Here is a 144,179-nt window from a genome sequence, read left to right on the forward strand (position 1 = left end):
TGTGCACAGAGGCACCTTCAACAGGTTCTCCTTTATATATCCATTATTTATAGAATTAAAATAAAGGTTATGGCAGCTGGAGGGCCTTATGAGTCTAGCCTTCTCACTTTATAGACCAGGGATAAGAAGCCTGAAGAGCCAAGATGACAGCCCTCGTGTCCTGCATCCAGACCTCCTCAATCAAATTGTCAAAAGGAATGCAGGACCTCCTTTCCCTCACTACCCCTTCCCCAGCCCAACTGTCCTGTGGCAGCTCACTTCTCCTTTCCTATGTCACAGCAATCCTGTTCAGACTCTGTGATTCAGGTGAGATAAACTTCTACCCCCTCCACCAGGGCCCCTGGGCAGGCCAGGCAATGCCACATGCTCCACAAAGACCTCACTTCAGCTGTGGGGAAAGAGACACCCTCTTCCTCTGGAATCTTGACACATTGGGGACCATGAAATCATGGAGCATCCAGTGGCAAACTTGTCACCATGTAGAGAGGGACTGTCTGAGAACAAGGTCCACCCCACAGCCACAAATGGCAAGCATCTGTAAGTAGGTCAAGAACATGAAAACTAGCCTTGGGTGATAAAAGTTAGAAAAGAGAATCATTTATGGGGAAAGGGCATAGCCTTCTGGGATGTTGGAAATACTCTATAGCTTGATCTGGGTAGTGGTTCCTTGGATTTATACACATGTAAATATTCTTCAAGATTAGGTACGTTACTGAAAGTGCATTATACCCCCCAACACAATGTTAACAAATATCGCCACACACAATTAATCATCTACAATACGTGCTACCAAGGAAAATTACAGTGCTGCACAGAGGACCGGATCTGACTCGGGGAGTCGAGCACAACTTTCCCAAGGAAGTCAGAAGGGGCAAAGAGGGGTTCACAGAGACAAGCCTGCAGGAAGTGCTGAGACAAGAACACCCTGACCTCTGGAAGATCTGAAAGAATGTCAGACAGGTTGGGGCACAAGGAGCAAGAAGGGGAGCAGTGTGAGACAAGCATAAGAAGGGGGAATTGGGCCAGAGCAGGCAGCCAGCTATAGATCACATTAAGGACACCGCACTCAGCTCTGGGACACGTCATAGACTCCTTACAAAAGAGTGGATATTCAGTTCAAGTACGTTTTCTGTGGGCTGAGTTGACAACTGAGGGTCTCTCTGCAGCAATACTTTATTTTCTCACTTGCATTTAGGGGATCCACTCATTTAACATAGACCGTGACTTCTCTCCTCACTTTCTCTGCCCATTCTGCACCAGACAGCATGGCTGCTGTGTCAGTCTCTAACATACACACAGATTGTGCATGTCCTCCTCTCCCACATATAACCCCTGGGGATGGACTACATCTAAGTGTACAGACCAAGACCCTTTTGTGTAACCAGCCATCATGGTCATCTAGTGCACCACTGCGCAGACAGGCTTCCTTAAGACCACCAGTGCTCCATGAGGCATCAATTGGTATTTGTAGTCAATTACCTTCGTGAGATATTTGGTCAAAGTTACAGTTTTTTCTATTGCAGGACATCTTGAGGTGTTTCTCATGTTAATGTGCATTATGATTCTCTAAGAGGGGGAAATGATGTGAAACATCTCCAGACTTATTTCAACCATGGAGCCATTTTGTGAGGTGAACAATATTAGCACACGAAGATAATAGTCTATGAAAAACACTGTGGGAAATGGTGATCTGAAATCAGACAGCACGATGCTTATGGAATTTTTTCTACCATGTTTCCTCGAAAATAAGACCTAGCCGGACCATCAGTGCTAAGCCGTCTTTTGGAGCAAAAATTAATATAAGACCCAGTATGATATGATATATGATATGATATGATATGATATGATATGATATGATATGATATGATATGATATGATATGATATGATATGATATGATATTCCAGGTATTATATTATATTATATTATATTATATTATATTATATTATATTATATTATGTTATGTTATATTATATTATACTATATAAGACCCAGGTCTTATATTAATTTTTGCTCCAAAAGACTCATTAGAGCTGATGGTCTGGCTAGGTCTTATTTTCAGGGAAACATGGTAGTTAGCGATTTATAGCAATATGACAAGCAATAACTTCTTTCATCATAATTTGCTTTTAAAATAATTGTAAATAAATGACAGAAAGCTGAGCCTGTTGTTTTATTTTTGTCTTTCATCAAGTTTTCCTTCTTCACCATTTTCTACTCATCTTCAGCATTTGTTCTCTGGAAGTTCATTCATCTTCATTGGCTATAGATTATGCTCTTCTTTGGTAATTTGTCTTAAAAACTTCCACTAACTCCGTATCATTTGAAAGGATCTTTATTGCAGAACTCCTACTTCCAGTCACGATGGCAGAGTAGGTAAATGCTGTGCTTGCCTCCTCCCATTACCACATCAAAATTACTGCTAAAATATAGAACAACCACTTTGAGAACCACCTGAAGACTAGCTGAACTGAAGAACTCTTTTATAACTAAGGATATAAAGAAGGCAGGTCAAGACTGATAGAAGTGGTTGATATGTAAAACGGTCTGGTCCCACACTAATGTGTGGCAGTAAAGAATCAGAAGGGAAATCTCAGCTATGGAGGTGCCCCCTGAGAATCAAGGAGTCCCAGTTCCACACTGGACTCCCCAGCCCAGAGCACCAGTACAAGGAAGAGAAGTCACCACAACATTTGGTTGTGAAAATCAGCAGGGATTCCATCCAGGGGAGATGGTGGCTGCTATAGATCCAGGCATCCTCTTAAAGGGCCTGAGCACAGACTCTCCAGGGACATATAGGGAGGAACTGAATTGCCTGACTTCAGGGCAAGGGCAGAAGGGACAGCTATATCTGGGACAGAAGTGCTAGCAGGTGCCACTGTTCCTTTGTTGAGTTCTTCCACAAACACACACTGCCTGCAGTCACAAGCAGAAATGTTGGCAGGCAACACTCTTCCTTTGGTGAGCCCTCCCTACCACCCAGCGTGTAGGCTCAGGCAGGTTTCAAATCAAGTTTTCATTATCCTGGCTAACACTCCTTGCCCTATCCTGGTGATTCCCTGAGACCCCGCCCTACACAAATCACATACCAGGCCCAAAACTCTTTCAACGACTGTTCCATATAAACCACTGACCTCAGCCAGTGCTACAGACTTACATAAAATCTCCCAAAGGTCCCTAAACCCCAACAAGCAGCAACTAGCCTTGCTGAGCCTCTTACCTCTTGCTAAACAGTCCCAAGCCCAGTACCAGTGGCAGCTGGCCTCAGTTTGCAGCATAGCCTCTCCAAGGAGCCTCCAAGTCCAGTACAGGCAGTACTGCAAGTCTGCAGATCACTTTGTAGCACCTCCCAGGTGGCCCTGGGGCAGGTATAGGCAGTGTTTGACATTGGCCTGTACTGGAACCCCTCCCAAGAGGCACCAGGACCAATACATGCAGTGACTGACTTGAGACAACACCAGAACACCACCCAATTAGCTCCAAAAATAACCCATCGAAAGGGTAGACACAGCAAGCACCAAAGCACCAATAAAGCAAATCCTGCTCTATGGGGATCAGCCCACATACAACAGATTGTCCACTATTGTCACGGCAGTCCTCACAGCCAGTCTCCCTGAAGGTTAATCCCACCCACTGACATGCCAACAGCAATCAAGGCTCAACTACAACAGAAGGGAACACATAACCTACACAAGGGACACACCTGGAGCACCCAGTTCAGGTGACCAGGGAGTCTGCATCACTAGGCCCCACAAGACACCTACTACATAAAGCCACCCTGCCGAGACAGAGAGATGCAGCAGATCTACCTAATACATTGAAACTAACACAGGGAGGCAGCCAAAATGGGGAGACAAAGAAACATGTCCCAAATGAAAGAATGGGACAAAACTGCAGAAAAAGAACTAAACAAAATGGAGGCAAGCAATCTACCAAATACAGAGTTCAAAACACTGGTTATAAGGATGCTAAATGAATATAGGAGAAGAATAGATAAACTCAGTGAGAACTTACACAAAGATATAGAAACCATAAAAAAAAAAGTCAGAAATAAAAAAACACAACAACTGAAAGAAGAATACATCAGATGGAATTAATAGTAGATCAGATGAAGCAGAGGATCAAATCAGTGCTTTTGAAGACAAGATAGTGGAAAACACCAAATCAGAATAGCAAAAAGGAAAAAAAGAATTTTAAAAAACGAGGATAGTTTAAGAAACCTCTGGGAAAACATCAAACGTAACAACAGTCACATCAATTCAAGGGATTCAAAACCTATTTGAAGAAATAATGACTAAAAACTTCCTTAACCTGGCAAAGGAAATAGACATACAAGCCTGCAGAGAGTCCCAAACAAGATGAACCCAACAAGGCCCAAACTAGAACACAGCACAATTAAACGGCCAAAGGGTAAAGACAAAGAGACAATCTTAAAAGCAGCAAGAGAAAAGCAGTTACTTACCTAAGAGGGCACTCCCATAAGACTGTCAGTTGATTTCTCAATTGAAACTTTGCAGGCATAAAGGGACTGGCATGAAATATTCAGAGATAAAAAGCAAGGACCTACAACCAAGATTACTGTACCCAGCAAAGCTATCACTTAAAATTGAAGGACGGATAAAGAGCTTCCCAAGCAAGTAAAAGCTAACTAAGTCCATCGCCACCAAACCAGTATTGCAAGAAATAATAAGATTATATGTATGTATGTATATATATAATCTTATTATTTCTTGCAATATAATATGTATGCATACATATTGTACATGTATACATGCGTATATATGTATATATACATACATATGTATGTATATATGTATATATATATACATATATACATATATATATGAAAATATGGCAAAGAAAAAAATCTCACTAACAAAGGCAAACATAATAAAAGTAGTGGATCAACCAACACTAAAGCTAGTACAAAGGTTAAAAGGCAAAAGTAGGAAGAGCATGTGCAATTATGATACAAAATTAAAGGATAAACAGACACAGAGAAGAAGTAAAACAAAGACATAAATGTGGAAGGGGTTAGTAAAAATGGTAGTGATATTAGGATATGTTTGAACTTAAGCAACCTTAAAATAGACTGCTATAAACATAGCTTGCTATACATGAAGCATATGGTAACCACAAATCAAAAATCTATGAGATGTACAAGAAATAAAAAGAAAGGAATCCAAACACAAGATTATAGAAAATCATCAATATACAAGAGAAGAGAGCATGAGAATACAAAGGAACAGAGAAGAACTACCAAAAAAATTAGCAAACAATAAAATGACAATAACTACATACCTATCTCTAATCATTTTAAATGTAAATAGATTAAATGCTCTAATCAAAAGATATAGGGTAGCTAAATGGATAAGAAGATAAGATCCATGCATATGCCACCTACCAGAGATCCACTTCAGATCGAAAGATACACATAGACTGAAACTAAAGAGATGAAAAAAGATATTTCATGCAAATGCAAATGAAAAAAGCTGGCATAGCAATACTTACATCACACAAAATAAACCTCATAACAAGACACAAAGAAGGACATTTCATAATGATAAAGGGATCAATCTAATAAAAGGATATAACACTTATAAACATTTGTGCACCTAACACAGGTACACCCAAAAATATAAAGCAAATATTCACAGACATAAAGAGAGAGATTGAAAGTAATACAGTAATAGTAGTAGAATTTAACACCCCCTTGACATCAATGGATCGATTATCTAGACAGAAAATCAACAAGGAAATGGAGGCCTTAAATGATAAACTAGACCAGATGGATTTAATTGATATTTTTTAGGACATTTCACCTCAAAGCAACAGAATATACATTCTTTTTAAGCACACATTGAACATTTTCCAGGATAGACTACATGTTAGGTGACAAAAAGTGTCTCCATAAGTTTAAGAAGACTGAAATTATATCAAGCATCTTTTCTGACCACAATTGTATGAAACTAGAAATCAATTACAAGAAGAAAACTGGAAAATACATAAACACATTGAGGCTAAATAGCATGCTACTAACCAATGAATGGGTTAACAAAGAGATCAAGGAAAAAATCAAAAGATACCTTGAGACAAATGAAAATGAAAACACAATGACCCAAAAATCTATGGGACACAGCCAAAACAGTCCTAAAAGGGAAATTCATAGCAATACTGGCCTACCTGAAGAAACAAGAAAAATCTCAAATAAACAATCCAACCTTACACTGAAAGGAATTGGAAACAAAAAAGAGCAAGTAAAACCCAAAGGGAGTCAAAAGAAGGAAATAATAAAGATCAAACTGGAAATAAATGAAATAGAGTCTAAAAATGAAACACAAAAGGTCAATGAAATCAAGAGCTGGTTCTTTGAAAAGATAAACAAAAGTGATAAATTTTTAACCAGACTCATCAAGAAAAATATGAGAGGAAACAAAAAAGTAAAACCTAAAATCAAAGAGAAGTGACAACTGACACCACAGAAATACAAAGAATTATAAGAAAACACTGTGAACAATTATATGCTAACGAACTGTACAAACTGGAAGAAATGGATAAATTCCTAGAGACATAGAATCTTCCAAGACTGAATCAAGAAGAAACAGAAAGTCTGAACACACTGATAACTATATGCTGGTGCAAAAGTAATTGCAGTTTAAAAGGTTAAAAATTGCAAACACCGCAATTACTTTTGCACCAACCTAATATTAATGAAATGGAATCACTGATCAAGAAACTCCCAAAAAACAGAAGTCCTGGACCAGATGGCTTCACAAGTAAATTTTACCAAATATTCAAAGAAGAATTAACACCCATCCTTCTCACACTATTCCAAAAACTTGAAAAGGAGGAAAGGCTCCCAAACTCATTTTACAAGGCCACCACTACACTGATTCCAAAATCAGATAAGCACATCACAGAAAAAGAAAAATATAGGCCAATATCCCTGATGAACATAAATGCAAAAATTCTCAACAAAATATTAGCAAACCAAATTCAGTGATACATTTTAAAAAATCATATACCACGATCAAGTGGAATTGATTCCTGGGATGCAAGGTTGGTTCAACATCCAAAAATCAATTAATGTCATGCACCACATAAACAAAATAAAAGATAAAAATCACATAGTCATATTAGTAGGTGCAGAAAAAGTATGACAAAATCCAGCTTTCATTTGATAAAAACTCTCAGCCAAGTGGGAATAGAGGGAACATACCTCAACATAATAAAGGCCATATGACAAACTCACAGCTAAAGTCCTACTCAACAGGGACAGCTAAAAGCATTTTCCTTAAGATCAAAAACAATACAAGGATGTCCATTTTTACTACTTTTATTCAACGTAGTATTGGAAGTCCTAGCCACAGCAATCAGACACAAAAGAAATAAAAGACATCTAAATGGGAAAGGAAGAAGTAAAACTGTCATTATTTGCAGATGGCATGATACTATAGAGAGAGAACCCAAAAAATTTCCGAAACACCATTAGAACTGATAAATGAACAGAGTACATCAAAGTTAATAAAGAAGCAGAGTACATCAAAGTTAATATTCAGAAATCAGTTGCATTTTTAGACACCAATAACAAACTATCAGAAAGAGAAATTAGGGCAGCTGGTTGGTTCAGATGGTTAGAGCACAGTGCTCATAACACCAAGGTCGCTGGTTCGATTCCCACATGGGCCAGGGAGCTGTGCCTTCCACAACGAGATTTAAAACAACGACTTGACTTGGAGCTGATAGGTCCTGGAAAAACACACTGTTCCGCAATATACCCCCACAAATTTTTTTTTTTAAAAAAAAGAAGAGAAATTAGAAAACAATTCCATTACAATTGCATCAAAAAATAAAATAAAATACCTAGGAATAAATTTAACCAAGAGGTAAAAGACCTGTTCTCAGAAAATTATAAGACATTGAAGACAGAAGTTGAAGAAGACACAAATAAATGGAAATGTACACCATGCTCATGGATAAGAAGAATAAACATCATTAAAATGTCCATACTCCCCCAAACAATCTATAGGTTCAGTGCAATCTCTATCAAAATACCAATGGCATTGTTCACAGAACTAGAAAAATAGTCCTAAAATTTATATGGACCCACACAGAAGACCCTGAGTAGCCAAAAACATCTTGAAAAAGAAAACAAAGTTGGAGGTATCATGCTACATAATATCAAACTATACTAAAGACTATAGTACTCAAAATAGCATGGTACTGACATAAAAATAGACACATAGATCAGTGGAGTAGAATAGAAAGCCCAGAAATAAAGTCACACTTATATTTTCAATTAATCTATAAAGGAGGCAAGAAGATAGAATGGAGTAAAGATAGTCTATTCAATAAATTGTGTTGGGAAAACTGGACAGATACATTAAAAAACCCCAAAACTAGACCACTTCCTTACACCATACACAAAAATAAACTCAAAATGGATCAAAGACTTAAATGTAAGCCCTGAAACCATAAAACTCCTAGAAGAAAACATAGGCAGTAAACTCTCTCTGACATTGCTCTTAGTAATTTTTTTCTGATATATCTACTTGGGCAAGGGAAACAAAAGAAAACAAAATAAACAAACGGGACTACATCAAATTAAAAAGTATTTGCATAGCAATGGAAACCATCAACAAAACAAAGACATCCTACTGAATGGGAGAAGATATTTGCCAATGATACATCGATAAGGGGTTAATAGCCAAAATTTATATAGAACTCATACAACTCAACACCAAAAAAACAAACAATCCAATTAACAAATGGGCAGAGAACCTGAATAGACTTTCTCCTAAAAGGACATACAGATGGCCAACAGACATGAAAAAATGCTCAACATCACTAATCAACAGAGAAATGCAAATTTAAACAATGAGATGTTGCATCACACCTGTCAGAATGGGTATCATCAATAAATCAACAAACAACAAGTGTTGGTGAGGATGTGGAGAAAAGGGAGCCCTTGTGCACTGTTGGTGGGATTGCAAATTGGTGCAGCCACTATGGAAAACAATATGGAGGTTCCTCAATTAAAACTAGGACTACCTGATCACAGAGCAATTCCTCTTCTGGGTATTTATCCAAGGAATCCAAAATACCAATTCGAAAAGATATGTGCACCTCCTGTTCATTGCAGCATTATTTCCAGTAGCCAAGATATGGAAGCAACCCAAATACCCATCAACAGATTATTGGATAAAGAAGAGGTGGTACATATATACAATGGAATATTACTCAGCCATAAAAAAGAATGAAATTTTACCACTTGCAACAACATGGATGGACCTAGAGGTTATTATGCTAAGTGAAATAAGTCAGACAGAGAAAGAAAAATACCATATGATTTCACTTATATATGGAACCTAAATAACAAAATTAACAAACAAACCAAACAGAAACAGACTCATAGATACAGAAAATAAACTGGTTTCCAGATAGGAGGGGAGTTTTGGGGTTGTGTGAAAAAGATGAAGGGAGTAAGAAATACAAATTGGCAGTTAAAAATAGTCCCAGGGATACAATGTACAGCATAGGGAATATTGTCAATAATATTGTAATAACTATGTATAGTGCCAGTGGGTAGTAGATTTATCTGGGATCACCTTGTAAGTTAAATAAATGTCTAACTACTATGCTGTACACCTGAAACTAATAAAATATTGAATGTCAACTGTAATTGGAAAAAAAAATTTAATTTCAAAAAAGAAAGGAACTTTATTGCTTTTTAACGCCTTTCAGAAATTACCATAAAACTAATTGGACTCAGATCCCCATCCTAACTATCACTGTTGACACATAAAATAGTGTTTTTCATATCTCAAGTCTGAAATCATGTTATCTGTTGTAGACAATTTTAGTGGAACAGACTGCAAAGAACCCTAGAAATGTTAATTCTGTTACATCTGATGTACTGAGAATTTTTGGTATTCAACCCAAGCTTTGAATTTTCTTTGCAATTTTCAAAATGCACAGCCTCATGCCCTCTTTCAAAAGCTCTGGTATTATTCAGAAGCAATTACGAAGAAAAACGAAATTACTTTTCGTCATTCTATCTATTCAGGGCCTTGGAAATGCAGACTGACAATGAGCTGACAATTATTTTCAATTCACTTTCAGTTAATTTCACTATAAATTGAGCCTGAGGACTGCTGACAAATAAAATATATTATTCATCTGAAAACATTCTCTTTCGGGCTACAGATCTTCAATCTATTTCATTAGTGATCACGATCAAACTAAGTTGAGAATTGATTTATGCAATAGTTATCCCTGCGCAATAATTAATTAGGAAAATAATACTTTGGTAGAACTTTGAAAAGGAGCAGTTTCTAAGGCTCTTTGATAAAATAGAAATCTTTTAAAATAATTATGAGGCAGTGTTCCTAAGGGAGTAGATATGCATTGCCTTTGCCTATTTGCACATGTCACTAGACTTAAATCACAGTCAGGAAAAGCTCATTGAATCTCAATTCAGTTCGTCTTAACAATTTTTTAGTATGTACTACATTCCAGGCGCTGTGTGCTAAGTCTGTGAGTATTACAGAAATGGAGCATCCTCAGAGAGTGCACATGGGTAGGTAACCATTAGCTATCCTAGTAAATGCTGCAATAGACATAATAGCAAAGTGTTTTTGAAATCATAGTGGCTCCAGGGATTATTTCTGCTTGAACCATTGGGGAATGCTTCATTGAACAGAGTGGCATTGGAACTGGTCTTAGGACAATGGGCACATTTTCAATTGGCTGAGATGGAGGGCTGTGGGCTGGAGGGAATGGAAGCACATTTCCAGGCAAGGAGAATAGTATAAACAATTGCAAAGAAGGTGGAAAAGTCCCGGCTGGGTTTGAGAAGAGGTGAGAACTCTAGGGTGACTGTGAGAGGTTAGGAGAGGATGATGTGTTGGGACTAGATTGTGAAGGAGAAATTTAAAGTCCACAGACAATCTTTAATAAGTTGGTTTTTCAATACGGAGTGTGCGTTGTTCGGATGATAAATCTGGTAGTACTGCCATGGGATCAAGGAGAACTGGAAGGTACTGTAAGTGTTCTGGTGAGAGGCAATAAAACATTGTGGGAGAGGAAAAGAAGGATGCAAGAAGGAACAGAACTTGTGAATTATTTAGCTCAGCTCCTGCGAAGTCAAGACACATTGAGATGAAAGGATGGAAAGATCTATGGGAGATGATGCTGCAGAGGTTGTGAGCAAAAGACAGTGAGGAAAATAAAGTCTGAATTAAGCGCTAACGTTTAGAATAAGGTGGGAGTGTCTTAGAAGGACATAGCGGAGGAGGATGTTTCTTCATTCTTTGGTTCATTTATTCAAAACCTACTCCACTGGGAACTAGGATAACAGACACCAATAAGACACATTAAATCAGCAGCTTTGATCAAAGGGGAAACTTATTGTCCTCGGGCAGCGGGAGGTTTCATAGTTAGTTAACAGAACTAGAAAGTGAGAAGTTATGGACTTAGGAATAATGTGCATAGGTCAAAAAGAACGTATAAAGAAACGGAGTAAAAAATGCTGCTACAACTCCAGTTTCATGTCACTTTTCCCGTCAGGAAGACAAGAACAGAAAAGGGCAAGCCATGTGTATGCTGTGTCTTACCTATTTTGAAGGATATTTCCTAGAAAACATCCTCTTACTCGTGCATTTTATTCTCAGAAGTGGGTCATATGTCTACCAGTAATCTGCACAGCAAGCTGGGAAACATAGCATGTAACTGAGCACATTTTTATGCCAAACGGGTTGTGCTTGAAAGGAAGCAAGGAAGAATGGATGTTACATAGACAACTAGCATGTACATTTTGCATATTTAAATATATTTTTATTCTATCTTCCTGGTTGATTAAAATCTTACTAGAGCAGAGAATTCTAGGTTAAAAATACTTTTTCTCTAGAATTTTGAATGCACTGATTTTCTAGATTCTGGTACTACTCTGGAGAAATGCCATTCTGATTTTCATTTCTTTGTTGTGGGACTTGGTCTTTCTCTGTAAAATCTTAGAATCTTCTCTTTGTCTCTAGTGCTCTAAAATGTCATTATGTGTTTTGATGGATCATTTTTTCCATTTATTATGCATGGCATTTGAAGGGTCTTTTCAATTTGAACATTCCTTTATTATTTCTTTGAAAATCTCCTTCCGTGTTGTCTTCCGTTGGATGTCTGACCTTCTAGACGTTTCCTTGGTTCTATTTTCCAATTCTATTGAATTTTTTATTTTAGCTACCATTTTTTAAATTTATAAAACTCCATTTTTAATATTCTAATTATTATGAATTAGAATTAATAATTATCTATAATTATAATTATGTAATTATAGTATAGAAGGCTGTTAAGTGAGGTTTTTAGAAACAAATTTGGACTTCCGGCTAAAGTTCAAAGCTCAGGATGTAATGCAGGACAATTCAAACTAGGACTTACTACGAGACCATTCAGACAGAACTTACTACGAGACAGTAAGACAAGTCCTGTGCCCTTAGATCACTTCCCATCTTTAGCCAGTATATAAAGATATTTTAATTAATTAAATTTTTTAAAAAGCCTAGAGACTCTTCAGAGTCTGCATTTTTTTTTTTTGAAGTGTTACATGTGAGAGTGTGAACATTTAAAGTGGATGCTTCTCTCCACCCTTTGGGCCAAGCAAGGGGAGGCTTCGTGACACACACTCAAGACCCCAGGATTCACTGTGATGGGTGGAAACCAACATTGTATCCCCCAGCCAGATTCTGCAGAGCTGCAGAAGCCTCTGGGCCTGCTTTATGGCCAAGTGTGGAGAAGCAAAGAGATTGGTATCTTCTAATCAGCTGAGGTTTCTTGGAGATGCCTGTTTAGAACAAAAAGGGACTAGAATGGGAATGGTCTAAACTTCCGTGGTTAGATTGGAGAGAGATTCATGAGTCTTCCCAAGAACTAAGTGGGAAATCAGCAAAGTCAGAGTGAGCCTGTAAGGATCCCACCCAAGAGTTCTGCACTAGCTCAATGGTCCTGTATCAGAAGTAGATGGAAGGAGAATTAAGGGAACATCATGAGACATCCTGCATGGTGCTTCCTCCAGGGAAGTATGGAGAAAACAGTGCAAGTGCAAAAGTCCCACAAGACAGTAGGGAAAAAAAAAAATCCTTCAAAAGCACCTCCACCAGAAAGGGTCAGTTTTGGGGTACCTGCCACACAGAGGCATCAATGCTAGGTCCAACAGCCCAATCAAATACAATTTTCCTCTTCTCTTCTAATTCCAGTTTGCCTTGGGCATGACACTGGGGGTAGGGCAGAAGCACCAGTTAGTGAATCGGTAAGAAATGAGGTGAGAGAGAAAGAGAAACAAACCATGAACCCCGAATTCCATTTTGAAAAATTCAAGGTCAGATCCAATCTAGGAAGGGGGAGAAGGTATGAACTGGATGAAAGATTATAGACTAGATTAGACTGGACTTTTCTGAAAAGGCCACTATTCTAATCTGAGAAAGTACCTAGAAGAGTCTTAGAATCTGCACAAGATATCATCCAGGTATGGGGGAAAGAAAATCTAACAGAGCAACTTTAAAGAAGATGGAATAAAACCAGGTGGCTTCCTGGTTGTATCTTATCAAGTATAACCAATGTAATAAACTGGTTATAATAACATTTTTGTTTCTTCTTCCATTCTTTGTCCTTGTAGAATCATACTTCTTCCATCATTTTATTTGGATTTCAAGATGGACACACATGTTTAGTCCCTTTTTTAACCACAAGTCAATGCAACTGTACCTTTTTTGTACCAAGAGCTCCCTTTTCCAGGAAAGACTAAGTAGAACCATTGATATTGAAAATGAGAAATCAATAGATGACAGAATAGTCATAACTTCCACTTAAATATTGAGCATATTCCACTTACATAAGCTTACTTAAGAGAAAAATTATAACCTGTAGCTACCATTTGTACTTCTCTAAAAGGATAATCATTGATCATCACATCTACCACCTGTGGTCACTCAGATGCACACATTTTGCTAATATTACCACATTTTACCCCTCTTCACCCATTCATCTATCCATTCACCCATCCACCCATGGTGTACTTGTTCGAGGCAGGCTCTGAGCATGCAGACAAACAGTACACACCCAGCCTTTGTTCTTCCTTGAAAAGCTGACAACCTTTAGGGAGAAAAACATGGTTTGTTTTGCTTTTTGAGGGAGATTTGTAGGAGCTAATGCTCTAAGGTTCAAGTCTGTGTTTTCAACCTTGTTTTTGCCCTTCAACTGGTTTCTTCCCTGTAATTTAATAAAAGATACTTAAGTCTTTACCATCTTAGAAAAACAAAACAAAAACAAAAAAAAAGACAAAGCCAAAGAAACAAACTCTCCATTAATCATTCTGTCCTAACCATCTTCTTTCTTTCAAAGAAGAGTCTATATCTTCTGTCCCTTCTTTCTTGCCTCTAATTCACTTCAGTAGTTATTTTTCTTTATTTCATTTTCAACATATTTTTATTATAAAATAATTAAAATATGCAGGAAATAAAAGTATTATAATTACTTATCTATTTATCACCACCCTATCAAATATTGACATTACATCAGAATTGTATTAGATTTTCTTTCCCAAGAATTTATTTCATTACAGATAGAGTTTATGCTCTCAAGTCCTCCTTCCTGCTCCCTCCCCAAAGAAAACCACAATCATGAGCATAATTCCCATGCATGCTTTCATACTTTTACTACACATTTATGTATTAATAAGCATTAAATATGATTTTGAATGTAAACTTAGTAAATCATTATGAATGTTGCTTTTCTTAAAAATTCAACTTTAGATTTCCAGTCAAAATGGCAGAGTAGGTAAATGCTGTGCTCACCTCCTCTCAGGACCACATCAATTACAACTAAACTACAGAACAACCATCATTGAGAATCGCCTGAAGTGTAGCTGCACCAAAGCCCTACAACTACGGACATACAGAGGAAGCTATCACGAGACTAGTAAGAGGGGCAGAGATACGGAATGGGCTAGTCCTACACCTGCATGAGACCATTAAAAATCAGGAGGGATATTTTGGCTGTGGATGTCCTCCCAGGAGGAGAAAGGGGTCCCAGTCCCACACTAGGCTTCTCAGCCCAGGGTTCCAGGGCTGAGAAGTCCCCATAATTTCTGGCTATGAAAACCAGCAGAGATTGTGGCTGAGTGAGCCGGAGAGTGGCTGCAATCCTAGGCACTCCTCTTAAAGGGCCTGTGCATGGATTTACTTGCTGATGGACTCACTCACTCTGAGCTCCAGAGCTGGGGCAACAGCTTGAAAGGTGCCAGGGACATATGGGGAGAAACTGAATTGGCTTCTCAAGATACCTCCAAGCCCAGTGCAGGCGAAGCCATTTGCAGATTGCTTTATGGCTCATACCAGGTGGCCCCAAGCAGGGCACAGGCTGCAGCTAAACGTGGCCTGCAGCAGGTCTCCTCTCAGAAAGCCCCAGGCCTGGCACACCTGGTGACCAGCGTCGAACCAAGCCAGAGCACCACCCAGCCACTTCCAAGGATGACACACCCAAAGAGCAGACTGGGCAGACACCAGAGCCTCACTTAAGCGAACCCTACTCTGTAGGGTCAGCCCCTGCACCACAGCTCCTCCACTGTAGTCACGGCCAGTCCCCACAATCAATCATCCTGAGGGTCAATACCCATTGAAGTACAAACAGCAACCAAGGCTCAATTCTAACAGGAGGGCACACACAACCCACACAAGGGAGCACCCAGCTCTGGTGACCAGAGAGACTGTACCACTGATTCCCACATGCCACCTATTACATAAGGCCTCTCTACTAAGACCAGAGACATAGCAGCCCTACCTAATACATAAAAACAAACATAGGGAGGCAGCCAAAATGGGGAGATGAAGAAACATATCCCAAATAAAAGAATAGAACAAAGCTTCAGAAAAAGAACTAAACAAAATGGAGACAAGCAATTTACCAGATGCAGAGTTCTAAACACTGGTTATAAGGAAGCTCAGTGATCTCATGGAGAACTTCAACAAAGAGATAGGAAACATAAAAATGGAGACAGAAAACATAAAAAAGAACCAGTCAGATGTAAAGAATACAATAACTGAAATTAAGAATACATTAGAGGGAATCAACAGTAGATTAGATAAAGCAGAGGACTGAATCAGTGATTTAGAACATGAGGTAGCAGAGAACACCTAATCAGAACAGCAAAAAAAGAAAATAGAAACCAAAAAAATTAGGATTGTTTAAGGAGCCTCTGGGACAATATCAAGTACACCAACATTCGCATCATAGGGGTACCAGAAGAAGAGAGAGAGCAACAAATTGAAAACCTATTTGAAGATATAATGACTGAAAACTTCCCTAACCTGGTGAAGGAAATACATATACAAGTCCAGGAAGTGCAGAAAGTCCCAAACAAGATGAACCCAAAGAGGCCCAAACCAGAACATATCATAATTAAAATGTCAAAGGTTAAAGACAAACAATCTTAAAAGCAGCAAGAAAAAAGTAGTTATTTACCTACAAGAGAGCTCCCATAAGACTGTTAGCTGATTTCTCGACAGAAACTTTGTAGGCCAGAAGGGATTGGCAGGAAATATTCAATGTGATGAAAAGCAAGGACCTACAACCAAGATTACTCTAACCACCAAAGCTGTCATTTGGAATTGAAGGACAGATAAAGAGCTTCCCAGACGAAAGGCTAAAGGAGTTCATCATCACCAAACCAGTATTACAAGGAATCTCAGAGGGACTTCAAGAAGAAGAAGGAGGAAGAGAAAGAGAAGGAGAAGGAGGAGGAGGAGGAAGTGGAGGAGGAGCAGGGGGGAGGGGGAGAAGAAAGATAAAAAATATGAATAATAAAATGGCAATAACTACTATCTAGCAACAATTACTTTAAATGCAAATGGATTAAATGCTCCAATCAAAAGATAAGGTGGCTGATGGATAAGAAAACAAGACCCTACATATGCTGCCTATAAGAGACTCACTTCAGATTAAAAGGCACACACAGACTGAAAGTAAAGGAAGGGGAAAAAGCTATTTCATGAAAATGGGAACATTAAAAAAAAAGTTGGGGTTAACAATCCTTATGCCAGACAAAACAGACTTTAAAACAAAGGCTATAAGAAGAGATGAAGAAGGACCCAGTAATCCCACTTCTGGGTATTTATCCCAAGAAACCCAAAATGCTACTTTGAGGGGAACCCAAAATGCTACTTTGAGGGTATGCGTGTATCCATATGTTCATTGCAGCATTGTTTACAATGGCCAAGATCTGGAGGCAGCGTGGGTTCCATCGATGGAAGAGTGGATAAAGAAGAGGTGGTACATAGATACAATGGAATATTGCTGGGCCATGAAAGGGAATGGGTTCTTGCCATTTGTGATGGCATGGATGGACTTGGCAGGTATTGTGCTGAGTGGAGTATGTCAGACAAAGAAAGACAGATACAATGTGATTTCACTTATATGTGGAATCTAAAGAATAAAATAAACAAATAAACAGAAATAAATTCATAGATATAGAGAAGATTTTGATGATTGCCAGATGGGAGCGGGGTTGAAAGTGAGTAGAAAAGGGGAAGGAATTAAGAAGTATAAATTGGTTGTTTCACAGTAGTTATGGGGATGTAGGGTATAGCATAAGGAATATAGTCAATAATATTGTAATACTATGTATGGTGTCACATGGGTACTAGAATTATTAGGGTGATAGATTGGAGGTGGTTGGGGAACAGGATGAAAAAGGTGGATTCAGAAGTACAAATTGGTAGTTACAAAATAGTCATGGGGATGTAAAGTAAATCACAGGAAATATAGTCAACAATATGGTAATAACTATGTGTAATGCCAGGTGGGTACTAGACTAGTCAGGGGGATCACTTCTTAAATGATATAAATGTCTAACCACTATGCTGTACACCTGAAATCAATATAAAATAATATTGAATGTCAAAATAAATAAAGTGTAAAAAAATTCATTCAAACATAAATAAAATAAATGTCACAGTGTAAGTAAAATAAAAATTCAACTTTATGTTTTTCATATTTATCCATATTTAAACATGTAACTATTGTTCACATTCATCACTGTGTACTAATCCACTGTATGAAGATATCAGAAATTTTATATTTATTTTTTGATGAATATTTAGGTCCTATTTAGTATTTTTCTCCCTCAAACAATGCTTGCCCTGCGAAGTCTCATGCACACCTCCTTTTCCACATGTGCACTTCTTGAGAAGAGACCATCTGTCCTTCCATTCTGGAAAATGAGGAATAACCTCCCAGCAGTTCTCTCAACTGAGGTTTTTGCTGGCCCATCACGTCCTCCACTGGCAACATGTTGCTACACCAAGCACTGCATTCAGTCCTCTGCCCATACAACCTGAAAACAGAAGTGAGTCATCTTCCAAGTTGATTCCACATTGTAATGAATCTACTTCTGAAGATCCTGAACCGCAGCAAGATGATTTTTTTCTCTCTACTAATGATTTATTTTTCTCTTACTTTTAACGTTCTTAAGGGATGATACAATGGTTCAAATAGAAGCTCTTAGTATTATAATTTTTATGATGTTTTATAATTTTAGATTATTTAGATGTTAATCTTTTAAATTAATGACTTCCATGTTATTCTTTTGTAGCTAGAGTAATTAGAGTATTTTTGGTAATTAGAGTATTTTTGTTGTTGTTAACATGTCCCATAAAATAATCCAGAAACACGATAGTTATTTTTCTCTTTACCAAGAAATGTGACCAAGAAATGTGAAGGGTCTTAGGATAACATTTTAGAAATCTGCAATATGTGTGCGAACTTTATTAGTAAATTATTGTCATCTTATTTGATTTCAAGATAATAGGGGTACAATGTGTCTTTATTTAAGAAGTCTCTCCTATTTTTCCCTCCTTTCTCCCGCCTCCCCCCCTACTCCAGTTCAAGCCGTTGTTTCTCAGTCTAGTTGTGTAGGACACAGCTTCCTGGCCCACACTGGTATTATGAGCCTTGAGCTCCCCTGGGCTGAGGCAGTCAGTCGCCAGTTGTTGGTCGGTAGCTCTTGCTGGCAGCCGGCTGCTCATGATGGCTGCCAGCCGCTCACGGTGGCTTCTGGCCCCTCACGGCAGCACACAGCAGCCTGCAGCAGCTCATGCCAACAGCTGGCTGTTCACGGCAGCCCAGCTCCAGGGAGAGCTTTCGTTCACAATCTTAGCTGTAGAAGGCGCAGCTCACTGGCCTATGTGGGAATTGAACCAGCAACCTTAGCATTAGGAGCATGGCCCTCCAACCACCTGAGCACCAGGTCGGCCCCAAGAAGTCTCTACTATTGATCAAGAAAAATATCATTTTTTCAGTGTCTCTTTCACAGTAATTTTTGGATTTTCTCTCACTTAGTTTCATGTGGACACTTGCTGAAACTGTAAATCCTAGAATAATGTTATATAAATGTAGGTTATTTTGAAATGCATTTCCTGAGCCATTGTTTCCTTTCCTTCTGTTTCCAGACAATGTAAGGCCTGGATTCTGGTTTTGCTATTTACAAAGTTCCCATCACATGAGTGGCAGTAGGAGTTTTACATGAGCTATCTTGTCACTGCAGACATTTGAACCTCAAAGTCCATTTCTACAGACCAAGGGGCTGAACTGACTCCAGTAACAGGACTAACATGCTTACCAAATAATTTTTCTTTAAGCTGTCTGTTCGCTCTCACTGCGCTTAGATGAAATCCAAATCTCTTCTGGTGGTCTCCAAGGTCTTGCCTGCGCCCGCCCGCCCCACTGCCCTCCAGTCCCCAGGCCCACCCAGCTCCTCTTGCTCTGCCTACACAGGTCCCTCAGCCTGAACCGCTTCTCCCTACGCTTTGTCTCCTGCTTACTCAACCCCAGATCTTAAATGTTATGTCCTTGGAGAACTCTCACTGACTTCCCACTCAAAATCATTCTTCCTCTCTTCTTTCTCATACAACCTTTCACCTTGCCATTAATGGCACTATTTCAACACACAATCATACAGTTGTTGATGTGATTATTTGTTGATTGTGCACATGCGTGCCACATCTCCATTTTGTTCCTTTTCTTTATCCAGTGATTTTTGGGCAGAGGATTGGGGGTGCTTCAGGTATTTGGAGAGACAATTCTTTCCTGTGTGGTATATTAGTCAGGTTATGCCATGATGTCAATGCTTCGCAGACAACCTCACAATCTTAGTGCTCACAACAAACACTAATATCCCACTTGTAGGTCTGGCTCAGCTGGGTTTGGTTAGGTTCGGATCTTCCATCTGCTGCTTTTTCTCTCACGTCTGATTCTCATTCAAGGGCCCAAGGGAGGCCCTTGGGTGTGTTCTTGTGATGGATGGAAGGAGCATAAGAGAGTGAAAAAAAAAGAAAAGGACACGTTCTTAACACCTCCGTCCAGAACTGGCACAATCTCCCAATCTTCCCACATTCCTCTGGCCAAAGCAATTCTCGTGACTCAGTCAACGCAGGATAGTTGACATTCATAATAGCAGGGCACTAAATGTTGGTCATACCTCTCAGTCACTGTGAAAACTCCAAATGCTCCTCAGGGGCTGAATCACTCCCCCCACCCGCAATGAGAACCCTTCTCAGTGCCTGGTACAGTGGGCACTCAATAGATATTTGCTGAAAAATTAACTTTGCCATATTACCCTTCAGAACTCTTGTAAAAACTTACTCAGTGACCAGGGAGTGCTGTGGCATTAGTTTAATGTTCTTAAAACTTTACAACTTCAATGCAAAAAAAGGTATCTAATTTTAGCTTTTAAATATGAGGCTGAGAATATCTATTTTTTTTATATTTAGTGATAATTTATCTTAGGAATTCTCTAGTCAAGTCTTTTGCTCATATTTCTATTAAAATTTTCTTCCTCATCTGTAATAACTCTTGTCACAGGTAATGAATAATTTTTTTCCAGTTTGCTTTTTAAATGTTTTAATGATTTTCTTGATAGACAGACATTGCTAATATTTGGGTAGCCTTGTCTCTCATCCTTTTCTTTAATGGTCTGCTGCAGTGAGTATTTTTACTGGCCACATAGTATTGTACCAAATGGACATACTATAACGTACTTAAGCATTTCCTTTTTGTGGGCGATTTACATGGTTTCCAGGTTTTTCTCTCATAAATAACATTGTGATGAAGATCTGAAGTGCTAAAAGTGGAATTATCATATCCAAGGATATTTTTTTAAGTTCTGATACGTTTGCCAAATCACTATCGAGACTGTACTCTCCAGGCCCCACAACGCAGATTCCCCCGCCGGGGTCCACACCGCACACCCTCATACCCTAGGCACTCACACTGCAGTCCAGCCGCAGAAGCCCTTTCTGGCAGCAAGCAAGGTGAGGGAGGTCGGGGGGGGGGGGGGGGGGAGGTCTGGAAAGGCAGAGGAAAGCTGTGCAGAGCACCCCAGATGCTCTGGAGTGCTCTTCCCTGAGATCTTCCCACGGCATCTTCTTGGGATTTACGTTTCCCCCCAAATGGCACCCGAGAGCCCTTCATCTAAAAGAGCCTCTGACACCTGCTGTTCCCTATCACATTATATTGGCTCGGTTTGTTTTCCTGAAGAACATTTATTTCTACTCCATATTACCTTTTACTTCACACGTTTCATTTCTGTCAGTAATGATCTTGTCTGGTGTGCTGATCGCAGTATCTCCAGCACCAGGAACTTTTCTCTGGCACAAAGAAGAGTGGTTCTCAAACTGGGCGACCACTGGGAGCACCTGTGACTTTTTAAAACTTCACTCCCCCCACCAATAAGAACTGTTTAATTATTAAATCACTTTACCAATAAAATTTTAGATACCCTTTTCTATGGGAAATACAGAATATAGCAGATATTCTCAAGCATGTTTATTCATTGCTGTGTAGTTGGGACTTTGTCAAATCCTTTCTAACGTAGCTAATAAAGTGTGGTTGTGAAAATTATGGAAATTGTTGGAATTCTTTAACAAAACTACCATTTGTCTGGGAAAATGTACTGGAAGAACCCATTCAAATGCGTGTGTGTGTGTGTGTGTGTGTGTGTGTGTGTGTGTATGCTGGGTTGTGTCCAGAAGCAGAGGGGGGTATATGTTTGCTTACACCTGTGCCTCCATTTTTTACCATAGAAATGTGACATGCTAAATATAGGATGCTGTGCTATAAAATTCTACCGTTTGAACATATGTTGGCATACAAGTAAGAATTTTCAGGAAGAATGTATTTAACTTAAGAATTCTTAGTTTGTTTATGGATCTTAAATTTTGTGTGCCACGGTGATTTATAAAGAAACACAATGAGGTCACTGTTAATTCCTGTGTTGCCCAGGGTACATATCCCTGGATTGGTCTATATATAAACAATATATATTGTTTTATGTATAAAATAATATACTCCAAGGAAAAATCAATATTTTTGTTTTCCCCCAAACTAATTAAATCAGAATTTCTGGGGGTGGAACTCAGTCAGGCATTGGTAGCTTGTAAAACTCCCCGGGTGATTCCAACATGCAGCCAAGTTTGAAAGCCAATGACACAGAAGGAGCTCAGAATATTTGTTGGATGGATGGATGGATAGATGAAATGGATGGATGGATGATGGATGAATAAAAAGGACACTGTAAATAAGAAATTTGGGGCTCTGCTCCCAGCACTGCCACTAACATGATATGTGACCTAAACCACGTCACTCTACTTTTCTTAATGCCCATAGTTGCATTAGGTGCCTTCTAGTGTCGCTTCCTGCTTCAAGACTTCACAATTCCTCTTCTTAGTCACAGCAAGAGCCCAGAGTGGAAGGGCTGGGAGAAATAGGAGGAGAATGATTGAAGCTTTATAGCAAACCTCATCCAGGACCAAGGTGATCCTAACAGGAAGCTGTTTACTACGGCACCCTTTTAGCCAAGAAAGTATCTGTGAGGTTCCTAAGAATCTTGCACTTAGAAGAACATCACATACCTCTGTACTGGATGTGCAGAGGAGGGGCAGAATGATCCCTAATCTCCAAATATCATACTAGGGAGACAAAAATGTGTGTACAGATACCCTGAGCCAGGGGAGAAGGAGAGAGATGCATTTATCTGAGAGTCCTCACAAACTTCCTTCTCTGACATTGTCTCTTCAAGGTCTTCTCCCAGGCTGTGCAGTCTTCCTCTCTTAAACATGGGCTGCTCAAGCATTTTTGACTGCTGCCATGGCTGTTTTGCTGGGATCTTTAAAACAAGAAAAGCATGTTGTCAACTCAACTCTGCTACTGTCACCCTACACAGACAGTTAAAATAGGACAGTCTCTTACTGGGAGAGATAGATGCTCATGTTTATTTAAAACATTGCAAAGGCATTTACAAGAGGGGCTCCTGTGTAGCCTACCTGAGTCCTATAATTCTCCAGGCCCTATTCCCTGGGCTACTTTATATACAGCTATTTAGGCTTGCCTGCTATGTGAGATTTTGCTACCTGTCCCTAAGCATCAATAGCTGTCTGGTCACCCAACAGTGGCTACACATTATCATCTTCCATCCCCCCTCATCCATACCCTCTCGTGGGAGGACAATTTTAAGATTACAAAAATAACACATTTGGGGAGTTAATAGAGCGGACACCTTAGAAATGGAGTCTTATTGGCTTCACATTGGCTGAGAGCAAGATGTCACAACTTATACTTCATCAGTTTGTAACACACATAAAACTAATCTAAGAGTTCCCATCTCAATACCTTAATTTGCATATTCAAATGTTTCCAATTATTGGAGACTGGGGGTAGTGGCACAGTTTTGTTAGCAATATTTGCTACCTACATTTAAGAAGGAAATGGACTTTCATAAGGCTCTTCCAACCACTTGTGTATTGTGGTTCCAGAAATAAACTCCAGGAATACAAAAGTCATGAAGAATTCTTCAAGGACAAACATTTACTGAATACCCACTTTTTAAGATGCTAGGGATGCAGAGAGGATGCCCCCCCCACACACACACACAACCTCTTTGATCTCAGGGAGCTCATGGCCTCACACTCCTGCCCGTCCCCAAACATACACAAGAGAGAGGGAAGGATCTCTTCTACAGCAAAAGTTTTCCTGTAATTTCTTTCTTCATCACTTAAAAAAAAAAAAATGCTGGAGAAGCCATTATGGAACGGGTGCGGTGGCTTGTGGCCTGGGAAACAACTCTTTTTTATAGCTGCCATCGTCTGGGACAGACAAAGGGTTCATCGTGTTAAGTGCGGTGGCAGCTAAAATGACCTCAACACTGGCCTCTCATTCGCAGAGAAGATCTCTCCTTAAGATCAGAATGGGGATGTTGGGGATGGGTAGATGAACATCATCTCAGGAAAGTTTTCCTGGGGGAACAAGGTGCACTGCCTCAGCCAGGAGGGAGGCAGAAGGCGTGAAGAATCCTTTTTCTCGGGCTCGCTTCCCTGGTCGGTGTATTGAGTTTTCCCAAGTGAGCGTTAATCAGGGGACACCTCGATTCCGAGGCAGAACTGGGCCCAGCTCTGGAATCCCCAAACTCATCAGTGCTCGGAATCTGACCCGGGAGCGAGGAGGCTTCCGAAGTCCGGCTCGCTTCTGCACCCACTGGGACTGAACCCACTTGGGACATCTGAAGCCCGTGAGAAGCAAAGAGGAGACCCAGAATACAAAATTTCCCCAAGATACGGAAATAGTCTTTTATAAAGCCCCTCGGAGGAAAATGCAGAGCTCCGGCGTGAAGCTCACGCACAATGCCAGCCCCCAATGCGCGGCGGGACTGCAGTTCCACGGCCCCAGCCAGTACCAACCAACTCAGCCCTGGCAGCCCTTGCGCAGGCGCAGTGGCGCCGCGTTCCCGCCCCAGCGCGCATGCTCCGCGGGTCGGTGGCGCCCCGGACGGGTGGCGGAGGCTGCGGCGGCGGCGACCGCGGAGGAAGTTGCCTCTTTGCACTCCACCCCGGTAGCAGCTTCGCAGCCCGGGCAGCTTCCTCCCGGCGCTCCGGGGAGTTCGCTGCCGCCGCACGTCAATCCAACCGGATCATGGGGTTGCCAAAGGGGCCGGAGAGCCAGGGTCTCCCCGAGGTAAGGACCCCCCCACACACATGTCGGGTTCCTGAGAGAGGGCCGAGCCCGTGGGGCGGCGGGCACGCTTGGGCGCCCCGCCCCCTTCCTCAGGTGTGTGCATGGCTGGGAGCACCGACCCTATCCGCTGGGGCTGAGCAGGTCCCCTGCAAGGTCGTGGGCGGGGACTAACTTGAGCTGCTCCCGGGTCTCCTGGGACTGAGGTGGCCTTCTCAGCCCAGTAAGTGCCCCCAGCGCAACCCCAGGCTCCGCGGGGCCGTGGGTCCGGGATCTCACCTCTCCCGCTCTCCTGGGCAGTTTTCCCGGGTTCGGGCGCCGCTGAGCTCGCCCGGAGGGCCGGGTCTGCTGCGCCCATGAGTCACGAGACTGGCGCTGGGAAGGTCCGGACTCGGGTTGTGCAAAGGGCGGTGACCCTGTGGCTCCTGCCGCCGCCTAGCGGGGCCCTGGTGGTCGCGGCGTCCAGCCCCACAGACCTAAGTGTCTAAAGGGAACGCCCCCCTACAGTTTCCCCCCACGCCCGACCTGGGCGGCAGGAAGACGCTTGGGGGCCCGTACCGCCACTAGGTTGTGTCCGGCTGGGTCAGCGCACAGCGTTGTCTACTGGTGCTGTGTGGCGGGGACCCAGCGCCGCGCGGACACGTTGCTGCTTCTCCAGAACATAGCGGGTGCTTTTCCTTCCAGAGGTGTTTGTTATTAAGTGCTCACTCACTCGATCGTAAGGAATTGGATAATCAGTGGTTTCGGATTTCCACATTGGCTGGGATAAAAGGAAAGTGCATTTCCTTTGGACTGCAATATCCCTTAGCTAGGTGGTTTGCATCTGCCTTCTTTTCCAGGTGATTTACTCAAAAGCTAGTCTAGTTTACTAGATTCTTGAAAGAAATGAAATGCACACTGCACCTCTATCTCCCTCCCAAAGTTCTGAAGCAGGTATTTGACAGGGGAACTGATTTCTGGACATGGTGAGTGGCCACTTTACACTGAACTGCCTGTGGCCAATCTTGCTTCTCTGCCCTTCCTCCTCCCTTCCCGCCCCCAATTCTTTCATCCCACAAGTACCCACTAATTGAGAGATCATTGTTCAATGCATAAAAGCTGGAGATATAGGATGGAATGACAGACTTACCTGTCGGTCTATGCTCCCAGAATGTAAGTCAGTTTTATTGTTATCTTAAAAAAAAGCCTAACAGTGTAATGTTGTCAGAACTCTTGTATTAGGTAAAACGTTACGTACAAGTTGCTTTCATGGGACCAGGAATTATGAAGACTGGCATACTTGATTTGATAATTCTTTCTGCCACTTCTTTATTCTAATGCCCTCATCAAGTTTTTGCCTGATCTTTTGCTGTAGACTCCTGTCTAGTCTCCCTGGTTCTGTAATACCTTAAATCCCTCCAATTCAATGTCCCACTACCAAAAGGGATCTTTTTAAAATGAAAAGCAACCTGCTCCTGTGTGTCCTTTGTTTAAACCTTCTCTCACTGCTAAGAAGCTGGGTCTTATTTGTCATTTTTCCAAGAGCCTAAGACAGTTCTTGGCAGTTAGGAGGCAAACAGGGTGAATGTATAATCAAATTATTATTACTTAGTTCAAAGACCAGTACATACAGTCTGTGTCATTAGGCTGTTACTAGGCTTATTCATTCATTAACTTCATTTTTTTAAACCCTTACAGTGTTCATGTGAAAGACAGAAAGATATCTCAACTTCGCCCTGCCTTCCAGTTTATATGAACTACAGTACAATGCAATTGAAAATGTAGTGTGCCTGGTTTGGAGCTCACAATTATTCATCTTTATCAGAGCTTTAGTTTAGTTTTAGTTTTTGTTTTTTTAACAATTGATGTGTTAACCAGCTTTATGGCTTGAAGAGAGGCATTCCTTCTTGCATGCCCGTTTCCATTTTTTTCAGTGTTAATCTGTGAAGTGAATTTGGAGTCTTATTAACGTTATCCATTCAGTATCTTGCGCCAAAAAGTTATTTCACAAGTTATATTGCAAAAGTACACTTCTCCATTCTGAGGGTGAGTGGTTGAGAAGCATGGGCCATTCATCTGCCATGGGTGCTCCTTTGGTAGAAGCTGAGGCAGGGTTGATCCTTCCATGATGTCTTGTCCCCTTTTTAGAAGTGTTTCCATGATAAATGATGATTGAACAAATGAAGTCTTCCTGTTTTACATCGCGGGGGTTTTAAGAAAATACTATCGTCACTTTTTTTTCCTACTCTCTCTTTGTGAACCATTAACGGCTCTTTACCTTCTCTTTTGTTTCTCCACTTGTACATATTTTTCACCTATCGCAGATCTTTTGCCAAGAAAGAAAAGGTGTGAATAATTAATATTACCTTGTTTTGCATGTCCACTAATAACTAGTGAATGCTACCCTTCAGAATCTTTGATAACCTGGGCCAGGGTCATTTGAGAGAGAAGTTAAATGAGTTGGAGCCTGGTTGTCACCTCCACCCCCCACCCTCCCATTGCAAAGGATTAACAGTAACTTTAATAATTCCTTGTTTTACTACATGTGAATATGCACTGGCAGTTTGTACTTCAAAATAAACTGGAATTTCCATTATTGGTGTCATGACTATGAAAACATTTTGTTAACACATGACTGGCTTAGCTCGTGCACTTTATGTAATGATTAAGCATGTCATTCCCTATTTAATAAGTGTGTCCTCGAAGCCTAATGCTGTTCCAGAACAGGGAAGTAAACATAAGTGAATAATAGATGGGTCCTCTCCTGAACCAGCTAATATAATAGTCCATTTGGAAAGACAGAAATGTGCATTAACACCAGACATGTCACTCAGAAGAGGTTGTTACTTATTGTATGGATGACATGGACTATAAATAAAATAGAAATGCAGAGGAATGACTGTTTCAGGCTGTATTTGTCAGGTTTGGCATCAAATAGCTAGAATTTGAAGATGGTTCTTGGTGGTCAGAGAATATCAGGAGAAGAGGGGTGGTGTGAACAGTGTTTTCCAGGTTGGCCATAGCCATGTCTGGATTGTTTTGGGGGGGAGGTGAAAGATGAAGCTGAAAAGATAGGTTGTAGCCAAAGAAAGATCTAGATGCCAAACTAAGACATTTGGAGTTTATTTTATAGACAGTGTGTGCTGCATTAATGATGAGAGCCAGGAGGTAAGCTAAAGAGGTAATGCTATGAAAGCTGTGATTTAGGAAGGAATGAGCAAGACAAATTACCAGAGTAGAAAGATTGAGAGGCAGTTGCAATAATCCAGGCGTGCAATATAAATAAAAGGGAAGGGATGATAAATGTGGGATGCTTAGTAAAGGAAGAGTTAACACGCATTGTTGAGTAGGGAACAGTCAGAAGTGGGTACGAAGCTTTGAACCAGGATTCCTTGGCGGAGTTTTCTAGAAAGAGGTGGTTTTTTATTTTCTGCAATGATGCAAGAGAGGAAAGGCACAATTCATGAAAGTAAATGGAGGCAAAAGTACTAGAATATTTAGTTTGTTTATTTGACTGGTAAACAAACCCTTGAGAGTGAAAGTAGGACATAAATTTAAAATTTTAAATCAAATCCCTGTTTAAATGTATTAGGTGAATTTGTTATTTTTAAGGCAATCCTGTTACATGGCAGTAATTACCCTTTAATATTTCTGAGTTGAAAGCCTGCCTTATATTTGCTCTAAATATAAAAAAGAGAAGTATAAAGAGGTGTATATATTTGAATTCTTTGTTCATGCCCCTCTTGAAAAATAACTTGGACCAAAATGAGTATAAAGTTTTTTAAAAAGTCCACCGTGTTCCTATCTGTAAGGAATTTATAATCTAGTCGGAGAAGCCTGTCAAGTAAACCACATCTTTAAAGAACAGAGAGGTAATGTGCCATAATCTTCCTTTCCCTGGATTCCTTCAGCATCTGGTAAATAGCCTATATTAGCTGTGAGGGTCTTCTCCCCCGACCAGTGACAATTAACAGCTTGCTGAGGACTGTGGAGTCTGTTCTGGACAACTCTGTGTTCTCGTGCTCCTGCGTGACTGCAGTGATACAACCAATGTCACCCGGCAGTGTGGTGGCATCAGGAGATACACCTGGTGTTCCTTTATTCAAAGTAGCTTTTACCAGCCTTTTACCTTTTGTTTTAGGTAGAAACAAGAGAGGATGAAGAACAAAATGTCAAGTTGACTGAAATTCTGGAGCTCTTGGTTGCAGCTGGGTATTTCAGGGCAAGAATTAAAGGCTTGTCGCCTTTTGATAAGGTAAGGAAATCTTTCTGACCATTAAGCTATTTTTTGTCAGGATGTCGTGGTTAACCATGGAAAGGAGAGATTGTGTTTTTACTTTCTCCATGTCTATATTTCCATTTCTTCCTGATTCAGATTCATTATGGAAGTGTTCAAATTTCAAATTTCCTATTAAATGAAGATAATAATATAGCAGTAGATACACCTTGAGTTCCTTTTCTGTGCACGAAGCTTTGGGAGATGCAAATAAGCAAAAGAAATCATTCTACCTTTTGAGGAACTTAAGTTTGGTTGGGGAGATAAAGCGTATGTAAGATAAAATAATCTGAGTCAGTAAGGAGTGTGCTCACAGACAATTGCCAGACTTCCTGTGGATGGTAAATGCTTGGTTTGGAGGAGGGAGAAGTCACTATGGGATGAAGTTTAATTCAGCAGAACCTTGAACAATCATTATGCACAAAGCATAATAGTAGGTGTTGAGGGCACAGAGATAAGACAAAAGCCCTGTACTCAAAGATTCCCAACCTTTGTAGCAGAGGGAAGAGAGACAAGTAAACCAAAACTCATAGAATAAATGGCGTGATGCAGTAAGTACTGCAGTGAACTGTGCACAGAAACGAAGCGTCCAGATCAGAAAGTGCAGTCCGGGAAAGCTTCCTGGTGGGTGAAAGTGTGGAGCGCTCCAGTGGGCCACAGCCCCGGCTGCACATAACAGAATCACTGGTTTCTTTTAGAATACAGATGTCTAGGCCTTACCCACTGAAATTCTGGTCAGTTAGGTCGGGGCTGGGGCCTGGAATTTGGATGTTATTAGGCACAGCCAGAGAAGTAGGATTCACAGTTGTTGTTTTTTTTTTTTACCATCCAGCTGTGTCCGAAAAGGATCTTGTTTTAAAAATGGATTTTTAGCCCTAGTTTCATTTGCATCTCAGAGAAATCCTGTGAGGAAAGTAGAACAGGGATTCCCATCTCCTTTAGGAAGATGAAAAAAATAAGATTTATGGAAATGAAGTAATGAGCCGCAAAACGTCAGCCTTGCTGCTCACATGTCTGGTCTATAAAACACATAATTCCTCTGGAATCTGGTACTTGCCTGAAACTGGGTGAAGATTTCTCTTGGCTGAGAATGAATGTTTGTCCCCTTCAGTATAAAGAGAATCTGCATGCTGTGTTCACTTAGTAATAAAAGTCAGTTTCTCAGTTACACTAGCCAGATTTCAAGTGCTCAGTAACCACACGTGGCTGGCAGCCACTGTATTGGTCAGTGCAGTTTCAGAGCTTATCCATCACTGCAGACAGTTTTATTCAACAGTGCTACTGGGGTGATTTGCAGCTGATGGATTCAGGACATATAAACTCTGTAAAGGTAGACTCTAGTATGTTCACCGAGTCTATAAAAAGTATTTCTGTTTTTCCTACCTTCCACTTCTTCCCCTCTCTGCAGACTAGAAAGAGGAAACTTATTTTCTTTGTGTCTTGCAGGTGGTAGGAGGAATGACGTGGTGCATTACCACCTGCAACTTTGATGTAGATGTTGATTTGCTCTTTCAAGAAAACTCTACGATAGGTCAAAAAATGTAAGTTGGTAGGGTTTGCCATGGAAGAGCCTAAAAGGGGAGAAGGGGGTAACTTTTGTGCCAGAGGTTGTGTTAGACACTTTACATAATTTAATTTTCATTACAACAGGTATTATCACAATTTTATAGGTTATAAAACTGAGGCTGAAAGAAGCCAAAGCCACACTGGTAGCTTTGATGTAAGAGGCATTTAATGTTCAGGCTATTTCTAACACTTCTTTTTTAAAAAAATTTTTTTCCAGTTTTATTGAGACAATTGATACATAACTTTGTATTAGTTTAAGGTGTACAACATAATGATTTGCTATATGTATGTGTTATGCAATGATTACCACAGAAAGTTTAGTTAGCATCCATCACCTCATGGGTCCAAATTTTTTTTTCTTACAAGAACTTTTAAGATCTACTCTCTCACTAACTTCCAAATATACAATACAGTATTGTTACAGTCACATTATATCCCTAGGACTTATTCATATTATACCTGGAAGTTTGTACCTTTGGACCACCTTTACCTATTTTGCCCACCCCTCCCATTCCTCCCCCCCCCCCCCCCCCCGGCAGCCACCAATCTGTTCTCTGTTTCTATGAATTTAGTTAAATGAAATCATACAGTATTTGTCTTTCTCTGTCTGACTAATGTCACTTAGCACATGCCCTCAAGGTCCATCCATGTTGTTGCAAATAGCAGGATTTCCTTCTTTTTAATAATATTCCGTCGTATACTGTATGTATGTTATGTTTTCTTTATCTGTTCATCTGTTGATGGACACTTAGGTTGTTGTTTCCATATCTTGGCTATTGTAAATGATGCTGCAATGAGTATGGGGGTGCAGGTGTCTCTTTAAGGTAGTGATTCTGTTTTCTTCTGTATTCCCAGAAGTGGGATTGTTGGATCATATGGTAGTTCTATTTTTTAATTTTTTGAGGAAATTCCATACCGTTTTCCATATTGGCTGCAATAATTTACATTCCCACCAACAGTACACAGGGGTCCCCCTTTCTCCATATCCTTGCCAACGCTTGTTATTTCTTGTCTTGTTGATGACAGCCATTCTAACGGGTGTGAGGTGATAACTCATTGTGGTTTTGATTTGCATTTCCCTGATGAGCACCTCTAATGTTTTTTCTCAAAGTGACTGCGTAGTGTATCTGTTTCTAATGGCAGCTAATGTGAATGGAAGTAGACGAGGGTGAGGAAAGGAGAATCTTTTCCTCCCTGTTGCCTCTGTGTAAGACAGAGCCCTACTGTGCTTGTCATCAAGAGACGGCAGCATGGGCTCCTTGCTAGAGATTTTTACCTGAAGGCACCCTGCCCAGTCTTCCATAGCTTACCAGGGGCGTGGGGATTTTATTACATCATTTGGGATCCCAAGTTCGGCTCCCAGCCTTGCCACTGGGCAGCGGTGTAACCTTGGGCAAGCCTCGGTTCCTTTATCTGTAAGAAGGATTTGTGTTCTCAGATCTGTATGATTCTGTGACTGACTTATTTTTTTGAAGCCTTACTCTCTCCCAAGAAAAAACACTTCTAAATGGCTTAAAGATGGTTTATAAATACGCATATATATGAAGCAGTAACCACAGAAAGGTGACGCAAAGGCAAAGCAAAGCAAAAGGAAAAAGCAATAGAGACAGAAGGCAAAGTTGGGGATAAGGCTGCCACACTTGTGATGGGCCACAAAATGCTTCGTATCCCTAAGGGTGGGCCACACATTTGGCTCTGAGCTTTCTGGCAGCCACAAAAAGAGAAAAATGTGATAAATGACCCAATTCACAGTTTCTATATGTTAGAAGAAAAATCAGTCCCTCCGAATCACCAAAATTTTGCATACTAAGACCAAAGGACATCTCTGGGCTCCTCACTGAAGAGGATGTATTGTTTAACACAATGACATGCTCATCAGTGCCCAGCCATGGATAGCGGGGCTCCACATCTGAACACCTGTTGTTCTGGGGCTGCAGCCTCACGTCCTGTGACCTGTGGTGAAAAGTCCTCCATGGCAGGCACTGCAGTGGAGCCCAGGTGTGTGTGTGGCTCTGCTCTCTGCCGGTAGAGCTAAATCCAGAGGTAGATTTCTATTCTTATTTTGTTTGTTTTTATTATGTTGGTGTTATATCCATGAAGTTAAAGAAAAAGTTCACATACTACCAAAGGGAACAAAATATACAGCTCATATTTCTCCTCCCCATTCCACACCCCAGTTTTATTCCCTGGAAAGAATCATCTTCGACTGTTTAGGTTTCAGTTTCTTCAGAGTTGTCATTTCTCCATTTCCAACTATGTATACATTCTGTTTCATTCACGTCCAATGAGAGGAAGCAATGAGCTCACCTGTTCTACTCACTAGATCACTTTCATCTTCCATCTTCCAGTTTTTTCATTATTGTCTGTTTTTCTGTGATCACTTGTATAATTTTAATCTACTTAAGTCTCTATTTCTTGACCCATTAAGATAAGATAGTTTCTCCTGGTTCCTAAGTACATAGGGTGAATGTTTTAGTATCTGTGTTTCCTTCTACCTTTCAGCTTCCATCTGCCGTTATACTTACTTTTAGAGTGTTGAGGGCATAATATGCATAGTCTGTTCTGTAATAGCAATTAGGTTGTGCTTTATCTAAAAGTAGATCTTAATACTGTTTACAGTAACTCATTGTGATGGGGTCAGAGAAAAGGAAATGTAGTCTTATGGACCATAATGGTGCTGTTTAAAGGAGAATATCACAATATCACAGCTAAAGGGAATCTCTTTTCACTTATTCATTGAGTCAACATGTATTTATTGAACCCCTACTATGGGTCAGGCATTGTTCTGGGTACTTGGGATACATTAAGGATTTCATGACAAATTGGATTAGGGATGTGAGTAAGAAGGAAGTCAAGGATGATTGTGAGATATTTGGCCTGAGCAGATATGGCCCCTGTGAGTCACTAAAAATCCGGTACACTACACATTTTCAATCAGCAGTTTGGAATCCGTGGATACAGAGGGCTGACTGTAGTTATAGGCCCCGAAGGGTTTGTGGATAAGGGGTTGAAGATGTATTACGTTCTCTGGTAAGTACTTGAGAAGCTTTTAAATGCAGAGCTGTGAACTATAATTGTGGGCAAAGCTGGGGCCAGGGGTTTGCATCACTAAAGACCCACCAGACTCCTAGCAGAACATCAGGCAGTTGGATCTTTATTATATGGAGGAGAAATGTCTTAGCTGCAGGGCACTGAATTGCCCAAACCTCTTTTCTGTTTGGTGTGAAATGTGTTCTGTGTTGGTGGTTTCTCCTCAGAAAGTTTCTGGTTAGGTGCAGTTCAGCCTAACAGGGCCTCGTGTTTGCCGTGCCGCGGTGGATCTCAGTGGATGTGACGGTGGCCGGAGCGCTGTCTGCAGAGCACGCGTGTCTATAGAGGGTGTGATTATCTCTCAGGCTGTCTTCTGTATGTGCCCAGTTGGGGCTTTGTTTTCCTTCTTGACCCTTCTTTTTGGAGGGCTCCGTGAGCTTCTACCCTGCATCCCAGCATATCTTAAAGCTCTGTTACCACAGAATCCTATGCTCAGAGATCCGTAAATGAGATTTTAGGCTTTTAACTGAGTTTATTTCAACAACACACATCTGCAAGTGTGTAGAGTACTTGCACATGCTTTGTATTATTTCACTTCACAACAGCCTTTGAGTAGGCAGGATGGGTTATCTCTCATTATGTGATGAAGTATTGGACCAGCGGGACCAGGTGACTTGCCAACATCCTAGAGGAGGTGATAGAACAGGAATTCAGACCCAGGTTTAATTCACTCTCTTTCAAACTATTTGACAGTGGAGGAGGAAGGAGTGCACTGAACATGCTTAAAAAATAAGAAATCAGTATAATGATAAGTGGGCATGTTACCTGCCTGGTGACTTCTGCAAGTTGTCATTTCCGAGTCAGAGGATGCACCCTGAGCGCCAGGGAGAAGCCATGTGGGGACTGGTGGGTTTCTGTGAGAAGTCTTCCTAACTTTTGCAGCTGCCACCTGCTGTCCTCACCCCCGCCACCCCCCAGCACTGTTAGTGCCTTCAGTGGCCTCCACGTGCTGCTGACTCTCCTGACTTGGCAGGCATTTCTGGGTTTAAGAGAGTTGTACACGCTGAGATGACCCGTAGCATCCGTCCCTCGGGCCATCCTTGCTGTAGGCAGTCTCGAAGGAGTGGCCAGGGTGAGCCTCGTCTGAAGATAGTCTGGTTGGTGTCGGGGGGCCAAATCTCAACTTGTGTTTTAAGATTTTTTTAAAGATAGGTATTAAAATACAGCTAGCATACAATATTATATTAATTTTAGATGTACACAATCGTTATTCAACATTTGTATACCTAACTAAATGTTGGATAGTTATTCAACATTTCTGAAATTATGTAAATGTCTAACCACTATGCTGTACACCTGAAATTAATATAAAATAATATTGAATGCAAACCTCGTTTTTAAAAAGCTACTGAGTGGTGGTGGTTGTAGGCAATGAGTAACCCTTTGCAAACGCCTAGCTCTGTAGCCACTAGAGGGGGCCTTCCTCCTACTGAACCAAAGCGTAACTTAGAGGGAAGGTGGCCCCGCACGTAAGTAATTATTAATAAGTCCTACGCTGAGCAAGGGCGCAGTCGGGTTTGGAATTAATCGTCTTCATTTGCTAAGCTTGGAGTTTGGGCCAGTTAGGCACCCGTCTCTTCCTCTCACAAATTTCACAGAAATTAAGAAACAAGGCACAGGAGTCTGATGGAGATGAAAATAAAAGGAAAGTTTATCAGAGAGTGAGAGAGCGACCTTTAGATATGTTGCCAAATGGTTTTGCTAATACTTCCCTTCCAGACTGTCCCATTTGGGCCCCAGGAAGAGCTGGACAACCACCGGCTTCCCCACTGGGTCAGGGCACACATCGCATGGCACAAAATATGCAGGTGACCTAGTCACAGGCTGCTTGGAACGGAGGGAGTGCTGGAGTGGCTGAGAGCCACATGATAGTTTTCTTCCCTCAGACCTTTTGGATAAATCACACCTCCGCTTCTTGTGGGGCTGAAAATGTTCTCCCATGTGCTTCCCTCCTGGGAGGTGGATGTTCCTACCATCTGTGAACGTGTGCAGTAGGGTATCAGTCTTCCCCCTTCATATTTTTTTCTCTTAATATATTGGACTTGACATTGACATTATGACCAGTGGAGCTGGGGTGCGACTCTTTCCCATCGCGGATAGCTGCTTTCTTTACGTAAATATGGTTTCATAGTGTGTTCTCCAGGGAACATTCACTGGGGAGCCAGTTAGCTTTTGTCCCTGGGTTACTTAGTTCCTACCAAGACTGAGGGGCTGAAACCTACTAAGGGGACACAGGTCCCAGTCCCGAGTTAGATGTTGGTCTTAAGGGTATCTGTCTCCTGGAAGGATTACGGAACTGCCGAAAGATAAAGATGTACGACATTTTTTTGAACGGGGAACACTGGGTAGACCCAAAGCTTACTGAATTTGCAGCGTCTAGTAAGACCCGGTGACCTCATTCACCAGGGCCTTCATCTATTAGCAAATAGTCCTGCACTTGTAAACAAGGCGACAGTAGCTGCTGTAACTGCCTGAGATGTTTTTAAGGGCCTTAGAGGGGATATAACCTAAACTACCTGTGCGGGCCGAGACAGAAGACCCCAATATCCGTATGGCCCAGAGGCCATGACTTACCATCATTTCTCAAGGTTCCCGGTCTGTGTGCCATGGCTTTGGGGTTTAGCAGAACCACTAAATAACCTACCTCTATTCTATCGTCTTGAATCTGATCCCATTAAGATACAAGAAACAGGAACCAGACTGTTGGCGATCAAATACCAGCTAATTAGAGAAGGAGGCTTAAATCTGTGGTAAAATGGACTTGCACACAAGTCCTATCACTTCTGCCATAAAACTGTCCCACCAGGTCCAGGGTGAGCCGAAAAACATCTCCTGTGGGGAGGGGGAGGGATACCTGCTGACTGAGATAGAATAATGCTCTGGGACCCCGGGGAGCCTGATTCCCCTCTCCTGCTCCCAGCCGGTTAGGAGAAGAGTGAGGCAAGGCATGGGAGCGAGAGCAGTGTCCCTCCTGAGAGACACAGACTTTCTCCTCTCTGGAAAAAAGAATGAGGACACATGGTTCCCCCAGATCTAGGATTCATTTTAGAGTGTCAAAAAAGTAAAGGCTATTTCTTATTTTAAAAATACTTTCCTACCAGAGTAGAGAACTCCCTCAAGTTTTTTGGGGAACTTGAGGCCCCAAGTTTTGTCTTAATATTCTGGGAACCTGGCACAAGGTCTGGTAATTATTTTTCGCCTGAATGATACTTAGAACAATTTTTTAATACGTAACCTAGTGGTTCTCAGACTTTTGGAAACAGTAGATCAGTGTAATGGACTGTAAGAATATGGGACACTAATAACTTTGTATTTTACCGTGTTAATATGTTAGAAAATAACTACTACCTCAAACATCACCATAATTTCTTAAAGAAACAGTATTTTAATATAAAAAATTGGGAAGAACACAGCCTTAGCATGAAGGATGAAGGCAGTTTTGTGGCCTTACACACACGTACGCGCGCGTCTAGATTATGCTTATTTTTCTAATTCTGTAGTCAGCCGTGAGAAACGTGGTCAGGGTCTGGCTTTAAGAAGCCCCGGATTTCTCTGGGATGCTGCCCAGACCTGAGAGATAACTTACTGGCCACTTACTGTGCTCTCACTCTTTGCTGGTTTTTTTTTTCCAAACAGAGCTCTATCAGAAAAAATCGTCTCGGTCCTGCCAAGGATGAAGTGTCCACACCAGCTGGAGCCTCACCAGATCCAGGGCATGGATTTTATTCACATATTTCCTGTTGTTCAGGTGAGAGCCTCTGTGTGGCGAAGATCGAATTCCTGTACCAGGTCTGGCCTGCACCCTGGATCTAACGGGTGTGCTGTGGGTTTGCTGGCAGCAGAACATGTTTTCTCGTGTCACCCCAAAAGGTCACCGGTACTTCACCTCCCTGAGTTTCACACTGTCACCTGGCCTTTAAATGTTCCCATTAGTTGCTTTTCTTTGCCCTTTTGGTAAAGATAGAACTCCACAGCCCCTCGTGCTCTGGTCCCTCCCACCTACCCAGCTTTGCTCCTTTCCTTTGTTCTTTCTGTTCTAGTTTCCCAGACTTTCAGATTTACTTATTGTATTATTACTCTTCCTCCTGTCACAGGGCCTTTTCCTCAGGCTGGGAAGCTCCTCCTGCTTAATTCACATTCATTCTTCAGGCCTCAGTTCCACTAAGACTCCTCAGGAAAGCGTCCCCTGCCCGCCTAATCTCAAACAGCTTCCTTTGCTATATCCATGCATTCGGCCGCCTTCCCTTTCTTCACAGGAATGCTCCTTACTGCAGTTTGTACCATGTATATTCGAGTGTGTGGTTCTTCCTCTGTCTCTCCCATGAGACTAAGCGTCCTCAGGGCAGGCACCATGGCTGTCTTGCTCACTCTTGTGTCCCCAACAGCTCATAAGATGTCTGGCCCTTTGTAGGCATTTAGTCCTTACTGGATGACTATGTCTGATGGGAGACTCCTCTCCTACCCGGCTTTTCCCCAAGGCTCCATGATGAAGTGCCTCGTGCGTACAGCTCCCTGTATTCTGTGCAGTTCTTGTGTGCCTCCACCCCAGGCACCCCGAAAAGAGGAGGAACAGAGGGACTCCGCTTTGTTGCCTGCTGTGTGAATAGTGGAATATGTTGCATCTAATCCTAATAGAGTCTTTGAATCATCTGTTATAATCCCAGTCTTAACATCTGAGGAAAATGAGACTCAGAGTCATTGATTTGCTTAAAGGCAGGGAGCTAGTGAGTGGAGAAGCAGAGATTTCAGTCTAAACTCCCTTTCTCCCAGCCCTGTCCTTTTCCCACTCCACCATTCATGCAGCCACCAAGGAGAAAGCTGTGCAGCCCTTGTCAGAATCTTTTAATTCTGTGTCAAGATCACATAGTGTAGGGGTTAAGACCATGGACTCTGGAGACTTCCTGGGTCCAAATCTTGGCTCTGCTGTGTGGCCTTGGGCAAATGGCTCACTCACCTGTTAACCAGAAATAATAATAGTACTTACCCGATAGGATGAGAATTAAGTTAATTTGTGTAAAGCACTTAGTTTGTGTAAAGCACTCACCTGAAGGAGCGGCACATTTTAGTAAGTGCTTTGTAAGTGTTATATAGTTGTTTCTGTTTTTACAATTATCGGGACTCTTCCCTGCATTAGACTTCAAATCAAATACCACAAAGTTTGTAAATTTGTAAATGAAATTTGTAAATTTGAGGCTGACTTTTACTCAGAATTTGACTTGTATCTTTGTTAGACTTTTCTGTCTCTCTGATTCAGGGAGATGATGGTACCTAATCCTTTTATTGAAAACAGAAGTAGGGATCCTCTTTGCTTCTTACTGAAACCTCCATCATCATCATCTCACTGTGAAGTTGTTGCCTTTTCCCTGAAAGCCTGGATCTCTGGTGATTAGACCTTACTCAACCCTTTGCTAGAATTTTAAGGGCAAAAAATCTAGTTTAGATATGAAAAAGGAATGTAACAGAAATGATCGTCTATAGTTAATTTGGTCATTTTGAGTGTCTGATTTTTCTGCGTTGTGAGAAAAATGGTGAAGCCTAGGCTAGTGGTTGCCAGATTTCTTAACATCATGTATCTATAAAATTTTAAAGCAAAAACGGAGATTGACTGACAATCACCACCTCTGTTTTGCCAGGCAAGGACATTTTTTAAAGTAACAACTATCTTCCTTTCTTCATCATTTCCCAAAAGAAAGGCCATTTAATCCCCAATCTCAGAATAAAGAACAGTCCTTCAAATTTAATACCTGTAGCATTATGAAAAACTCACTGCGTGCCTGTAGTGGTTTCCTGTTTTGCTGGAGACCAGTGAAAGAACAGTCGTGGACCAGCAATTGAAACATTGAACTAGTTGTCTTATGTGATTCTAGAGGCTCACCACCCATATTCACACCGTTAGCAAAGCTGTAGTAGCACTCTCTGCATGCCAGCCGGAGAAAATCAATCTAACTTCTGCCACTGGTAGTTCTAGGGCACATCTTTTTCTCCCTTGTCGAACATGTGAATCCTGTGAGGGTTGGTATTTGTTTTGCATGCTAAGGACCTGTGGCCACCCTTGGCGGTTCAAGAAGTCCCCTCTACAGCCCTTTGTGCTGGGAACTCCAAAAGAGAACAATCAACTCTGTAAGGGAATTCTGTGACTCAACAGGCTTTCCTTTCCTTATCTAGTCACACACTGCAGGGTCCAGCCAAGTAGTAACTTAGTGTAGATCAGATTAGCAGGCAGATCTGAACAGGAAACCGGCACGAAAGGCTGGAAACTGCATCTCCCTGTCCAAAGGGAAGCACGGCGAAGTTGAGTTGAGCGGGAGTTATCCTCCTTCGTTGTCCTGGGCCGTGCTGCTGTGTGGGGGTGCCGGTCGGGGCTAGAGTACTTCTGAATGCTGTCTGACCTTCTGCCCCTGCCTCTGGCTTTTAGTCAGTGCCAGAGGTCACTGGAGGTGGGGTGGGGGGGGTGATGGAAATAAATGGGAGATGCTAACAACAGAAGAACATTCCTGATGGAGTATTTCCTGCTCCCCCATCCTGGGCCACTTCCTCATCGTGTTCTTCCTAAATGTGTCCTTTACTGGAACTGAGTCTCTCCATGAACGAGCATTCTTTCTGTCCCCAGGGATCGCCATGTTTTGTGCCATGTGTCTACTTTCCTAGGTAGCTAAACCTTGCCAGTTGCGGCTGTGCTCTCGGGGAAACAGCTACTGTCCAAAAACTGCTTTTGAGATGTCATGGCTCTCTCTGGAGAGAGAATGGCAGCCCTGGCAGATGGCATTCCCCTCCATAATGTTCTTCAGTAATAAAGGGAATAGATGAAGAGCCAGGGAGGAGAAACAAAGGCTGTCTCTTTTTTTATTTTTTATTGTTTTTGCTCTTTGCATCCTCACTTTCAGAGCACCTGGAGCGTCCACAGGTTATGGCGTGTGCGTGTGTGTATGTGTGTGTTTTAAGTAGGGAGAAATGAAGAGCAGCTATTTCTGTATATCAGCCCAGTAGAACTGGGAAACATTTAATAAAACCCGTACGTCCAGTCTTCTGGTGAGGAAGAGGCTCCCAGTTGTGACTTGTGGCTTGTTAGCTACAGATCACTGGGCAAATTCTGTAGTCTCTCTGACCTTGAGGCTCTGTCAAACACAGCCAGTACCAACTGCCTTATAACACTATGTGGATTAAGTGTGTGCCAAACTAACCTGAAGCCTGGGGCTGTGTACTCAGTACACACTAGTCTCAAATCTGAATATTTGGGTTTTTTTCCGTCTGTAAATGAAGGGTTATACTAGACATTCTCTGTGGTTCTTCCCCTTTCAAGGAGCTACATTAAAATATGCCTAAAGCAGGGGTGTCCAAACTTTTTTCAACGTTTTTCACCAAGGGCCATATGCGGTAAAATACACAAACAACCGGGCCACTCACTCGAGGTGAAGTACGTATTGCCTCACCTGGTTTATTTAAGTAAACTAAATATATTTTTGGAATTTGCTGCGGGCCAATTAACAATGGATCGCGGGCCGCAGTTTGGACACCCCTGGCCTAGAACCAGGTGGTTGTGGGGAATAGCTCTGTCTGTGTGGTGCTTCAGGCACTTACAAAGCACTCTGGTACTTGTGGTTTCATTTGCTCACACAGCAGCTCCGTGAGGTGAAAGGAACTGATATTCTCACCTCTCGTTTACACACAGAGGGAAACAGAGGCCTGAGGATCTGAAGTGAGGCTTTAAAGCTCCTGCACAGCTACTAAGCTCTAGGTCCCACTGGATCGTAGCATTTCAGACGCCCAGCCAGTGGCTTTGCTTGTAGAACAGTACATGTTGATAGTTTCTCATCACCTGGTCAATTCAGGTGTGGTGATTTGGGTTCATGAGTTATGCCATCTCTGAGTTGGCCTTCACCGAGTGGTATTTCATTCCTACTCATGTTTCCTAACTTTCTTCCCCAGTGGCTGGTGAAGCGAGCCATAGAAACAAAAGAAGAAATGGGTGACTACATCCGCTCCTACTCTATATCCCAATTCCAGAAAACCTACAGTCTCCCTGAGGTCAGTTTTCTACATTGCTTTTCTTCTCCAGATAAGAACACGACTACACAGAGACTCCCCAAGAAGGAATGCAGAAAGTTCAGGCTCCCCTCCACACCCTTCCCTTTGCTGGCATCTCTGCCTCTACCTACCTGGTCAGCACTGAAATGGGGCCTCCTGGTTCAATAGAACTGCCTTTTGAAATGGGCACTGAGTATAAAGTCTGACAGTTTTGTCCTTTTCTCTCAATGTTGGTACTTCATCCAGAACTTTTATTAAATTACAAGAGCATGAGTATATTTTTGTATAGTCATACATAGCTTTTCAAGAGACCACCGCCTAGGACATTCCTAGGTAGTAGTTTGATAACACTCACAATCACAGTAATAGCTGATCGCTGTTGGATCCTTACTACAGTCCAGTCCCAGCATATCACATGCCTTCTGCTCTTTGATCCTCTCGACTGCTCCCTGAGATAAAGTGGTGGTGTTCCATTTTGCAGATGGAGAAACTGAGGGTTAGAGGCTAGGTAGCTTGCCCGAGGCTTCAAAGCTCATAAGGATTAGAAATGAGAACACTTGTCTCCACCACCACACTCTATGGTTCCCCCTTTTTTACGGGCTGTAGGGATCTGTTTTGGAGCCATCTGCAGATGCTGTAGCTTTCCCCATGCAGAATATATTCCAGTTTCTTAGAAAATTGAGACTTCTTCAGGCAACGTCGTGACGAAAAGTCAATTTATAGACTGATTTCTGAACAATCCAGTCAGTTTCAGTCTTCGCACAGGAATTAATCCCTGTGTTTTGTCTTGCAGGATGATGACTTCATAAAGAGAAAAGAAAAGGCCATCAAGACAGTTGTTGACCTCTCAGTAAGTTCCCCTGCCCTGTTCTACTGCAAAAGAACAACATAGGGTCACAGCTTCCAAATAGCGCTTTGATTTAAATCTCAAAACCCTGCTTCCTATGGTTTCTGCCTGCTGGGATTACCCAGGAGCTGACTTCAAGTGGGTGTGAGGGAAGCCCCGCCTGCCTCACTTGCCCCATATCTGGGCACCACCATTCATGGGTAGCACTGCCTTGTGTTTTGCTTTGTTGCAGTTTTAAGAGTGAAATTTTCCAAACCCAAAGCCCTTCCTCATTTGTGCCAGTGGCAGGTGTAAACTTGGAGTAGCTCCAAAAAAGCAGATGATGAAGTGGAGATGGTAAATTGAGGTCACCATCTACATGGTGGCTTTGGAGAGGCAGAGAGACTTCTGAGCTTTGTGTGGGAAACTCTGGGATGGCCTTTTTCACCATACACAATGTGTCTTAACCATGGGATCTACACGCGTGTGCCCACTTTCCTAGTGCAAGGGGCGGAGGAGAGCCTTGAGCCTTTTCAACACACTTTGGGCCGGATCCCAGCAGAACCCTGTTGGCCCACCCCCACCGCCCCTCCCCCCACGCTTCCTCCTGAACCTGAAGCCTCAATGCCTGCTGGGATTGTAAATTCTCTTCCAGAAATAATGTTAGTGTTAGTTCACGTGTTTTTTATTTGAAGAATAAGTGATGTGGTCTCCCAAAGGGATTACTCTGAAACAAGTAACAGTGGTTTGATGATGGAAGACATGAAGTGTTTATTTAAAACGAAAAAAGTATTTCTCATTTTGTAGTTGTAATTTGTATCTTTTCCTCAATTCCATTTTGGAAATGGGAGGAGTGGAAAACTTTTAAGATAGTTAACACTCTGAAGCCAGATACTGTTTTCGGATTTGGTGACGATATTAAATAGTAAGAAGAAAAAGAGCACATGATATGACTGCACAGTAAACTTTTTTTCCTGGTTATGACATAGATGTTCAGTTTAGAACCTCTTTAAAGTTCGGGGGCTTTTTGTTTTTGTTTTTGTTTTTGTTTTAAGTTTGATATATACAGGGGAAGAAAATCAGCCTTAATCTCGCAACACAGAAGCAGCCACTTCTGATGCTTGGACATATTTTTTCCATGTTTAATGTGCATTTTTATACTGAATTGGAATTATACTTTAAATATAATTTTGCAGGTTTTTTTCACGTACCAATATAGACTCTTGTGTGCTATTAAAGATTCCTCCTAACAGTATTTATTGTATCGGCATAGAATTAACCCTTGGTTGTTCACAGAATGTGAAATAATTCACAAGACTCAGAAAAGTAGGAAAGTTTTATTGAAGGTTGGGCAGAGAGAGAATGCCCGTGCAGTGTCTAAAGAAGATGGCTGCTGTGGGTAGTAAGGAGAGAAACACCTTACTACCTCCGGCAGTGGGGGTAGCCGGGGACAGAGTCTCAGAGTAGCAGGTTGCTGTTTAGCTGGAGTTTTATATTTTTCTATGCAAGATGGCAGGGGTTAGTCATCTTGCAGTTGTTTGCCGTTGCTGCTGGCCCCTTCTGAGAACTGTTGTTGCATTGACTTCCTCCGAAAATTGTCCTGGTGTTTGTCAGCCTGCAAGTGTAGTGCTAACCAGGGGCCTCAGAGCTAAGCGGTTGATCTTTAATCCTATTCTTTAGGCTTATTTGTATTCGCTCCCAGACACATTCTTATTAACTCTTTTACTGACTCATCATTTGTCATGAAAATAACAACCAATTGGCTGGGTATGCTATTGCTTTCCCTCATTATAAGTGATACCTTTTTTCTGGAAAGATAGGAGAACCAGGTAACAGCATTACCTCTGATACAGGGAGCTGGGGAGCCAGGGGCAGGAGAAAAAGGGAAATTCTCTTCGAATTTTATATTAAGTTTGTATATTACCTATTCAAAAACAATAAATACAAGTAAAAGTTTTATAATGCTTTATTGAATATGTTTACATGTAAATCTCACTTTGAGCCTTGGGTAGAGAGTCAGAAAACATGACAGTTTTCAACCATATCACCCAGAATAAAAGGCCGTTGTAGCTGTCGATCACTGGGGCCTGGCATCTCTATACCCATTAAATATTTCGGGCCTGTAGAGACATACTATTTCTTCTTTTCATTTGTAATGGAGTTTTTTTTGTTTGTTTGTCTTTTAATCCTCATCTGCTTGGTCGTGTGACTGCATAGAATTTAAGGAGATAATGCTAATGACCCATACACAGTGCCCAGACATTGTCCTAAGCATTTACATGTAACTCATCTAGTCCTCTCAACAACCCTAGGAAGAAGTAGTAATATTTCTTTTTTACAGGTGAGGAAACTAAGGCACAGATAGATTATGTAATTGCCCTAGGTCACATTGGTGATGATGGAGCCAGGATGCAAACCCAGTCTTGTAACCACTATTCTATGAGCCTCTAAGTAAAATGATGTTTGCAACTGATTAGAAAATAATATCAAGATAAAGGCAAATGGGGGGAAACGTTGCAAGTCTTTTTTGTTTTGTTTTGTTTTTTTGAAAGGGTAAACCTAAAAAGTTTATTTCTTTGAGTTATTCTTGCTGCAGATATTAAAAATATTATGTGTTATTATTGTCATAGTTTTAAGAGAACTTTATTGTCATAGCTTTAAGAGGACATCTCCTTTGAAATTATGCAGTTCCAAAGAGTGCTACTGCACAAGTACGTCTTTCTTAAAATTTTTTTTTTCTAATTTACAAATTCAATGTTTGTTTATTTTTATTTTTTATTATTAGTTTCAGGTGTACAAAACAATGTAATAGCTAGACATTTATACCCCTAACAAAGTATTAACCCCCTGCCCCCAATCTACTACCCATTGATAATAATAAGCTCCTAATGCGTAGTTCATTTCCTTTTTTTATGTGAACCTACTCATCAGTGACTGTGAATACATTTTTAGCAGGAATGGTAAAGAATTTCTGTGGATGGCTAAAGCTGGGCCTTGGGTTTCATTTGATTTCTTCTCTCCCTGTCTACTGAAAATAGTCCTCACTTCCAGATGCTGTCTTAGATTTCTTAGCTGAACCCCAGTGCCATTAACTGCCATCCATCCCTTCCACCCACCACTTCTGCACGGGCTTCTTTTCAGCTTTGGAGTGAGTCCCAGAAGGTCACAAGAGATGCTAGGGCTGCAGTGCGTGTCCTTGGCTCACTGTTGAGTCAGTGTAAGAAACGGAACAGCTTGCTCTTGGTTTGTTGTCACTCTCCCTAAGGAGAAGCCCTCCCTCAGTAAAGGGAATGAAATCTTTCCTAGAGGACCGGTTGTGGCTCTTTAGCAGCCTCAGGTCCTGAAGGGGGTTTTCTTCTCCCTCAGTCTTTTCCCAGTTCTGCCCATCTGATGCCTCATCAGTATTTCTTACCTGCTTCTTATTGACAAGTCTAGAATCCCAAATTTAAATTGTGAGTGGTAAATCAAGGATTAAAATAAGGTAGCATACAGGTGCCTAGTTCCCGGACCCAGCCTTTATATAAAATGTGTGCAGCATCCATATACTGATGGAGTGCCTCCTATGAGATGTGATCAAACAATATGGTGAATGTTTAAATAAAAAAAAAAATATTACAGTAAAAGACACATTGCCATTAATTCTCCTCAGAATACTCCCTCTCCCTTTGAACCCACTTATCCCATTGTTCTTGCCACTTTCTGAAGCAGGTCTGGAAGTCCTCTTTTGTGAGTGTCTTTAGTTGAGCTGTCATGGCTGCCTCGATGTCCTGAATCATTTTGATTTTGGGGAAAAGCCAGATGACACACAGTGAATAAGGTGGATAAGGACACACCATAATGTTTTTATGTGACAGAAATTGTCATATACCAGAAGTAATGTGTGACAGGGAGCGTTGTCATGATGGAGGGTGATTTATGGCACACTTTAAAACACAGCTACTCGGAACCGTAGCTCACACCCGACTGACTGCACTGAACAAGTTGAAACTTGTCACACACTGCTACTAAGATTCCTCACACCACTTCCCATATAGAAGATCCCTGCCTTTGCGTTGGATGGTACTTTGGCAGCAGCATTCTCTGTATTTTGTGATCACAATGGAAAGGCTCCTTGTCACACATCGCTTCTGGTACAGCAATTTCTGTCAAATAAAAATATTACAGTGTGTCCTCATCCATTTTATTCACTGGATCTGAGACCGTGCAACTTCTGGCTCTTCCCCAAAGTGAAAATGACCATGAAAGGTAAACATTTTGAATCGAATCAGGACATCGAGGCAGCCATGACAGCACAATTAAAGACACTCATGGATGAGGACTTCCAGAACTGCTTCAGAAAGTGGCAAGAACAATGGAATAAGTGTGTTCGAAGCGAGGGGGAGTATTTTGAGGAGGATTAATGTTAGTGGGTCTTTTACTGTAATAATTTTTTTTTAATTTAAATATTCACTGTATTTTTTTATCATACTTTGTATGTGCTCAGCACCTAATTAGGTATTTTACAAGCATCACCTCATTAACTCCTCACCAACACTCAGGGAGTTATATAATATTTCCATTTCATAAGTTAAGAAGTTGAAGCTCAGAAAGGCTAATAAATTCCCTACATAGGTAGTTGCAGAGCTAGGAAGAGGCAGCTAGATTTTGATGTTACATCTGATTCCTCAAACACAACAGGTGTTGGTGCTTCTCCCGTTTTCTCCCTCTTCACCTGCTCTCTGATTTCCCTTATATCCTGGCACCAATCTTGCAGTACTGTTTCTGACTTATTTCAGGATTCAGGGCTATTATTCATCTGAGTCACAGAGACCCCCAATGTGTCCCCTGCCACCTCTGCAGTCATTTCTGGGGACATTCCCCGAGACTTTTCCCATTTGAAGACCCTTTGTCCATCGGGAGAATGTTGGCCAAGAGGAGATTGTCATCTTGTCTTTATTCTTTCTTCATTAGTTAACATGACACCATTGTGCCTCACCCAGCAGGTTCTTGTTTGTTCTTGCTTAGAAATAACCTCATTTTAAAACATAAAAAACAGTTTAATATTTTTCAAACCATGTGATTTATTCTTGTCTGTAGCCTTTCTTCTAGGACTGTTCCAGTCTTTCACATTTGTCTTTGGTTACATAGCCCATCTTTTTTTGGTGCATGATTTTTTGTTTTAAAAAAGTTTAGTTTTCTTTTATACTAGTACAGTAGTGTTAGTATAAAGTTATAATAATGAAATGCTAGGAAATGAAGAAAAAGTACAAAGACTAAATCACTCATGATAGCACCAGCGAGGGATAATGACTGATAATACCAAATAGGAAATACAGTTATGGGTATCAATATAGAGAATTAGAAATTGCCCCCAAAAAAGGCATGATACTATATATTCTGTTTTGTTATATTAGTAAATTTTGTTAATAATAATAAATATACATCTATATGTAAAAAATATATATCTTAGCCCTTACTGTGTGTCAGATACTGTTAAACAATTAATCCTCACAACAACTCTACTGGTAGCTATTTTACAGATGGAAAGCCACAGAAGTTAAAGTTAACTTGCCCCAAATCAGACAAGTGGTAAATTACGGGTAAGGACTAAAACCCTGTCTGTGTGACTCCATGACTTCATTCAGTAATATTAACTGAGCACTCACTGAGTGCCAGACTGCATTATGGGAGCTGAGGTGGCAGCTGTGACATTCCAGCTGTCAGATTCAAGGGGTCAGGGGCTCACCAAGGAAAAAGATATGACCACAAGATGGCAGTAGCAACGCAGGCTTTATTTGGGCGATGCTTTGACAGGTTTGCGTGCAGGGTGGGGAGTCCCTCACAGCATGCAACCATCCAGAGGTTTAGGTGCAGGGGCTACCATCCAGAAGGCAGGAGAACTAGGGAACCCCTGGGGGACGCTGCTCAGCCGCACCAGGGAAGCTCTGGGACCCAGACCTTAAAGGGCTACAGCAGCTTGAGTCTTTATAACCCCAAGCCTCGTCCTGGCTGGTTAGTTATTAGCAAATACTGGGAGCAGTTTAGCAGAGTATGCAATGTAGACCGGCTATAAATGACTAAAAATCTGCCCTGGGGAGGGGGGCTCATGTTTAAAACAATTGGATGTGGAGAAGCCCGTGAGTTTGCTACTCACAGGCTTTTGCACCAATAGGTGTGAGACCGCTTTGAAGGACAGCCTAGGAGCTGGCATACAGAAGCCATCTTTGGCTCATTTCTATGACACAGCGACCGTATTATCACCCACCAAGTTCCACTGTTTGGTGCCGACTCGAGACCTGAGGTGGCTCTTGTCCTGGAACTCAAAGAACAGAAGACACCTCTGTAGAGCAGAGCTCGTGTAAAAGAGAGTAGAAAAGGAACAAGGTTTGGGGGTGTCTCGTCCTCCCCAGCTTTCAAACCTATACACATGTTCCTTAGTGCAGAAATGATCACCATCCACCTGTCTCTCGTCATTTCCTTCACTCAGTACTCAGAGGATTTGTTTTGTTTGTTGTTGCTGTTTTATCATTGTAAGAATGGAAAACAAAAAAACTTTGTCCCAGTTATGTAACTGGCTTATGGGACCTCTCAGGACATTGCTGCTGCTGGTGGGAACATCTGTGGAGCCCCTGTAGGTGGAAGCAGTTTGTTCCCACGCCCCATGGGCTGAGGTGTGTGTGTGAGTTGGGTCTGGGCTGAGAATGAACGGGTACGGCCAGTGGAGGCATCTGGGGAACATAGCTTCCTGCTGAGTCGGCCGTGGTCTGGGTCCCTGGAGCTTTTGAGTGCAGAATGCCCAATTTTGGTAGCCGCTGTTTTGCTGCCCGCTCCATTAGTTCACGAAGGAGTTGGGGGGCTGGGGGCTGGCGATCAGGGCTTTGTTGTGTACACTGCCGAGGTACCGTTCCTTTCCCCTTCCCTTCCCTGCCATTCTGGATGTGACTCACAGGGATTGCTCCAACTGGTGAACCTGACTTGTCACCAGACCCCTGAGGTAGAGACCTGTGCCGCTCACAGTGGAAGAGTTCTCTGCTTTACAAGAGGGTCACCTTAATAAGCCTGCTCACGTGTCCTTCAGCCTCTGCTGAGACAAATGACCAGAACCCACCGTGAGGGGTGATCAGAGCTGAGGTATAAAACATCTTGCAGAGAGCTTATGAGTCTCAGTTCTGGAGTCATCCCGTCTCTCATTTACTCCCTTGGTATCTGTGGGCAGCTTATTTAACGCTGTGCCAGTTTCATCATCTGTACATGGAAAACAAGGATAACGACCTTCATAGGTGTGAGGCTCAAACAGGCAGCACGTACAAAGCAGCATATGCCTGGCACGTCCCTGGCGTTCGGTAACTGATAGCCGGTACTAGTGCTGCTACTCCAACGGCCAAGGGTAAGTGGCTCTTGCATACGAGTACCTTTGTGAGAGTGCGGTCATGTGTACAGCATGGGTCTTTTTTTTTAAATTAATCTCAGATTTTAAATTACTGATGGAATTATGTTACTAAGTCAGTATCTTTGCAAGATTTAAAAAACACAAAGAAAGAGAGACTGGGTCTATTAGTCTAGTCCTCATTGTACAGATAAGGAAACGGGCCCATTGAAGGAACTGCCTTTCCCAGGTCATACAGCGAGTTAGTGGCAGAGACGTGACTGGACATCAGTGTTGCTGATTGCTGTTGCTTTAAAGGGTGACTCAGCAATAGCTCTTTGTGGTTGGTCTGGAAACATCTGACTTATAGATCCTTCTTACTGTTACTGTTACTATTAGGTCCTTACTAGATCCAAATCATTGAAATGATTCCTGGGGCAGCCTCAGATTATATGGTGAGTCTCGTGACAGGACACAGCTGAAATGCTTGGTGGGTAACGAGGATGCCCACCAGAGACAAGTCAGTGTAGTGGGGAAATCTTGGGGCTGGCAGTCAGGGTACCTTGGGCCAGGCCTGGTGTTATCCTGGCCATTCTGGACAAATTATTTAATCTCTCTCTCTTCAGAAGTAAGGTGGAGGTAATGGCGTCTGCCTTGCCTCTCCTAATCATGTGGTCATAAATTGCAAAATGTGAAATGTTTATGAGGTGCTTTTGGCAGAATAAAAGGTCCTTGCAGCCGTTAGTTTCAGTATGCTATTGTTTTGGAGTCAGTCCTTTTTTTAGAAGAATCCAATTTCCTGTCTTGAGTCATTGACTCTATCTGGTAACTAAGGAAACAAGCAGTTAAGCTCCATTATGCAGTACAGCCATAATAGTAGAGCCCAGTGGAAATTAAAGCATACGCAGTAACTGACGTCCTACGGGTTCATTATCTTTTTCATGTACCCATAAATCTGCTGTTTATGTGTTATTTATAGCTCCCTATGCCTGTAGACATGTAGACACCAGCAGCAAACCAGGGAATGTCTGTGGTGGCACGCTGTCAGAACCCTCTTGCACCGTCCCAGACCCTGTTCCATTCCTTTTCCACAAAATTGTGGAAATTATGTAGTATATGTTACAGAGAGAATTTTTGCTGTACGTTTAAAATGATTCATAATAAAAAGTAAAGTAGTAATCAGTGTAACCAGAATTATCAAGGGGGAACAATCCTAATTAGAGTAAAAATGCCACCGTGTGGAGAAGCCTGAGGGAAGTGCTTGTCCTGGAGATGTCCAGGTAGAGAGCAGATGTGGTGAGCTCTGGGTGTGAAGAAGAGAGGCAGGGACACACAACTAGAATGCCTTGCTTGTATAAACAACTGCCTGCTTGCACCCTGACCCCTGAGCAAGTATCACTAAGGTATTTGAGTGCCAGCTGGGCAGTCATATGGGGTAGAATGACAAACCAGGTCATCTGGGGGTGAAGACCTACCTGACTGCATGCCACGTACTTTGTTTAGGAGATGCATATATCATTTCAGATCAGGAAGGAATTAAACTGATGATGTTGGAATTTTTAATTTTCCATTCAGAAAAAAAATAGCTAGATCCCTACCTTTGACTATACAAAAACAACAACAAAAATCCGAATAAATTAAAAGGCTATATATAAACTATAAAAGTAACGTACAAAAACTTTTTCTTCACAATCCCTGGGATAGAAAATAAGATATAAGATGATCACAAAGTTTGACTACATAAAATATTAGTCAAATTGACACCAAGGTACAACAAAGTTGACAAGCAGTAGATTGGGTGGAAATATTTGCTCCCTCTATGAAAGTCAAAGGAGCGGACGCCGTGAACACAGCCACCCTGAGGCCTGCTGTTCTGTGGGAGACGCACACTGGCCATGGTGGGAAGCCTCGCTCCCCTGCCTGGCTGGACGCGCTCAGCAGCCAGCTCGGGGACAGCCTTCTCACACTCGGTAACTCCTCCGTCTCATCCACTTCTTAGGATGTGTACAAGCCCCGTCGGAAATACAAACGCCAGCAGGGAGCAGAGGAGCTGCTTGATGAAGAATCTCGAATCCATGCTACACTGTTGGAATATGGCAGGTAATGACTGAGACCCAGTCTAACGTGTCTCTTTATAAAACCATTGAAGGAAAAAGCTAGTTTGAATTCCTTCATTGGGATTGTGCTTGGGTTTTACTTGTTTACTGTTTTTGCCAGGGATTTTAAGCGTCCGGGACTTTTCTCCCTGGTATCGAATTACCTAAATTTCTGGGGGTAGGGGTCTTGTCTTTGAAATTCTTCTCTGCCAATGTGTGTGCTCTAACCCTCCCCACCTTGGGGAGTTGGGAGTTTAGGGCATTTGTGGAGGCTGGGGGAGGGCTGCCCTTCATGTCCCTGCCATTTGATAAAATCTTCAGGTAAACTAAAGAATTTTCAACAGTTTTCCTTTAAGTGTTAGAATAATAGTTTTGGTTTCCTGTGAAGAATTGTCTGACTAGGAAAATGAAGAATTTAGAAGTAGTTTTGCCATTTCTTAAAAACATCTCCAGTTTTTCAAAAACGATTCCTATCTTATATCCTCAGTTTTTAGTTAAAACACACATATGTAAAGGAGTACTTCTCCTCATTGGATTTTTAACCTGGGTATTAACCTTCATTTATGTCCTGCATTTTCTGCTTAGGGTAACTGACTCTTTGATGTGAGTATGTGTCCTTGGGCTTCTTTCCTTTATGCTGAGAGTGGTTGCTGTGTGCTGCCCTGTTTTATAACCCAACCCTTGTTGGATCTAATTAATGGCCCTGCCGCCAGCATCTCCCTGAGTGAGCATCTGATGGCTTCCCCCTCTAGGTTACTGGAGAGAACCAGAAGCAAATTAGGCTTAATTGGCTTAAGTATTCCATCTTTCAAATGGAATTGCTTGTGCTACTTTTTTGTTAGGGTTGTGTGGGGTCAGGTTCTTGCTTCCTAAGAATGAAAACTAGTCTGTTTCATTCGAAGGAAGTTCTAGTTCTGACCCTAAGCCAGGTGTGATGGCTGCCCCACAGCTCACCAGTTACTTCTGTGAACTCTTCTGAGTCAGGTACCACCAGACCAGCTACATAATTTTCACAGGCCCAGTGTAAAATGCAAATCTAGGGCCCCTTGTTAATAATTATTAATAATGGTTAATTAAGTTTGCAACCTGTGTGGGGCACTTCTGAGCATGGAGCTCTTTGCGGCTGGACAGGTTGCATGCCTGGCACTGTGATGGGGTCTTTCCAGCCAGGCCCCAGCTGCAGGGGGGCAGGTGAGGCTGCACCGCTCCGTGCCAGCCAGAGCTGGGGAGACCACCTCTATGAGTGTCCCATGTTCCAGAGCCATAAAGTTCTTAGGGGAATGCTGTGGCTTTTCTTAGTTTATATTGTTCATACACACATTTTTTTCTCTATCATGGATACTGAAACGTTTCTGGGGGTGAAAAGGAGTCAGAGATACAGTAAATTGTCCACCTCACCGAAACCATGTGGACAATATTTCATGTTTTGTTTTGAAATTCTCAGTTTCAAATTGGATCTTTTGCATGTGTCATAGATCATAGCCGTGATCACCATGTGATAGCTGGGTAAACGCAGGACACCCCTGCCTGTCCTCAGGGGCGTGGGGGCAGTTTGAGGCCAGAGTCTGCTCTGGCTTTCATTAGGGAAGGATCAAGCGACAGGTTTTGTGACCCTCACAAATTTGGAGTATAAGAAAAAGCAAAGTAACTCAAGACCAATCTTCATTCCTGTTGATGGGGTCATGCTGACTTCTGCTGATTTCTAAGTGTTTGATGAAAGATTTTTTGGTTTTGTTTTTAGAAGCGAGATTATTTTGCTTTCATTTTAGCTTTGCTGGTGAGGAGTAGTGAGTTTTTGAGAGGTGGGGAAGTGGGTACTTAAGACATTCCAATAGTTTATTTAAGCTCATTCTTCTTTTTGAGAATGATAAAGACAGCATTCAGAAAGGTTAAAAAATAATTTGCCCGAGGTCAACTATTAAGAATTATTAAGAACCTCAAACTGCAACTTGAACTCAAGTTTCTAGGGCTCCAAAAGTATGTCTTATCATTAGCTACAAATATTGTTTGAGCCTCCAGTGGAAGTTTGGCTCTTGGTCTTAGAAAGACAGGCCCACACTTTGTTGTTTGGTCTGAGACTGAACAAGAAGAGAGTGTTATTAAACTGACAGAGCAAACTGGATAAAATTTAAAGTCCCAACAAGTGTGTGTTTTATTTCCCTTCCTGGGGAAAGCCCCTCCCCTCCTTTCTGGCTATTAGACTCTTTGCTCAGGGTTCTATTCAGTACTCTCCACTGCATGGAATCCTTACCATTCAGTGAGGATTGCGTAGCCATATGTGCAGATAGTATATGGAGAACTTTGAACAGTTTGTCCTGTGTAGAATACTGTGAATGTCAACTGTTAGGTTCCCATCATCATCCCCATCCTCATCAGCAGCAGCAGTTTTCAGTTCTCGGATCCCCTTAAATGTAAGCTTTAGATTCAAAAGGTTATGTTAGATTCAAAATGTTTATCAGCCTCTCCACTATAGGACGATGCAATGGGTATTGACTAAGCGAATTCACAGGATTTGCTGTAAGGTCCTTCACAGCTTGTATGCGGATCCTCAGAGTTTAACCTCAGTCTGCTGCATGTCGGGCTAGTGGATTGATGTCTAACAGATGGGCACATCGTGCCCGGCAGCGACTGTGGTGTCTCCAGTATGTGACACACTGTTGCATGTACGGGTGATGCTTTGGGCTTCTTGAATTCTGCGTTTTGTTTCACTTGTTTCAGTTTATTTATTCAGCACGCATTGGAAATGCAAAATGTGAACATAGCATCAGTGCATTCCAGGGGAAGGATGCAGACAAATATGTAGTTGGACATGATTATCGTCTGGGAAGTGGGGCAAACATGTACAGACACACGGACGGGGCAGACAGGGCAGTGTCCGTGGGGTGCTTTGGAGAAGAGGCGGCTGGAGAGCTGAGGTGTGAGGAGTAAACAGGGAAGTAGGAGAGAAGGGGCCAGTGCGGTGTGTGCAGAGCTCTGTGCAGGCCGTAGATGCACTGGAGCACGTACGGGAGCTGCAGGAGGTGAGCGAGAGGGCGTTGGGTGGGGCCGTAGGAGGGAAACCTGGTGAGAGTTTGTCCTGACGGAAGACCTGCCATTGATCAGTGTGCATCCGGCCAAGAGGAAGGTCCTTAAGGACTGGGGAGGAAGAGTGGGAGTGGGGTGCGGCTGGAGGCCGAGAGCAGGCAGGCAGAGGCCGCAACTGACCCAGCAAGGGACGCGAGGCGCGAGTGAGGGCAGGGCAGGAGCCCTGGATTCGTTTTTCTTAAATAGTTGCCAGTAACTTTATTTCCTTATAAACGATTTAAAGGTAAGTGAGTTTGGGTGTTTTGCATTGTGCTTTTTGTTTTGGGTTGAATGGTTTTTACATTGTTATACTTGCTTTAAAAATATATACATTTACATACACATATATATATATATATATATATATATATATATATATATATATATATATTAAAGCCTGAAAATAAACTAATCTAAACTAGAGTGTATTTGTGAGTTTCTTTGCATTTAATGTTGAGTGAAGTGAAAATACAATGTTATTGGCTTGGGCTATGTTTGAGAATAAAGAAATGGGCTGGCCTGGAGATTGCGTAAGTCGACATTAGAGAGCATGTTTAGCTTGAGCAAACACGTTCACTTGGTTTATACAGAGATTTTGAAGGCTTTTAGCTAAACTATGGATCTGAAATGCAGTTCCTGATTGAAAGAGTATTTAATGACTGCATTTAAAGAGTGTTGCACTCTGCACAACCTGAGAGTTCCCATTTGTAATGTTTATATGGCAAATAGGGTTGCGGGCCCTTTATTCAAAACCAATGGACTATGTTTGTGGATTACGCACTTAAAACATTTTCTCCAGTCAACAAACAGCCTCAGTTTTCTTTGGTGCTTTTGATATAAAAATCCAACCAAAGTGCATTTGACTGGTTGTGTGGTTTTTGAATAGTAATTGAACTCCCCTTTTTTATGGCCTGCAGGAGATACGGATTTAGCCGCCCAAGCAAAACAGAGAAGGTAAGAAAAGCACAGATAATGGGAGAGGATATCTGGGAGAGGGAAGTGACCCTCCTCGTTGCCTCTGTCTGACCCGACAGGCTACCCCGAGGGGGTGGGAAGGGAGGGTTGCTGCCACCCAGGCTCTCGTCCTTGGGCCACCAGGGCAGCCAGGATGTGCCTGCCTCCTCTGCAGGCTGGGGGGGCTGGAAATGGAAATGAAGGGTGGTGATTGAAAGCCATGGCCCCAGAGTCAATCTGTGGGCTCTACAAACTCTGAAAGTATGACGGTGGAGCCCACTCCGGGCCTGAGCACGCCTCGTGGTGAGAGAGGCCCTCGGCAGGTGTGAGCAGGATGCTGGCAGTGGGTAGCACACAGCCATAAGCGCCAGGCCTGCCCCTTACGAGGACAGCACGTGTGGAGAAATCAGTGAGCCAGCCTGGGCTGGTCTGTGCACAGAGGAGCCTCAGAGACGTTCTTCGTCTACGTATTTACCAGCGACCCACATGTCAATAGCAGAGCGTGCTGTAAATCTTACCGTGTTCCAGGCCCTTTATTCAGGGCTCCGCGTGTATTTTTTCACTTACTCCTCTCAACAGTTCGATGAGGAAGGTACTTATTCCTGTTTTTCAGGTCAGAAATCAGAGGCTCAGAGAGGCTCAGTGATTTGTAATAATCTGAATGCAGGTCTGTGTGACATCAAAGGCTGTGCTCTCAATCCCTGCCTTTTAAATAATAAAATGCTAACTAAAGTGTTCAGGGACCTCTTAAAAAGTAGAGCCCTACAGCTTGAGATCTATTATTTTTTTTAAATTGGGGAATATTGGGGAACAGTGTATTTTTTCACAGTCTATCAGCTCCAAGTCGTTGTCCTTCAATCTAATTGTAGAGGGCGCAGTTCAGCTCCAAGTCCAGTCACCTTTTTCAGTCTTAGTCGCAGGGGGCACAGCCCACCATTGTATGCAGGAATTGAACCAACAATCTTGCTGTTAAGAGCTGGCACTCTAACCAACTGAGCCATCCGGCCACCCTACTGAGATCTATTAACCTTTGTTTTCATTCCTCACCTGCCCCCAGATTTTCTTAACTACGTAGGACAGCAGTTCTCCCGTAGGACAGCACTTCTCCCGCTGCTCTTCTGCCAGCCCTCCGTCTATCCCAATCCCCCATCCTTCAGTTCTTCTAGGCAACCTCCCTGCCCCCAGCCTCCTTCTGCCTGTGGTTATGGTTGTTTCTGTCCTTAGAGGGCCATGGCAGTGACTAGGAGCAGATGTTCTAAAGCCACACTGGCTGGTTTCAAATCCTGGCTTCATCCCTTCGCTGTGTGACTGGGCAGTAGGTTTAATTGTTATGCCTTAGTCCATAGTATCTGTGAAATGGGGGCAATAATTGTACTACCACATAGCATTGTTGTAAAGATTAAAATAAATGTAAAGGACATAGAATGATCCAATACGTAGTAAACATCTAATAAGTTTTAACTATCATTATTATTTATTATTATTAGTTTATTAACAATCAGTCATGCATTGATTATGATATGTTTTGGTTTTCGCCTTTATTTTTTCCACATTTGTTGTGTTTTCACTCAACTAAACAGTCATTTCCTCCGAACCAAGGTGTTTTCTGGATTTGAGTGTGTCGTGTAGCATCTGATATATAAGAATTTGATGTGTACATTTAATGTGATGTGTAACTTAAATTTGAAAAGAATATCTATGCATATGACTATATTCTAAAATAAGGTAATTGATTCTGACTGGAAAAATCATAAGATGGCCATCAAATAGTATTCATATTGGGCTTGTCTTGTCATTCTTATGTCAGATGGCACACGAACTGGAAGTCTGCCCCCTGTAGATATACCTCGCAGGTAGAAGCTCCAGGGGTTCTCCCAGGTCTATCATAGACTTGTTACAGAGAAGCATGCTAGGACTGGGATGATCTGAGAAGGGGATTGGAGCCCAATCCTCTCTTTGAACCCCAGAGGACCCCAATATCCAGAGAAGGCCAGCTAGCTGGTGGTGGCAGAGATGGAATTAAAACGTAGAACTCTAGACTTCCAGCCCTTGCCTTGCTTGAGGAGCAGCAGTTAACCCAGGAGTCTTGCGTGTGGTACTTTAGAGCTTGAGACTCCATGGGTCTTGATCACCAGGTGAACCAGTTTGGGTTTTTAACCTTCAGACCAGCGGTCCTCAAACTTTGATGACTTCCATTGGCAGTACAGGTTCTGTTTTCATCATGACTCAGCACAGACACGCACATCAAAACCAAAAGTTTCCCAGAGCAGTACGTGATCCCTGACTACCTGCAGAGCACTCGGGTATGTTCTGCTCTGGTAATCAGATGCTTGTCACATCTGCTAAATTACTGCTTTCATGTCCCACTAATGGGTCTCAATTGGCAGTTTGAACCTTCCTTTAGGTCGTGGTCTGCCTTTGAAGGCGTTCAAGTAGGGGGAAGGCCCAGTTGGAATGTAAGACTAAGTCTGGCAAATGTGTGACCTGATAGGAACGTCATCAGCAGACATTGGCCAGGGCCTGACGCTCTGCCTGCTCCATCTGCAGTGGGAATGGAGGCTCGGGTCTCTGGAGCTTCCACTTTCTCCGGGAGTGGGTCAGCTCTCCAGATCTGTTTCTTTCACAGACTCATGCCTCTTTGCAGTGGTGTCCTCTCTCTACTGAGTCTACAACTCCGGTGCTCAGCTGTTTTCCATCTTCCCTTCCAGGCTGAGGACAAGAAAATGGCACTTCCCACAGGGCTCTCGGCTACAGAGAAAGCTGATGCCCATGAGGAGGAGGAGCTGCAAGCTGTCGAAGAGGTGTGTGGCCAGTGTACGCCCCCGGAGGTTTTTCTTTAAATTGTTGGGGGAGAAATCTCACTTCCATCCCCAGCTTTCCACAATGGCCAACTGCTGTCAGTTGTCCTTTCATATCTTTTCCAGTTTCCTTTTATCACCTCTCATGAGGCTTACCATAAAATGAGATCAGGCAAAACGACCCTTGGTGTAATGCAGGGTCTCTGCTCCCGCTCCCCACACAAGAACGCAGGACATGGTGAGGCCAAAAAGGAACACCCATGGAGCCATAGGTAGGGGAGTCATACCATTACATTCTCGATGGTGGCCGGTCAAGACACAAAAGCAAACATCCGCCTGTACCCCAACGAGTGTCCTTCTTGCACCCCAGTCTCGCTGGTGGCCGGGCAAGACACAGGAAGTGGGATCAACATGATCCGCAATGTAATCCACTTGCTGACCCTACTTGCTAACCTCAATCCACATCTCTGCCAACCAACCCAGCCCCTAGCATAGCCACAGCAGTTATATTAGTGGCTAATGGCTAACCGGCAACAGCTGATGGCCACCCAGGCACAGCGGACGGCCATCTGATTACAGCTGATGGCCATCTAATAACTGAGCCAGCACCTTTTCACATGAGGCCAAGAGCCTGGAAACTGCTCTCTGGGACTCTGTCCCCACACAGGTTCCCTCCAAAGACCTGTTAGACATACTGCCTAAGGCTTGTAGTCAGAGCCGCTCACAGCTACTTCTGTTGCCTTTTTAGCAACGTATTCAGTCACTGATGACCAAGATGACTGCCATGGCAAATGAGGAGGTGAGGTGGAAGGGTCATGGGCGGGGAGGTGGGGGGGAGGGGTTTGGGGAGGGGTCATGGCGGGGAGGTCGTGGGGGGAACGGGGAAGGGAGAGGGGTGGTGTGGGGGGAGGGGAGGAGATGGGGACTTGGTACCTCCCTGCTCTGCTCTGTGGGGGCTTCTTCCCAGAGGGACCACCTTCTTCAGAGCCCTGTCTTTTAAGCACTCAGTGCTTCCTGGTTTGTAGGGATCTTCCTTTTGGGAAGCTTTTAATAGTCTTTCCATCCATGGGAGCCTCTAGCAGGAAGACTTGAGGGACCATTGTGAAGGGACATCCTGCTAGGACAACACCACATGGGTTCAGCCCTGCCTCTCCCTTACACCCCATGAGTTACGCCCCGTGCTAAGTAGCCCATATCTTCTGTTTCCTCCCTACACCATCTGGGTAAAGACTAGAATACCGAATTCTCGGAGCTCAAGGCCTGTCCAAGGGCTCTGAAAGGATCATGCCTTTTTAGGGCAGGAAAGGCCTGTGGCAGTAAAAGTAAAGAGATATATTAGGAGTTCTGAGATTCCTTTCTCTCCCATTTGTACTTCTTTCCCTAGGTCCTAAGCTTGCCAAGTTCCCTGCAGGCCCCTAAAGTGACCCTCAGGAAGAGACACTCGGGATGGGGTATAAAGGGTGAAGAATGGTTTTCCAGATGTACCAGGGCCTTAAGAGAATCTGGCATCAGCCAAGCGACTCAGGAGATAGAGAGGTGGCTTCATATTTGCCCCAAGGCTTGTTTTCTCCCGTCCTTGTTGACGAATACATAATTTCCTCCCAGGGGAATAGTATTACCTAGTTTGCTATGATACTCAGAGCATTCAGGTTTTCCAGTTCTGTGAGAGACAAGGCATGGCCTTGAGAACACGCCCTCCCTGTGATTGCAGAGCCGGCTCACCGCAAGCTCTGTGGGCCAGATCGTGGGACTCTGCTCCGCCGAGATCAAGCAGATTGTGTCTGAGTATGCTGAGAAGGTACGTGGGGGCGCAGGTGGAGGCTTTGCCTCAGGGAATGCCCCAAGGATTTGCTCTCCTTCCCTACACCCTCCCCCAGAAGTGACGGAGTCAGGGTGCAATTCATCAGCCACATTTGTCAAAAACACATATACCACACAAAGCCATCAGCATTTGCCCAATAGCTAAATTAATTTTCCTCTGTAGTGCCTATTTTTCTATAAATATAAAGAGAAAACCTGTCTCTCAGAGCAATTATCGCATCTGATAAATCGATGCCTGAGGTACAGCACAGACATTTTTCCTCCTCTACCAGGCTTCTTATAACAGGCTCAGTTTGGTGATTGGGCTGAAGAAGGAAGCTTTGCCACTTAGGAGATAAACCCCATAACTCAGCCAAGCCCAAGGCAAAATTTTTTGTTCTACTTTATTAAAGGGGTACAGGATGAACGAAATCCTGCAAGTCATATTTCAGTGTTAGATTTTTTTCATTGTAAGCATAGGCAGCAGGACCTTGAATATTTCATGGAGACAGTGATTAATCATTCTGCACATAACTGATTCTGGTCTGGCTGAGATTTTGTATCAGTAAAATCAGATTTACAGGGCATTGTTTCATATCCTTTCTTCCCCACCATGCTCAGTCTGCCCCCCTAAAACGTTCACGTCTGTTGAAGCATCTAGCTTTGCTTTCCCTGCTGCAGAAGCCTTGACAACAAATTAGCTTTGCTCCGACCCCTGTCCAATATTCTTCTGAAGTGAATGCACAGATTGTTACCGGAGAACGGGTTCTTGGTAAATGTCACAGGAAGGAATTTAAGGACGCCCTGAATTAAGCCCCGCAAACTGCCAAACAGGCAGCGGATTTATTAAAGGAAAGGAAAAGAGTACATTCCCAAAATATTGAGAATGGACAGGCCAGGAGGAGGGCAACTGCACCAAAGAACAAAGAAGTTTAGGATTTTATTCAAAAGGGGGCACAAAATGAATATTCAAGTTTTGGGGGTGGTGCTAATTCCCAGGCAGGTCTTTGCTGTCCCCACTGACCACTCCTTCCCATCAGAAGGTGGGATTCCTTGTTCTCACTTGGCCCCTGTCTGAACTATCATGGGGACACTGTATGGAGATTTTTTCCCTGCCCACAATGCTAATAGTATTATAATCTATTACAATTGGCTGTAGCTGCACCTTTTCTTAAGAATGATCTCAGCTCCTCTTTCCTTCGTTTCCTTTACTTCCTGCTTCCCTTCCTCCCCATTCTCTTCTGCCTTGTTCTTTCTGCCTAAAGTAACAAGATGATGTAATTGGGAAAGGAAACAGGAGGTCCTCATGTCCCAACAAGAGGGACAAATAAACTCAAAACACTGGAAGATGTAGTTATGTACTTTTAGGATAACCTAAAGGCCAATTCTGGGCAATCCTCAGATGACACTTTAACCACTATCACCTTTCCTAGGTGGTAAATTTAAGTAGAAGACACTCTGGAGTCTATGACAGTTAGATTAGAAAACCCATGTTAAGAAGCAATGACTTGGGGGGTAGAGGAAACAAGAGAACCCCACCCCCAGACTTTTGAAACCAGCATACTCACTATGTTGCTCAGAAGGCCAGAAAAGAGTGAAATTAGAAGTAGTTTTGAACCAGGTCTCCTTCCCAAGATACATATAACTAAACTTCCCGGGGAGAAGTGGCAGTCAGGAGTTCATTGCTTGATTATCTGTGTTGTTTGCATTAAGTAGATCATACAGCATTACAGATGGTGAATTTTAAAATTAAATTGCCTTTAATCCTAACCCCACATCACAGTTATAGCCTAGTTGCCTACTCTCTTCCAGTGTTTGTTGCCAGTTGCCATAGTTTATTTACCTAGTTCCAATCATCATGTCTGTCTAAAAGAGATGGAACAGTGCAGTTAAAAACACAGCATCTGGAGTCATATCTTGGTTCATATCTCTCTTCTCTACTTCCCAGCTACGGTGTTTCCCCGAAAATAAGACTTAACTGGACCATCAGCTCTAATGCGTCTTTTAGAGCAAAAATTAATGTAAGACCCTGTCTTAATATAAAACCGGGTCTTATATAATGTAATGTAATGTAATATATAATATAATGCCGGGTACAATATAATATAATACTGGGTATAATATGATATAATATAATATAATATAATATAATACCAGGTCTTATATTAATTTTTGCTCCAAAAGACACATTAGAGCTGATGGTCCAGCTAGGTCTTATTTTCGGGGAAACATGGCATGTGACTTCAGCCAATTTGTTACCTCTCCTTGCTTTAGTATCTTCGTCTGTAAAATGGGAATGAGTGCTTTCCTGTCAGGTGTTGTGAAGATTAACTGAAATGTGACCAAAATGCCTAAAATACTGCCTGGCACATTATAACTATTCAACTAATGGTAGCCTTTATTTGCATTTTTATAGTCTGCATTTTCTAGGTCACATCAAATCCTAAACCTTTTCTATGTTTTCACAATTATTTGAATACTAGATAATCCATGTGTTACTACAGCACAATTCATTCAACATTTCCCTGTTGTTAGACTTTTAAGTTCTTTCTTGTTGCCATTATAGCTAAAACTGAGGAGATAGTTTCTGTGAAAAGATTTCCTAGGAGTTGATGGTTGGGTTATGACTCCTCTGTGTCAAATAAGTTGTAACAACATAAATACTATCAGTGATGATGGGGCTTCGCAACATGGCCCCGACATTTCCAGCCTTGATTGTTCATTGGCCTCCCTGGCTACTCTATTAGCTATACAGTGACACCTCTGGACCACTGAGAACTTGAATATGATTTCATGTTTTTGTTTGCTCTATTTTCTGCTGTGTGAATTGTCTGTTACAGCCTTTGCTCATTTATCTTTTGAATGTGTGGTATTTTTGTTGGAAATTTGAACACAGTATTCGAATTTAAATATTTTGTCACTGTGATGCAGGTATTTCTCAGGCTGTTCTGTTTTTGTATTGCTTTTCATCACATGCATTTGCACAGGTGAAAGAGAAAAGCAGCCCTGACACCTGGTGCTCTCAGCAAGGCCTTGATGTGGCTGCAGCTGGCCTGCACTCACATTAGGCCTCGGTGTTAAACATAAACAATTCCAAAGAGCATCAACATCAGACAAGGTCATGAAGACAGAGGCAAAAACATGACCATTCTCCAGTCATGTCTGAACATGGACTAAAACCTAAACAAATCCCCCAGATGACCAAACATCCCCCTTGATTGGCATCATGTAGGCATTCGTACCTAAATCAGGTCAACCTTTTCTTTGTTATTGTTCCAAATGACAGAGTCTTAGTTTTTCTATGGGTCTGGAGAAATAATCCATTGCATTTCAGCACATCTTTTAATCGTGTTTAATTCTTTAACCTCTGTTGAGTTCACTTTTCTTTAGTCTAAAATGTAGATCCACCCTAGTTTTCCTATTCCTACCCACTTAATACCATTTATCAATAATTTCTTTATGCTCACTTGGAGATAGTTTATTATACTTTTGTGTTTTATACTTAACTTAAACAGTATATGGACTCTTATGATTTATTGGTTTATGCTTCTAGTTTTATGCAAGTTTCATGATAATCATGTTTATTTTTTTAATTTCCTTTGTTTGTTTGTTGGCTATTGTTTCATCAATGCTCCCCAGCCACAGACCACTAGGAACACACCTGTAGTTGAACAAGTTGGGTTTGTTGCTGGTTGTAGTGGGGGAGACCACACACCAGTGGGGAACCATGCGGCATCTCAATCAGGAGGCGTTGGAAAGCACATACAGGATTCAGGCTTATTTTAGGTTATTTGAGGGAAAGTTCAAAAAAGTGGGGCTTTGATCTGTGTTGGATGCTTTAAGGAGGGGCACTTTAATGCATGGGCATCTAAATCAATCTTATCTGTAGCATGGGAATGAATCAAGATTAAATCTGTGTACTCATATTAGCCAATCAAGGGGGATGTTTGGTCATCTGGGGGATTTGTTTAGGTTTTAGTCCATGTTCAGACTTGATTGGAGAATGGTCATGACCTTGTCTGATGTTGATGCTCTTTGGAATTGTTATGTTTAACACCAAGGCCTAATATGAGTGCAGGCCAGCTGCAGCCACATCAAGGCTTTGCTGAGAGCACCAGGTTAACTATCAGATATCAGCGCTGCTTTTCTCTTTCTCTGTTTGTCTATTTAGTTATCTATTGCTGAATGGCAGTACTACCACAAATGTGGTATGAAACAGCACACATTTATTGTTGCACAGTTTGTATGGGTCAGCAGTTGGGTACAGCTTAGCAGGGTTCTTTGTTTCAGGCTCTCCAGGTTGCAGTGAAGATGCTGCTAGGGCTGCAGTCTCATCTGAGGCTCAAATGGGGAAGATCTGCTTCTGAGCTCGTAGTGGTTGGCAGCCTTCAGCTCCTTGCTACCTGTTAGCTGAGGTCAGCAGTTCTTGCTGGCTGCCTTGTGGAGGCTAATCCCCATTTCCTTGCCATGCAGGCCTACCTAGCATGGTCACTTGTTTCATCAAAGCCAGCAAGGGAGAATGCCACCTCACAAGGCAGACATTACAGTTTCATGTAACATAAGTATATACATTCAATCACATATATCCCATCACCTTTGTTGTATTCTGCTGTTGAGAAGCAAGTCACAGGTCCCACCCACATTCACAGGGAGGTATTACACAAAGGCCTGAACATCAGGGGGTGGAGACCATGGGGCTATCTTAGGGCTGTCCACCACAACGTGTTTTTCTCTTTAATCTTACTTCCATACATTGGGCTGAAACCAGGCACTAGCGATTCATCTAAAGTCCATGCCCCTGCCTTCAGTAATGAAACCTTTGGAAGTAGAGATGGGATTGAGGAATGCCCAGGAGGGAAGCAATTGGTGATACTTGAGAGAAACCCAAATTCTGCTCATATCAGGATGGGTTTTTGCTTAGGGAAGAAAAGCAACAAGATAGTATTGGGAGGATGAAAGTAAAAATTATTTTGTGACCAAGGAATGAAACAGCCTGCCTGGTACAAGGGTTTGGAAATTCAGCAGGCATTGGGATATCAAAATGAGGTAGAAAATGGGTGCAGGCTTCTTTATCACTTGTAAAGTTTGTAAGGTCTTATAACAGTATAACATGATCAATAATCTATGTGTTTCAAAACAGTTCTCTGAGATAGGTAACTCAACTTAATATGGATCCTGTAAAGCAGCAGGGAAGAGGAATGTGAAGAAACTTCCAGATATATAATTCATGAGTGACGGTAGGCTCTCAGCCAAGGAGCACCATCTCCCTTTGTTTCCAAAGGGTAATACCCTTCCCTCCCAGATGTGCTAGATGAGGCACCACTGTGCTTTTTGGTGTTGATGGCTAATGTGCCCACTGCGTCTTAACATTCATTTTTATAGGGAAGGAGAGTCTATTAATGTGATTTGCAGAAAAGTAGAAAGCCTGACTGTCCAAAAACACGTCTACTCTAACTATCCCCTACTAACTTGAGCCAGAAGAAAGGGAAGGAAGCTGAGCCAGGAAAGGCTGGGCCAGGGAAGGTCCAGGGTCCCTAGAAGGGCAGAAGAGTCAGTCGTACCAATTCAACAAGACCGTTCTCTCTCTGGCAGTTAATTGGAAGCCAATATTCTGTCTTTGAATGAGATCTTTCAAGAATACCTGGGGAATCTCAGGTAATTAGAGCTGGGTGTAGCCACAGAGAGGTAATGGCCAGGGTATGGTCAGGGATGTACATATAAAAACACAAAGGAAAGAAAGTCTCAAGGGAATTCAGACAGACACATTTGATAAGAGTGTATTTTGTTCCCCTCTACCATGATCATTTTTATCCCACTTTATAATGCAACCAGCAGAGAAAACTGGCAGTTGATTAGAAGGTCGGGAGAGTTTAAAACTAATCAAAATTTAGAGATTAAGGAACTGGTAAATCTGGAAATAATGATGCTAAATATATTTGTGTTTCCTAACTGCTTCAAGAGTTCCTAAATTCTGAGTGACAACAGGAAAGAGAATACTATTGGCTAATGAACTGTCAATCTGGTGGGATTGTCTCAAGCTACACAGCACAACCTACACCTTTCAGGCTCTTTATCAAATTTGGATAAAGACATAGGAATTAGTTTTGTCAGATTTGAACATCATTTTAAGCTAGAAAAGAAAAGGTGGCCAGTACATTGGAGAATAGAATCAACGTTCAAAAATGTCTTAGACTGAAATTATGAACCCAAACAAATATATTCATTTTTTTAAAAGAAGGTAAATGTGAACTATTTTATTTAATTTCAGAAAAATCAGTTGTACAGATTCAGGATTTGGTGAGGATACCATCTGGCCGGACAGTAGTTCATAGGGATACAAGTGAGAGGTTGTGAATTTTGTTCACACTTCCTAAATATTACGTACATTCTAGGCAGGGATGCTGTATTGCTAACCTTGGGACCTATGGCTGTGCCTTAGACTCGGAAATGTCACAAGGTGTGATCAAACAATACAGTGAATGGTTAAATTAAAAAAAAAATTATTACGGTAAAAGACACATTGCCATTAATCCCCCTCAAAATACTCCCCCTCACTATGAACACACTTATCCCATCGTTCTTGCCACTTTCTGAAGCAGTTCTGGAAGTCCTCTTTCGTGAGTGTCTTTAGTTCTGCTGCCGTGGCTGCCTCCATGTCCTGAATCATTTTCACTTTGGGGAAGAGCCAGATGTCGCACAGTGAATAAGGTGGATGAGGACACACTGTCATGTTTTTATTTGACAGAAATTGCTTTACCAGAAATGACACAGAGCATTGTCATGATGGAGGATGATTTACAGCACACTTTAAAGCACACCTTCTCTCAACCATAGCTCACACCCGACTGACTGCACCAAACAAGTTGAAACTTGTCACACACTGTTACTAAGGTTTGACGTGCCTTAGGGATCTTCCCATATTGGAGATCCTGCCTTACTGTTGGATGGCATTCAGCAGCAGCAGTCACCATATTTGTTGATCACAATGGAAAGGCTCCATGTCACACATCGCTTCTGGTACAGCAATTTCTGTCAAATAAAAACATTATGGTGTGTCCTCATCCACCTTATTCACTGGATCTGGTACCATGTGACTTCTGGCTCTTCCCCAAAGTCAAAATGACCACGAAAGGTAAACATTTTGAATCGGTTCAGGACATCAAGGCAGCCACGACAGTGCAACTAAAGACACTCACAAAAGAGGACTTCCAGAACTGCTTCAGAAAGTGGCAAGAACAATGAGACAAGTTTGTTCGAAGCAAGGGGGAGTATTTTCAGGGGGATTAATGGCAGTGTGTCTTTTACTATAATATTTTTTTTATTTAAACATTCACTGTATTTCTTGATCACACCTTTTACATAAATGTGGGTCTTTGAAATTCATGGGGTTGCACTAGTGGGAGTCAAGAATATTGAAAAGAACATTTATGTGTCCGGTTTCATTAACAGAAGCAAAGTGTAGAACGTCAGTGATGATCCCATTTTATCTGCAGTACTCAAACTCCATCTGGAGTGCTTGGAAAGGTCACTTTGGAGCTCAGTATGTCCAGAGGATAGTGGCCAAGGTGGTGAAAGGTACTGATGATACTTCTTACAGAAAGGAGAGAGGAAAGAGCTGTGGGCACTTCCAGATAAGATAAATTGAACTGTTCTGTGAGGGAGTGATTACATTTGATCTCTGCTGCTTCAGGGAGGAATGGACGGGCACTTGTTTGAGTCTTTGCAGGTCTGATTCTGCTGTCTGTTTCTGCTGGCTTTTGCTCATGATACTTTGACTTTGTGTGTGCATTTGATTTTTGACTGTGAATTCATATTCCTTGAAAATACATCTGTAGGAATTCTTTGAGGCCTAGAGTTGAAGCAGTGTTCTTCCCAAGGGTATTTGCTTTTGCTTCTGGCAAGCACCAGGGGACACCCCGGACCAAGTCTGTTGTATACATAGTCTTGATTTGTGGGTTTTTAGACTATCCAGGTAATTTGTGACTTCAATTCCAATCTGTTGTTATAAAATCTCATTGCAGATTTTTTCCCCTCTTAACATTTGTGTCAAGGTTTATGCAAAGCAGGTGTTGAATGGCAAAAAAAAAAATCAAAGCTTGAGATCACCTGGTTTTGGCAAATATCCTCAAGAAAAAAGCCAACTTCAGTGGGTACACATTACCTTCCTGGACTCCCACTTTTACTAGCCTTTATTGGCCTTCCAGGATTTCTTACATACTTGCTAGCTTATAGATTTTTGAAAAGATTTTAAAAATAAGTATTTTATATTGTCTCTTTACTTGTTTTCAATAGGAGGGTCCGTCAAGGTGCCAGAAAGTGAAGTTCATCTGTTCAGTGTAGAGAATTTCTGGCACCCTCATGAGATAGGGATCTTTGTTACTGACAGGTTAGTGACCATAGTTTGTGAGGGAGGGGGGTGGTATAGGAGAGATTCCTATATTAAGAAGACTGGTATGTAGATAACCTTTTGGGTCTCTTTCATTATAAAAGTGTATAGTTTTAGTTGAAGTAATCATTTTTTGTTTCTCTGAGGGATTTACTATTTTGTACTAGACTAATATTGAATGACATTTAAATCTGGTTCCCTTAAGGATGGAAATTGTGAATGTGTGAGTTATTAGAAAACATTGAATCTGCACTAGAAGTCATCTAATCTATGCTGTGGATTTGAAAGCACGTTCTTAATCTGAAATTGTTGAACAAAAGTAGATTGGTACTATAGCCCTCGCTCCAGTGTAAACAGAAATGGAATATTTGTAGATGGTTGGTATTCTTTGAGAGCTGTTGCACTTTTTAAGTAGAAGTCAGGGTTTTAATTTGTTTTGTCAAGGATTTACAGTAAAGCCCCTTTTCCTGTTCTCCACCTGGACAGCTTTGTCTCGTCCTGGAAGATCCAACTCAGTCACCTTCAGTGTTCTTCCCACTGTGGCTGCCGGTGAACAGTGTCCAATGAGACATACTGCTTTAAAAACCACTTTCTGCCTTTATCAGTCTCACTCTTTTGGCTTTGAGGAGGGTATTTGAAAGAAATGCAAAACTTAAATGGCTTAATTAAAAGTATGTTTGAAAAATAGAGCCATCAGCTTTCCATTGACTAGGCTAAGAACTCTCTTCAGTTCAGCTCTGGAATAAAAAGATTTTATCTGTACAGAAATAACTTCCCACTAAACAAAGCAGTTTGCACAGCTCCATCTCTAGACTCCAAGGCACGTGGAAGAACTCCCATTTCTATGTACTGGGGCCTGTTCATGTGCACGTTGTTCATTTTAATCGGGCTGGGGGTGTCAGATACGGAAACAGTACTGATTATCCCGCTATCAGTGCACACGAACCCTTTGCAGATGTAAATTTCAGGGGCGCCACAGAGCAATGCTAATTGCTGCCTAGCAATTAGGGAAAGGAGTTTGAAAGCCTATGTTTGCTGAGAACATACACTGTCGTAACGGAGATATAATCGTACATTTGTACAGAGATTTCAAGATTCTTTCTGTATACTGCAAGTATCTTCTCTCAGTATGGTTCTCTGAATCCCTGTCTAGTAAAAGAGTGGAATCAGAAAGAGCTTCCCCCTCTCAATGCTATAGAAATGATGGGTGGGCCCACTCCATTGATTGGAGTTCAACGCTAATCAATGATCGGGACCAATACATGATTAGTCCCAAGTGAGGCAAACCCTTAGATTAAAATACTGGTTCTCAAAATTTTTAGTTTCAGGACCCTTTAAGAACTCTTAAAAATTACTGAGGTCCCAATAGCTTATGTATTAATTCATCCACAAATAACAATAATAAATACATTAATTATGTAGTAACATCAAAACAATGGTATTATCACATGTCATGTAATATCTGGAACTTTTCACTTTATAATCATGAGAATAGGAAGAAAAGGTATCTTAGTATTTTTATGAAAAGGATTTTGACCTTGAAGACCCTCTGAAAGGGTCTTCAGGGACCATGTGGTTAAAAATTTAAATGGAGAGAGAGACAGCCAGCTAGCCAGCCAGCCTGGAAGCCTTCTCTCCAGATATCCAGATAGCTACTGGTGTTCCTGCAGGAAGAGTGCTTGGAGGTGAAGTCGAAGGTCACCGTTTTAAAACAAAGCTGTGGTGTACCAGGCACACTGATAAGAGGTTGTGGAAGCTGGGTGGGAAATGTAGTTTTCATTCTCTTAGAACCTTGGCCATAAAAGCAGTTAAGGAGCAGGAGAACCTGCTGAGAGTTGGAGACATCATCCCAGGCCCAAGGCGCAGAATTGCACGGAATGAGTGTGTCCTTAGCCATCAGACTGGAGGAAGTCTGGGAGGTGAGCGAGACACCGATCCCCTGGGGCCTGCCTGCCCACTACTTGGTCTGGTCCAGAGCCAGACAGGCGGCTGGAGATCAGGGTACTCAAGGTAATCCTACCATCAGAGACATACCATGGGGGATAGTACCTGTGAATGGGGAATTCATTCATTTCAGATGTCAACAACTTACGAGATAGAAGGCTTATGTGATTCTGCTAGTAAAGTAAAGTGCTCTGAGGATATGACAGTGACACTTTGGAAGTCAGTGTCAGGGAATCCAAGTTGGATGTTAAAACCCAAATCTGAAATTATAAGAGAAAAGCTGTTAAACATGTAGCAGACAAAAGTGGCCAAATAACCCAGTTCAGGGTGATGCACTCAAAGTAGAGGAGATATAATTAGTTAATTATAATTCTGTTTCTGATAAGTGATTTGGAAATTGAGAGGGGCTGGTCTTTCCTCTCCCCGCTCCCTTTTGTGTACTCTCAAATAATTTTCAGGAACAATTCTCCTTCCCCAGACTACAGGTTGTGAATATCTTGATGTGTCCAATTGCATCTTTAAAAGTTAACTTCAATTCCCAGAAATCCAGATAAGCTGGAGTATGTTAGTTGACATTTTCCAAAATCCCACTTTTCAAGGCTAGATAATGTTATAAAACCAAATGCTTAGTTTTTCTGTTTCCTTTATGGCCTACCATCCCACAAGATAGAAAATGATATCCCTTACTGGTTTATGCTGCCATATCCTGCTGGTTGTTTCCCACCTCCAGAGTTGTTAAGCAGCAAAAACTCATCTGTTAATGATGTGGCTGAATTATTCAGATAAATGGTTAGCCAAAATAAATGGTGACTATACCATCTGATTTCCCGTCCTCACTTTCTCATCTCTTTTCCCCATGGGTAAACCTTCCAAACTTCCCAGTCTATGATCACTGTTACAACATACAGGAAAAGTCAAATACCCAAATAGTTTTGTTGCACTTGGACTGAAAAATCCATGATTCACTTGGAATTGGGATACTCCTCCTAGTAAAAAAGGAAATGTGGTTATAATGGGCATTTAACTGTTTAATAAAACTATGATCATCCAAGAAGTGTTCTAAAGACACCTGTTGCAACAGAGTCAGTCAAACTTCTTACTTCCTTTCCTGGGGCTTCTCACTGGGGTCCTGAGGCCTATGTTTGTATTCAGTACCTACACACCAAGCCGCTTCCTTCTTCGCGTGGTTTCTCAGTGATGTTGCACGTTCACTTCATCACCCAATGCAGAGGTCTCTCCCTTACTTCCAGTCCTGACAGTCTCTGTGTCCTGTCCAACCTTGCTTCTCCATCCCCTCCTCACCTGTATAATTCCAGGAGTTTCCTTCTGGCCTCTCTCAGCAACTTTTATCCCTCTCAAATCTATGCGCTGTGAACACCAGAAGAAGAGAAATAAGAAATGGTTAAAAGAGCCCATGGATGGGGAGAAATAAGTTGAGAGACTGTTGCTTTTCATTGGGAGTTTTTCCGAATGGTTAAACTTTTTAACCAGATGCTTATGATACTTTGATGAAAGTGAATCAATTCATGATTCTTGATAACTCCAGAATGTTCTTAAGCAGATGTTAATGTGACCATGTTATTCCTCTATTTAAGACCCTTTGATGATGTCCTGTTGCCTATGAGATGTCAACATAAGCACAGTTATCAACCCCTGTACTTCTGCACATGCTGTTCCTTCTGCCAGCAGTGCAGGTTCTGTTGATAGGAATTTTGATCATTCTGCCAGAATCATCTTCTTGGGACCAGAGTTTTGCACAGGAGCCTGCGGTGCTCTGCCCAGGCCGAGCAGGGATGGGGCTGTCTTACATGAACCAAGGTGGACTAATTAAATCCTTTGGATTTGCCCTCCATGTTTTCTACAGCAATCTGAGCTGGCAGCTGAAGAAAGTCCAGAAAAATTAGGAACTTCCCAACTACATCGTCGGAAAATCATTTCCTTGAACAAGCAGATTCTGCAAAAGACCAAACATCTGGAAGAGGTTAGTGTTTTCTTTTTATAATTTTATTCAAGTAAAATGAAAGCATTCTTCAAGAAGGGGGAAACTGGGGAACGAGTTACGATCTTCGTGGGAGAATGGTCAAAGGAGGTTCCAGAACAGGGTAAACATACTGTGGCCCTTGCAAGAACCCAGCCTCCAGTTGTTTTTGTAAATAAAGTTTTATTGTAATACACATACACCCATATGTTTATGTATTTTCTGTGGCTGCTTTCAAGCTTCAGTGGCAGAGTTGAGCAGGTACAGCCAACGTCACATGGTCTTCAAAGCCTAAAACATTTACCTTCTGGCCCTTTACAGAAAACGTTTGCCAACTTCTATTGTAGAAGAAGATGACAGGGCAAGAATAGCATTTATTAATCCACAACTATTTACTAAGCGCTTATATGTGCCAGGCACTAAACTAGGCTGTGGGGACGTATGAAGAACAGGTTACCCCTGCTCTCGGGGACCTTAAGGTAATAATGGGAGGCATACACTAAACAAATCGCATCCATCATCGTTAGTTACAGCTGTGATAAGTGCTGGAAGGAGAAGTCAGGTTGCCGAGAGCATGACTGATAGGGAGACCTGACTTAAGCTTGGGTCAGAGGACTGTAGCTGGAAAAATGAGTGAGGCTGGCTGGGCAGGAGGTCTGCATGGGCGGTGGAGGGGCTTGGGTGAGGACTTGGGCAGCAACGGGAACTAATACCTGGTACAGGAAGCGTCTTGGCCAGTTTCTGCTTTGTGGCTGGAGAGTCATGAGTGAGGCAGCTGGTCAGCAGAGTATCCTAGGTCATGTTGTGGACAACGGAAGCCATTGGAGGGTTTAAGTAGGAGAGTGGCGTGATCAGATTTGCATGTTTCAAAGACCATCCTGTTTGCTGTGGGAGCATCAATTAATTGCACTTGGGTGAGAAGGGATTCAGGAAGAACGGTCAGGAGGCTGATGCAGTAGTCTGGACATGAGCTGGTGATGGCTCTGACCAGTGGCAGTAGGGGAAATGGAGACCGGATAACTTGTAAGACAGCTTTAGGAGATATCATTCTGTACTACTTGATGATGGATGGGACTGTCTTAGGAAGACCTTCATATATTTGCCCTGAAAAGTAAAGAGGAAGCTAGGGAGTTCGATTCTGGAGCAGTCATTAGAAGATAAAAAGATGGAATTTGCTTCAGTTGCATTGGCAATAAGATTTAACAGAAAAGTACATGTAGCAAAAGATTATGAGACTGCATATGGCTTTCTAAACAGTTCACCAGTAGTTCCTATAATAATTGATTTTCCAAAAATGGATGCCAGTTGGCATTTTGAAGTTGTATATTTTTCATCTTTTCAGGTCCCACATAATAAAAAGATATTTATCAAACGGTCTTACCCAGTCATTTCTTCGATTGAATTTGTTCTATTAGAACTTGTTCTGCCACAGCGAACAAACAGTAGGTTGGCTTTGCCAAGCGCTCTGGATCATAAGCAAACAAGGATGCAAAGGTTGACTGTGATTTGCTTTCCATTTGACAATTGGTGTAGACATTTTAATGCTCAGTGCAGAGAATATCATCCTGACTCCTGACCCTTCCTAGCAAAAGGAACCTAGAAGTGGTTGGTCCAAAAACCACTCATCACAGAATCAAGGACGAGGCTGATCCACATAAGGTCTTTATGCTCTGAGGGAGGGTCGTCCTGAGGATATCACGTCCCCTGAGCCAGAGCCTCAGCATGCATAGAGGTTTGCTTCCAACGGCTGTCTCAACGTGGAGAGAACGTTTCGGTGGCAGTCCTGGCCCATCCTCAGCCCAGCTGAGGGGGAAGCCTCTCTGGCTCTCGGTCCGTTTGCCATTGGTTCAGAACCTGTGTTTACCAAAAGCCTGTTATATCTCAGGCATGCTGCCCAAAAGGCAGCAGCTGTCCGTAAAGGACCCTGGTCCTTACCGCTGTGCTTGGTGTTAGTAAAGATGCCCAGCGTGTGCCGTCATACCTGGCTGTGGAACTTGGTCAGCTGTGTGCACAAATGAGGTCGGGAGGGAGGGATTCGCCCACGGTCACATCCCACATTTGAGTTAGGGGTCTCAGATGACGCTAAAATGTGCCGAGAGAGATTACTTCAAGGATGAAATGAAAACACAAGCAGGAATGCACTTTTTATGAGCCACAGCTTTATGCAAATGTAAGAAACAAAAGATGAGCATGTTAAAGGCTGAGATAATTAATTTTGTAAAGATTAAAAACCAACATCAACATTTTTATAAGCATTTTTTCTCAAAAAATGATTTGAGCTATAAGAATATGCATTTTTTTCCAGAAACCCATTGCTAACACCCATTTTAATTTGGAATGTGCTATCAAAAAAATCTGAAGCCTCTAAACCTTGTTACTGTCCCTATGTTTGCCCTGCCACAGAAGGTTGCTCACCCCCAGGTCAGCTCGTCTACAGCATCTTCTCATCTTCTACTAGTATCTGATTTTGTCTGCTGGAAGCCACAGGGCAGCCAGCAGCTCGCCCTTTGTGTAAGACTTCAGGTCTCTGGAACTTGGGTCCTAACCCCTTCCACTCTCGGTCTCCTCGACTGCCTCCCTCGCCAGCCCCTCCTGCCCTGTGTGTCCACCTCACACTTCCTGTGGGCACGGAATATGAGTCATAATGAGAGTATGTGTGAGTGTGTGCGGGCGTGCGTGCGTGTGTGTAGTGCACGCACTACAACACATTTTTTTCCTGTCCCTTTCAATTTTTAAATGCTTCGACCACATTTTTTAATTCTAGGGATTATACAAGCTTACTGTAAATAAACCACATAGTATATAGCTATATAAAGATAAAAATGCTACACTTCTTAGAGCTAGCCTCTATTTTCTCGGCCTTTGCAAATATTTGGGGACAGTAGGTTGTCTGGTTACAAAACTGTTTTTTACTTACCCTATCACAGATATCTCTCTATTAGTAATAATAATGGCTAATAAGGACCTTTTTTTTACTGAGTGCTTTTTAAAATTAACTCATGTGGTTCACACAGTGTCCTTATGAAGGAGGTATTGTTACTATCCTCATTTGACAAATAAGGAAACTGAGACACAGAGAAGTGAACTAGTTTTGCCTTTGGTCACACAGTGGAACCAAGATTTGAACATAGAGATCTATCTCATTCTTTCTAATGACTGTATAGTGTGATACAGTATATATGTCCTGTAATTGATTTATTGTGTCCCCTGTTCATGGGTATGTAGGTTTTTCCAGGAACTTTTTTTCCCAATTGCAGATTTATGCTACCATAAATATCTTCATACAGTCATCTTTGTGCAAATACGTAAATATTTCTTTAAAATAGATTTTAGGAAGTAGAATTGCTGGCTCAAAAAATATATGCATTTTCAGTTTTGCTAGAAACTGTCAAATTATTCATCAATTATCTTACCAATGTATACTTCTACCAATAGTATATGAGAGAATCTAAACTTTAAATCCAAGAACCTCTCCCACAAGATAGTACAGGTGGAAAGTAACCAAGGCATGGAGATAAGAACCCTGGAGACGGTCTTAGCCCAGTAGAGAAATGGGGGCGGGGTCAGGAGGAGTGCAGAACACGTGATGGCCTGACAAGGGGATATGCTGCGATGGCCCAGAACTGGAGTGCCGCTGGGAGATGGCTGAGAAGAAACCTGGATTGAGGAAGGAAGGGAATCCAGAAAGAACGTATTAACCGTCAGCTGAATCGTGCGCTAAGTCTAGAGATCAGTGATGAAGGAGAAAATGGAGGTAGAATCATGGAGGATGCTAGCAAAATGAAAACTAAGCCTCGCCATTGGGACATTTCCTGTTTAGGAAAATATGGTCAGATGAGATGAAGAAAACTCTTATTAGTCAAATTAATTAGAGAAGAGATTAGTCTTCCCTTCTTAGCCACTACCTCCCTGCCAAGATTCAGTTTGTGTGAGTCTTTGCTGGTGAAGCCTGCCTTGAATTCCCTGACGAGTACGGTGAATCTTTCCTGGAGTCGCCCCTGAGCCTCGCTCTGCTCCTGCTTTTCTCATCCTTTAATCCCCCGTTTACTAGTCCAGCTCCTTAAGGTCAAGGCCTGTGTCATGCTGCTAGTCTCCTCCCACACACCTCATTTCAGCAGAGCACGAGTAAAGGTCAGGTGGGTGGATAGATGCAGGGCTGAGAGGTAGGGAGGAAGGTGGGGGACGCAGGTGGGAAAGGCCCGGGACGCCTTCCCGGAGTCCCAAAAAGCTTTGAGTTAAATCACTAGGGTTTCAAAGAAGGGGAAAAAAGCTTTCTCCAGAAAACCTCTCATCTACCAGTTACACAAACAGGTTAGTAAAAGTTCTCATCGCACAGATGGCTCCCTTTGAAACAGGAGAAGCGTCTATGGCCATATCACCTTGAATGCGCCCCATCTTGTCTGAAAAGGGAGAAGCCAGAGTCCTCCTGTGTCCCTTCTTGATCACATCTGCTCTCTGCTTGAGTTGGTTTTCTGCTAGGCCTTGTTGGATGTATGACCACTCATCAGTCTGAAGACTGCTAACAAGAAGCATGATTTAAGGAGTAATGATTTCTGAAGATGACATAATTCTCAATAGGTTGCTTGCAGGTTCAAGGGTCAGTGTGGCAACTTATTTTGAAATATTCGTTGAGACGTAGGATAAAATTTTTCATCGTTAATTTGTACACAGGTAACAAACAAATAGTCTGACAGTGGTTTTTGGCCACTTCCCCTTTTCAAAAGTAGAAATGTACAAACCCTTTGAGCTTTCTTAATGGAATGTTTTCAGATTTCTAAAGTTCGTAGACATACAAGGCTACACCTTTATAGTAAGGAAAAGGAAATGACATTTTCGAGATGTAAGGTAACAATTATGTAACTTTGACAGTAAAGGTAATTCATTTTCTTTCTCTTACTATTGAAGTCCTGAATCTTTTCTTCTGTCTTGCATTGTTGGCCAACGAGTCTTATTCTGTGCTAGAATCCCGAGTACTGAGATGCAGTTTGTATTCTGTGAATGGGCAAGTTGGTTAACTGAATCTCTGTAGAGAAACAGAGAAAAATCAGACCTGAATTTGAATCCAGGCTTTATCAGTTATCATCTCTGAAGCTTTAGTCAAGTACCTTAATCCCTCTGAGTCTTTCTTTCCTCATCTATAAAATGAGGATAATGTCTTCTTCCAGTGAATAGAAGGATTCAGTGATAGGATTTATGCAGAATACCTAGTACATCACCTGACATGCAGTTGATCTAATCATATGAGTTTTTTCCTTCATTTATTGTTGGAAACCTTTCTAAAATTCCCACCTTTAAATCTTTCCGAGCTTCTGTTTTCTCATCTGTGAAATGGGGGTGTCAACCATATCTGTGTTGTTGTAAGGATCAAATGACAGCAGATGTCTTCTATCTTTCCTTTACAGCTGCAGGCAAATCATACCAACCTACAAGCCAGATATGATGAAACCAAGAAAACGCTGACAGAGGTGAGTGGGTTTTCCTTCCTCCCTGGGCCTCGTTAAGAATCATTTTGACCTGCACTGTTCATGGAATGCCGTGTGTCGTCGGTCTGTGTGGAGCGATTATAATCCCCTTCTCAGGGCTCAAGTCCATTTTGACAGTCACATGACAGTGCCTGACCCAGGCCATGAGTTTTCCATGCTGACGTGTTCTAAACCATCACCATCTATCTAGGTGGGAGAGGTCACTGGGGCTGTAAGGGTCAGGACAGGTTACCTAAAGAAGGCAGGCCTTAGGCCGTGGCGGGCCGCATAGAAGGACATAAAGGAGCCTTCACGGTACATAGCCCCTGCGCCTCAAGCAGGTTGTAGGATAGCTCCAGGGTACTGAACTCCTTGAGAGAGATGGTTTCTGGTTGGAAGACGAGAGAACCAGGAGTGACATAATTTGCTGTTCAAAATTGCCGGTGAAGCTTAGGTGTGATGGGTGAGGGGCTCTCAGGAGGGGGAGGGGATTGCTGGTATATTTTGAACCGCACTATCCGTTTTTCCAGCCCAGGTTGCAAGTGTGTCATCTCACATCGGCATCAGAGTGTTGCTTACCTCCCACTTGTGATTTCCTGGGAAACCAAGCGGAGAAAACAAGCACCTCTGATGCCAGCTCTGTCATGAGGGGAGTGGAGATATTTCTGTCTCTTGCATTTCCATGAAACTGTTCTCCTCTGGATCGGAAAAGCTCTCACTGTGGTTTCGGTGCTTGGGCTATAGCTGTTCCCCGTACAAAGGCCTCACTGCGAGGGCCCCCATCTTCTGTGTTTCCCTGAAAATAAGACCTTGCCGGACAGTCAGCTCTAATGTGTCTTTCGGAGCAAAAATTAATATAAGACCCCATCTTTTTTACTGTAATATAAGACTGGGTCTGATATGATATGATATGATATGATATGATATGATATGATATGATAAACATAATGTTATAAATATAATATAATATAATAATAATAATATAATATAATATAATATAATATAATATAATATAATATAATATAATATAATATATAACATAATACCAAGTCTTATATTGATTTTTGCTCCAAAAGATGCATTAGAGCTGATCGTCCGGCTACATCTTATTTTCGGGGAAACAGGGCAGTACTTTCTGGACCTGTGGGAATCACTGATCCTCAAAGATGTCTCTGAAACCAAACCAGTCCCTGTGCTTTTTTTTAATTTCACATGAAAGTTGCCCATTTAAAATTCTTATATTTATAGCAATATGCAGTACTTTTAAGCCTGACAAAGCTTTTTAATTCTGACCTGGACTAGTCTCTTTGCTGATGGTCAGAATATTTAAAAAGGGCAGGCACAGGAATCAGACTAAATTTTTTCAAATTCTGTCTAAAGCTACATGTGTTGCGTTTGGACAGATCAGCTGTCTTTCTGCTGTTCTGTGACCACATTCCTGTGGATTGCTTAGATAGCAAACTCCTGGGGTGGAATTCCTGCTGTGGTCCTACTGTTAATGCTGTGGACCCCGTAGCATAACATTTGCCCAGTCATAGATCAGTCTTTGTATAACAGTCTGGAAGAGGTTAAAAGTAAAATATCCTGGTATCAATTTCCTAAGACACTTAAATGCCTTAGGATATAAGCCCTAAGAGGCTACGAAGTGGCTTTTTGTACTGAACACTAAATCAAATTAATTTATGTGCTAGAAAGGTAGAGGGTGTGATTTAAGTCAACAGTGAGTGCTAGTCTTTCTGTCCTGAAATAATCATGATTGCCCACGTTACGGTATGTGGACTGTGCTTCGGGCACGTCACTTGTGTTAGTCCATGAGTCTTTCCAGCTGCCCTGACAGCACACTGTTATCATCCCTGTCCTGTGGAGGGAGACACTGAGGCAGAGCCGCCATGCTGGCGGTCGGGTGCCGAAGACCTCTCAGAGAGCTTCCTGTCTTGGAGGGAAGTCACAGCAACCCCCATCTGCAAAGATTGCAAGCTGCATGAAACCTAGTTCTGAAAAACGTAGGAAGAAGCCTGATTTTGTTAGGATACTGAAGACCAGGCCCCTGAAGAAGTAATGAACTTTGTCTTTGCACCTCAGTCTCCTTATCTAGTCACGGCAAACTCTGGGCAGAGTGAGTACTCCGAACCCTCTCACACCAGTGTTCCCAGGTTTTACCTTTTCAACAACACCTGCCCTTCCGGGATAACTTGGGGGCACTAAAAAAATGGGAGACCTGTCTTTCCAATAAATTTAGGAAAAGGAAAGCAGGAGTTAGGAGGTAGAGGACAGATGACAGTGCGTGACACTGCGGGGAGGCCACAGGGGCCACGAGGTGCTGGCCTGTCCACTTCTCAGTTTCAGAAGTCACAGCTTTTCTTTCCCGTGTGTGAGGCTTATTCTTTTTACTCTATGCCGTATCCTGTCCTGTTTCTCTAAGGCTGTTGATTGTCTGAAGTTTTTCTCGATCGACAAACTATTTCTTCAGATCAAAATTCATGTTCCATTGACACACCTTTCTGATGGTTTTATCTTGGCATCAGGTGTGTAATAATTCTTGGGGGTATGCCTGTGTTTGATTCTGAAATTTCCTGTTGGCAACTGTGTGGATTCTGTATCCATTTTGTGCAGCCTGCTCCATGTGACTCTTCTGGAAAAGTGGGTCCTACTCTGGTAGGATCAGCCAGTGGTAACTGATATTCGGGGACACGGAACTCTCCATTTCTCCTGAGTATTGCGGACCCTGGGGCCCTGCTATGCCTCTGCAACTCGAGCATCAGCTCTTGGGTTAGCAAGGAGCCAGGAGGGGTTGCTTAGCGCAGCTGGCTGTTCCTGCCACAGACGCCAGCCCTGCAGACCAGTCCTGCCTGCATCTGCTCATGCCACACAGCAGGCCTCCTCAGTCCATTCCTGGCTGTGGCCATCTTTCTGTCCCTGAGGTACCCCCTCCTGGGGTTCATAATAACAGTCTGGATTTTTAGGACTTGAGGCAAGAAGGAGTTGCTGCAACTTGTGCCTGGTCTTTTGTTTGCAACTAGAATCCTTGGAACTCTTTTTTAACTTGTTTTTTTTTTTTTTTTTGAATAGGTAACACATTCACGTGGTTCAAAATTCAAAAAGTACAAAGGGTGTATTCCGTTAACTCAGCCACACAGTTACCCTCTCCAGAGGTAACCAGTGCAACTAGTTTTCTTGAATCTTTTCAAAATAGTGTTTTCGAATCTTTTCAAAAATACCTTATGCATATTACAAGTAACATGTATTTTCCTCTATACATGTATACATGTGATGTATACCTTCTTTTATACTTATTAGAAGCATATTATACTTGTGGTTTTCTACCTGGTTTTCTTCATCTAAGAGTAGATATTAGAGATCATCATAAAACAGCTGCCTTTTTCTTACTTTTTTGAAATAGCAGGTTAGTATTCTATTGTATGATACAACTATACACTTTATAATTTTTACTTTATTTGTAAAGTGTCTTTAAAATTTATTATTTAAAAACCTCACTGTCTGACTCAGAAAATAGAGGTGACATTATTTAGGAAGACAGGAGATTTAACCCTGTCCCTGTTAATAGCCATAATAATGGCATTCCGAAATGTCAGCCCAGCTCTGTCTCACAGCCGCTCCTTTCATTTCCCTCTTCCTGCTGAAAGGCACCTGCTGTCAACATTACTTTGGACTTTTCACGCTTTGTGGCTGTGATTGTAAGCCGCTGCCAAGGTTTCTTTAACCAGCAGGACGTGTCAGGAAGGGTCAGGTTTTGTCCCTCCACCCCCATCCTTCTCTTCTTGTTCACCTATTTCCTCAGTGTCCAGCTCAATCCTGTGGGCTCAGCCAGCTGCCAGAAGCGGTGTACAGGTAGGCCTGGGGAGGAATGGAGCGCTCGCTCCTCCACTCAGACCTCTAGCAACAACGCCTCCTTCTCTCTTGCAGTTGAAGAGTCAGAGTGAGAAACTGGACAAGGAACAGGCAGCCCTCGAGAAGATAGAGTCCAAAGCTGATCCAGGGTAAGGGGTTCAGCATGTGTGTGTTTTCTCTTTGAAGCAAGTGACTTGGCCAGTACCTGGTGGCTTCACTGGTTGGCGCACAAGATGAAGGAGCCGGGGGTCATGCTTCTGGCTCGTCTGCACAGGTCAGTTACCTCCCCTGCCGACTCAGACTGCGCCTGCCACTCGGCATGCGCTGAGATGTGCTGCTTGGCACAGAGGTAGCCCTTTCTCCCAGTTCTCTGGGGACCGGAAGCAATGTGTTCTGGGGGCTTGTGTTTTCATTTTCCTGGTTTTAAAAACTAAAGAATACATTCACGGTACAAAAGGGCATATGATGAAGAGTCTCCCTCCCACCCCGGCCCCCCAACCACCCACTTCTCCCTGGAATCAACCATTGTTACCAGTTTTCTTAACAGCATTCGCTTTAGCCATGTCTCCATGGGAGTAAAGGTTGTCTTTTTCTGCAAAAAAAAAAATGCTTCTGGTTTTGTTTTGTTTTTTGTTTTTGTTCCATTTAAATTAATTGTCATTAGACAGTTTACATATAAGCAGCACTTACATTTGATGTTTTTGTCACCACACCACTTGGGGGGTGAAATCTCCTAAGTATCACTCATTTGAATGAAGTTGTAAATCAGTCCGGCACAGATTGAGCAGTTTTGGGTTTGATAGACATTTTTAGCCAAGAAGTACCCACAGCTTACTGGGCTTTATAATTAGAAACCCTTCTGTCACGATACAGAGCAAAGTACTGCTAGATACTTGATGTTTTTATTTTCAAATGAGTGTGTTTAATGACCTTTAGCAACTTGTTTCCTTTTCAGAATGGATATTAAAAATGCTTTTCCATACTGTTTGTTCTCTGACTACTGTCAAGTAATTGGTATCATTAAGTACACCCAGTACTCTTGAAACTCATTGATGTTTCTGCAGGTGACATTTTAATTCTGGATTCTGGTTTGTTTGCATGTAGGCTAATAGGCTCTGGCATATAAGTGAATAATAATGTCAGCTAAATGGTAGTCTTTATCATTTGTGGAGAACCCATTAGATTCTTGAGAGCAACAAAAGCAAATTAACAAGGGAGTCCCTTTTTAGCTGCGGACTTGGTTTTAGCTGTGATTCATAAAATCATAATGACTTGCCATGTGTCGTTTTTCGGTCTTTTCTCTTCAGTATCCTACAGAACTTGAGAGCACTTGTAGCCATGAATGAAAATCTGAAAAGCCAGGAACAGGAGTTTAAAGCCCATTGTCGAGTAAGTGTGGCTTGGTGTCTGCAGACATTAAACCAGGACTCTTGTACAATCTCTTGCTCTCCCTCCCTTTGTCCTGCTGTGGAATCCTGTCCAGGTGCAGTTGAAAAGGGAGACTCATCAGGCAGTTACCTGTCAGGTGTGTGAGATAAATAGAGCAATGTGGGAGGTACGCTCCAAGGACACCAGAAGTAACCGTGTGTGCCAAACCCCAAATTTGAGAGCACAGTCTTAGAGATTTTCTAATTTACAAATGCATTTAAAAGAAAAGTCTTATGAAGTATAAAGCAATAACATCATATAAAACCAGGGCTGTCGTGAAAACCTGGAATGTCTCCTCATGGTATAAGCCCTAGGTCCTGCCATCTGGGAACTTGGTGCCTAGTAGTGGAGGTGACGCATGCACAGCTGGCCATGACAACCGCAGCAGGAGATAGGAGATGAGACCCGTGAGGTCTGTGTGCGTGCCAGAGGAAGAGAGGCCACTCTGGCACAGGAGTTCTGTGGAGCTGGCTCTTACTTAAGGGCAGGTGAGGCAGGGCTCCAGGCTAGAGGGTAGCAGAAAGGTGGCCAGGCCTGTGGGGATGAGGAAGAGAGAAGGCCGATTGGAAGTGGGCTCCAGGCTACCCATGCCTTTCATGTCCTGGCGATTACTGTGTGCCTCACCAGCCCTCCAGAAAGATAGGGCCCTTCTCACCGGTACAGCTGCCTGCCGCCTCCCGGAAAAAGCTTTCCCAGGCTGAGAATTGGAGATCAGGACAGCGAGTTCCTAATGGACTTTTTGTCCTAGCATAAATTTACAGAATGTGAAAATAAGACTCTGAGTCAAGTTAAATCATTGTGTGCAGTTACTAGCTTCTCCAAGGTTTATGAATATTTATGTCCCTTTTAAAGGAGGAGATGACGCGGCTACAGCAGGAAATTGAAAATCTGAAAGCTGAGAGAGCTCCAGGTGGAGAAGGAAAGGTAAAGGCCCTGAAGGCGTCCTGGTGACTGAGGTGCTGTTGTGACTTATGTTTTGAAAAGATTTCTAGATGACTAAGCAGCAAAAGTCGGATACTGTAAAAGACTAGTGGCCTCAACCTGGTCCTCTGAATGCACATTTCTCAGCAAGAGTTATCACTTGATTTTCTTAGACTTCCATCCCTCTCCTTTCTCTTCCTTCTGGTGCGTAAACAGCAGCAGTGTGTGTGGACGGCAGCCGCCCCAGACAGGAATTACCAGATTACAAGTCTTCCCTTTCCCCCCATTTAGGGCAGGGGTGTTTCCAGCTAACACCTGAGCTCTGTTTCCCTCTCAACCTATTCTCTAACTTTGGTGCCAGTTTACTCACTTCCCTCTCTACTCCTGCCCAGGGTCATGCCCCACCCTTAAAAGGCAGCAGTGAGGGGCGGCCGGATGGCTCAGTTGGTTAGAGCACAAGCTCTTAACAACAGGGTTGCCAGTTCGATTCCCACATGGGCCAGTGAGCTGCACCTTCCACAACTAGATTAAAGGACAGCGACTTGGAGCTGATGGCTCCTGGAAGAACAAACACACTGTTCCCCAATATTCCCCAATAAAAAAATAAAATAAAAAAATAATAAAAGGCAGCAGTGAGCAGGAAACAGAGCAGTCTTAGATTGGTATTGGAGCCCCTGCAGTGCGGGAGCTTTTGGGCTGAAGGAGCACATTTGGCTCTCTGAACAAAGACTTGATCTCCCAAGGAGCTGGTGTGAATTTCCATCAAGCGTTAAATTATCATGCAAGGATGGGGAAAAAGTCTGTTTCTCACCAAGTGAGATTGTAAGGTTCGCTGTGTTGAGCTCCCACCTCACACTTGATTCAAAGCTTACTTCCTGAGCACTGCTGTGCTTGGGATGTGAGAGCTGGACGTAGCCTCAGATCTCAGTGATTGCACCTGCTCCCTTGTGGAAATGGAGAACTGGGGGGTATGGGGTGCAGGGGAGACTTGCCCAAGCCAACCGGCACGCGCGCGCACACACACTCACACTCGTGCACACACCTAGTGAGGGACTGTGCAGGGCCTTCTCCCTGCTGTGCTGGGGTTGTGTCATTTCAGCCAGGCCACACAGCTCTGCTCACCTGTGAGGAACAGCAGAGTTCCGTGCAGTACTGTGGTGTCCTGGGAGCATCAGCACACAGCCTGTCCTTCCAATTGTTTCTAAAATTTGGAACGGTTGACGCCCAAATCATCAGCTCAGTCAGCTTCTGAGTTTGCACAAATCACAGACGGTTAGGATCCCATTTCTCTTCTCAGCAATCACATCTTGTTAGAGGGGCGATTGCTCACATTCAAAGTCACGTTTAGCTTGTTTGTGTGTAACTGACAGACGTTTAAGAACAATTTAAAATCTGGGGGCTCACACAGGGGCTGTTCCCTTTCTGTTCTCTGATCAGACTTGGTCCTCCACCCCCACCCCTTCCTACATTTAGACCCTCAGCTTCTATCCCGTTCACCTTATTCAGAAGGTGTTTCTTACTGTTTATCTTTTCAGACCCTGTCCAGTGGAGAGCCTAATGATGCCCTCTCCCCTGTGATGACTCATAATGTAAGTACCTGCCCGTCTTCTGGGCTGCCAGTGTCCTCTTCGGGTGTGTACTCTCAAGAGTTTCTCATGCCTACTTCAGTTTTCTCTATGGCTGCCTCCTCATCTGCGGGCTCTCGGGGACACATCTGGCCCCTCAGATGAAGGCAGGATCTCACCAGGGACGGCCCTGAAGGCCACCCTTCTGGGGGGTTTTCTCCCAGCACCTTGTGTAGGCTTTCTGTCTTGACTGGCACCACTGCTGAGAAGGGGCGAGGCCTGCATTGGCCATCCGTGCGGGTCACACCCCATGGGCTCCTGAGGGGTGGAGGTGGTGCAGAAGGAAAAGCTCCTTTCTTTATGGTGCTACATTCCAGGATCAGCAACCTGTAAAGGGCCAGATAGTACATGTTTTCAGGTTTGTGGGCCAGCTTTACTATTCTAGTCAGAGTTGATATGTAAATAAAAGGACCTGGCTATGTTCCAATAAAATTTTATTTACAAAAATAGGTCCAAGGGCTGTAGGATTTGGCTCTTGGGCTATCGTTTGCTGACCTCTGTCATGAGTTAAACTAGTGCTTCCAGCTCTCCAGCACTCCAGCAAACCTCCAGGAGAAGGAAGGGAGAGCAGGAGGAAGAGAAGCGGGAACATCTCTAAAGTTTGCCTCCTTTAGGGTTTCTGTTCCCTTTGTGCCCTCAGAAGCTCCTAGAGAACAGGACTCCTATGGTGAGGTCTGTGGGGTTTGCCTGCACCTCAGCCCTGTAGAGGAGACTGTGTGTTCTCATATTCTCTCTCTGTCTCTGTCTCTGTCTCTCTCTCTCTCTCTCTCTCTCTCTGTGTGTGTGTGTGTGTGTGTGTGTGTGTGTGTGTGTGTGTGTGTGCTGGGGATGGGGGTACCTCTGATCTCATTGTAGCTCTCTCTAACTCAGCAAACCATGTCTCTTATCTCACTGGGTTCAGGGAGGAGCTAGTTTCTCTCTTTTAATTCAGCTCTGTCCAAAAGAACCTTCTACAGTGCTGGGAATGTTCTGTATGTGCCCTGTCTAATACGGTAGCCATTACATGTGGCTACTGAGCACTTGAAATTTGACTAGTGCAATTGAGAAACTGATTTTTTTTTAAATTTCAGTTAATAGAAATGTAAATAGTCACATGTGGCTGGTGGCTGTCACATTGGACAGGGCAGCTCCAAAGAGAGACAAAAAGCAAACCAGCATCATCTCGAAACACAGAGGCACAGGACAAGAGGTTCTTTAAGTCGTGCTTGTTTCCTCCTCCTCATAGTTTGCTTTTAGTTGTGGCCGGGGGAGGACATGTGGATTTGGGGGATACTTCACTTAAAAACATGGATTCAGCCTGGATCCCAGAAGAAGGAAGAGTTGTTATAAAGGGATGTGAAAGCGGGTCAAGGGTCTCACATGACGTAGGACCCAGACCCTAACCTTGCCCATTTAAGAAAAGAAATGTGGGGCCTGAGGATGAGGGAGATATGGTTTAAAAACATTCAACTTCAAAAGAATTCATCAAAGAATGACCGTTTCCTATTCCTAGATAATTGTGTCTTTTTCCAACTTTTAGGAAGACCTAGACAGACGGTATAATATGGAGAAAGAGAAACTTTACAAGATCCGTTTACTACAGGTGAGTGAAAACAAGAGCACAGAAATACACAACTGCATCTAGGTGGGCATGAGTGTCCTGTCGAAGAACTAGAGAGTCTCGGCCTCTGAGAACTGGAGACTATACTAAGGCCGCTGTTTGCCGTCTTCTATTGGTGGTCGAAGACGATAATGATAACGCCTCACGTTGGTGAGTTACTTTCACGATATGGTCTCATTTGATTTGATCCTCACCTCAGGTGGAGAGTAGGTACCGTGTTTCCCCGAAAATCAGACCTACCCATGCCCTCAGCTCTAATGCATCTTTTGGAGCAAAAATTAACATAATTTTTGGGCTGGAGACCGGGTATCAGCACTGCAGGTTGGGTGTAAGGAAGGGCTTTTTCAAGGAGTGGGGACTTGAGCGTCCCCACTTAAAGGCTGATGAGAAGGAGCCAGTGGAAAGGAAGAGCTTAAAGATACCATAAAAGGAACAAATAATTGTATCTTAGATTCCTGGGGGATAAGAAACAAAGAACAGAGGAGTCAGAGCCTGAGTACCCTTGGGGAGTTTGTAGCCTTGGCCAAAAGGAGAAACACATCTTTCCCCCGAACCGGAGTGGATGCGTTCTGCGTTCCAGTTCCCAGCCACAGCTTCTCCATTTATTGCAAGGCGGAGAGTCAGTGGTAATCTGCAATGGGGCCCTCCAGCCAGTAGCAGGATTTGGGGCTTGCATTCGGGCACATGTGTTTGTGCTCTGGCAGCAGTGGGGGCAGTGTCTCGGCTCCTAGAGAACATGGAAGGCCATCTACCAAATGGTGTTGTCTCCTCTCCCTTTTGCACTTAGGCTCGAAGGAATCGAGAAATAGCAATTTTGCATCGCAAGATTGATGAGGTGCCCAGCCGAGCCGAGCTAATACAGTATCAGAAGAGATTTATTGAACTCTACCGCCAAAGTAGGTGCACCAACCACTAACGAGCTCTGGAGTCCGGTCCCAGGAGGGACGCGAGGCGAGGGCCTTTGTCCCACTTTAGTGTGGTGGGGCGTGGCTCAGCGCAGTCCGGGAAAGCCAGCACCGGGAAGGGCTGTTTTGTCATTAGGCCCACGCGACGCTCAGACCATGTAGCCTGCTGGTGGGTGACCCATAGTCCCTGGAGCAGCGCTGGGGTGCCCCTGCTGCCCTCTGCGTGGACACGTGCTAGCGGAGCTCTCAGGGTAACGTCTCGAACCAGCCCTCATCCCAGTTAGCCATTGGGCTCCCTGAGCGCCCCATGCACTTCCCAGCATTACACAGGGCGGCGTAATCCCAGCGTCTCTGGGTCAGTCCTCGCTCACTGTCCTCTCAGACTTGCTGGCTGACGTGATCCTTGCCGTTGGCAGCGTCGTGTTCACCCAGCAACCGGGACTGGCGCTCCCTCAGCCTGAACCAGCGGCCACATCTTGTCAGGCTCAGCGTGGCCCTCAGAGCTGTCGTTGCCTTTCTGTTTCCACTGCTCCTACCATATCTGTTCTTAGTTGCATCATAACTTAGCTGAATGACCATTAGCTGGTCTGCAGCCCCTTCTACAAGTCTCTCATCCACACATGTGACTGCCACTTCTTCCTCTGCTGGCAGATCTTCAGCAGCTCCCCAGGGCCTGCTGAATAAAGCCTCTCTCCTTACCCTGCCCCGACCCTCCCCGCTCGCACTGGCTGCCTGGGGGCCCCTGTCCTGCTCTGAGCCCACCATGCCACCTGAGGCCTCGACCCTTCCTGTTACCTGTGTCTGGGACCCTCTCTCCTCTGTATGACGGAATCTTTCGAGACCCAGCTCAGATACCCTCTCTAAACAGGTCCTTCCTCCAGGCTCCCATTCTCGCGTGGCCCCTGGACACCGCAGACTCTAAGGTGCAGAACTGAACGCGGCCTCCCTAGCCTGCTCTTCCGCTCCGTCCCTGGGATCACTGTCTCGCCCAGCTGGGCCCTCCATCGTCCACTCAGACTCGTGTTGCTCTGCCAGCTCTGTTTCTGAGAATGGTCAAGTCCATTTCTTCTGGACTGCTTCTGTAGCTGCCTTCTCACCACTGCCCAGAGTCTACCCCCTTCTCTACTCTCTTGCCTGAGAGATCTTTCTCAAACATACATTTGATCATTTACACTGTTGCTTATGAGCTCTGATAGCTAGTAACTGCCCGTAACTGGTTGGATAATCTTCCGAACGCTGAGTGCCCTGAGAGTCCTGCGTCCTCTGGGCCGCACCCCTGCTTTCCCCTCAGTCCCTCAGTGCCTCACCCCTCGCAGGAGGGCATCTGCGTCTTGGCCTGGGACCTGGTCCCCAAGTCCGGCTGCCATTGCCCTGCTGGTCCCACTCGGCAAACTTCGGCTGTTCTTTCACACCCACCTCAGGTTTTGCCTTGAGGTCCTGGCCGCTCAGGCGTCCTTCCTGGCTCACTCTAGGGCACTGTCCTCACGCGAGTCGAATCACGCTTCCATCCACGTGCCGCAGCCCACCCTGCTCAGGGTTTTTACAGGGCTCACATTTACTCGGATGGTTGGGGCAGCCATCCACAGTGGCAGTTTCTCAGCAGAAAATCATTTCTGCCTTAAGTGAAATCCTTCCGCTGAATAATAATAATAATAATAATAAGTAATAATACCTCACATCTGTATATTTCACAGAGTAAACTTCACATATTAAAGTCATTTTGTGATAGGACAAAATGACTTATACCAAAGACATTTTCAATCAGTTGCCCCAAAATATCTACATTATTTTTTAAAACTTATCATCAAATCCCCCACACAGTTGTTGAGCTGGATGGAGTAAGGGTGCCAGCTGTGTTCCTGAGCATTAAAGCTAAAGTTGACTGGCTTACTTAATGGTGGTGATTGTCAGCTTTGGCTACCCCGTTATAATCACCCGGTCCTGCCCTCAGAAAATCTCATTTAATTGGTCGTGGGACTTTCAAAGCTCCCCAGGTGATTCCCTTTTTCAGCCAGGATGGAGTATCACTGTTCTAAAGCTTTTAGCAATAATAATACTTTATGTAGAGCAGTTCATGGGGTGATTTTCATACAAATTAGATGTTGGGAACACATATTTTGATGTTGGGAACATTTTTAACTGTTGCATCAAAATACTTGTGTCAGGTTATTAACTTCTGTTACCAAATATGTTGAGCAAATCTCCCTGACCTTCATTCATCTTTGAGCTGCTCTGCTGGAGGGAGACACAGCTGTTACTGGGTATTAAAGTTAAAAGTTCAATGATTGGTTTAAAGAATCAGATTTAAGTGTGAATGGGAGTTGCCCAAGGAAACCAACATAGCTCAGGCCTGCTGTGCCTCCCCCACGCGTGCTGCTCCAGAAGGAGTCTGTTCTCAGGGAGCCGGAGCCCAAGGAAAACCAGACTCCATGTAGTCTTGGCCGGTGCCTGACAGCCCTTAGGTATGAGGATCTTGAGCTACCGTGTTGGAGCTTAGGCTCAAAGCCTGACTGTGAACCCAGGTCTGGGGATTTTCTCTCTCTAGGTGGCTGTGTATTATGGAAATTAGAGCAGCGAGGAAGTCGCATAGGCTCTGAGCTACATGGGGCTACCCAGCCACAGAGCAGAAGGGGAGAGTTTGGATAGGAACCCTTCACCGCAGTAACCTCATTCTCTGGTGAATGCGGTACACTCACAGCCCTGGGTTTTGACCACTTGCTCCTAAAGCTCTCTCCTGTTGAGAAGAGTGAAGAAGGGGAGGTGGACTGAGATGCTGAGTAATTTTATAGGTGAAGGTGTTAGGAGCCCTGTTAATATGTGCCCCTTAGTCTTATGCACAGGGGTAGGAAGAGGCTTGTATTCTGCCCTTGGATAGGCGTTGGGAGGGCCACTGATCAGGCCTGTCCCAGGCCTGGGAGTTAGAAAAGTGAACAGGCTGCGGCTCCCGCCCTTGGGGGTGTGGGAGGGGAGGAAGCCCCAGAAACAGGGAGAGCGGGCGTGGCAGCTTCCTCGTCCTTGCCACCTTCCTCCCGGGACTCCTCACCTGAAGGACTGCTGAGAAACTCACCTGTCCTACACCTGACAGGGAGGGGCCTGTAACCCCTCCTATTGGCCTGACCAGTAGGGACTGGTTACTTGCCATCAGGCTGCGGTAGCTCTGCACAGGCTTTTGTGCCCTGCAGGGCTTCTGCCCAGACAGCAAGCCAGAGTGCCAGCCCTGAGAGGTCTTTGTCCTGTAGGGGGTTGGGGGATGCCTCTGTGGGGGGAGAAGGAGTGGGGGTAGGCAGGAGGGAGGGAGGGGAGGTGCTTAGGGTCATTTTGACATATCTTATTCATGTGCTGATTTCATTGCATTTACAGTTTCAGCAGTGCACAAAGAAACGAAACAATTCTTCACTTTATATAATACTCTGGACGATAAAAAGGTTTATTTGGAAAAAGAGGTAAGAAGCTTTATAAAAAGAAAATACTTAATAAAATGAACAGCTACCAGTGCTGTTGACCCCAGGAAGCTGAAATGAACTTGGTGTCTGGGGTGCACCCAGTTTAAGCGGAAGGAGTGCCTGTTGGATGCCCAGTGCTGGGATGGAGTCAGAAAGTGCAAGATGCCACTGGAGCTCACTTGGTGCAGGGTGAAGTGAGACTGGTGCACAGTGGTCTCCTGGTGCCCTGTGAGAAATGCCATCCTTCAGAGAAGCAGTGGAAGCCTGGGGGGTGTATAAGGAGGGGTCCTGGAGTGGGTGAGACTTTAGTTCGAGTTTCAGAGCAGGAAGCAGCCAAATGAAATGGGGGTGGTAGGCTTGTCATAGTTTACATGGGGAAACGTATTTAATCATCAGAGGCCGACAGAGGCATGACCTAAAAGGATTGCAAAATTCAAAGCAAGGGTGAAAAGGCATTAACACGGCAGTGATAGCTCCCCCATATTACCCTGATTCCGGGTTAAATCCATTCATGATTCAGGGGTCCCCCAAGTTGGGTGACAAATGACTGAGGCATTTAGAAAAAGAACGGTAGCGGTCTTCAGAGTAGCAGCACGGAGTGTGGAGGGAGCATGAGCTTGGGAGTCACGCACATTTGGGTTCGAGCCCGGCCTGATTTTCCTCACTAGGAAAATGGGGATACACCTGCTTTATGTGATTATGATGGAGACAGAAGGAGAAAAATGTGAAGGCCTTTGTACGTGGTAGTTCTCAATACACTTAGCTCCTGCCTGCCCCCTCACCTTGAGGTTGACAGAATTTGTTTTCATTTTCTCACCTTGAAACTTTGCACTAATTACCACTTTAATAAGAGCAATATTACAGATGTCTCTTTCACCGAACCTACCTGGAGGCATCTGTAATTATTGTCACCTTTATTGCCTGTTCTTCAAACTCGGTAAATCGCTCTCCTAGTGGGCACTCCTTGAGAATGGGTTAGTTATGTTTTTCTCTGTTTCCAGGGCCTTCCCCAGTGATGGGCACATATAAAATGTTTGAATAGATAAGTTGAGTGGATTTGCTGGGATTTAGGTCAGACCTGGGGGTAGCTCTGCTACATGTCCTGACCTTGGAGTCTTCCTACCTGGGGTGGGAAAGACTTGCCAACCCTAACTTAGGGACAGGCCAGCCCCTTCTGACAAAGCCTTGAAGCCACTGACCTTCCTTCATCAGCAGTGTCTGGAGTTGTTGCATTCATTTAAAACCAAGGAGTATGCAGGGGAACAGGGCTGGTTAATTCTAAGCCATGTTAACAGAACTTCGTATTTGAATAAATTGTGCATTTATTCCAAATCTATTTATGCCTGTGGTATTTTAGCTTTCAAACCTCCCAGTGGAGTCATAAGGACAAGAATATCATTTCCAAGTTAGAGACTAGGATCCAGAAGTCCAACTATAGTAAATGCTCAGTCCTGAGCTCACAAGTTGAGTTAGCAGCGCAGCCAGAAAGAGGAACTAGGTTTCTAGTTTCTCGGTCTCAGAGCTCTGCTTTGGACTGGATCACTGGGGCAGATAGAGGGCCCTACTATGCAGGCTGAGGCAGTTTCCATGGGAATGGAGGCTGTGAATGATGCATTCACAGAGGCTCAGAGCCACCCAGCAGCTGGCCACATTGGCAGAATATTTTATGGGCAGGAATAGGACCAGCAGTGTTCTCACTGCTCACCCCAATTGACCCTCTGCTAAGCTGATAGCTTTGAAATAAAGTGCAGTGTTTGCAGAATCAAAGGGCTGTGGTGGCAGCTTCCCCAGAGCTCTAATGTCAGCTTAGTGTCTTCTCTGCAGTGTTCAGCTTCCTTCAGGGAGCCCCCTTCCCACATTCCTGTGTCCATGGGTGCCAAGGTAGATTCTCGGGGAAAAATGACGCGACTGAGAACGAGTTGCTCTTTTTTTTATGTTTCCTTCGTCTCCACCAAAAGCGCTATCCAGAGACAGGACAGGCTTTCAGTGGTGGAGGCAGCACAGGGGTCTTTCTGCCTTTTGCTTACAGTTGGTTTTGTTGTTGCTCCTCAGATTAGCCTGCTCAACTCAATTCATGAGAACTTCTCACAGTAAGTACCGTCAAGCCGCCAGTCGTCCTGCGTGGCAGCGCCACGGTGTGCCCTGCACTGTGTCCCCTCGCCTTCCTCTTGCTGGTGTGAGTGAGCAAACCGATGCCAGCTGTGTGCTTCTGACACCTTCCCCGCCACTGCCAAGAGCACATGGGTCTCGCTTTACACGGTCCTTGAGTTCTTGCAGAAACAGTGATATTTTAAAAACACCAAGGAATGTCTTAGGAAAAAGTTAACTTTCAAATAAGTTGACTATGCTCAACTAGTGTAACCTCATTGTGTATTACTTTTTTGTCTTGTTAAGATTAGATTAATACCATTTGTTCTTGAGGACATAGATGCCTTGAAATTTACATAATGAAATAATCTATAGGAATTTTTTAAAGATTCTTAAAAATCTTACAGGGCATTTTATTTTCAAGTTAATGTGCATCCTCTGAACTACTTTATTCAAATAAGAATTTTTTTTTCCAAAAATTAGATGGCAGGGCCCACCTGTACCCAGCTCCTAGCAGCCCTCAAGCATGCCCGTTGTCCCCTGGCCCATCCAGGCAGCTCCGGGGCCTGTGCTCTGTGTAGCAGGCTTCCTTTCCTTCTGGTACAAATCTCTACTGTCCCCTGCCAGGTGACCAGTGACTAAGAGTTTAATGGATTGCAAGCTCTAGATTTTAAACTTCATTTCAGTTAAACAGTTTTAAACAATTAAAAACTAACAAAACACCCAGAGCTCCCTGGTAAGAGTCAGTTAGTGACTTACAACCTCGTGACATGTCTAAAAATAGTGGCTTCATCTTTATTCCCTGACAACTGAGAGAGTTGTAGTCTGAGTGTGTTTGTGAGGAGTTCTGCTTTCAGCGTCCTATGGAGGAATTCTGAATCTTGGATCCTTGCGCTGTGCCCCTTCTGGTTTCACTCCTTCTGTAGAACTGGAGGTGAAGGGGACTGTTTTAGGACATCAGGGAATCTGCTCCTTTAGCTGCTGCTTGTAGAAACAGCAGGTTTCCCAGCCCTGGTACTAAGAAAAATCTCAGAATATGCCTACTAATTTTGAGCCGTGTCTCCAAAGCCTGATTTTTAAGATCTAAATGGAATTCATTTCTTAAGCAGTATCTGCTATCATTCAGAGTAAAAAATGTTTTTGTTAATTTTAGTGACATTTTATTTTACTTTAAGAAAATGTGTATTAAGAAAATTGTAGGTAAAGTGTAAAAAGGATTAATATTCAGTTATTAAAACCAGGCGAATTGTTATGCTTTCCTCAGAGTTTAGAATTGTTAACTGCCTGGGACCCCGGGGCCCCATGAGTCCACCCTGCCTTGCAAAAGCCTAGTTGGGCATCATGTGGTCACAGGCTGACTCCCCAGCGCCTCCCCCTGTCTCAGAGGCCTGTGTGCTGGTCACGCCTCCACTGGTTTTTCTTTCAGAGCCATGGCTTCCCCTGCTGCCCGGGACCAGTTTCTACGTCAGATGGAGCAGATCGTAGAAGGAATTAAGCAAAGCAGAATGAAGGTCAGATGTCTTCTTTTGTGTAACGGGGTCCGGGTTTCATAGTGGTGATGGAGAAGGCCCTGGAAGAGCAGCTTCTTCTGGTTGCTCTGGCAGTGGGTGGAGCCAGCTCGGGGGCTGCCTGCACCGCTGGCTCAGAGGCAGCTCTTAGCGGTAGCTCCGTGATTGAACACCTACTGTGTGCCATGTACTGCCTAATCCTCTTAACGCCCTCTTCAGTGAGTGCTGTCTTACCCACCTCACAGATGAGAAAACCGGCTTTCCCCAGCTGCCTCCTCTCTTGCCCAGAATCGCTTCCTCACTGGGTCTTTGGTTCCTGACATTCATTCCTTGGGATCCTGAGAGCATTGTAATGTTCAGGAACTTCCCGTATAAAAATGCAAATCACTGCTGAACTCAGTTCTACTAAAGTGAAAGGCTATTGAATGCCTCAGAAATCGGAAGAGAAAATAGAGGAACTGAAAAGGCGTGCCGGAGCTCCAGAGGTAGCTTTGCAGAGAATCATCCAGTCTGGGGCTGCATGGGGTTTCCCTCATTTCGTGGCTCTGCACGTGGACCGTGTGGTCAGTAGTGAAGCACACTCACTGTCTGGAAGCCAGAGCCAGCTGCAGTTTCTAACCACCAGAACCAGGTGAACCCTCACAGCTTCCAAACATCTTGCTTAGTCCTGTGTAAGAAATGGAACACACCAGAATGATCCTCAGGCGCAACAATAAGACCTGCTGGGGACTGAGGGCATCTCCTCTCGTGATCTGGGGCAGACTGGTCCAGTGAGTGATGCTGGAATGAAAGAAAGGGTTGTCTGTGGGCCTGTCGTCATAAAAACCCATTCACAAAAGACAGACCTTGAGGCTGCCTGGAATCTCATTCACAAGAGATGAACTGAGGGCAGAAGCTCTCCATATCTCTTTCCCTGTAGAAAAATATTCATCTCCCCATTAACGACTTAAGTAAAATGATGTCAAAGGAGAAAAACAACATCACTAACATGAAGACTTTTCATCCACAAAATGAAAGCAGAGGTGAGGCAGCACTCACCTTGGGCTGGACACTTGCCCCAGGCAGGACAGGCTCTTGCAGAGAGTGAATGGAGCCCCTTCTTTAGGATGTGGGGTGTGCGGTAGGTGGAGGACAGAGAACCTGGCTCACCGTGAGCCTGTCGCAACCCAGGTCTCAGTGTGGCGGACCTTTCCTCCCTGCCATTCTCCTCCTCGGGGTTTTTTCCTTTGGCTGCTTCCCTTCCTCTTTACTAGGAGATGCCTTCCTGGGGAAGAAAGTGTATTGAGCCCTCATTCTCTCCATCCTTCCCCAGGCTCCATGCTGTTGGCACCTCGGTGCTGTGTGGGGCTGGCCTGTGCGCTGTGTGCTGTTTAGCGCATCCCTGGCTCCGACCAGTAGATACCTCACAGCTGTGGCCGTCTAAACTGTCTCTACACAGTGCCGAGTGTCCTCGGGGGGCAAAATCGCCCTTGGTTAGGAACCACCAACCCGTTGATTTTCAAATTGTTTGTAATCACCAAAAAAAGAAAAAAGGAAGGAACAGTTAATGCCCAATGATAGGAGAAATGTTGAATAAATTGTAGAACCTCTATGCAATATCATGCAAATAATAAACCATCCTCAAAAATGATATAAAGAAGGAAAATACTAGTAATAGTTGCCGTTTGGATATTGTCAGCAGCCCTTGATCAAAACGTGCCTTTTCATTACCATTTCACAAAATGTTTCCACAGATGGAAAAGAAGAAGCAAGAGAACAAAATGAGAAGAGACCAGTTGAATGACCAGTACTTGGAACTGTTAGAAAAACAGAGGCTGTACTTTAAGACTGTGAAAGAGTTCAAAGAGGTAAGAGGAATGGTTGGACCCGGCCTATAAGGCTAAGGTGAGATTTATGTTCACCTCTAGATGAGGCTTTAAAAATCAGAGCAATGCTTTGGTTTCCCACTGGTCTGTAGTGGGAAATAGCCAGTTAGCAGTGTGATTGGACAGTAAAGTGTGGCATCCAGGTAGTTCAAGATTGTGTTATTCTGAGGCCATCTTGAGGTGCTAGCTGAAATGTCCTAAGAGACATCACATCTTTATTTTCATTTTCCTAACACGTAGTAAGCGCATTAAACTCATAAAATGGCATCATCATCCCCCATCAAGGGCCACCTAGAAACCGGGAGGGGCCTTAAGAAGCCGCCTAGGAAGAGTGTGCCAGGCCTGGCTTGCAGTCCCGCCTTTACCACTTACCGGCTGTGCGTGGGCAGTGCCCTGATGGCTCCAAGCCTCGGGTTCCTCATTGGTGGGTTCTGCTGGGTCAGATGAGAGATGAAAGTACCTAGTTCTGTGTCGGGCACATGTAACACCCAACACTCGCCGAATTTCATTTGTCCCTGTCTTTTCTCTCTGCATTTGGGCAGGGTTATTCTCCATTGTTCCAGAAAGAAAAGTGTTTGCCCTTTTCTTAAGAGATCTTTCAGAAAAGAGATTATTTTGTGACTTGCCAGGCTCTCAGCCGCTTATTTCCAGGTTCCTTATTGTAACCTAAATCCATGTGGGTTTAGTGAGTTTAGAGATGGCTGAGAATACAGAAGCGTTACAGGTAGGTTGCAGCCTGGTGTTGGGTCCACAGAGTAAGAAACATAACCGTTCTGTACCAGTCATTTTGTTCTGTATATTTTTTAAGCCTGCCTGCCTGCCTTCCTTCCTTCCTTCCTTCCTTCCTTCCTTCCTTCCTTCCTTCCTTCCTTCCTTCCTTCCTTCTTCCCTCTCTCCCTCCCTCCCTCCCTCCCTCCCTCCCTCCCTTCCTTCCTTCCCCATCTTTTCCTTCTCTGCTTCTCCTTCCCCTTTTTGTAATTTTAACTTAGAGCCACAACCCATGGGCATTTCAAAATCTCTCATCCTTTCAGTGACTGTCCTTGTACCTCCTGCCATGCCCCTGGGGATATGTTGGGTTGTAAACAGACCTAGTGCCTCTGTCAAGGAGCTTCCATTGTGGTGGTGGAGACAGATAACAAACAGGGAAACAAACACACAGAAATCCTAGTAAACTAGTAATAACAAATAAGGAGTAATGTCAGTCTTTGCCCTGGAGGGACTGATGTACACGGTGTGGTCAGGGAAGGGCTCTCAGTTCAGAAGAAGGTGGCCATGGGCAGAGCAAGAGTCCTTCAGCCAGGGCGCAGCTGGCTAAAGGCCTGAAGCCTGAACATCGTGGGAGAGTGAGCAGATGAGGTGTGCGAGGCCTGGGGGCTGGGGCGGGCTGACATTTCCGAAGGGCCAGTGAGCGAGCTGGCAGGGAACAGACCGGCCCGCTGCTCCCCGCTGGAGCTCTTTCTTCCCTTTAATTCAAATAACTCACAAAGAGAGAAGGCCCAGAGGAGAAGGATTACATTTCAAATGTTGCATGAACATGCCAGCACTGCCCTTTTGACAGCAGAAACAAAAAACAAATTAAGTTGGGAGGGTAAGTATAAGCTGTCAAAATCAAACCAAATAAGCGACATGGAAAAGCTCATTCTTGCACTGCAGGCCTCAGGGCTGCAGGCTTGGGGTGACCTCTAAAGGAACCTGGTCCTTCAAATACGTTAAGTATCAGATTTCTGTGTTCCTGTCACACCAGGGGAGCGCCGCGGGCCCAGGCGCTGGCCTGTATCTCAGTGTTCTTCCATCCAAAGCAAGGTGGAAAAAAAGGGAGGGAAGTGTGATCTGTTCTTTGGACAGCTAAATATATTTCATTTAAAGGACTCACCTTTGAAAAAGAATAGCATGTCCTCTTGTTTCTTGATGTTAAAATTGCCTTCCTCTTATAAAATAATGGTGACAGTGCACAATCCTTTTTTTTTGTTAACATTTTACTTGGCAGAAATTTTTAACTAGCAACCAGGTGTTAATGTCCCAAAGCCTTAAACTTTTTCCCACAAGCTCCTCCGGGGTAATTGGGGGTCAGCACAGGTATTGAGGAGGAGGTGATGGCGGCTTGCTTGCTCCCCACTCTCCACCCCACACCTCCAGCCAGAGTAATTCTCCTGTTTTACATGGTGCAATTCCGAGTAAGATCTCAGTGGTGGTAGAAAGCAGCTTGAAAAGTTGGGCTTCGATCCCAGGGTGCAGCTTCTCGCAGAACCCTCTCTGTCTCGGCCTCTTCGCCTGCCTCTTCCCACCCGCTCAGTCTGCTCCCAGTTCTGAATTCCCCCCCACGTGCTGGTCCCTAGCTCTTGGCTGGACAGTGATTCCTCTTCGTGCTGAGTAGTATTGTTGTCCAGACGTGGTCTTGGCCGCCCTCTTGCCTGCGGTTTGCTCCACATAACTGAATCCCAGTGACGCCCCCAGGCTCCGTGTAGACACCAAGTCACGCCTTCATCCTGACTCCCCGCCTCCTCTGGACCTTTTTATAGAGACATTGGGTTATTTCTAAAATTCCACTGGCTGGCCGGCCCTGGACAGTTTGTTAATAACAAGTCTTCCAGGAAACAACACGTACTCGTACTCTAAAATCAACTTAATCGCAGTATTACTCAATTAAGTAATTGTGTCTCTAAACCACAATCTCTCACAAGGTCACCAAACCAAGATTTAAATTCTGGCCTAGCACTGCTGAATGCAAACCGCACGTTTTTATGCAGCCGCCTTTGCATACGTAACCTTGAGTGAGCTGAAGTAAGTGCTGTGTCTGGCTCGTAAGGTCTTCAGCAGGAAAGAAAGAGGCAAGGAGACATTTTCCCTTTTCTTCTAGACAGAAATGCCTAAAGGACCCTTTCTGTGTTTGCTTTGAACAGCGTCATGCTGTAGTCTCCCAAAAGGCTTCTAGTCGATTGCATGGAATTGAATCAGTATCCACATACCAGGTGACAGCCTAGGACATCTTTACTGAAAGATGCAAACATCACCTCAGTGTGATGTGATACCCAGAATTCTCTCTGCTGGGGACTCCTTACCCCAGAAGGGTTTGGGTGCTTCTGAGTCATTTTTGCCTCATTTAAAAGGTGAGATAGGTGACAATTAAAGCTAGTTTACTTATTATTTTATAGTTTTATCTTTTTGTGGGAATTTTAAAATATACTTAGAAATCAAGAAAGTACTATAACAAGTACTATAGTACTGTAAAGTACCGTAACTGCCTGTCCTTGTTCTAGCTCTACCCCTCCCCACTTTTCTTTTTTTTTTTTTTGGCTTAAGATTATTTCTCCCAAGCAAACCTCAATAACTCGCTTTTAAAAGGACACCTTTCTTCTTAACTTTTCTAACAGAAGAATGTTACTCAGCTTCACCTTTTTTCTCTTCCCACTCACAGGAAAAAATTAACTGCCTCTCCCTCCCAAAACATGTGCTCAAAAAGTGTCAGAGCACCTTGCTCTGACAGAAGAAGTTAGCCTTACCCCCAGCCCTAGATCCTGTCTCTTCCCAGCTCTGCGGGGAAGAGAATATAAGCCCTGCACGTGAGCCTGCATTTGTCTCGATAAAACCAGGGTCATTGTGTGTATGCCTGATGCCGCCTGAAGTGCAAAAAGCCTCCAGAAAGCCGGGAGCACTTAGCCAGGCCCAAGTAAATGGAAACAGTAACTTTGGGGGCTTGGATGCAGAGGGTTCAAGGGTAAAACTAAGTTTTTTTTCCACAGTAAGTGGCTCTCCAGGGAAGTGTGGCTACTGGAGCTGGCTGCACTGCCAGGCAGGGCCTTGAGCTCAGCCTCCCCGGGCTCTTCCCATTACCACGTTCGCCTCTCAGTTTAAAGCAGGGCTCCTTGTGACGTGACCCAGGGAATGGTGGTGATTTTTGCTAGCAGGTGGAGCTCTCCTGAGCTGTCAGGGCCAGTGGGAACAAGGCAAGAGGACACACAGAAGCCTCTGAGGCTGTGTGAAGAAGGGAGTACAAAATGGTGCACAGGTGGCTTTGCACCGCCAGGCGTTGGTGCCAGAGGCAGGGGCTGGGGCCGAGGGCCTCCCTCCTAATACTGCTCATCACACACAGTCATAGGCCTCACACGGCTCTTTCTTAAGTGGGGAGCAAGTGGGGAGCTGTCCCTTCATGCATGTCTCTCATGTCTTCTGTGAGCTTTCTTTCTTTCTTAAAGTCGATATTCCTAACCTTCACTGGTACCAGAGTAAGAACTTGTCTGCTCTGCCAGCAGTGCTCCTTAGTCTGTGTCCACGGACCTTCCCCCTCCCTCCCTCCTCACCGTAGTAATCCAAGGCTGGCACGTGAGTGTCTGCCTTCTGCTTCTGTCCCACTGAAGGTTTCAGAGGCTTCAGGAAGTCTTTTGGAGTGACAGTGCCTAGTCCTGTCATCCCTTTCTCAGTCTGGCAGTGCAGAAAGCGGGCCTCATTAGAGCTGTTTTGGCTGTGAAAGGAAGTATGTTGCCAGGCAGTTTCACTGTGCAGGCGGCAGCACACTAGGAAGCCTGTTCAGTTGGTCAGAAGATGTCTCCCGTGGACCTGGGGGAAGGACAGCAAGGTCACGTGGGCCTCACATGGGTGCTCACGTCGTGCCACCTGTCTGCACACATTCTCTCTGCTTCCCCTGCAGGAGGGCCGCAAGAACGAGGTGCTGCTGTCCAAGGTGAAAGCCAAGGCCTCCTGAAATTCCCCAGCCATCATTGTACGTCACTGATTTTTGTTTAAACGCCATGTATCAGCTACAAGATCATGAAATGGTTCTGAACACTATGGTAGAGAGATGAGGGTGTAATGATTTTCAGCACCCTGGATATTTTCTGTCTCCTGCTGGCTTCCATTCCATCTCTGTTGGTCGTCGTTGATGGATTCAGACAGTGTAAACATTGTGGCCTGGATAACACCCATCATCCTCTGAAGAAGTGTGGGCACTATTTGTTCTCTGTGACGATGAACTTTTATTTCTGCAGTAACATTGCACATAGGACGGTACCTATATCTGTATGGCCTCTCTGAATAAAGAGGATTTCCTTTGTTCAGCAAATATGAATTGAGCAACCACTGAGAAGTAGGCATTGAGGGAGATGGAAGTATGAAACAGTCCTGCACGCTGGGCACCCAGCACGTGGCCCAGGGAGCAGATACGGCCCACTTGACCCCAGAGCTTGGCCAGCTGGGGGATTTTTTTGTAAACAAAGGCCTTCATAGCTGAACGACCATCCCAGGAGAGCGCTGCTCACCTGGGCCCTTCACTTGCCTGTAGTGCCTTTTGTTCCTGGCTCCTTGAGGCGCCAGTCAGCAAGCTGAATGGTGTAGTAACTAGGATGAAAACTCAGTGTCTGCCGTTGGCTTAATCCTTCCGCACTGCTCAAGTTCATTTCACCAGAACTAAAAACACGGGCCTCACATTGAGGACTTAGATAGATAAAAATCACACCTTACTATGGGATGGCCTAGCTCTCGTTTGAGTCACAGCCAGACTGTGGATGGTCTGGTGCATTCCCCTCGTTAAGAGCGTACTCTGTGTGCCCTGCCTTCTGGAGGCCATGGTCTGAGCACGGAGAAGGAGATGCGACACACACGGTTCTCTGCAGTTCAGGGCAGTGTGTGACACCTCTCAGCACCGGACCGTGAGCAGGTACCAGGCGGTGTCAGGGGGAAGAGCAGTGAGTGGTGCAGAGACCCAGGAGACTTCGTGGAGGAGGCACAGATAGGTGGGAAGGCCAGTTGAGATAAAGTACAACTGTGGCTGAAAACACAGGAGGGTGCGGGAGAGCACAGGGAGTGCTTGTGGGAAGAGGAGTGGACAGGCTGGGGCCAGCCTCTGTGCAGGAGGCTTTAGAGACCAGTCCGGAAAGGGACCAGCCTTTGGAGGGCCTTGCAGGGAAGGCTGAGGGGCTGACTTCATCCCCTGGAAATGAGCAGCCCAAACCAAACACGGACCTCCAGCCCCGGCCCCCAGCGACCTGGCAACTCAGTCACATTCAGGAAGCCCCAGCTTAAGGTTTGTGATTCCTTCCGCATAACCCTTGCACACATACCAGTCAACATGTTTGGGCTATAAAATATAAAAGCGTAAACATGGCAGGCACATGGGCCGTTCAGGGCAGCCACAGGGATATGATGTTCATTTTTAGTTTCCTGATGTATGTGATTAAGCAGAGCTGATGTGTACAGACTTAAGAAAAGAAAATCTCATAATACTGGACTAGCAGCCATTGGTTGGCGGGCCAGGGCTGGTAAAGTCTGCCTCACGGGGATGGAGTGGGTGCCACCAGGGCTGGGTAGAAGCAGCGGCATTTGAAGCGGCCTTCCCATGCTGAGTCATGGATGCCTCCACGTAGGCTGGTCCCTGCACCGTGCTCATTTGTGTATTTTGAAGGGGCTCAGTGAAGTGGCAGTAAGAAATTGCCAAAGAGCAGGTGGCACTTGGATGGCAGAGAGAAGTCAGCAGTTTGATTGAATTACTTCAGGTTCAGGAAAACTGTTCTCTTGTTGAGAAGCTCACAGACCTCCCTAACAACTTTTGGAGGAGTTAGGTGATTATTCAGATATTTGTTCAAAGATGGTGGGGAGGAAGAGTGTGATGTTCTGGGGTTACCGTAGGCCACCTCTGTGTGTTGGGGAACGTATGGCAGGACGAATCCAAAGCAATCAACATTTATTTTTTAAAGGGGGGGCATTCATGTTGAGCTGTGTTTCTAAAGAGTTTCATTTGGTTTGGTTTTGGTGCAGGGAGGTACCAGGGGATATCTTTTCCCTTCATCCTCAAGGCCTAATACAAATAATAAATGAGTTTCTGTTCCTGTAACACATTTTGAATCAGACAGCAGAAGCCAGCCTGGCGAATGCCACATTTGCCTGCAGATAACCCACAGAGTAGGTGGTGCCTTTGAGAGTAATTAGGATATGACGTGTGCTTTATATTTTATAATCGGGCCACAACAGGCTGAGACGATGCCCCGAGGCCCCAATGATTTCAGAAGCCAGCAGGGGTTCCAGGACCACGTCCTCCTATGAGCGCAGACAGTATGGCTGTGTGTTCTGCCAAAAGGGGGGGGGAGAGGGGGCATCCCTCAGTTATTTTAATGAAATTGTGTCAGGAGGAATGAGGTCCCCAGGAAGCATGCAGTTGTCCCTGCGTGGCCACAGCAGTGCACTTCGCCAACGGCAGACGTCCCGTGGCTGGACGCTGGGCCCTGGAGTTCTCGGGAGGCTCCCCTCCCTCCCACATGCATTACATGGGGCTGCTTTGGTTTAAACCAAAATCGGCACTGCTCTGAGCAGGACAAACCAGAAGATCTTGAGGCATGTGGGGAGACACTTGGGACATATTTCCTGTTGTCCTTGGCCTGGGTTCAGTCTCGTGGGTCACGGGGGTCAGGAAATAGCACTCAAAGGAGCTGCCGAGTGTTAGAGAACAGCTGCCACGGTTACACATAGGGGTTTGCTTCTTTGTTTACAGAGAGGGCAGATTCCAAGTCTGTTGGGCCTGAGCTCTTGTTAGAATCTGGAGTGCGTGGTTTTAACTGGGTTCTGGGTCGTAGCCCGTGTTCTGTGGATCGCCTGCCATTGTCCACTGAGTCAGCAGAGCAGAAGGCGGGGGGCTGGTCCAGAAAGGAGGCCTCTCCCGGGCTGAAGAAGCTCCCTGACAAACACCGTGGCTCTCAGGACCTTCTGAAACCTGGGGCAGAAGATGGGGAAGGCCTCAGGCAGCCTCCTTACTCCCTCACAAAGCGCCATCCCTGTGACATCAATGGCCCCAGTCACCTCTAGTGACCAGAGCAAACCTGCCTGAAAGGGCACTTTGGCCTGTAAACCTGTGCCTCCCTGATTTCTGTCGCCTCAGCCCAGCATGGCTTTGTCCTGCCCACTCTGCGGGGGGCTGATGAGGAGTGTAACAGGGAAGCAGGCATTGTAGCAACACGTTTTCACAGTGGCTGTCTGAGCCTGAGATGTAGCTAATCGGCCTGAAACACGCTTGAGGAAGAAGCCTTTCAGGAAGCGCTGTGTGACTTAGTGCTGGCCTCCTCGGAAAAGCACCCCTCACTGCAGAGCAGGGCAGTGAGGGGCCCAGTAGGCAGAGGAGCCCCGGGTCTGGCTGTGTGGCTGGGCACTCAGCAGGTGACGTGCCTTGTGTGATTCGTGTTCAGTGCCCCCCACTCCTCCTTACAGCACATGGTGATGGGCTGCATGAAAAATAATTTACCGTGGTCTTCTCAGAATAAACATGTAAAAACATTAGGAGGGGTTTGGTAGCTGGATTGCAGCCAGTCGGACAATGTGGGGATACTCAGTTCACCATGCCAGCCTCATGTCAGTGGCTCAAACCAGCCAAGTTCACACCCGCCCGTGGCCATTGCCCTGGCCTGTTGCCATGCCTGGACCGCTCTCCCTCCGAGGTCCTGGGCAGTGGTTTTTCCCTGACCATCTGATACTGGTACAAACCCATTAAGTGTCAGCCTGCAGGCCTGGTCACACTTTGCCCTTGCCCTGCTGTCTGTCTTGATGGCACTTGGTGGCACTGTTTGAATCGTAGTCCTTTGTGAGTCCTGCCTCCCCTCTGGAGTGTAAGAGCAACACAAGCAGGGGCCTGGTCTGCGTTACTCACCACAGCCTCCCCAGCATCTGGCTAGCCCGAAGAATCAGGAAATTCTGGTTGGGTAAAAGAGCTTCTTTCAGTTGCAACTCTGCATCCCTGTATCAGCAAAGTTTCGATTCAACCTTTCATCTAATTTATGCTTAGTTTGCGAACGGGTAGACAATTTCATTCAGCAGCTCTAGAGAATCTCAGAATGTATTTGTTCCACTTTAACCTTGAAGGTTGAGATGAAAAAGGTGTCAGAGGTTTCAAACCTTTCAAAGGAAGTACCTTTTACTGATGTTTTGTTTTCCCCACATGGGGTGAGGAGGGGAGGGAGGCACACTGGAGCAGAGATTAGAACACAATTATGCTTTGGCTCGGAGTATGTCATGAATCTAAAGGTAACTTGACTGGTTGAAATGACAGCCGCATGAAACCAGGAAGTGGGAAGCAGCACTCGCATACAGTGGTGTGTGAATTGCACAGCCTCCTTGGAGGGCAGCTGGGCCGTATCACTCAAAACTGCAAATGCATAAACTTTTCGAGCCACCAGTGCAACTTCTCACAATGTTTCCTGTGTACAAGGATGTTCATTGCAGCATTGTGTGTGACAGCAAAAAATTGGGATCTACACCAACATAGGATGATGGTTAAATAAATGATGGGGAATCCATACAATGAAATATTAAAAGAACAGAGCTACTGTGTATATACTGCCATGGAATGGTCCCCAGGATGCATGGCTAAGGGGGGGAAGCGTTCACTAGTGTTTAGTACACTAGTGTTTATTTTTAAAAAGAGGAAGGGGATAAAGAAAATGTGTGTGTGTGTGTCTGTATCTGTACACACATACAAATACACACAAATGTGTCAAATACATCTGTGCGCACATGCCTAGGTTATCTCTGGGAGAACACACAGCAACCTGGCAGCCTTGGTTGCCTCTGGGAAGAGGGGTGGGAATTACTTTTCACTGTATACCTTTTGTACCTTTTGAATTTTGTACCATGTACATGTATTATCTATTCAAAAAATAAAGTTTTTAAATTTTAATTTGGTTTACTTTTTTAAAAAAATAGAAACGAGACAGAAGATTCTCATGTAATAAATTGGCTTCCCTTAAGAATTTAAAGCCCTAGAGCCACAGTTAAATTCTCCTTTTCTTGAGTCATAGGGAAACTGGGGAAGTGAAAAAAGGAACAGCTTTGGGGAGACAAGCGGTGAAGATGGTTCTGCTCCAATTGTGTGAGCGCGTGGGGGTGATGGGAGCCGACTGAGGTGGCTGCGCCCTGGGAACAGACTCGGGCTGCTGCAGGGTTGCCTGCCTCGGGAGGATCATAGCACAACCCCTGTTCTTCGGGCCTATGCGGTTCAAAACATGGAGTTGGTACCTCTGAGCCATGGTCCAAGGGGAGCTGTTAACATCCTCTGCGTGCCATTCCTGTCCTGCTTGGAAACCTGCCGTGGGCGATCCTTTCCCCCCTCCCTTTCCTTACCAGCAGAACTCTGATTTTGTCCACCTCAGGCGGCGATGCTCTAGCCCCAGGAGAGGATTCATGACAGCTGTTCTAAGACAGTCATAGGAATCCTATTTCTCTGCCAAGAACTGGTTTACACGTGGGTATCTAACCCACTAACAACCAGTACCTGGTACAACAGCTGCACATGGTGGCTGGTCAATAAATAGTCCTCCTAAAATTTGTTCCGGATTGTGCATTTTATGAAGGACGGGATAGGGAAGAAGGTCATTAACACTGGCTGGTGTCTTTCAGCCAAAAGGGGAAAATCCTCAATAATAGCCCCGAGCTTAAGCTATAGCCCTTAAAACACAACAATGATGGATAACTGAGAAGGCCATTTGAGAATTACATACCTACCCGCTCCACTTCCTCCAGCTTAAAGAACGTCTCCATACCTCAGATATCAGGTGAGCCAATGGTGGAGTGCACGGTTTTGTGTAAATTAAAAAGCCTAATCAGTAGGCAGCCAGCCCACCTCAAAAATCAGGTAGACTGTAGCCGAGATGATTTAGTCCAGGTGTCCCCCTCGTCAAGGCCCTTGGATTCATACATACATTTAATAATAACAGGAAGGCCAAGACTCACCATGGCAGTTTGAGGAGGGGTTTTGGTGGAGGTGTTTGTGTTCACATTCCACAACAGCCATTTTCCCATTCTCAGTGACTGTGTGTGTGTGCATGTGTGTAGATTAGCTAGGTGACAGATATAGATGATAGATAGTAAACAGATAGGCATGTATACACACATACATGAATGATTCTGAGCCTAGAAATGAATGCTTCAAAGGTATTTTTATTACACATATACAAGTCAGTATGGTGAAGTAACGGGGAAATTCCTCACAGCTGCTCTCTGTGTGGTCCAGAAGTGGAGCAAAGACCTCTCCAGGGGTTCTGGATGGTGGCTGCACACTGAAATCACCTGGGGAGCTTTAAAAGCACTGCTGCCTGGGTCTCACTCCCCAGAAATGCCCATTTAATTGATCTAAAAAGCAACCTATGCATCCAGCAGTCTGTCACGGACCAAAAAAAAAAGTCTCCAGAGAACTTAATATATAAGTTACCAAACCTGTTTCTTTGAAAACCCGATTCAGTAGAAGTGAGTTTCAGTGAACACTTTTTTAAGACAAAACTTGAGATGATCTTCATCCCACAAACTGAGATACACTTTTGGGGAAATGGGTTGAATTAGGTTAATAAAGAGTCACGGAAGGACTGTTTCACAAAGGAGACAGTCTCCTCAGTGGGCCACAGATCTCTGAGGAATATGGTATTAGACAAAGGGAAGGCAAATCAGCTTTGACTCTGTCAATTCCAACCAAGTAGCAGTCACTGCCTAAAGTGCTGTCTGGAACAGATTCGGAAGCCGAGTTCCCGCTCAGTGAGGAAATGCGCCGTGATTGGTTAGCCATGTCTGCCACACATACGGGAATGGGAGTCACCGCACACAAGCCACACATGGGCTGCCTTTGGCACTGCTGTTCTCCAGTCCAGGCCCAGTGCTATGGCTCTCAACGTCACTGACACTCAGTGGTGGGGGAAGGAAGGCTCCAGGAGGACTGGGAAGGGGAGAAATCCAAAGTCCCTCCCCACAACTCTCCGTGCATGTCTCTCCAAGCCCTGTGTTCATCTCTGCTTGGTAAAGAGGCTTTTGAAGGCATTGTTGTAGTTCTTGTTAAACGCTGTGTAAATCAGGGGGTTGAAGAAAGAATTGGAGTAGCCGAGCCACAGGAATATGCTTTTCCAGATGGGGGGTAGGCTGCACGCACAGAGGGGGCTGATGAGCTCCGTCAGGAAGAAGGGGATCCAGCACAGCACAAACACGCCAATGAGAATGCCCACCATCAGGGCCGCCCGCTTCTCCTTCTGCTCCCTCCACGAGTCCCCACCCACCTGAAAGGCCACCGTTGGACGCCGCACAGTGAACACCATCTCAGCCTCATGAGGTGCCTCCTTCTCCTGGAACAAAGGGAGCATGGTATTAAAAAGTAAAACAACACTGGATGAGTCGTGACATGAGGCTACTCCAGTCTCGGCCACCACCTCCCCTGCAGCCCTACTTGAGATGCATTTATACCATAATCCATTAAAAAATATTAGGTGAAAAGGCTCCTGAAACTGTAGGTTTCTTCAGGGAGAGTGGCAATCCCCACAATGTCAGCTAATCTGATATAAAAAGGGAGAGAGGCAGTTAAGAGCCTGGGCACCTGGGCGTCAGACCCAGGCTTGAGTCCCATCTCCATAGACTATGTCCCCCTCTATGAAGCTTGGTGACCAGAGTCCCGTCCGCCTTCCATAAGGTGTCATGAAGATGAATTGGGAATGTGCGTTGGGTGCCCAGCACAACCCCTGGCCCATGCACTCACCCATTCAACACTCATGGAGTGGGCTTGGGGCTGGGACTAGGACCCCCAAATAGAACAGATGCAAGCCTGCCCCTCACAAAGTTCACAGCTGGAAAGGCAGCCTGTAAACAGTAATATTGCAATAAATTATTTAACTACTGTGTTAAATGAATTCAGTGTAAGTTATGGGACAATTCTGTATTGCCTAGCTGCAAAAAACAAACTGTAAATGCTTTTGTGGTAATAATTAGCTGCCATTTAAGGAGACCCAGCACAGGCTCCACCCCTCACAGCCACCCTGTGGTTAACACCTCTTCACCTCCCAAGTCTCAGCCTAAAGGCTACCAACGCTGAGTGGCCTTCCTGACGCTCCCAAACGTATCTCCCTGTTTGGTGCCGTGTTCTCCTCTTGCAGCCATTTGTGTGATGTTGGGTGTGATGTCTGGTCCAAGCTCTCCCTTGTACACTGTCTGTCTGGCAGCAGCGCCTGGCACCAGGTAGGTGCCCAGGAAATAGCTGCTGAATTAATGATGAATTTTACAACAGAATGGTCTATAACTGTGTGTCTTCCTTTTCGGAATGCTGCCAGGCATGGCCGTAAATGCCACGGAACACACACAGGAAAGAGGCTCCCAGGCAAGGGCTGTGTCTGGTTAGACACGACCAGATGCAGCCATCAGGACAGACACACGACCGACCGTGCGGACTGCACAGTGGGCATTCACATTCACTTGTCTTCTCACGCAGGTCACCGTGGCCCAAGCCAAGCAGGTGGACAGGTTCCCAGGTGGCCTGACTGAGGCAAACCCAGGACTCCGCACTCAGCACTGCCTGCAAATCCAGGGTCTTCTACTTCCCCCACCACCCCGGGTTCTGTTAGTACAGGCCACTAACTTGGCCTGAAAACAGATCATGAAGGTGTGGACAAAAAAGAGTCCTTTTCTTTGCAAGTGCTCACAGCATCCTGTGCCAGCTACTTGGAGAGAGAGTATTGGAAAGGCAAGTGACTCCAGCAACAGAACAAACTGCAGTCCCTTCTCTCACACCCCCCGGCCCCCTCCTAAGGCCTGGCGTGGCAGACCGCACCCCCAGGGTGGGGGGCATCTAGAGCTCCCTCTTGAATAAGCCCCCCAAGCTTCCCCAGTCCTCCCACAGGCAGGGGGGAGCTGCATGTCACCTTCCCCCATTTGCAAATAGTACCAACCAGTTCCCTCAGAGCAGACCATCATCAAGTCACGAAAGGAAGTCCCAGGATCCAACCTGGCTTCCTGAAATCACCCTGTGAATCTTTAGCCGTCTGTTGTCGGGAGGGAAAAGTATTATCAGAGCACGAGAGGAAGTGGAAGGTACTTTGTTTTCCTCCCACTAAGCTCACTGACAGTCACTTTTCCAGCCATTTCTCTGCTGACCTACACGATCTCGCAGGCACTTGACTTCCTCTACTGGGTAATGCAAATCCCAAATCCTTGTTACGCTATTGAAGTGAAGAAATGGGGTGAATTCGGTTCAAAGAATCTTTGGGGAAGAGAAACAAGGCAAGTGCACTGATTAAACAGGTTAAACCACTGCAGCATTCAGCAGAGTCTACCTTTACTCCACCAGGGTGTCTGTTTGCTTAGAAGTCTGTGTTGACAGCTTTTCACCTGAGCCTGCTATGCCCTGTGCAGGGTGACGCTAGAAGACAATGCTTCCAGAAACAGACTCAAAGAAAATGAGTCAATCAGGGATGATTCTGGTTTGCTGAGAGACTGACTCGTTTGGCTTTTCTCATTGGAAATGCAATACCTAGTAGAATACCAAAAGACCTAAAGAAGAACAACACCCAAGAATCTACTGTAACACAGACACTATGCTAAGTGCTTGTCATGGAGGACTCATCATCCCCACACCAAACCTTTAAGGCAGTATTATTATTATTACTATTATTATCACTATTTTACTGTTGAAAAAACACTCTGAGAGGTTAAATACCTTGTCCAAGGTCACAGAGGTGTTTATTTATTGTTAGATCTGATGCCAAACATGAGTAATTGGAAGCCACGACCCCATTCTTAACCCCTACTTGTTATTCTCACCTTAAGTAAAAGTAATCCATCTGAATGGGTTCCCACAGAACCTGTTTTAAGGATCCTATGTGTGCTTGGGATGCTTTCAGAACAGACCTCCATCCAGTAAGCAGCAACTGGCTCGGGGGCCATCCCTGAGTTTCTCATCTTTCCTCTGTGGTCTTTGACATATGTCTAGTACTTGGCTAGGTGGTTCCACACCCCATCTTAGTTATAATAGCAACCATGTAAGGAAGGAATGAGGAAACCAAGGCTCAGGTCAAGTTAGTGATTAGATAGGATACGATTCTGAGCCCCAATTCTCCATCTCTAACCATGAACCTTTTCTGTATCGTAGACTTACTGTGAGGGTTACAGGGAGACAGTAGTATATAGTAGGACCTCATAAATGTCTGGTTCATGTCCACCTTTCACTTCCCTCTCTTCTAAGAAAAACTCCAGCTACCACAGAAGGAACCTACGGACATTTATAATCCTCTGAAGTTGTCAGGTAAACATCCAAATATGAAATAGAAAGGGAGAGCCGAAAGAAGAATGGTTCCCCATCACTGTGGAACTACCAGTCTGCACTCTGACCACACAGCTCAGGCATCCTGTATGGCAAGACTCTCCACAAGGCTGGTGTCGGGGCAACCACATAACCCTAGTGGCTAATGACGCCTTACAACATCTGCGGACATTGAGAGACTTCTGATACTGGTTCAAGGTGCTCTGGCTTATAACTGGAATTCCCTGTTTCGAACCAGAGCTCAGCAGGTCAGGACTTGGAATAACTGGGGTCCATTCTCTCTGCCCAAGGTTCACGGAGATAACTAAGATGCAAGTCTCATTTCTCTAAGACACTTTAAAGAGATAACTAATCAAAATAGCCCCTCAAAGTAAACAGAAGCTGGCTAGCTGATCTGACAAACTAGAACAGGAGCGTTTCTCAGCTGCTGCTCTTGTACAAAATAAACCAAGGAAATAAATTAAAGATGTTTTCTTGTAAAAAATAAAAGTAGAGCGCTGCTAGGCTAGGCTTGAAGAAAATTAATTTTCTCTTCAGTGTAATTATATACACAACAGATTATAACTTTGCTAAGCTCTTGGGTATGATCATACATAAAGTATAATTGCTATATTCTTGTATTTGAAAAACATGGATTTTTATTGGGAGTTTAGTCACTATGGGATGGCTAAGGACCTACGGGAGTTAATGCTCAGAAGTGGCAATGTAATCAAGTGTGTTAATTAAAGTTAGACTACATTTGTGTTTTCAGCTCTACTATCATCTGAGCTACAGTCATCCCCCTTTATGTATGGATGCCAATGAAAGGTCCTCTGCCGAGGCAAGCGTTCTTAGCCTCAGGTCCCTGGACTGCCAGTCCAGAGATTCTTGGCACAAGTGGAGGGTGTAATGGAGAGACGGGAGGTTTTGCCTTCTGTACACACGTTGTCCAGCCTCAGTGTTCTGATGTGCCCGAGGACCAGTGCTCTACCTCAGAGAGGACCAGTGCCCTACCTCAGAGAGTCCAGCACTGGATGCAATGGCTGCATCCTCGGGAGAGCCAGTGGGGAAGAAAGGCTCAACATCAGTCTCCAGCGATGGGCTTCAGGGAGTGCCCTATGCAAACTGGGCGAGCAACTCCTCCATATGTTTCTCAGTAGTAAGTCCAAGGCTTTTTTCAGTATTCAAGGAATTCTGTGACCTGCTAAAAAGTTAAGAACCATGGAGTTTGGGTCTCATTCTTCCACTGAGAAGCTCAGCCTGGTCCAAGAACTACACGGATTTCAGAAGTAGCTTATTGCAAGGTCATCAGTGAAAACACACAGTCCCTGCACATTTGTCCACATCTGCCTTCATTTCTGCCCCCTCCACTCTTCCCTGGCAATCCAGTCAGAGAGAAAAGAGCTAAAGAGGCAGGATGAACATAATAACGTAAGGGGAACAAGGGTGAAGTTTATAGAGAGGGAAGGCCAGGAATGTTTCTGAAGATGTAGTGAAAATGCTCCTTGGTGCACCCAAGAATTTCTGTACACTCTCAGACAATGAGGTGCCAATCCTAAAAGAATCAAACCGTGAAACCAGAATGTTTTGTTACCACGGATATAATTTATTTCACTAAATTTCATTTCCTAAAGCTAAAATAACCTTGCAGTCTGGCATGGGAATGTGTTTGAGCCCTCAGTTCTTTTAATAGAATCAGAATGAGAATGGTGATTTTCTGCCGCCCTCTTCCCATATCTGAGTTCTGACTGAATGAACCATGGTCCTATATGCAGTTCCATCCACAAGCCCATCAGCTGCTTAGTCTTTGGGATGGTCCAGATGACAACCAAACGTTGGACAAGTGACAAAAACATAAAGGGCTCTGTACTTATTTCAGGTTGCTCGGGGCTGATATACTGCATGCTTATGGCACTGGCTATTGTTAATATAGATGGTTGGCTTAGAAAGCCAAATATTTTGTAATATAATATTATCTAAAACTTAGATCCAAGTTGTCACAAACCCTAAAGCTCAATACTACACATCTATCCTGCCCTTTACAGTTTATAAAGTGCTTTCCTATTCACTATTCAGTCTTTCAGCACCACTGTACTCTGGACAGGCTTCTAGCAGAGCTCCTATAAAACTTTATTGCATTTATAACTCTATAATTATGGTCTACTAAAATTAATCCCTGGAGAGCAGAAACCTTGCTTGCTCGTTCTTTGAAAACCTGAGGCTACCACATTCCTGATACGTAGGTCAGTAAAAATCAGTCATTTTGAACACCATCTGCATATCTTATTGTGGTGTGAAAAATCTGTCACCAAGGTCACTGACACTTCTTCCCAAGATGGAGCCTAATTCCCCGTCCCTTGAGTGTGGGCAGGAGGTAGCGATGCACTATAATGAATAGACTAAGGGAAGTGATCTTACGTAACTTCTGAGACTAGGCCAAAGAGGCACTATAGTGTCCTGCCTCATTCTTGGATAAGGGGGAGCCAGCTGCCATGTTGTGATGACACTCAGGCAGCCCTATGCCAACAACCATGTGAGTGAGCCATCTTGGAAGCAGAGTCTCCAGCCCCAGTCAAACCTTGGAATGACTGCTGCCCCATCTACCATCTTGGCTGCAACCATAAGAGGCCTGTAATGCAGGGCAGCCTGCGGGGTCTCTGCTCCCGCTCCCCACATAAGAACGCAGGATATGGTGAGGCCAGAAAGGAACACCCACGGAGCCATAGGTAGGGGAGTCATACCACTATAGTCTCACTGGAGGCTGGATTCACACGACGTGCGACCTGCTGCCCACTTTTCTGCCAACTGACTGACTCCCCCTCCCCAGTGCAGCTGCGGCAGTTATATTAGTGGCCAGTGGCTCAATGGTTACAGCTGACAGCCAACTAGCCACAGCTGATGGCCATCTACTACCCAAGCCAGCACCTTTCCACGTGAGGCCAAGAGCCTGGAAACTGCAGTCCTGGCTCTGTCCCCAAAGGCCTCAGGCAGAACCCCCAGCTACGTTCTCAGTTCCCAATGCCTGACCCACAGACACGTTTGTTGTTTTAAGCTACTAAACATTGGGGTAATTTGTTACACAAGCAATAAATAATTAATCCACCTATGATGGTAACAGCAGTAAGAGGAATACAATACTAATTTATTACGTAAAAGTTGTAAGAGGAATTTTTAAAACTAATGAAAATAATATAGCAGCTATCATTTATGGTTTGTATTTTAAATACTCCATATACACTAATATCTCTTGTACTCATCACAAAAATATTACGAGGCAGGTAGCAATATTTCCACTTTACCTACAGGGATATGCAGACTTAGATTAAATCACTTGGCTAAAGCGCTAACAAGTAGCACAAAAAGAAAGGAAATCCAGGTCTCATATACTCATTACTGTTATATTCATTTTTCTTCTAATTTTAAAAGAAATTAAGCCATTTCCATGGACCCCTGAAAGTACTGTGGCTCTCAGTAGTGGGCCTACTGTGCCTAAGTAGGTTCTGGTGTCAATGGCAATCAAACAATTGAAAAGAAAAAAATGTTGATGTCCTATTTTAAAAGCCAAATAAATCATCTCTATTGACTTTGCTTTTTTTGTTTTCTTCTAACCATTGAAGGGCATAGGGTGGTAAAAAACAATCCTAACCCACGGAGGTTACTTTGGGGGCAGAATATACTGAATATGTGATGCTCAGCCTAGGAGGTTGAAACAAAGGATGGTGGGGTAGAAATGAACCCTGTCTCCTGAGAGAAGTGGGCAGGGCCTGTGCTCCGCTGTGTTCAGCTCTCTTGGAAAGGCAAGTTCACCAAGGGTGCGTGGTTTTGAGATCCTGCTCCCCATGCCCCACCACGGCTGGGATTTGACTGCCTCTGTCCTGTGAAGGTGAGATCCTGTGAGCAGCGGGACAGTGCTCAGAAGTTCAGTTTCTGGAGACAGCATGGAGTCGTGACAACATAATGAAAAAGGCAGTGACTTTAGATCTGGTACAAACTTCAGCTTCTTCAGACCCAACAACTGTAGATGGTCTTGGATGAACTAACTTCATGGCACCTTAGTTTTATCGTCTGTAAAATGAGGGCTGTGTGGCAAACACAGCACTCCCCTAGATTTCACAGCCAGTGGCTGGCCAATGGACTGTGAATGGAAGTGACATATGTCCACTTCAGGGCTGCTATACAGTAGTCTCCCTTATCAGAGGGGAATATGTTCCAAGACCCTCAGTGGATGCCTGAAACCTCGGGTGGTACCAAACCCCATATATATTATGTTTGTTCCTATACAGCCGGTCCTTGAATAACACCATTTCATTCAACGTGACTTTGTTATAATGTTGATGAGATGCGGTAGGAATCTAACTCTTGTTTATATCAATTAGCCTGTGGTAAAACTGTGGTTTCCTTATACTGCATTTCACTTAACGTTGAAGAACCTATTGATGAGCTTCAGTGAGGACTTATTGTACATACATACCTTTTCACTTAAAGGAAGCACTTTATGACTTCTCTTTGGCATACTGAATTGCCAGCATCACTACTCTTGTGCTTTGGGGCCATTATTAAGTAAAATAAGGGCGATACCATGACAGTTGATCTGATAGCGGAGATGGCTAAGTGACTAATGGGTGGGGAGCATCTACAGTGGGGATATGCTGGACAAAGGGATGATGCATGTCCTGGGCATGATGGAGTAGGGCGGCATGAGATTTCATCAGGCTACTAAGAATGGCATGCGATTTAAAACTTATGAATTGTTTATTTCTGGAACTTTCCATTGAATATTTTCAGGCTGCAGTTGACCTCTAGTAACTGAAACCACGGAAAGCAGAACTGCAGATAATGGGGGGAGCTACTGTATCTCCACAGCAACCCTTGAAACCACATGTTCAAAACAGCAGAGCTAAAAAATGACAAGTGGCCCAGACCCATGAGTTTCTTCCTGGGAGAGAGCTATGCAGGGGGGCCATCAGACCACGCTAAACTCTGAGTACGAGTGAAATAAACTCAGCAACATTACCCAACAATTTGGGTGAAAGCTTGACGGAGCCCAAAGAAGAGGATGCTCTCCAACACCGTCTCACCCACAATCTCAGCAATACATGATTCAAGACTCTCAGCCATGACTTAGGCCACTACTATGTGTTAGAGAAGAGCACTCACAGCCCAAAGTGGGGCCAGGGCTCGTCCCCGGTCCACTGCCAGTGAATAGCTAAATGACAACACTGTCCCTGCTTCCCAGAGCTCTTTCTCCCTGCAGATGACTACCCTGGATTGGCAAGGCTCCTGTCCAGTCACCTCTTCTTTGTATCTATCACCCGCCTGAATGGGGTCTGTAAAAATGAACACTAAATTCAGGCTTGGCAAGCCTTTCTGATGTCCATTTCACCATGATTTTCTGGGTGCACATTGGATTGATGTGGCTATGAAAAGTCAGTGAGTCCTACCTCGGCAATCAGACAGAAAAGCTATCGTCACCCCAGGTATTTCCAAGGGACCTTTCAAAGAACATCAATTTTGAATAAATCTCTCTCCTAACAACACTTTCCAATTATAGTCTTGACATGCCTATTTTATGCTACAAAATTCCTCTGTCACTTAATGAAGGGGAAAAAAGGCCTGCTTTTTAAAACGTGTATTTGAATAGCCTATCTGAGTTACCTTTCCAAAATTAAAACAAAACTAACAAGAAACTTACCCTTTTTCTTTCCCCCCTCATGCTCCACCTCCCTGGTCCATATATTGGAAAGAGCAATAAGTCCTGTTATTATCCAGGACTGTGAGCCTAAGACACGCCCCTACCACCACTGCCACCAAAAGGGAAATTTGGGGCTTCCACAGAGAGGAGGGAGCTGATATCTTTTAGGGCCTGGCCAAAAGGCAGAAAGCCTCCATTTTAAATACAATGGAGAGAAGTTCTGCCAAATTCAGTCTCCTCCACCTCATTCATTTCCAAGGTTATTATCAGGCCTGTTACAGAACACTCAGCAAGGTCCTGCGGGTCACCTTACTCCAGCCAGCTCTGCCTCCACAGTGTCCCAGACATTGTGCTTCACCTTTTTGATTTCATGTGATCCTCACCAAGAGCCCTATGAGCAGGAATCGACTTGTTTAAAGATGGGGAACAGGCCCACAGAGACGAAGCAAATGCCCCAGTGTCCTGGGCTGGGATTTGAAGGCAGGGTTCTAGCTCCCTCCAAAGTAACTAGAGGAGGTTAGGATGGTGAAAGGAAAGTGACACTTGGATTCTAGTTTATCCTCCCTCCTTCAATCTTGGCAGGGAGCTGGCCAGAATTATAGTCTCTGGAATGCAGAACACGGACCAGGATGCGATGGGGACAGAAAATAAGGGATGAATGGTCACAGGAATTTGTTCATCTGCGCGATGAACTCCCCCAGCCAACCGAAGTGCCGCTTGGTCTAGATTGGACCAGGAAGTTGGCGGCTGCAGGATTCACAGGAACACATCACTCCGGGGAAAAGCATCAGAGGGCGCAGCTGATCAGACGTGCCCTCACCACTACCCAGAAACGCCGCCCCTGCAAGCCCCCTTCAGCCTCACGGTTCGGGGGTGCCAGCTCCAGCCCTGCTGTGCAGGTGCTGAAACCCTTTCCCCAGCACGCTCCAGGTACGCAGTGGCGAACCCTTCGCGTGAGCGCGGGATGCAAGTGGTGAACCCCTCGGTGTGCACTTCAGGTGAGCAGACGGCAAACTCCGCGTGCGCTGCTGGCCAACCTTTCCGCGCGCGTACCAAGTGCAAAAGCTTCCGCCGCCAACTCTCCCTTTCACCAAGCTTCCTTCTTCCCCAGCGACTCCTTTGTCCAAACCCCCACTCCTCAACGTGACCCTCACCTGCACCATGGCGGGCAACGGCAGCACAGCCCTGCGACCGCGGCCGAAGCGAAACTTGGCCGCCTTGTAGATCTTCCAGTAGACAAACAGCACGACGCCCAGCGGCAGGTAGAAGGCTCCGCAGGTAGAGAAGACGGCGTAGGAGGGTTCCTGGCTTACCTGGCAGCGCTGGAGCTCAGCGTCATAGGCCTCTCCCCAGCCAAAGAGCAGGGGAGCCAGGGCGATGAGCGCAGAGAGCGCCCAGGTGAGTGCGATCATGAGCGCAGAGGCGCGGCTGCGGGTGCGCGGCGTGTACTGCAGGTGGCGCGTGATGGTCCAGTAGCGGTCCAGGGCTACCGCTGCCACGTTCCAGATGCTGGCGGTGCAGCACAGCACGTCGAAGGAGGTCCACACGTGGCACAGGCTCCGGCCCAGCCGCCAACGCCGCGCGTCCGACAGCTCGCTCACTAGGCTCAGCGGCATCACCAGCGCTGCCACTAGCACGTCCGACACGGCCGTCGAGGCCACCAAGTTATGCGGCACACGATGGAAGGCGCGGACGCGCAGGATGGTGACCAAAACCAACAGGTTCCACAGGAAAGTGGCCGCAATCAGCAGCACCAGCAGCGTCACCACCAGCACCAGGAAGACGGAGACGGGCAGTTCTCGGCGGGGCAGAGCGGCGCCGCCTGGGGTCGACCCGACAACCCTTCCGGGACTTGGGCTGCTGCTACAGGCCTCCGGTCCCAAAGTAAGGGCGACGCTGGCGGCGGCTACCGAGAGGTTAGCGGCTTCCATAGCGCGCTGCGCAAGGTACTCCGGCACCCCCGCGGGGGACGCACGCGCGGCCCCGGGGGCTCGGCGCGGACTGGGCGGGCGGGGGCGTGGAAAGGGCCGCAGCGTACCGGGGGAAGGCAAGGAGCGGTCCAGGTCGCTCTACCCTGGTCCCTGCTTGTGCCGCAGCTCCCCCTTTGGCGCCTCTGCCTGGAGCCCTCGTGGAGCTCTTTTCCAGTGGAGAAAACTGAGAGTGGGACCCTCAGGAGCCCAGCTCCTCTCAGCCTGCCGGTCCCTCCCACCTCTCTTAGGCGTTCCCGGGGCAACCAGCTGCCCTAGGGCTGGGGATTTCGGAGCGCAGCCGAGGGTCGGTGCGCAGAGCGGGCTTGGAGAGATGTTCCCGGCTCCACCCAGGCGGCGGGTGGAGCTGGGCTGCACCAGGATGGCGGGGGCGCAGGTGGTCTGCAGAAGCTGCTAACAGAATGCAGGCCTTGACGCTGTCCCGCGGGTCTGCCCGCCTCCGCCGTGCGGAGGACACCCTAACTGCGAGAGTCTCCAGAGGAAGTTCAGAGTCGCGTAAGAATTTCATAGCCGCCACCTTCGTGGACCCCCTCGGACGGGCTTGGTGGCACGGTTTGAGCTCAGGAAACAGAGCTGAGGAGCCCGCCCCCATCCTGGACCGAGGGGAGTTTGCTTTCCTCGAGTCTGGGTCCTACCGTAAACCTGAAATAGGAGACTCAGGTATTGGAGTATATAAAACGGGAAACTCCTAATCCTGACTCCCTCTGGCCGCTTCACTAGCAGCACTGCCGCTTGGCGAGGGCTTCTTGGTGTCTTGAGAAGTTCACTCTCTGGCTCCATGCAGGAAGAATGAAGCTTCTGAGCAGCTGAGCAGAGGCCTGGGAGAGGGGGCATTTACAGCCGCTTCGCCATCCCTCACCCTGCGCCATCATATCCCTGCCCGAACTTCCAACCCCGCACCCCTTTGCGAAGGCTCACATTCCTGACTATGTCTTCCAGATCTTCATGTCCAAGTTAAGTCTGGAGTTATTTTTTTGTTGACCCTTGGGCAAAAGTAGAAGCCAGTTAGAAAGGTGAAATTCCAGGTGGCCTGTTGGCTCAGTGGTTAGAGCGCAGCACTCCTAACACCAAGGTCGCTGGTTCGATTCCCACATGGGCCAGTGAGCAGCATGCTCCATGACTAGATTGAAAACGACTTGACATGGAGCTGATGGGTCCTGGAAAAACACATTGTTCTCCAATACAAATTTTTTTTTCAAAAAGGTGAAATTCCCCTAACGTTCCACCTGGGCCCCCATCTTCAGTCTCTTACACTTAAAAAAAAAAAAAGCTCAATTATAATTAAATTAACCTAAAGCTGCATGACTTCTGTTCCTGGCAGTAGAATAGAAACATATAAAACACAGAGCGCAAACTGCCCCTTCTCTTGTTAGGGCCGCAGACGTGCGGTCATCCACTGGCTTCTTCCTAACCCTCTGGGAACATTCTCAAGCTAAGCACTGCTCAGTGCGCCCTGCACTCTGAGAGTCCGCCCCCCAGAGAGAGAGAGACTTTTTTCTGGAAAGGCCCCGGGGCTGCAGCAAGTGGAGGGGTTTTCTTCCCCTGAGCAGCCTTACCTCTGGCACTTGGGGCAGCCTCTGTGGATCTGGACCCCGCAGGATGGACACTCCAAGAACGTCCTTCTTCTTTACTCTCCCTCCCTCGTCCATTCACAAAGTAGGTACTTTCTGCTTTCTGCAAACTGTGTATGGCAGTTCTTACACACACAGACGTGACAGCGCACTCATGGGGCATGAGAAGCAACATGCAAAGAAGTCAAATACTTACAGGTATTAAAGAGAAATACTTACAGGCATTAAATGTCAAGTGGTGGAGGAAAAAAATCAGAAATAGTGAGCTCTTCACAGATCACAGAGATGGAGGAAGTTGTGGTCACAGAAGCTCTTACACTTACAGATACTGGACAAAATGAATGGAGGGTTGCACCTGCCGGGTGTGTGAATGGCTGGGGTGGAGCCAGCAGGAGATGGAATATGCAGTGTGAAAATGCCAAGGAGCAGGGTTTGAACTTGATCATGAAGAAAGCTGGAATTTGGACAATTTTGAGCAAATTGACGTGACGAAGACAATCCTTTAGAGGGAAATGATGAGTGGGCTTGAAGTAATGTCACAATAATTTCCCCCCAATTTGATTGGACAAACATTATATCAAGAGGGAATAATATAAAAAAATGCAAAAGCGTTCACGTTAACACCAATCAGATGCATGACGTGCTTTTATTCTCCTGTTTTTGCTCCTAAACATATACATTTTTTATGCCTGAAATCAATTTTTTATTTTGCGGATTTCTCAACACTTTTCATGTTGCAATATGTTCTCATCATAGGTACACTTTTTATATTGGACTGTTTATTAGGTGAAAAACTTTGAACAACTTCGGCTTTCTGAGACTCAGTTTCCTCATTTTAAAAAATGAGGATAATTATACCTGGCAGGAGATTATTATAACATTATAGTCAGATAAAGCTGATCGCACGGAGTTGAGTAAGTGTTGAATAAATAATGACTATTGCTACTATTTTGAACTTCTGGTTTAAACCTCAGATTTAGTTCTCATGTGACTTTTTTTTTATGTAGGTCATACATTTACAGTTTTAATCTCCCAAATATTTGTAACAAGAAAACACTTTCACACATTTTATTCACTTGATCTCACCCACACCCCTTTGAGGCATCATTCCCATTTGCAGATGCAGAAACAACGAGGTTTGTTGACTCGCCTTGTGACTGAGAGCCGGGACTCAGCTTTTCTGGCCTCCTGTCCCCTATTTCTTCATGACACTAAGCTGCCCTCTACACACTAGACTGGGGGTTCAGTCAGATTATTTTCATTTAACTCTTTTATAAAAATTGTTTTACATAAAAAGTGTGTGCGTCACTTTAGAAAACTATATCGTCCCAACTGTAAGTCTTGTACACTCATTCAAACTCTGTCCCTGAGCACCGCTCTCCAGCCACCCTGGCCTTGTAGTTCCTTTAACAGGACAACCGCATTCCATTCTCAGGGCTTTGGCGTGTGCTGCTTCACCTCCCCTCAGAGAGGCATGGCTCCTTCACTTCATGCTGGCATCTGTCTCAATCAGGCCTTCCAATGAACATCGGATCTACAGTTGGTTACTCAACGTAAAGGCATTCTCTATCCCATCATTCTGCTGTATTTTTCTTCACAACACTTCACAGAAATGATATCATGTTATTTATTTAATTCCTTTTTTGTTACTACCTTCCACACTCAAGTGTAAGTTCTTCTTAGGCAGGAGATTTATTCACTTCTGTCTATATCCTTATGACTAGTTCTGTGCCAGGCACATAGAAAGTGACTCAATAAAGTTGAATGGATTTATTGAATGAATCAATGAGGCATTATTGGGAGAGGTGAGCCATGGGCCCTGAGCCCCCCTGCATGTTCATGTAGGGCGTGCCGAGAACCCAAAGCCCTGACTGGTCAATACCCAGACAGTTTCTCAAAGTTGTGTTTGCAGCAAGTGACCTTAATGGGTGAGGTAATTTCTCCCCTCCCCGCGCAAAGGGCAGGCTTGCTTGCACTTACTATACAGGTGGTGAATCTCCCCAGAGGAGTGTTCTGTAACACAGCCCTCTGCCTGTGCAGGCGTCCATCATGGGCCCTTGCTGTCATCCCCATGGGACTTGGGAAATGCAGGGAACCAACCAACACAAACAAATATGGAGCTCTGGCTGCAGCTTTTGCCCAGGGGAACAATGTCCTTTGTCTCTGACCAGGAGTCTCATGTCCTGTGACAGCATCTATGAAACAGTAACAGGGAAGCTTGTCAGCTTGCACAGAGGGTAAAATCCCAAGCCCTGCATGATATTTGACAGGCAGTTGGTTTGCTGATTTTTAACATTAAAATTAGCAGGATTCTTTTTCCCTTTTGGGATGATTTCCTTGATACATATTCTCCCAAACTTAATAACTGAGTTAAAATGTAGCAACAGTGTGATTGTTCTTTTTACATATTTCCAAATTGTACCTCAGAGAGATTTGATGGATTCACTGTTCTCTTGGCCCTGGCTTTGGAGAAACACAAGAATGACAGCTTTGCCAAAATCAATTTTTTATTTTTACAAAAAAGTTTAATTGGTGTATAATGATGTACTTTAATTGTTTTAATTTGCATTTTTTCAATAGCTAAAAAGGCTTCATTTTTCCACATGGTGATTTATTATCTATATAGCTTTGTGTAGAAGCTTTTCATCCCCTTTTAAGTACTTTATAGAAGAATCTGGTACTGATGTTATGAATATTGATCAATTTTAGTATAATTGGAGAGAAGATTTTCATCAATATTGTTGTCACATACTTTTTCTGTGACAGTCCTCTTTTCGCATTTATTCTATTACATTTTGTTGAATAAATTGTTTTATGTCCTAGAATACATTGATCTTGTTCCCACCAATGTCCACAATTTATGTAGTAATTATAAGTTGCTTCATGCCCTTTATCTCTGTTATTAAAGTTTATGAATAGAGTTAATATTGTAACTCGGATTCTGCTGGAGTCACGGTGTGTGACATCGCAGGAGGTGCTGGCTGGCCCTTTCATCCCCGTGCTATGTGTAGTCCTGTCCAGTGAGGCCCAGCCCTGATTACTGAGCAACAGCCCTGGTGGCATAAAGGCGGTAAGACATCGTCGTGATCCCAGAGGACCTTTCATCTATCAGAGGGCAAAATCTATCTGTCGGATACCTAGAATGCAGCAAATGTGCCAACAGCTGAAGTCTTATATAAACAAAGGTTTCTGGTCTTGCTGGGGGAGAGAAATCACCTCCAGTGAGAAGGAGGAGAGAAGGCCTCTCAAGGGAAGCAGGTTTTGACAGGGACAATAAAAGATGGGAGGATTTTTACCAATAGAGGTGGAGAAAGAGGAGGAGGGAGGCATACCCAGCAGGAGGAAGTAAGTGAGCAAACACTTGGAGGCAAAAGCAGAAAAAGAAAACAAAGACACCAGCAGAAAATGATCAGGAACAGCCGGACATTGACATTTCACTTCTGGTTTGTCAGTTTTTGCGTTTTAAAGAAAATATACATAGAACATGTCTATCGCTTTTAGTCAGCTGATCCTTCTATTTCTCTTTGGTGCTCCCATGATAATCTGTCTCCCATGATTATCTTTGCTGTTATTAAAAAGTGTTCATTCTTTGATACTATTTTCCTTGTGTTCTTACAGATGGTTTTTCATAGCATTTTATCAGGCTCTTTCTCACTGGTTCATCAAGTCTCAAAGCAAGTGTTACCTCCTTTGAGAAGCTGATCCTGATTCCCACCTCTGCCCCACCCCCAGACTCAGCGGGTACCCTTGCTTGGGCTGGCTCCTGAGAACAGTCCTGTGACACGGGTACATTTCTGTCTCTCTGCTAGATGGCAAGGTCCCTGAGGATATGGCTGGGCTTCTCCCCTGCTCTTCCTCCCAACATCAGCACGGTGCCTGCTGTGGCTCCGTAAAACTGCATGCATGAATGAAAGAAAGAAAGAATGAATGAATGAATGAAGCTATGAAGAGAACCAAGAACCAACTCACTGAAGATGGAGAACAGTTGAGAGTGTTTAAGGATATAAGGGAAGACGTCTGATCACAGAAGGTGAGTAGAAGGATCCGTTAAACATGAAGCCAAATGAAATCAAGAAACAGCAAAAGGGAAGAAAATATAAAGAGTTTCAAAAAAACTGAAAAAGAAAAAAACGACATGTTTGTAGCCAGGGAGGAAGTTAGGACAGGGTTGAGATGAACTAGAAGAGCTCCTGTGTCACCGCCCAAATGTCACCTCCTCAGAATGATCTAATTCATGAATTCTCAAACTTCAACGTCCGTTATTACCTGGTGAGCTTGGTAAAACAAAGATTGCTGGGCTTCGTTCCCAGAGTTAGGTCGGAGCTGAGGCCAGGCATTTGCGTTTCTAACAGACTCCAGGTCATGCTGCTGCTGCTGGCCCAGGACCACACTTTGAGAACCGCTGGTCTGAAGTAGGTTCCCAGCCATTCTCTATCCACGTCCCATTTCTCTTACGTAACTTATTAACCCTCACTCTATACCAAGCACTGTTCTAGCACTTTATATAAATTAACACATTTTGTTTCACAACAACCTTACGAGATACTTTATTACCTCCATTCTACACATGAAGGAAGAAGCAAGAGAAATGAAATTATGCTTCTAAAATCACATAGTTAGGTGAGCTCTAAAGCATATGAGAATGATTTTTAAATACTATAAAGAAGTCAGACTCGATCTGTCAGCGGTGGGACCTTGGTCAGGCTGTTTACCTCAACGTGCCTCAGTGTCTTATAAAGTGGAGTTTATAGTAGCACATACCTCCTAGAGTTGCTGGGAGGATTAAGTGAAGTGAATTCAGATCATAATTATGATCTGGAATATACATGATTCTTAAGGGTCTACCCTCCCAACCAGAACATAAATTCCACGAAGACAAGACGTGTGTCCTATTGGTTGCTGGGACCCCAGAACCAAGAACAAAACCTAACACATACTACGCCCTCAATAAATACATCTTGCTGTGTTGATATTTGTCAGACAACCTTTTCTTTTAAAATCACCATTATTAATATTTTAGAGATTCAGCTCTTATTATATTTGCATATGAACATCTAAATGTATTTACTAGGGCCATCTAGGTCAGAGTTTCTCAACCTAAGCACTACTGACGTGAACTACATAATTCTTTGTCATGGGAGCTGTTTTGTGTATCACAGGATGTTTAGTAGCATTTTTGACCTTCACTCATGAGATGCCAGTAGCAACCCTCCAGGTGTAACAACCAAAAATGTCTCCAGACATTGCCACATGTCCCCTGGGGAACAAAATCGCTGCAGTTGAGAACCGCTGACCTAAGTAATTTCTCTAGCTGCCATCTCCCCTCTCAACTGTCCTGCTTGACCTCAGGACGTCCTAGTTCTACCAGATTCCCCTCCTGCAGTTTCCCAGAGAATGTTCCTCAACATTGGTGTGGTCCCCTGGCTTAGTTCCCCATGTGACAACCAGTAATCTTTAAAAGGAGTCACACAGAGAAAAACCACTGGGTGCTGGATATGGCTATTCCATACTGCAAGGGTTAACCACCTCGGGGGTTTGTTGGGGATTTCTCACCTCCCAGCATTCCAGCCTCAGTCCTCACCTCCCAGCCCATTTCTGGGCTGGGGATGGCTAGCCATCAGAATATCTACTCCCTTCAGAAACAAATGTTCCTGATAAGGCTTTATCTTAGCCCCTGCCCTCACCTAAACAAAACCCCAAAAGAGGTATGTATGTTCCTTGAAGTCAGAGCTATTCAGTCTGCAATGATGCCTCGTGTGAAGCTTTAGAAAGAAAGTATGACATGAAGACAGGTCATTGCATCCTTTCTGCTGCCGTCCTAGTTCCATTTTGCTCTTAACCACAGATAGTTAAATTCTTGAACAAGAATGCTTGTGCGTGTACACAGCCACACCCCTGAAGAACAAATGAAAAAATATTTTTAAGGACAGTATAACCTAAACCCACATTTAGAGGATTTTTTTTTCCCTCCATAGAAACACCATCAGCAGCGCATCATTCCACACACAGTGAAAATACTCTTCTGGGACCACGGGGACCAGTTTCTCTCCTTGTGGTCCCTGAACCTCTCTGTTCCAGAGAGAATTGCTGCTTTGCCTCATCATCGTCAAAATGCTCAAAGGAACTGCCTGCCACCAAAGGTGAAATTCAGGCCTCCCGCTTCAGAGAAAACAAAAAGCTGCCGACAACTCTAAAACAGCCGTCCCTCCTCATATACACTGCTTGCCTTCGTCAAGGTTTTAGAAAGCATGTGGGCTAGTCTCAGCCAGGCACCCCGTTATACCTGTAGTTGGAGATAAATCTATACATTAACATATGCCCTAATGTCATCAGCCATTTATAAAACCATTTTAGCCACATTTCTTCAGTTGTTTCACATTGAAATTGCACAATTAAAAGCATATTCCCAACCTATGCTACAAACTACTATTACTGGTGGTCAGCCATCCAGTGAGGGAGTTCTATCCGGGGTTGAAGCTGGCGGTCTTTCTCCCCCTGCTCACATGAGGAAATTGATCTGGGTTTCGTGTTGGTTGCAGCCTCGCCACTGCTTTGGCTTTGCTTTAGAATGAAAGTGGGTGGAAATAATTTCTCCAGATAAGTAATGGGCTTATCTCCAACCCACTACCAAAGTAAAGTTAATGATCAGATGGTGACGGGGAAGAGAAAACGTGTTCAAGGAAACATCCAGGCATAATTGGCGTTTGTTCTCCACCATGTGGGTGTTGAAGTTAATTTGTTTGCAGGAATGTGGAGGAGAGAGTGCCTTAGAGTAATTGTTCCTCCTACTACTCTCAGAGTTTTAATTAGCAGATGGGCTCCCTTTCCCCGCCACCCCAGCTGCTTTCTTTTACATGATGAAAGGTAGTTTTGTTTTGTGTTTTTTTCCCCATGCATTCAAACCTCAACCCTTAAAAATCCCTTTCTCACTAAAGCAAAGACCTCTAGCAATGACCCTTGGTCTGGAGCTGAAAGTTCTCCCATCAATGATGATAATCAGGACCTTGCAATCACTGCCAGGACCCTGCACAAACAGGTCACATCCCAGGTCACTCTTCCCAGTTCAAAGTTCTCCAGGCTCATTGGCCTGTTTCAACCCCAGTCGTTCCCTCTGGCTCATCTTGCCACTTGTCCAGTCCCCCATCAGTGGAGGGGATAAAAGCATAAGGTAGGGGAAAGGGAGCACATGGAAGAGAATGTGTGTCAGTGTAACTTTTTCTAAGTTGTAAACCTTTCATAGGAAGGCAAAATTGGGAACGACGGCTGCGTGAGGTCTGGACTTACCTATATTCCCCCTGCAGGGATTTGTGTCTTGCACTCTGCTCTGAGCTGCAAGGACTGGGTGATTTTAGCCACAGATCCTGTCACTAAACCATCAGCCCTAGAATGACAAAGAACTGTAATTTCTAATCCCAGAAGAGCAAAAGAGAAACGTGCTAAAAAACAAACAAAAACAAAACAAAAATCTCTGAGAACTCCAAGGCTCTTAATTTGGAAAGATCAATTAGGAAATGCCTCACTGAGAGAAGTATAGATTAGAAAAATAGATCAAGGCAAGATGACACTTGTTAAGTTTAATGTATAGATTTATAGGATGAACATAGAAAGCCATAAAGAAATATCCTACCAATTTATTGCTTGTTGGTGAATTTTAGATGTTATATTTTAGAGAAAAACATGAAACTTTGAAAATATTTAAGTGTAGATTCTAAGAAAAATCCCTCACTCACTGTCTTACTTTGCGCTCAGGGATGAAAACCCTAATTCTGCCCAAGATCCTTGAGGGCAGAAGGTATGATTTCTGAAAGCCCTAGACTTCCATTCCCACAAGCCTGAGATGAATTCAAATTCTTGAGCTTCAGGACAAACCTGGGTGTTTCTATTTCCTTGGTGTGATAACTGGCCACTACATGAACTTAAGAAGTTGGAAGCCAGAAATAACACTTTCAAGTACCAGACTGGGCTCATCTCTGCCTCCTGCTTTTTCCTCCTGCCTCTAACATTTTGATCTTTCTCGTCCCTGAAATTTGATTCCCTACAGGGGGTACAAGGCATTACTATGCCTCCTCCATAGACTTTCTTTGATGTTTATAATTTCTGATTCCAACACATTCCAGGCACACTCTTTTATCTTGCAAAGTCTGAGCTTTTTTCTGGCCCTTACAGAATATTTGGCCTCCGGATACTCTCACTTTAGGCAAACTTAACTCTTCCATTTAAAATTATGCTTTGCGTGCTGGATTATTTTCCTTCTATGGCATTTTTCCTTCAGTCTCTAAGGGTTACAGAGAAAGCAGAGACCATGCAAGTTTCTCTGTCTTTGTTGGGCACCTATTTTTCCTTCAGCATCTCCAGATCCTTCCTGAACAATGACCCAAAATTGGATTGCCAACTGAGTGGAGAACAAAGGGCAGCTGTGGAGCTTGGGTACAGATGACAGCCAGCCTGTGGCCGCAGAGTGTCCTCGGTCAGGTACTACATGGCTCTGCACAGCGGTCCTCTACCTTGTTGCAGCTGGCCTCCCTAATAAGGGAGTAATCACCTAGACACATTCTGCTCCAAGTGGGACCAGACAAGTGAACATAATGGACTCTTTCCCCATTTTTGTCTTCTCCCTCCATTCTTCTCTTTCTTTCTTCACTTCCTTTTTAAGCCATCAGTGTTGACACCCAGATCCGCCTTTAAGACTGAAGGACTTGTCCCCTGGCTGCTGGGGAGGCTGCCACAGGGAGTCTGCCACTCCCAACTCCTTCTGGAATTACCTCCATTGAAGAGAGTCCCTTGCTCGCAGTCCATTCTAGGAGCAACGCTCAGCCATGATCAACACGGAGTATGGTCTCGGCCCCTTTTCCTAACTTGAGACTCAGACCTCTCATCTCAGCTTCAGAACCTCTCAACAGGCTTAGCTGCTACTTTTATTGAGAATACATCATGACTCAGCTTCTTACTCAGCCTAAACCTTCCTTCTTTACTCCCGAAGGTAATGTTTCCCCCTAAGTCACACCTCAATAAACTTCCTGCACACTAGTCTCCATCTCAGCATCTGTCCTAGGGAACCCCACCTGCAACAGCCGTGAGGAGGTGGGATGAAGAAGACACAAAGTGATGGACAAAAGAAATGCACATTAACTAGGTTGATAGCAATACAAGATGATGACTTAAGAAGAGTCATAAGTTACCATTCAAATACACATTCATAGGAAAACATCCATAGGGCAAGAGTAGTGAGAGGAGTCTTCCTGGAGGAGTCTGGGTAAGAGATGGGACTTGCTGAAAAGGAGGAGAAACACTATGGGACATTTTAGGTAGAGGGAATTGCTCAAGAGATTTGAGAATGAACATCCCTAGTTTGTAAAACAGGAGTTGTGGGCGAAGCAGACACTGTTAGAGGTTGGGAGGGAGCTGGTTATATGGTTTGGATTAGCTAGATTGTGGTTAGATGATAGATATGGAAAAACTTTGACAGCCATTCTGAGACATCTAATACTCACAAGCGGTGAGTGACAATTAGGCATATGGGAGCAGAAGAGGGACACGATGAAGCATACATAGGTATAGGTGACATCGATTCATTGTTGGGGCAAGTTGAGCAGAGATTTCATAATAATACTTGAAAAATCACTACTGATTTTACTTATTTTAACAAAATCCACTATTTTTACCTTTGTTGTAAAATAAAACAAAGACCCAAGTTCTACTATGTACCTAGCTGTTTTATGAAGTTTTGACTGTCCCACTAGAGTTACAATTTCTCCCTCCTGGGGTGTTGGCACGTTGAGATGACAGCTTGAGAGAGAGAACCAGGGCATGTGCCACCGTCCTGTCCCCCTCCTGGGTTGGTGTGTTTCAGAATATTATTTGGAGGAAAGGCACCAGTTGGGGGACAATTCCACTGATGCAAATGTGGAGTGAAGGCTGCTTGTGCTCAGGTGGGAACAATGCTGTAGCATGTATCAAAATCTCATTCCTTTTTATGGCTGAATAATATTCAACTGAAATGTATAAACCACATTTCGTTTAACCATTTATCTGTTGATGGGCCCTTGGGTTGTTTCCATCTTTGGGCTGTTGTGAATATGCTTCAATGAACGCAGGCATGTAAGTGACTGTTGAAGTCCCTGTTTTCAATTCCTTTGGGTACATACCTAGAAGTGGAATTGCTGGGTCACATGGCAATTCTATGTTTAACTTATTATGGAGCAACCAAACTGTTTTCCACAGCAGTTGCGCCATTTACATTCCATCAGCAATGTATGAGAGTTACACTTTCTCTACATTTTCATCAACGCTTGTTATTTTCCATTTTAAAAACTGTAGACATCCTAATAGGTGTGCAGTGATGTATTACTGTGGTTCATATTTAATTCTTAATTGCAGAAATTATTTTTGAATATTTTCTTCCTTTGCAATAATTTTAATAAACTAGCCTATTTCTTTTGTTTATGGTCTTACTATTTTTTTAAATTGTAAATCTTTTGGGAAATAAAATTTAAATTATGCACAAAGGAACAAAGTGAAAAATAATAAAAAGACTTAACTAGATTTAAGCTGCTTTAAAGAAGCTCACATTTTGTGTTATGAGCTCTCCATTCAAATTGCTTTTCACTTCTTAGATGATCTTGTCATGGAAAATTTTCTTGTTTTCTCTGTTTTTCTCTTTTAAGTCTCTTGTGTTATGCCAGTACGGTCCAGTGGAGATTCTTCTGTTTCCTCAACAATTTGACAGTAGAACTCATCTAGTCAAAAGAGCTGCTAGTCTCGTCTTTTTTGAGTAACATTTATATTCTGTTGGCAAGATATGAAGTCTCAGAATTATAGTGTTCTTTATTGAGGGTGAAGTGATACAGGGCTGTGGAAGTCACTACAACCAGCCCACCCCTTACCCTGCAGTGACTGACTCCATAACAAATTCTGGAAATTCTTGGACTGTTTTCCTTTAAAAACTTCCCCAGTCAAATATTCACCATTATTTCTGTTAATGATTTTAAGAAGGCTAATGGTACTTGATCACAATGGAAAAATTACTCTTTCTTTTCTTTCATGTTTTAAACATGAAATTGGGGGGAAAGTACAAGATGACCTTTGGGTGTTGTTTCTAAATATTTTTTAAAAATTAGGCCTACATGTAAAAAAAGAAAAGAAAAAGAAAAAAAAGGATTTCACAAATCTAACACCCTTTAAAGATAAAGCACTCAATAAACTAGGATTAGAAGAAAACTTCCTCAACACAATAAAGGACATATATGAAAAACCCATTCAAATTGCTTTTCACTTCTTAGATGATCTTGTCATGGAAAATTTTCTTGTTTTCTCTGTTTTTCTCTTTTAAGTCTCTTGTGTTATGCCAGTACGGTCCAGCGGAGATTCTTCTGTTTCCTCAACAATTTGACAGTAGAACTCATCCAGTCAAAAGAGCTGCTAGTCTCGCCTCGCAGCTAACTAACACCATGTTCAATGGGGAAAGCCTGAAACCTTTCCCCTATGATCAGAACAAGACAAAGATGCCCATTTTCACCACTTCTGTTCACCACAGGTATAGTCACATCAATTCGGAAAAAAAAAGAAATAAAAGGCATCAAAATTGGAAAGGAAGTAGCTTAAGACATGTCACAGAGGACATGATCTTATATTTAGAAATATCCACAAAAAACTGTTAGAGCTTAAAAAATTCATGGGGTGGCCGGACGGCTCAGTTGGTTAGAGCACGAGCTCTGAATAACAGAGTTGCTGGTTCGATTCCCACATAGGCCAGTGAGCTGCGCCCTCCACAACTAGATTGAAGACAACGAGTTGCCGCTGAGCTTCCGGAGAGGCGGCCTGATGGCTCAGTTGGTTAGAACATGAGCTCTCAACAGCAAGGTTGCTGGTTCAATTCCTGCATGGGATGGTGGGCTGCGCCCCCTGCAACTAAAGACTGAAAACGGCGACTAGACTTGGAGCTGAGCTGTGCCCTTCACAACTAGATTGAAGGACAACGACTTGGAGCTAATGGGCCCTGGAGAAACATACTGTTCCCCAATACTCCCCAATAAAATGTATAAAAATATTCATCAAAGTTGCAGCTTATAAGATCAACATGCAAGTTGAGTTATACTTCTATACACAAGCAATGAGTAATCAAAAAAAGGGAATTAAAGAATAATTCCATTTATAACAGCATCACAAAGAAGAAAATACTTAGAAATAAAGTTAACCAAAAAGGTACGAGACCTGTAAATGAAAACTATAAAACATCGTTGACAGAAATCTTAAGAGACCTAAATAAATGGAAAGACATCCTGTGTCCATGCATCAGAAGACAATATTAAGACAGAATATTCCCTAACATGAGCTACTGTTTCAAGGCAATCCCTATCAAAATCACATTAGCCTTTTTTTTTTTTTTGCAGGAGGGGGGGTTGCTGAAATGGAAAACCTGTGCCTAAAATTCATACAGAATCTGAAGAGACCCCAAACAGCCAAAACAAGTTTGAAAAAAAAAGGACAAAGTTGGAGGACTCAAAAATTCCAAGTTCAATAGTTACTGCAAAGTCACAGCAATCAAATTAGTGTGGTACCGGCATAAAGATAGACACAATGGGCCACTGGAATAGAGTCCAGAAATAAACCCATATATCTATAGCCGATTGATTTTTGACAACAATGCTGGGACTATTCCATTGGGAAAAGTACATCCTCTTCAACAGATGGTGCTAAGATAACTAGATATCCACATGTAAAAGAATATTGGATCCTTAACTCACACCATATGCAAATATAACTAAAATGAATCAAAGCCCAAAATGTAAGAGCTGAAACTATAAAACTCTTAGAAAACAACATAGAGGAAAATCTTCATGACTTTGGCTTTGACAATGGTTCCTTAAACAGGTACAAGCAACAAAAGAAAAAAAATAGGTAAACTGGACTTGATCAGAATTTAAAACTTTTGTGCATCAAATCACTAATAAGAGAGTGCAAAGATAACCCACAGAATGCAAGAAAATATTTGCAAGTCATATATTTGACATGGGTCTAGTATCCAAAATAAAGGATCCTTTCAACTCAAAACAACAACAAAATAACACACTTTTCAAAACCATGAACAGTTTGAATAGACATCTTTTCAAAGAAGATCTATAAATGGCTGACAAGCACATGAAAAGATGCTAAATGACATTAGTCACTAGGGAAATGCAAATCAAAGTCACGAGATATCATTTTAAACACACTAGATGGCTATAATTTCAAACACATGAAATTAAATCAAGCACAAGAGAAAATGGTGCAATCAAGAGACACAGTGTATATGAGATATGTGAGGCTGCTGTTGGCATTACATGGCATACTATTTTACAGAAAACTGAAAAAAAAGTAGAAAGAATACATTCTAAAATAATGATGAAAAGTACAGTTTAGTAAATCCGTAAACCAGTAACAGTGGTTTATTAGCATTGTAAAGTATTATGTACCGTATGTAATTGCATGTGTCATACATGTGTCCAACTGGCAGTGCCGTAGGGTTGTTTACACCAGCATCACCACAAACCCATGAGTAATGCATTGTGCTATGATGTTTTCATGGCTATGTTGTCACTAGGTGATACATTCCAAGACCCCCAGTGGATACCTGAAACTGTGAAGGGTACCAAACCATATACATACACACACACACACACACACACACACACACACACACACATATATATATATATATATATATATTTCCTACATATACATACATACCTATGATAAAGTTTAATTTACAAATTAAACTTAAATTAAGAGACTAATAATAACTAATGATAAAATAGAACAATTATGACAATATACTGTAAGAAGTGATGTGAATGTGGTCTCTCTCTCTCTGATACATGATCTGATGACCAAGAGGGCTTCTAAATGACTAAGGGGCAGGGGACCTAACGTGTTGGATACACTGGACAAAGGGCTGATTCACATCTCAGGCAGGGCAGAGAGGAATGGCACAAGATTGCATCTTTATGTTCGGAACACTGTACAGCCTAAAACTTATGAATTGTTTATTTCTGGAATTTGCCTTTTCATATTTTCAGACCACAGTTGACAACAGGTAACTGAAGACTATGAAACTGAAACCGAGGAAAGCAAAACTGCAGGTAAGGGGGAACAACTGGATCTTAAATACCTTACTCCATTTTATTCTGACATGGCGCCGTGATACCAAAGTCTGATAGCACTCTAATTCTCTTTACCTTATGAAGTCCTGCTCTTTTCACCTAGATGGCTAAAGGATATTTTACTTTCTTCACAGTCTGGTAATTTTACTACAGTATTTCTTGGTGTTGGTAGTTGTGATGGTCAACTTGCCTAGGCTAAGGGGTACCAGATAGCTGGTAAAACATTATTTCTGGTGTGTCTCTGAGGGTGTTTCCAGAAGAGATTAGCCTTTGAATTGGTGAGCTGACTGAAGCAGATGTTCCTCCCCAAGGTGAATGAATGGTCATTACCTAATCCAGTGAGGGCTCAACTAGAACAAAAAGGCAGAGGAAGAGTGAACTGCCCTCTCCCTGTTTGAGATGCGACATAGAACCTTGATGTCCTTGGTTCGCTGGCTTTGAATTTGGACTGGGACATATGTTATCAGCTCCGTCCTGGTTCTCAGGCTTCAGAATTGAACTGAGTTACATCACAGGCTTTTCTGGTTTTCCAAATTGCAGATGGCATATCATGGGACTTTCTCAGCATGCATAATCAGGTGAGTCAGTTCCTATATGTAACTATATTATGTGAAAATGGCCAGTAAGACATGAAAAGATACTCAACATCATTCGTCATCAGAGAAACATAAATCAAAACCACAGTGAGATATCAATCCACACCTACTAGGATGACTATAATCAAAAAGTCAGTCAATAACAAGTGCTGAGGACGTGGAGAAATTAGAACCTTCATACACGGATGGTGGGAGTGTAGATGGTGCAGCCAGTTTGGAAAACAGTGTGGCAGTTCTGCACAAAAGTTAAACATAGAGTAACTATCATGTTTCCCCGAAAATAAGACCTAACCGGAAAATAAGCCCTAGCATGATTTTTCAGGATGCCATCCCCTGAACATAAGCCCTAGTGCATCTTTTGGAGCAAAAATTAATATAAGACCCGGTCTTATTTTCAGGTAAACACGGTATTTGGCCCAGCAATTCTACTGCTAGGTATGTTCCCAAGAGAAATGAAAACATACATCCTCACAAATTTGTACACAAATGGTCATAGCAGCATTTGTTATAATAACCAAAATATGGAAGCAATCCAAATGTCCATCAATGAACAAATGGATAAATAAAATGTGGCATATCCGTACAATGGCCTATTATTTGGCCCTAGAAAGGAATGAAATACTGATTCATGTTGCAACACGAATGAACCTTGAAAACACACTCGGTGAAAGAAGCCAGACACAAAGGGCCTCATGTTGTATGATTCCATTTATTTGAAATTTCCAGAATAGGCGAATCTAAAAAGATAGAACATAGATAGTAGTTGCCAGTGGCTGGGGCAGGGGAATTGGGGAGTGACTGCCAATAGGTACAGGACTTTTTGGGGGCTGTGGAAATGTTCTAATAATTGTGGTGATGGTTGTACAACTCTGTGAATATGTGCAAAACACTTTAAATGGGGGAATCGTATGACAGATAAATTATATAGAAACATATATCTCAATACAACTACCAGAAAAAGACTTCAAAGGGACTAGATTTTTCCAGCCCTTCAGATTTTATAGCAGGGTGTGGGGGCAGAACCCCAGAAAGTAGTTTCCAGGCTCTCGGCCTCACATAGACAGGTGCTGGCTCAGGTAGTAAATGGCCAACTGTGATTGCATGGCCATCAGCTGTGGCTAGTTGGCCGTCAGCTGTAACCAGTGAGCCATTGGCCACTAATATAACTGCTGTGGCTACGCCAGCAAGAGAGAGAAGGAGAGAGAAAGAATGGGGCTAGCAAGAAGATGGCGGCTGGGCTGGCAAGTGCGGATGGTGGTTTGCGGACAGTGTGGATCCAGCCTCCAGTGAGAGTATAGTGCCGCCAGAGAGAATATAGTGGTATGACTCCCCTACCTATGGCTCCGTGGGTGTTCCTTTTTGGCCTCACCATATCCTGCGTTCTAGTATGGGGAGCGGGAGCAGAGACCACGCAGGCCACCCCGCCTGAAAGATGGTGCAGCGAGCAGGGTACGGTGCCGGCCAAAGCTCTCCGAAGTGTGGTGGAGCAGTTTGTGTGTATGAACACTCGGTCTCAGGAAGACCAGGGGGAGCAGCTGCCGGAGGGCTGGACCCCCGTGGAGGGGTGGGAGGACGTGGACGGTTCTCCCACCAGCACAGGAAAAGCCATGCAGCTGCTGGAGAAACGGAGCCCCGTGGAGAGGTGGAAAGATGTGGACGGTTCCCCAACCAGCACAGGCCGGAGAAAGCAAAGGTCGTTGCAGCCCTGTGGGCCGGGGAAGTTCCTGCTCAGGCAGCCCGGATGCAGGACTTGTAGTCCCAGGAGGTAATGCTTGCTGAGTCCTCCGTGGGAGATAAGGGTGAGGTCAAGGTCATCCCTCACCCCCAGGACAGCCCTGGTGAATGACTATGGATTATGGGGAATTGCCTTCCATCCCTAATTTAATGGACCGCTTGACTGTTTGTTTGGGAATTGTTGTTAGTGGAACTGGGGGATATTTGCTTTTGTCTCTTGACTGGCCGCCATTGAGAATATGTAAGCACCTTGATTGTGAGTCGCTGTTGTTCCAGCAGGGTACCCTGAGAGGCACAGAGAGAGTGGCACTGCCCTGAGAGCCCTGGCTGAGTCCAGGAAGTCTGGCTGAGCCCTGAAGATACCCTGGCTGTGCCCAGGAAGTCGGGCTGTTCCCAGAGAGAGTAGCAGTGCCCTGGCTGTGTCCACAGAGAGTGGCAGTGCCCTAAAAGCCCTGGCTGAGTCCAGGAAGTGTGGCTGTGCCCACAGAGAGTGGCAGTGCCCTGAGAAATCCTAGCTGTGCCCGGGGAAACTAGTGGTACCCGAAGAAGTCCAGGAAGTCTGGCCGTGCCCAGAAGTACTGGTGGTGCCCTGAGAAACCCTGGCTGTGTCCGGGAAGACAGGTGGTACCCTAAGAAGTCCAGGAAGTCTGGCCGTGCCCAGAAGTACTGGTGGTGCCCTGAGAAACCCTGGCTGTGCCCAGAGAGCCTGGCTGTGTCCAGGATATTGCATTCACCCCCAGGCTTCTCGCACAGGTCCCCTCGCGGAAGACGCTTGTCGCGTAGATTGTGAGGCGAGAGCCTGTAGGGGTGGAGTGTGGGGGCAGAACCCCAGAAAGTAGTTTCCAGGCTCTCAGCCTCACATAGACAGGTGCTGGCTCAGGTAGTAAATGGCCAACTGTGATTGCATGGCCATCAGCTGTGGCTAGTTGGCCGTCAGCTGTAACCAGTGAGCCATTGGCCACTAATATAACTGCTGTGGCTACGCCAGCAAGAGAGAGAAGGAGAGAGAAAGAATGGGGGCTAGCAAGAAGATGGCGGCTGGGCTGGCAAGTGCGGATGGTGGTTTGCGGACAGTGTGGATCCAGCCTCCAGTGAGAGTATAGTGCCGCCAGAGAGAATATAGTGGTATGACTCCCCTACCTATGGCTCCGTGGGTGTTCCTTTTTGGCCTCACCATATCCTGCGTTCTAGTATGGGGAGCGGGAGCAGAGACCCCGCATGCCGTCCTGCATGACACAGGGTCCTTGCCCTCACTCACTATAGAGTGGGAAAAACCTCCAGTTCCAGCTGCTATTCTCAGCTGAAATAACCTCTGGGTTGTTTTGGGGGTTGTTCTGTTCTAGGTCCATCAGCTGCTGCGTTATTTCCCGTTATTTCCTCCTGCACATTGTCAGTACATGAACAGCAGGTCTCAAGGCTCTTCGGTGCTTTGTCCCACCCACTTGTATTTCGGGTCCAAGGGAATACTTTGTCATCTGCTTTTGTTGTAATTGTCTATTGCTTTTTCATTTTTGCTCTCTAGTTGCTCTACTTTTATGTGGGGATTCAGAAAAATCCAAAAATTATTCTGGTCTCGCTGCCACTATCTTCCCAGAATTCCTATAGAAGAGCTTTGTAAAATGCCCCCTTTTTAAATATGAATTTCAAATATTTTTCCACAGTTTACCTGTGTCTTTTGTCATTGGATAGGTGACTTGGAGATGAGGAGGTGGGGGTGCTTGGGGGGGTGGGGTTTGACCTGTAGCTTCCCAAACTGTGTCATATATGAGCTGGTGGCAGCACTTTCTGATCATGCAAGGAATTAATTAATCTCTCCCCATTTTAACAGCCTGTGGCTCTATAGAGTGACTGGACTTTCACAGGTGCTTATTAATATTTTCTTCTGGGTTTCTTATACAGTGCAATTCAGTTCATCTATTGCTCAGAAACCATTGCTATGGTAACCTATTCTGGCATGTAAAGCAGTTACTTGGAGTTGAGGAAAAAGAAGATGGACTAAAAAACTGAGCACTCCAGCCATTGAGTCACCATGTATTTCCCCAAGTCACTTGAAAGAATAAAGGGAAATAAACACGTGTAGGTATATTGTTGCTCGCTGTCCATTACAGATGAGAAAGGGTTTAATCCAACTGGAATTTTCAGAGGTCAATTCTCTAAAGCAGGGAATGGTGGCAAATTTAATTCTTTGTCACATTGGGATTTGCAAAATAGTCTGTAATGAGATTGTCCAATGTCTAATTTGGGGTTAAAATATGGCTTGTTTTAAAGTTTCTTCAATCCCTGTGGAGTTCCATTAATATGTAAACCCCAGTTTCCATAGCTGTGAAACAATGTCCCAAAGCTGAATGTAGAAGTCCAGCTTTTTACAGCTTCTTTCTTCCAAATGGTTGCCAAGAATCCTGAGAAATGTGCACATGTACAAGAAGTCCTTCAACTGGAAATGGGGGAAAGAACTATATTAGCTTCCTATTGCTGCTGTAACAAATTACCACCAACTCAGTGGTGTAAAACAACACAAATTTATTATCTTATAGTAATCAGAAGTCCAAACTGAGCCTCCCTGAACTAAAATCAAGGTGTCCACAGAGCCTTTTGGAGGCTCAAGGGAAGAATCTGTTTCCTTACTTTTTCCAGCTTTTAGAGTTTGCCTACATTCCTTAGCTCATGGCCCCGTCTTCCGTCTTCAAAGCCAGCTGGGAGGTATCTTCAAATCTCCGACTCTCTGCTCTGTGCTTCTGTTATTGAATCATCTTCTCTGATTCTGACCTTCTTTCCTCTCTCTCTCAAGATCGTCAACTGAATCACATCTACAAAGTCCCTTTTGTCATGTAAGGTAATATATTCAGTTTCTGGGGATTAGGATGTGAACATCATTGGGGGATCATTATTCTGCCTGCCGCAGACCCCAACATATTGTGGGTCTGCCTGTCCTAACCAGAACCTGGTCCTTTCATCTGGGTTCCTATGGAGGTGAAAACCTTCCAGACTCTGGTGCCAAGGGAACTAGAAAGCTACGATGCTCAGGGACGCTTTCATGAAACAAATGCTTCTTAAGTATTATTTGGAGTGGGAAAGAGGACCAATAGGAAAATGTCATATTCCAATTCAATTTTCTACCAGACTTCTCTGAGACTTTGCCTCATCAACTACCCTCATTTTTTTTCTTTTCCATCTCAATCTCTCTCTCTTTGCCCATGGATATGCCTAAGTCTCTTCCATCCTTAAAAACCAAAAATACTACTTTCCCAGGACACTACAGCAGCCCTGTACCTAGACATGGTGGGAGTTCAAGAACCATTTTTTAAACAGGAAATCAGTGCTCATTACACAGGACATTGTGTGGTTGCTGTATAGGACTCACTCTTCACCACACTTTGTATCAATTACCCCACATCCAAATTGCGAGTGGGGCATCCATGCGGCAGAGCCAGGTCTCTGGCCTGTGACTTGGCATCAGGGAACAGGAAGAAAGAAGACCATTCCATTTCGGATCCTACATGGAAGGCAGTGCACAGCCATTCCGTCAGAACTACATGTTGTGTGGAAGTGCTCCCCCCCCCCCATTATTCGTTTGGATTGGGTCTGGCTGCATGTGAGACACACACACACACACACACACACACACACACACACACACACACACCCAGAGATAACAAGGTTTAAACAAGATAAAAATTTTATTTCTGTGTCACATAAATAAAGTCTGGAGTTAGGGAGTCCAGTGCTCATGTGGTGGCTCCATGACCATCAGGTCCTCCAGTTCCTTCTACCTCGTGTGTTACCATGTTTAGCCACCTGATAGTCTAATATGGCTATTCATATTCCAGACATTATTTCTGCTTTCCAACCAGAAAGGTGTAGGTAACACAAAGGAGGAAATTACACAAGGGATGTGATCCCATGTTTCTAGGCTACTTTTCAGAAGTTACCCATGATACTTCTTTTGACATCTCATTGGCCAGAACTTAGCTGCAAGGGAGGCTGGACAAGGTTGTCTTAATTTGGGCAGCCATGTGCCAAGTTAATATCAGGGATACTGTAACTGAGGAAGAATGGAGGAATGGAGGAATGGAGGAGGGAACAACTAGCATTTTTTACAACATCCCCAAATAGGAAATTGAATAGTTGCTATTTTTTACTTCTAAAAAAATGATACAAGTGCACTACAGTTTCTATATCAGTTCATTTTCTTGGTTCTCCTCCTACTCTTAGGCCATCTGTCTTATTCTTTTTCTCTACTTCTTCCGTGTTATCAGTTAAGAAACCCTGGTGGCAAGTATCAGAGAGTGGCTGCCTAACTTAAGGAAAAAGGCTCACAGAATCAAAAAGAAGGCTTGAGAACCTGGCTTAGAGAAGTCAAAAATCAGGCAGCTCCAGCAGTTTTGGAAGAAGGATTTGACAGTCTCATTGGGGTGAACATGGTATATTTAATGAGCTTCAGTTATTTTTTTTTTCAATAATTAGATTGTGACTCCTGAAAATTTAAATTGTGTTTGAGAAAGTCTCATTGGTCTAGCTATTTCTCATTCCTGCCCCTCCAATAGGAAAGGGCAGGGCACCTTGATGTACTGTCCCACTGAGTTTATACGCAGTGGGGGTAGAGTTAATTCTCTAAGGAAAATGAAATATTATTGCCAAAAGGTGAAATGGATGCTGGGTTGCCAAAAAACCTATAAATGCTTCCTACCCTTCCTGGTATATAAAGCCATGATTATTTTTAGAGCTCTGGTCTCACCTGTTCCCTATTTCACACCTCACTCCCTCCCCTGCCCCATGCAGCCCAGCCAGGCATTTCCACCTTCTCTCTTTGCACAAGTTGTTCCTGCTGTCCTGCTCTTCCTCTTTACCCAAGAGATCTCTATGATCCCTCCTGTCTCTGGTCAGTGCACATGTCACCATGAGCTTCTCAGGCAACACTAGTGTCCATCCTCTGGGCTCCCACAAGCGTCTGCTCAGGATAGATTTACTGCTGTATATCTCCCTCTCCCTGTGGACATTGAGCCCCTTAGGGGAGGGATTGTGTTGCTCATTTCTGCTGCCGCAGCATCTAACAGTGCCTCACAAAAGTAGTTCCTCAATAAAATTATCATGGACAAATGAAGGGCTCTAAATGTCCTGCTCCAAATTCTCTTCTGACTTCCAGTCCTCCATGCCAATACCCCTGGACATCTAGTTGACTTCCCAAAATCAATTTGCTCCAACTAAGACCCTCTTCTTCCCCATCAATCAGCACCTCTTCCTGATTTCTTTTCTGTTCAATCCTATTTGTTAAACTCATAGTCTGCATACTAGATATGAGTGGTACAAAGATAAGCACGGTTCATCCATTTCCCCAAGGATGGTCTAGATCAAGTTTTCCCATTCTCGATACTATTCACATTTTAGACTGGATAATTCTTTGTTGTGAGGACCTGTCCTGTGCACTGTGGGATGATTAGCAGCATCTCTGGCCTCTACCCACAAGGTGCTAGTAGCATCCTTCTCCCAATCATGACAACCACAAATGTTTCCAGACATTGCCATACGGCCCCCATGAGACAAAAGCAACTTCAGTTGAGAAACACTGCTTTAAGTGTAGAGACCTA

At 44.1% G+C, this 144,179-nt stretch overlaps 2 protein-coding genes and 1 long non-coding RNA gene across 6 annotated transcripts; 1 reads left to right on the forward strand and 2 right to left on the reverse strand.

The window, feature by feature from the left end:
* Positions 1-20,205: 20,205 nt before the first annotated feature.
* On the reverse strand, positions 20,206-23,154 carry LOC109456149 (uncharacterized). Of its 2 annotated transcripts, none has more exons than XR_012497376.1 (3): positions 23,038-23,154; positions 21,603-21,687; positions 20,206-20,331 (listed from the first exon to the last, which is right to left on the reverse strand). It is a non-coding gene; the product is annotated as an uncharacterized LOC109456149 (long non-coding RNA). The 2 variants fall into 2 exon arrangements; XR_002138817.2 differs by lacking the exon at positions 23,038-23,154 and adding an exon at positions 22,657-22,757.
* Positions 23,155-24,834: 1,680 nt separating this feature from the next.
* On the forward strand, positions 24,835-107,511 carry CCDC93 (CCC complex scaffolding subunit CCDC93). 2 transcript variants are annotated; one of them, XM_019748226.3, is made up of 24 exons: positions 24,835-25,045; positions 29,163-29,276; positions 30,744-30,838; positions 37,590-37,701; positions 41,880-41,978; positions 42,772-42,828; positions 52,149-52,249; positions 56,226-56,262; positions 58,971-59,063; positions 59,809-59,859; positions 60,772-60,858; positions 73,055-73,171; positions 78,571-78,633; positions 82,555-82,628; positions 83,787-83,868; positions 84,760-84,831; positions 86,364-86,417; positions 87,973-88,035; positions 88,841-88,949; positions 92,319-92,401; positions 94,454-94,491; positions 95,916-96,000; positions 97,731-97,844; positions 102,508-107,511. In XM_019748226.3, exons 1-24 carry the CDS (start codon positions 25,004-25,006, stop codon positions 102,559-102,561), a joined length of 1,896 nt encoding a protein of 631 aa, XP_019603785.3. In that variant the 5' UTR covers positions 24,835-25,003; the 3' UTR covers positions 102,562-107,511. The 2 variants fall into 2 exon arrangements, with proteins under 2 accessions (XP_019603785.3, XP_088650559.1); XM_088794433.1 differs by lacking the exons at positions 24,835-25,045; positions 30,744-30,838 and having other exon boundaries at positions 102,508-102,918.
* A 1,239-nt stretch (positions 107,512-108,750) lies between these two features.
* On the reverse strand, positions 108,751-120,752 carry LOC109456143 (5-hydroxytryptamine receptor 5B). Of its 2 annotated transcripts, none has more exons than XM_088793985.1 (2): positions 119,881-120,752; positions 108,751-109,936 (listed from the first exon to the last, which is right to left on the reverse strand). In XM_088793985.1, the coding sequence occupies exons 1-2, from the start codon at positions 120,496-120,498 to the stop codon at positions 109,604-109,606; spliced, it is 951 nt and encodes a 316-aa protein (XP_088650111.1). In that variant the 5' UTR covers positions 120,499-120,752; the 3' UTR covers positions 108,751-109,603. The 2 variants fall into 2 exon arrangements, with proteins under 2 accessions (XP_088650111.1, XP_019603783.3); XM_019748224.3 differs by having other exon boundaries at positions 119,722-120,752.
* Positions 120,753-144,179: the final 23,427 nt, after the last annotated feature.

Source organism: Rhinolophus sinicus, chromosome 17 (assembly GCF_057876585.1).
Source record: "Rhinolophus sinicus isolate RSI-liver-muscle chromosome 17, RSI-T2T, whole genome shotgun sequence".
NCBI classification, from domain to species: Eukaryota; Metazoa; Chordata; class Mammalia; order Chiroptera; family Rhinolophidae; genus Rhinolophus; species Rhinolophus sinicus.

What these genes read in the sequence shown, in the direction of transcription:
- CCDC93 (XM_019748226.3), top strand. Translation starts at nt 25,004, where the DNA reads ATGGGGTTGCCAAAGGGGCCGGAGAGCCAGGGTCTCCCCGAG. An exon ending in AGCTGCAAGCTGTCGAAGAG is followed by an intron (nt 59,064 to 59,808) that starts GTGTGTGGCCAG and finishes TTGCCTTTTTAG; the next exon opens with CAACGTATTCAGTCACTGAT. An exon ending in CCCCTGTGATGACTCATAAT is followed by an intron (nt 86,418 to 87,972) that starts GTAAGTACCTGC and finishes TCCAACTTTTAG; the next exon opens with GAAGACCTAGACAGACGGTA.
- LOC109456143 (XM_019748224.3), bottom strand. Translation starts at nt 120,498, where the DNA reads ATGGAAGCCGCTAACCTCTCGGTAGCCGCCGCCAGCGTCGCCCTTACT. An exon ending in CGTTGCCCGCCATGGTGCAG is followed by an intron (nt 109,937 to 119,721) that starts GTGAGGGTCACG and finishes CCTTTGTTCCAG; the next exon opens with GAGAAGGAGGCACCTCATGA.